This window comes from Tetrao urogallus (assembly GCF_951394365.1).
Source record: "Tetrao urogallus genome assembly, chromosome: 2".
Taxonomy (NCBI): Eukaryota; Metazoa; Chordata; class Aves; order Galliformes; family Phasianidae; genus Tetrao; species Tetrao urogallus.
The window spans coordinates 49,334,948-49,479,126 of NC_136814.1; the positions used below are offsets into that span (position 1 = coordinate 49,334,948).

Genomic DNA, 144,179 nt, shown 5'->3' on the forward strand with positions numbered 1-144,179 from the left:
AGTTGCTGACCCATTCTTCAGGTGCCCCTTTAGCCTCGCTCTCCCAGGTGTCCTCCAGGGAAGAACCCTGCACTCAGAGGTGCTGAGGGCGCAGGGCAGCCCAAGCCCAGACATGCTGAAGAAAGCCCTTGGGACAAAAGGAAGGATGGGCATGAAGCACAACCGGTTCTTTGTTTCTGGGTCACCTACAAGGTGTGTCCCAGGAAACAGCATCCAAATAGGGATGGGGCTGACAGCAAGGTCTGCAGAGGAGCACATGCTTCTAACAGTTTTGCACCAACTATTTTTATTTCCCATTTTTCCTTTTTGAGGTACTGACAAATCAAAATGAACAGCCCTACCAAAAAAATATGGGGCAGGTGTTTCAGTAAGTTACATGTTAATTTGTCCTAGGAGACAAAGAAAATAATCAGGACATGTAGTTTTGGGTACTTTTCTGGCCTATGCATTCAGTAGTATCAGTCATGCATTTTTGACTTACAGAACAAATCAACAGTTAACAGTAGCATAAAAACCTAAATTTTAATTTTGCTCTTTACACCATTCTTTACCTATTTCACCTATTGAATTAGTCTAGAATAGACTGAATGTGCACTGTTAAATCTTCTTCAAAGTGACAAACATTGTTAGAAATAAGGTAGATTGTCTCATGCTTTGAAGTGAACTTTCCTTTCTACTCTGAAATATTACAGACATGTTTCTTCAAAGCAGCACAGAGTTGTGCTGTCTAGGGATGCACAGGATTTCCTCAGATCTCTCTACTGTGGCACGCAAATTCCAGAGTCCACAGGGAGATATAGGAACCACCCAGAGGTCTGACTGCTTTACTATTCAACACGATGAAATTATAGTGCCACCTGTAGGACACCCCGAAGAAATTTAATTTAAGCCTTGCTAATGCCACAAATGACAGTTGTCATAATTATAAGGCTTTCTATTAGTCTTGGCAGAAGCATAAATACATAGAAAACAAGTGAGTCACATCAGTCTATAGGGAGTAACTGGAACACCTGGTTCACACCGAGTAACACGCACTGTTTTCTGTATATCAGAAATATCACCCAGACAAAGATATTTTGCCACTGAGATGAATTTTTTGTTGGATGAGAATATACTAGAGCAATGAGTTCATTAGCTATACACCTGGTACTTCTATAGCCAGGAGGGAATTGCCACATTTTCAATAGCACCCAGCCAATGAACCAATCACCCTCAAACACAGAAATCTGAGGAGTGCTTCCACCAAGGCTGCAAGCATTCTGTCTCTTCTTTTAATCCCCTTTACAAAGCACAAGTAAACAATTTTTCTTTAAATCTACTTTTTAGCTGTCAACCACATAACCGTATGCGTTATACCTTTGTTACTGGTATTTGTGTTTCATGCATATGGTATTTTGCATCAACTTTGGGAAGAGCTAGTTATTCCTTCAGAATACAATAATACACTTATATTTTCGTCTCTCTTTTTTTCCTGTTTACTACTCATTTTTCCACCTTCTCTAACACAAAAGATGTTGCCTGTAAAAACTTCTCTCCAATGTATCATCTGAAGATGAGCAGTAAGACAAAGTTAAATGTATGAATTTTTGTTGTTAAATTTCCATAAATAACATTTGAAGTGGAAAATACTCAACTGATTAACTTAATGGCTCTGTTGCTGAAAACATCAACTCAGAAGGAGTAGAACACATACAAAGACAGCTTCTTCTTAAGGTGCAGCTGTAGTCAAAAAACAGAACAAAATATTCAGATAAATAGGGCAGGGAATAGTGAATAATATAATAGGTGTAGGAATGCTTTTGTGTGAATCAGTGACACAGCCCTGTGTAAAAGACAGCGTAAAATAATCATCACAATATCTAACGGAAAGAATATTGTGAGACTAAATATCAGTGAGGAGAATGATCAAGAATTGACAGAAAAAAGGTCTCGAATCAAAATGAACTTAAATATAAGCAGCTTTGTAATAAATAACTGATAAGAGATTTAACATAAATATTTCAAAACTATTATTTAGACTGGGAAATGCATCTCTTTCCTAGTCATAAAGAACTAAAAGCAAGGGAGGCAGGGGAAGCAAACAGTTAAAGGTGACAAAAAAGACAGACTGAAGGAAGGGGATTTTTGGCACATTTGGAAGTCACCACTCCAGTAAATTGAGTGTGAAAGTCTGTGCAAAGTTAAAATTATTACTCTGTGAAACAGAGCAAATAGTGAACAACTGTGTACAGAGTGAAGCAAATAAAGTTATTTCCAGGAACATTAGGTTGACATATACATAGCAGAGGATAATTTTATTGTTATTATTAGTTTTCTCTAAAACACAGTAGAGGTGAAGAGTAAGACACTGTCACTAACTTCTGAGTGATGATGCACATCACAGGAAGAAAAAGTTCAATAGGGTGAGTGATGCAAGGAGTTAAAAAGTGATGCTGAAAATTGTGCATAAGTATGTTGAAGAAATCACTAGGCTCCTGTCTGAGGGAGCGAGTGGGGGAGACTGAGGCAGAAGGGAGATTTCTGGAATCCTGGGGATCCACAGGGAATCTCATGCTAACATGACTACAAGAACACACAAAAACTTGAAAAGGGCATTGTGTAGGAATTCCCAATTCTCACTAGTCTGACAAGCTCATGCAAAGAAACAAACGATTGAAGAAGCAGAATAACCAGAGCTGTATGTGCCAGGAACATGAGGGCAGCTCACAGATTAATCTACTTCTCTATCATGTTCCTACAGCAGATTTCATATTTGTTTCATAAGGATACTGCATAGGGGAAACGTCTGTAGGTTGAGAATTCGAGACGCGGTACTTTTATTTTCTCTTTGGGAGGAGAAGCACAGGAATCAGAAAAGAAAAAAAAAAGTGCTCCAAGTCACAGATTTGCAATAGCATCTCATTATATATCGTGCCTTTTTAATTAAAATTACTGTTAATCTCTGTTTCCTAGCAGATGGGAAAATAAGGTATCATTTTAGCCTTCCTTTGCCTATTCAGCTAAGTAAGTATCCGATGAAGGTACGAAAAAGTACTGGAAAGTCACAGAAAGCAGATTATATATCACTTATTAAAACGTGTATGTACATATTGGTTGTGTGATTTCTGTCTCAGGCTTGAGACCACAAGTGGGAAGAGTTACATCTCTGTCAAGGAGTATGATTCATACTTGCCATACCCAACTGTTACCTGCAAACCAGTTGTTGCTGGCACTTAACATCTATGATAGAAAGCTACCAACTCCCACAACCAAAATGCTTTTCTCTTAAGCAGTAAACTTCTGTGAAGGTATTTTTCTGTTTTAACAAGTTTTATAACTAGGTGAATTTGAAGCTGAGAGAACTATGAAGACCTTGAGCGCTCTGGTGTTGAGAGAATAGTGAGATGTCATATGCATATCACTCCAGCTTTGTATTCCTCTCTCCCCAGGACCACATCAACCTTGTGGGAGGTATGATGTTGCAGAATTACAGGGAAATCAGCTGTGTATTTACCTCTAACCTTGAGAATAAAATGCTGATGGACTGGCTGCCTCTGGGTGGGGGGAGAGGGGGAGAAAAAGCACTAAGAGGCTCCCACCCAGCTCTGACACTGACTCACCTCTTGATTGGAACTGACACATCCACAGCTCTACCTCCACACTTTTAAAGGAGGCATACAGTAATCACCTATGTTAGAGGGATGCGAAGAAAATTCACTGATATCTCTATTTTGGAGTTCTCCAAAACAAACATTTCACAGGAGGGCAGTATATTAGCTGTCTTTTCAATGATGCTGTTATTGGAAAAGAGAAACTAAACAGTTTCCAGAAAAGTGACCAGAGAATTGCTTAAAGTGACTTGAAAACAGATGATTACCAAAGTTAAACATTATACAATGGTTTTATTGCAGCACTATACTAACCAAGGAGTTTAGCATATGTACAGAATTCTAAATCCTACTATTTACTTAAAGTCATTTCCTGCACAACTTTATGCCACCACTTTCCCTTCATCTTTGATAAAATCCTTCTGCAGTTCCAGTTGTAATAATATTGCTGCTGCACAGAAAGAAAAAGGAACAAGGATCTTTATACAAATTTTCATACAAAAAATCTCTGGGATAAGATGGGATTTGTTGAATGTAATCCCTTTCTTGAGAGGGAAAAATTAACCAGTAGAATACACTCTATAAAGTTGTACTCCAAAATTCCTAAGGCTAGCACACCTATATACTTGTAAAGAACACAAAGTAAGTATGTTTCATCCCAAGTGTAAGATCAGCAAGTAGATAAATAGCCAGTGCAATTATCTATCATCACATTTAACAGTTTGCCAAAAAATTATCAATAAGTAATAAGCAACTTGGAGGTAACTCACCCAAAATGCACTGAATTTCGTCATCCACTGGGATCTGCTGCATTTAAAAGTAAAATACTGTCCTTAAACAGTCATATGAAACATAGAATGTATTAATTGCCTTCAAGATTTTAACTTGAAAAAAGTCCTTTTATGAAATAGCAGCAAGAAGAGGCTGACCTATTGCCGTATTTTTGCTTGCACACTTATTTTCCAAGCAACGGCGTTTAGAAATGGTACTGTCCCTAGGTGTAAACACACCATCTCTACCATTTAGATCAACTAAATTAAATTCCTTCCCAACGCTCTTTTTATGTGAGTTGTTATGAGGAGAGCAGCCAGCTGCTGAGCCCCCAGGCCCTCAGGCAAAGTGTGTCATGCGGCAATGCCAACATGTTTACCAGGAAGTGCTCCGACCTCAGTTTCGTGCTTGCTTCTCACCAGCATTTTGTGCTGAGGTTGCAGAGCAGTTGCATTTTCTACTTCCTCTTTCTCTTTTTTACGCCACAGCAGTCGACCCATCTATCAGCATGAGAAGGGTGAATGTTGCTCCCTACCCATTCTTTCTATCCAGCTACAACTTTTAACATTCCTCCACTCTCTCACCCTATCTAAGCTTTTCATCATCAGCAGCCAGTCATACTAAGGTGAGATAAGAGAATTAAAGCTTTTTGTGATACATCATCATAAATGTTTGAGTCACTGTGGTCTAGTGATTAAAGTCTCCCTCTCTATTTTACATAGGCTTCTTATACTAGTATTTAAGCACTAAGATTCAAGAAATCTTGGTAAAAAAAACATACTTTTTTTTCCAAGTAATTTTTTCCTATTTTAACATGCACCTCAATATGGCACTTCACTGTGGTACTACATCTTCAAATCCCCAAACAACTTGAGGAACGTAGTTCAGTGTTGAGCCAATTCTATGAAGGAAAGTGAAAAGTTAGGAAAAGATTCTACCTTGGTGGTTAAACTGAACAAGTAAGGAAAAAAACCAAGAACTTGTGTTACAACTCTACCAGCACTTCCACACTGCTAAATATAGCAAGTCTGTGCAAAAGCGCAGAAAGTTTCCCGTTCAGACACACTGAGGATATCTCACTGGTTTTTGCACAGTGACTGGAGAGTAGCTGCTTAGCTGAGTCTCAAAAAAGTCCTCCAAATCTTCCTTGATTAAGGAGACAGTGTTTTCTACACTATTGTCAAGTCGCTAATTTTCAAGTTCATCACCACCAGCAGAAATTTATTTTCCTTTTATACCAGAATGGACAATTCATTTGGCAAGCTCATCTGAAAGCAGATTAGAAGACAAAGAGCCTATCCACTGCTGTCCACCCGCGCAGCCATCATGACTCATTGCTGTTCCTACGCACTGTCCCCGACATTTCAAGCAGGGCTCAAAGCTCCTCCATCCCACCATCACTCCTACAGAGCTGTTCTGCCACTAGAAACAACTGCTCAGACCCAAACACCTCATGACACAAGGCTTTGGGCATAACAGCACTTAGGCAAACACTTCCAGATCATCTCACGCATTTCAGTTTTGGTAGTTCCTGTTAAGCTTTTTGTCTGATCAGAAAAGAGACAACAGGAACAAAAGAGACAGCATGAGTGATGCGCATGGTGCAGCCGGATGCTACAGCAAGGCTCTGCAAGGGAGATTACAGCAGAATAGGAAGGCAGAGGCCCTTCTGAAAGTCTTTACAGCATCAGAAACAGCTCCAAAATTAAAACAAATTTTCTTGAACACTAAAAGCCCGTGTCAGTCTATGCTGACTGAGAAGAAGATAGATGTACAGATTTCGTTCCCAGCACTTTCTTTTACAGAAGCTTGGTTGCTGTGTAAAAAGAAGTATGGATAATCTGAATGTCCCAAAGGGATGAAGGAGGTGAAGTATCTGTATCTTTGACAATGAAGAAAATAGATCTTATGGGTTTGAGTTTTTACAGCTGTTTTGGTTTTGAATTTTTTTTCCTTCCTTCCTAAATAACTTATATGCGAGGTTTGAAAAGGAAATAAAAACAGATTTTTAGTCTAATCTCTGAATTGGATGAGAGTCAAAGTAATTCCAAACCTGCTCTTTGACAGTGGCCAAGAGCAGGAGCCAAAGTAGAGAGCAAAGGAACAAAGAAAAACATGAAGTGAGGACCTGCATGAGCACATTTGGCCTTCCATAGTTTTGGGACATCCTGAAGAAAATTTAGCACAGCTTTGTCTGGTGCAACAACTCTTCACTTCCACTCTTTCCATTTAATTATGCTACTTGCTTTTTAGAAAGATTTTTACTTTCAGCAAAAGAAAACCCATACCAAGTCCACATATATAATTTTGTGGTATGTGAAAAAGTATTTACATTTTATTTAAACATGGTGGTTTTGTTGTTGTTTTGTTTGGTTGGTTGTTATTATTTTTTTTTTTTTAATTAGGTGGCACATTTTAATTTTTGTATGAGGAAAAGTGAGCATTCATAGCCAGGTGACCATCTCTGTGCCCCCTGATCATCTTTGTGGCTCTCCACTGGACCCTCTCCAACAGCTTTACATCTTTCCTGTATTGGGAGCCCCAGATCTGGATGCGGTACTCCCAGTGGAGCCTCATGAAGGCAGAGTAGAGAGAGAAAATCACTTCCCTATCTCTGCTGGCCACCCCTCTTCTGATGGAACCCAGGATACCACCAGCTTTCTGAACTGCAAGAGCATGCTGCTGCTCATGTTTGGTTTTTCATCCATGAGGACTCCCATATCCTTCTCCACATGGCTTCTCTTGAGGAGTTCTTCTCCCAGTCTGTATATACATCTGGGATTACTCTGACCTAAGTGTAATACCTTGCACCTATGTTGAATCTCACTAGTTTCACACGAGCCCACCTTTTGAGTTTCTCCAGGTTCTTCTGGATGACATCCCTTCCTTCTAATGTGCCTACTCAGCTTCGCATCATTGGCAAACTTGCTGAGAATGCACTTGAGCCCATCACTGGATGAAGATGCTGAAGAGCACTGGTCCCAGGTCAGACCCTGGGGGACATTACTCATCACCAGTTTCCACCTGAACATAGCACCATTCATTATGTATATTCACTACCATAATAGTACTAATAATATTCACTATTCACATTTTTGATCTGATATAGCACACCTACAGCACCATATACTCCTTTACTGGATGCACCTCCCCTTTAGGTTTGTTCACAAATCCAAGGAATTCTGGGTTTGTGAAAAATGTCTTCTTCATCCCAGAAAAACAAAGGTAGGATTCCCTTCCTGTGATGAGTGTGAATACATGAATATAGCTGGTTATTAATTTGCCACTACCTATTCTCTTGGTGTAACTTAAATATATAATTAATAACCTTGTAACTAATTCAATAAATAGATTACATACTACGGTACGTAACTCAGCATTTCTTTTTCTTACTTGCTTTTGGACCTCAAATGAATGCTGCCAAAATCTTTCTGCCCCTTCCCTTAGGCTGTCTGCCAGAAATACACAGTTGCAGCAGTTCAAGATTTCCCTCTAGTCTAAGCCCACATTAAAATTTGAACCAGCATATGACCTGGTCTCCTCCAACTATACGGCTTTTAACTACTATCTCCTCTCTGCATTATGGAAGATATACACTGATGGCACACATCCCGTTCCAGCCACTGTGTCATGGCTGGATTAAGTGCCATTTTAAAAAAGTCACTCTCAGGACATGACAGCTGGCAGAGTGACCTCCTAGAGAGGACAAAAAGGGACAACAGGGAAATATGCTTGTGTGCAGCGCTCACACTGTGGAGAGCTCAGGTTTCAGTGAGAGGTTCCCTTGAACCTTTGATACTCTGGACATAGATAAGGACAGTAAGGCTCTAATGAGACATCTAGCTTCTGTGCACACATCCATAAACTCCATGCAATCAAAGGAAAGTAGAAGATAGTCAGGCTGGAACATCATTCAGTTGTGTAAAATGCTCCATTAACAGTAGTCAGCCTAGTTATTTAGATGTCCTTTAACAATCTTGACTTAGTACATACATGGAAAAACAAAAGCAATATACAACAAAGCATCTTTTCAGAAATAAGTAGAAAGATTTTTTGAAAGAAGTGCCACAAACAAGTCAAAGACCATACCAAAATCTGTAGAAGAGGACAGGCTTGTCTCAGCATTAAAATCCAGCAGAGCCTCCACCTCCTGCAGCAGTCTGCTCAGCCTTCTACAGCATCAGAAGACAACTGTAAATTTACCTTTCCTTCAGAGAGACTACATGCAATGGAGGAAGGCAGGGAAAACATTGTGAACAACTAATCTTGCACCTCTTTTTACACAACTTATCTGTACCACAGATTAAACCATTTACTTCCTCTTCTTCAGTAAGGCATTATAATCCAAGAACTAAACAGAAATAAGATGATCTTGACTGTTTCTTTTACTGTAAGAAGAAAATTAAATCACTCTAACAGATCAAAGTGGTGACTAAAAACCTTGAAAGAAATTTGGAAGACATTTTGGACAGAGAAATATCCAACCAGATGTTTTTCTCAGTAATAACAGCAGACTTATGTTTTTAGTATTCTTCATTAAATACAATTTTGATGAATTTTCTGCAGACATAATAACCGAAGCAAACAAAGGTAACTTCATTGATCAAATAACTGATAGATGTCTCACCATGTACAACTGAATAAAAATCAGTCACTGAACAGTTCAGAGATTGTCAGCGGAGAAGATAGACCATAGGGAGGTGAGCATTTTTTACAGTTCAGGAGCTTCCATTCCTGAACTTGCTTTGCAATTCTGAGCACACTCAGCTGACCTCCATTTCAGTTCCCTTTATCACCCAGTGAAAGTAACAGAGGTTCCCTCCCACATAGGGAAACACTGTGAAGAACAAACGTAAATCCACTAAACAATATGAGGAACTTGGGCTTCCCAGCTGTTGTGACTACAGTCTCCAGGCACCACGAAAAGCAAGTAGACCCCAATAGAGGTCAATCCACCTCAGTATCAGCAGTTAACCTTTCGACTGGATACACTACAAAGATGCAAAAACTAGAAATTGCTGACCAAAGTCTCATGATTTTAAGTTAGTAAAGATCACAGTGTCACAGTTGCAATTACACAAAATTCAGCTCTCAGTGCGAGACCAGAAGGCACCTTCTCGAAGAAGTCCTATTGGTCCGGGTGGCACTGTGCTTTAGTTGCCAGGAGCTGCTACATAACAGTGTTAATGCAAACATATTCTTGTCAGCAATTTTCCTTAGGGGTTTATGCAGTGTCCACTTACAACCCCTAACAGCAGAGCCCAAGGACAGATGTAAACTTCCCAAATGTACTGATTTATCTTATTTAACAAAACAGTTTCCCACACCGTCTACAGCTTCTAAGCCTTTACAGAATGAACTTATATTCCCTTTCCAGAGAAGTTGGCATAGCACAATCCACATGTTCAAATTCTACTTTCACTACACATTGTCTCAAGAAAATATTTGCATTTCTCCCCCTCCACAACCACCCATTTAGTAATTTCAGACACTGTTAGATAATAAGGGAGTTTCCCCAGCTCACCTACTGCTTTCCTTTCTCTTCTTCCCTTACATCCTCCAAACCGATGAAGCAGGGAATGTGGATGAAGCCCCAGGAAGCCTATGTGAGGAAGAGCAGCAGTCCTTGCTCTGCATTTGCCAGCAGTGATGCAGAGCTCCCAGCCTCAGCAGAGAGATGAGGCAAGAGCCAGTCTGCCTCTACTGCCTGGGGATGCTCCACACCACAGGCAATTATACTTCTGCTTGGCTATTCTCTTCAGAGAGACAAGGAAAAGGCAACTCCAGACAGACACAGATGATGCTGTGTTTTCTCTCCTCAGACCTAGTGGCATTCCCTTTCAAACTCCTCAGAGTAAAAGATCGTGTTTTATTTGCTGTCCTTCTTCCAGAGTCCCAAAATCCTTGATCTTAGAACCTCTTCCAAGCACAGAGCAGCTCAGTCCATGTTGCAAGTGTGTCAGATAAGCAGGGAGCTTGCACAAGGAGTTTGCTCTGTTGTAGGCCAAGAGTGGGAGGACTGGAAGAGAACTGGCATACCAATGACTGTATAAGATCTAGTGACAAGTGGCAAATGTCTGGGTGGCTTTATAAGTATCAGTTTATTTGCTCTAGCTCAAGCGTTGCAGAGTGCATTACAAATTTCCTATGGCTGCTTCCCAATTCAGCATTCATCAAACAGCCAGCACCCTCAGCCAGGATTAAGGCCTCATCCTGATAGGTACAAAAAGTGACATCATCCCATCCCAAAGCCCTGGCAAAGATAAAGAGGGAGTTAGATGATAGCGTTGTTCCTGGAAGGGGAATAAACAAATCCAACCATGCCCCCTCTTGGCCTCTATCAAAATAATGATTATGTGAAAGGGAATGCTTAAAGCCTTGACTGTGTGCAACATGTAAATAAAAATCAAGACTCAGATCAGGAAGATGTTTAGCTAAGTCTAAGCTCCTGCATGTAATAATTTTCTTGCCTTCTGATTAGAGCCAAGAAAATGGCTTAGCATTTTTCTTCTTCTCTAATCTAATAGCCTTTTTAAATGTTTTTCCTTCCTCCTATCTTTCCATTTGGCTTTATTTACGTAGACACACCAGTGTGGTAAATTTCAGATCTGTAATACGTGGCTTTCTGACTTGGGGATTATTCTGAAGGAGTTCTCATGTGGCTGTTACTCCAGCTAGATATTTACACACGTACCCTGTGAATAGCTTTTACTTATGTGCATGGGCAAGAGCTCTGCATAGTTCACATAATTTTTCAGAGTCAACATGTGTTTCCGATCATTACAGCACATTGAAAATATGTGCCTACCAAACACATTTTAAATGTATTTATACAAAACAGTATGTGGTTACCCTTGAGGTGCTTTCTATATATAGAAAAGCTGAAGCTTAAACTTCCTGTTCCCATTTTCTCCCTTTGGAATCTCCTCTCATTATTCATTGTATCCAGGTTTCCATTACGATTCAGATGTACATTATTTTTCACTGGCATTGAATCAACTCAGATGTGAATTCTGATAATACGCTTATGTATGATAAAACAAAAGACTATCCCCTAAAGAGACATCTGGACTCTCATTTTTTAGTTGGTTCAACAGCATTGGTTGTGCAGGAGTGAGCATCATTCTTCTGCTCAGTGTCTTACTGAGAGATCACAGCTGAAAGTTGTTCAGTGTATCAAAAAAGTGTAACTATACATGACTATGAAAGTTTGTTACTTTCATATTTTTTATGATAAATATTTTCAAATATTTATCATAAATTTATTTAAAAAAATTTTCCTCAAAAAAACAAAACAAAACAAAAAAAATTCAATCTTGCCCACCAAAGTGTTTTTAAATTTTTACTACCAAGTCCTTCTTATAATTTTGTTTTATCTTGTGGATGAGGCCAAAAAGTCTTTCTAAAAGTTCTTCCTGATGGGAAACTCAAAGCTATTTCTTTATAACAAGTTTCACATCCTAACTGTGCAATGAGCTACAAGCACTCTGTCAGTCAAACTACTAAACCATGAAGGTGAAAAGTCATGGCAATTCTTGATTACTCCACAGCATTGAAGTTGCTATTCTTGTAAGTCAGTATAAGAGTTAACAAGATCTTGCTTTTCTTAGTGCTGGGATACCTGATGGCACAGGCAGGTGGCAGCAGCCCTAGGTCCTGGGCTCAGAGCTCATAAATTCCCAGTTAACAGCTCTGGGATATCCTTCCTCTTCCTAGGAAACACAAAACATGTATGAGCGCAGCCTGAGGATACAAATACATTAAAAATAGATGACTTTGGACTAATCTAATGAACTCTAGCTGTCCTCTAGAAGTCAATAATGCTACATAAATGGATTTCCACACTTACAAAAGCTTGCAGGACCAAGTCCTCAATTAAGTAGATGCCACAAGTCTTGCTATTATTGAGATTTACAGAAGATGATCTATTCAACTTCACATGGTAACGTTCTTTCTCATCGTTACTATCAAGTGGATTTTTACTGACATCCTTTGTATGAATACCGGCATTCATCCACAGGAGAAATCAATCATCTTTATACCACTGTTGAGGTCTGTCAAAGAGCAGAGAGAGACCCACATATCTTAGCTAGCCAATCAAACTCCAAGAAAAATAAATAAAAAGCAATGGAACTAGACGTTTCTGAAGGACTTGTAAATCAGACTTGTAGACAAGATAATTCAAGATTCAGAAATCTATTTGAGATAAAATACAAGAGAGGGTGGAGCAGGCCAGCAAATCCAAGCTGCTAGTGACCACTTACACTTCCTCAAAAACTGAGTTAACTCAGTACTGTGTTCTCCTACAGCAGTCCATGAAAAACTAACCACCAAAACAGTCAAATGGCAAACATAATCTGCTCACACGGTGATATTTCATAAAATGCTAAATAATACAGCAACAAAACATTGTCAGAAATTCCCAGTGAGAGAAGAGGATGCATAGATCCATCTGAAATAAACTTATAGGAATTAGAGCATGCTGTATGAGCAATCCACATTTGTGTTGACACTGACCTCGTGCTCTCATTAAAACTCCCATCTTGGTCAAAACCACCAGGAGTTCATGTAGGGTTACTGGCCAGGGTTACAAACAGGAGATCCTGCAGTTTACAGAAAGGCACCAGATCTCTTCAACTGGGCCACCAGTGTCTTCATACAGTCTCTTACGGGGGTCACATAAAGGATGCAAGCATTTAGGGAAAAAAAAAAAAAAAGTATTGCACCTAACAGAAAGATTTTCCCCTCCTCCAACCTGCTGAATCTTCAGGCTAACATTATAGGCACAGTGCCTGAGGGCACCACTGCTGAAAATATCAATCAGTGTCGATTTCAGAAGTGAGGAGGCCTGAGTTTCAGCCTCTGTGCTGGCTTCCCATGCATTAATAAGATGTTGTGTGGATTAACCTTGCACACATCAAACATGTTTCAATGTGGGGAGTCGTCTTTGCTCTAATTTACAGAACTCATAAAGGATCTTCAGCAATAAACGCTCCAGCTCCTCCAGTCACAGACCATTCCCTGTCATAGCTTAAAGGAGGTACTACAAAGAGCAAGGCCACCTAGATAATGCAGGGAAAAGAGCAGCTCAATGAGAAAAGACTGAAAGAGCTGGGCCTTTTTAGCCTAAAGAGGAGGTTTAGGAGATTCTTATGTACGTATGCAGATACCTGAAGGGAAGGTGAAATGAGAGCCAGGCTCATTTCAGTGGTTCCCAGTGCTAGGACAAAAGCACTAGGCTTAGTGAGCACAAAGTGGAACACAGGAGGTTCTCTCTGAGAAACAGGAAACGCTTCTGTATTATGTGGGTGATAGAGCAACGGCAAAGGTTTATCAGAGAGACTGCAGAGTGTCCTCCTCGGAGATCTTCTTAAGCCACAGGGGGGGCTGGACCATATAGACCCAGTAGCTCCTTCCAACCTCAACCAGTCTGTGACAATGCTTGCTCTACCTCCAGCTATGCAAACAGGGCCCGTCAGCTGCTGCAGCCAATGCCTGAAAAGAGAAGAGCCCAGCAAAGGTCTGTGGACACTGGGAGGACAACAAACCAACTCAGAAGTTCTCCTGTAGCCAAACTCTAGAATATCACAGAATCGTAGGGGTTGGAAGGGACCTCCAGAGACCATCGAGTCCAACCCCCCTGCCAAAGCAGGAATAGACCCTCTCTCACTCATTGACTCTCACCACAGACTCAAACAAGGGGCTGTCTGCAGTGAGGGTTTTATTATCTTATATACTTACCATGTTTGACACTTACTTTAAGTTTAAACTGAAAAAATCATAACATTTATGTGAATTTTTATCCAAATCTGTAAATTAATTGGAAAAATATGCAGGAATTTGAAGTCAAATTCACAGCTAACAAAATTGAACTTGACTGTGTCTAGTTTAACCCATTCTTGGAAGCCCATAATTTGCTTGCTGCCTGGTGTTACAATTTTAATCCATAATAATCATTTTTTTCCTATTCATTCTGATTAGGATTTCTTGAGAATATGAATGCATTGTTAAGACGGAATTGAAATGAAAGATTTTTTTTTAAAAGGGTTAAATGGCGCCAGATAGTCTGCAATCTGTCAAGGTAGGCAAACAAGGGGGAAAATAAAAAGAAACTCCACCTTGTAAATAAGGCAATTGCAAATCCAGTTTCTACAATCTGGAACAGAGCCAGCACCTAAGAGAGAAGGATTGAGAGGAAAATAAGTTGTAAATTCCTCCAAGGTAAAGTTCCTGCTTAAAATGCAAAGACAACCAGTTTTAGGAAGGTCATGAAGTCACAACAGGTTTTCTTTGAAGTTCAACTTTAAATGTCAATTTGACCCCTTTTTAAAAGGGGAGACAGACACAGCTGCACTCCAAGTGCAAGAAAAAGAATAACAATGATTAACATTATGCTCTGCACTGAAAGTTGGTAGACAGCCAATGGGGCAGGGGAGAGAACCACAGAAAAAAAACTTTCAGGACTTTTTACTGGCATAGTAATCTCAAAGATTGAAAAATTATTGTATGTTCTCAGTTAAAGGAAAGGGGCAAAAAAAGCAAGAGAAATGTACCTCTTATACAGGTGTAAAGTTGCCTTTCGTGTAACTTGCGTCAAGAATTTGACTTGAGCCAGATTTTTTTCCTTTCCGTGTTAATTGGACTTGCTGTGCTGTCAGGGAAACATGGCAACTGGCAGATCTATGCCTTGACTTTTCAACTATATGCTCTTCTGAAGAGGCGTAGCAAGAGCTAACAAGTCCTGCAATTTCACCTCTGAGAACTCTTACTGAAGAGTAGTTTAAATTTGAGCAGAATTAGAAATGAATGTGTATACAAACATATACCCACAAATGTACACATGTAAATGCACTCAGCACATTGCTCAGCAAGTTCCACTAAAACTAGGAAGATAGACTAGAAGATTCACTTGATTCTTCACATTTTATTGATAAATTAAGTAGAGTATGGGTATTCTGACCAGCAGGTGGGGAACTGAGGCACAACATGGTGTCAATAAAACAAGAAGCAAACTGTTCCTTCTCATAATTTTTAATTGAAGGTTAGTTGAACTCTGGCACACTCCACTTTCAACAACTACTGGCACCAGAAACAAAAAGACAAGGCATAATTTCATTAATACATTACTGTAGTCCATCAAATAATCATCACTTGCATTGCCCAGATATATTGCCAGAGGTAATGAACACACATGTATCAATAATAATATACTAATGCTCCACTTCATTGCCCAGAAGAGGTGTCTGATCCTGCTCTCCAAGGGAAGTGGAATATATATATATATATATATATACACCATATATATATGCCATCATATTCAAATACATTAAAGATCTGGCTCTAACTCTACAAAGCTCTCTCTTTGCAGCAGAACAAAGTCTTGGTCCTAGCACTTTATTTCTTCTCACTTTTCACATAACTGTATACAGGTGTATATATATATATATATATATATATATATATATATGTAACAGTGACAGCTGAGTGTCATTTGCCAAGTGTAAAGCATTCCTATCACTTTGTGTTACTCACAGTCAGAAAGGTGGCAGATCACCCACATAAAGTCTTTTCAAGAAAGATCTTGGCAGAAAAAGTGATGGTAAATCCTAACACAAAACTACCATAGAACCATAGACCATGACTCAAACCAGCCAGCAAAGCTGCCATGTTTCAGGCAGTACATACCTGAGCATTCCCAAGATACTTTGAGTTGTAGTGTGGCTCAAGCAGGGATAAGAAGATACAAGTATCTTGTCCGTAGTTCTCAACATGTTTGAAAAACAGATTATTAATTATTAGTTTTTAGCTTAGATTATTATTTTCTTACATTGGTACTTTGCTGTGTATTAATACTCCCTAAAAAATTTTAAACTCAGCTCCCCTAATCAAAGGTTTTTCCCACTAATAAATTGCCTATTCCATATCTTCATACAGGTTATTTTCCACAATATGAGTCATATTGAAATTGCTCCAATTTAAATACTTACATTTATTTGCATGACTAATCATTGTTTATCAGTAACTTGACACTTCACATCTTCAAACATTTTAATTGCATATACATCAGCTGTCTGAAAACGTACCCAGGAACTAATCTTGGAATCATATGCACACACTCATCTATTGCTTCCTGAAATAACTGATGCTTTCCCATGTGCACTGAATCACAGTCAAGGTAACAGTCATAGGCCTGAAGAAGCATGTATTACAGAAAAAATGTATGTTTCAGAGAGAAGATAAAGATGGCCAACTAGACTGATTTGCACAAACTTCCTGTGCTTCAATTTGTGACCATTTTCCCTTGTCCTGTTGTCATAGAAAAAGAGTCTGGCGTCATCCTTTTGCCTCCTGAACCCTAGATGTTTATAGACATTGATCAAATCCCCTCTGAGTCTTCTTTTCTCAAGGCTGGACAGACCCAGGTTGCTCAGCCTTTCCTCATAAGAGAGGTACTCCAGGTCAGTCCTTTATCATCTTCATGGACATCTGCTGGACCCTTTCCAGGAGATCCAGGAGTCTTTTTTATACCAGAGAGCCCCAAAATGGATGCAATACTCCAAGTGACGCCATTCCAGAGCAGAGGGCGAGGATCGCTTCCCTTGACTCCAGGATGCAATTGGCCTTCTCAGCCACCAGGGCACATTTTTGGCTCTCAGCCAACCTGTATAAAGCCACCAAGATGGAGGCTTTCATCCAACGGCTTTATGTGCAAATCTGGAAAGAGACTTTGAGGGATCATTAAGTCTGTCTCTCCCATCAGGTCAATTACATTTGGACTATTCCTGACAGAGGGCCATCTAATCTGTTTTTTAATGGCAGCAAGTAACAGAGGAATCACAGCTTCCTTCAGATCTCTAATTCAGTGCTTAATTCTCCTATTAAATAGATTTTTCTACTAACTTTCAGCTCCATGCTCCATTTAAGCCTATTGCCTCTTGTCCTATAAAAATCTGCCCTGTAATTTTTATTTATTTACAGAAATCTTCATCATGTTTGTTCTTATGATGACAAATCAGTCACTTAAGACTATTCAACACCAATTTATTCAATATTTTCTGAGAGGCCAACACTCCCTTAGCAAAGAGCCTTTAAAATGCCATTGCCCCTCCTTGTAAAAAATATCTGCTGTGGCAAGTACTTCGTCTTCAGCGATGGGCACTGCCAGCTCTAAAATGATGGTAACCAAAAGGAACAGAAATTCTCCGCTAGTTAGGTAAATAAGAAACATTCTGGAAGAACTTGCTGAAAACAAGAGCCCCAAATCTTTTCACTGTTTTCTGCTTAGAAGTATGTGTGTTTCTATGCCAAACACAGACACTTAACTTCTGCCACTTAGACTTTCTGAATAATTTTTTTTTTTTTTTTTTTTTTATTTATTACGAACTTGCCTAGAAGCTAATTAAATCATGGATCCAGAGTGCCATGGACATTTATAGATGTATGATTCTGATTGTTACAAAATGTGCATGATCTAAATAAGTAAGAGAGTGTAAGAAAGGGACAGAACATAAAAAAAAATCATAGCAAGTTTGCTTGCCAGTATCAACAAAATATCCCAGAGAAAACTAAATGCATCCTGTTATCTGGAAAACTGAAGCTGTCTGATGCATAGGAGAGTATCTGCAAAACTACTGTCTCCCCTAACCCCTACTACCTCCAAAAAAAAAAAAAAAAAAAAGAAAAAGAAAACTAATAAACCACTCACACAATTATCTCTCTGTTTGTCTCATTATTAATTCTCTCTCATTAGCTCTTCCTGTATTAAACAACCCTTCTCTCCTATCAAGATTAGGTTGTTGAATACATACAATTAAGGCTGCATAAGACAGAGGCTGAGTTTCCATTTCCCAGCCAGTGCTAAATCTCCTGACTTTGGGATGGGAGCAGCAGACCATATCATCTGAGGGATCTCCTGCCTTTGCACAACTCCCACATCCTCCAGAGTGAAACATAACTTACACTACACAGATCACGTCTAAAAAATGTATAAAACATTATTACTTTAAAACAAAATAACTTGCATAACTTGGTTGTAATGTACATTGTTTCTTCAATCCTCTGAATACAGTTTTAACTTACCACAAGTCTAGAGATCACTCATAAAGTTTGCATATGTGAACCAAAAGGGCTGCCCAGGCACCTGAGACTTCTTTCCCTCTTCCTTTTCTTCCCACCCCCTCAAAACTGCCCCATGAATACAGGAAGAGAGATCACCAGCTGCCTGCTGAAGGAAGAAAACAGCCCCTGAATAGTATGCATCATTCAGATGATTTGGATGATTCAGTGTTTCCACATGAACTTTGCTGAAGATGCACACAAATGGTGCTTTGTGCATTTCTGAATCGAAAGCATAATTAATAGTCCAAGTACATATCAAAACAACTTCTATTTGAAGAATAACTTTCCATCTAAAATGCAGCACTGTATCTGTTACCTTACAATGGAGTTCCAGTTCTCAAACCTATTAACAGCTAGGTTCACTTGTTTACATACTCCAGCATCTCCACCCTTTATATACCTACATAAAAATTGTTCTCAAAAGTTACAGTGAACAGGGCAATGACAAGAGGATCTAGAGGCAAGCTCATCATTTTGAAAGCCACCTGATGTGATGTGCATTGGTTTTAGACTGAGGGCTGGGAAGGAACAGAAAAGCCAGATGTTGCTTTCTCAGATACCGCAACACAATAAGCAGCTGCTTGTTCCTAAGTATTTCACAGAGTTAACTGCAGCTACATTTTGAAAGTTTAAGATGCTCTCACTGTCTAGTAACTTGTAGAATGTCATTACAAATTTCCAGATACAGGCTGAGAACAAATGAACACACAAAAGCAAAATTAATACTTTTACTTAGTGTATTGGTCAAAGATGAATAAATAGTTCCTGTTTTTACTAATATTCCTTTGTCATTTGTTCAGAAGTTCACTTGATCACTCCTCATCAACAAAATCTTATTTCTATTTCATATGGCCATTTCCCTGTAGCCATAAATCAAGAATGGCTCTATTAAACCAAACAGATCAGATTAGATACAATAATAATAATGATAATTAAAAAAAAAAAAAAAAAAAAAAAAAAAAGAATCAGACCTTGTGCTGACTGGGAAAGAAGCTCTTATCAGATCTGCACTGTTAACTTTGCAGGATAAATGCTTGTTTGTCCCAGAGAACAAAAGCAGCATGAGCACGCAGAACACAGTACTGCCTTCCAAAATATAGAAGCGGCCCAAGGCACCCTCCAGGGGACATACAGTTAGTTGTTGCCTGAGTGCACATGCAGCATCCATGCCACAACAGGCCCCTGTGCTTCAGCAAAGGCGGCAAGGGATTGAAGGTTGCAGTGTAGGTAATAATAACAGAATGCTACCAGAGAACCATGCATATCTTTTTCCACCAATGGTTTGTGACCCATAATTTTGTTTTTTATTGCCCTCATAACTGATTTTTGCTTCATCTTAGGATGCAGACATTATACATATGCAACCTGAACAGTTTATGTCAAACTCGTTAGTCTGGTGCAACTCCCATCTTGCAGCTCCTGCACTGAACCAAGATCGTCAGACAGATCCATCCTTGCCAAAACATCTCCCCCCTCACCCAGCTACCCAAGCAGCAAGCTGTGCGAGACCAGAGTGTCCCAAAATCTTCTGAAATTTGAAAATGTGCCAAATATTTCCCTAGCAACAGTGAAATTCATGTTCGCAGGAGTGAACTCAGGGTAGATTTCACACATCACTTAGAAGAGCTAGTTCAGGATTTCTGAAATTCTGGTGGTTGTTTTTTTGTTCCCTGCCATTTCTTGAAGTATTTTTCATGGCAGCTTCCCACCATACTCCCTCCTTTGGTCAACCACTGGGGAAATGAATCATGATACTGACATTTGAGACTTCCATATCCTGCTAGAGGATTCCCCCATACACAGACCATGTTCATTGTGAGCACAATGGCAAACTTTAATCAGAAGCAACTCAAGCACTTAACCTGTGGCCAGGTTCACTCACATAAGTACCCTCTGGTGTTTGTGCCTCGCCTTGCAACATCTTGCAGCTCATCCAACCCTAGATTCCTTGTCTTTTTTCCTTCGACAAAGGCCTTTCTGCTTAATATTAGTTGAATTAAGCACCCTTTATACTAAGAGCCAAACTCATAGGTTGCCAAATCTATCTTTTTTAAAACAGCATTTACAAAGGCAATGTGAGGGAGATACTGTAGTATAGAATATCTTCCAAACTGCTTTCAACTCTTCCACATTTCACTTCTCTTTACCATGTTAGCACCACTGAGATCACCACTGCTTCTTTAAGGGTTAATGCCCAGCCATGTTTTGGCAGCATCCCAAGCAAGCACTCCCCACTGGGAAATAATTAGATGGGCTTGAACCTAGATATTTGTATCTCCTGTTTCTTCCGCTACCAAAAACTTTCTAGACCTCTGTTTGGGGAGCTGAGCCAAGTCCATTCTCAGCTCCTGAGAGGGAGGAGAAGAGTCTGCTGCTGCAGTTGGTAAGTTCCTGCTTGCCACTTCTTCTCTCCATGCTGTGAAGGAAGTCAATAGGCAGCAGGAAAGGAATAGGCTGGAAAATGGAGGGGGCCTGTGCAGCAGGTCCCCACCCATCTTTCCAACACAACTTACAAAACTCAAGAGCTAGGAAAAAAAGCAGACCTTATTTGCTCTCCAGTGATAAAAGGCCAGTTTGTTTATAGTTTGAGGGCCAGCTACTGCTAGGGGTGGTGTATGCAGCTTCAAAGCAGTCTAAGCTGGCAGCTGAGTAAGCAGAGAGGAATTCTTAGATGAACCAAGAGCTTGGAAATATTGCCTTGCAGGCAGCGCTATTTTTACCAGAGTTCAGACAATTAAACAAACTAGATCATGTTATAAATATTAAAAGTTTTATAGCTGTTTGTGTGATAAATTCCTGTAAAGTCCCTTGGCCTTAATTTAAGGAAGAGAAGGGTAGACAGGCAAATGGAAGGGAAATAATAAATTTTGGATATCAGTTATTTTTCCTACATATTCAGTTATACCAACTCCCATAAAACAAACAAACAAAAAAACTGAGACACACACAAAATATTTTTAAATTTCCACATCTTCAATGGGTCATTCAGCCAGTTTGGGGCAGACCGTCTGAGCAACCACCTTATGTGTAAGTCCTTGTTCATGTTTTGTAGAGAGACATTCAAGACACCCCCCCCCAGTTGCTCTATGAGAACCTATAACACATTTGAACAACTGATCTGCAACAGAACAACCACTGAAGACGCAGGTGCTAAAGTTTGGTTGATCATTTCAGAGGGGTGAAAATTCTTAGTTCCATTACTATTCAGTATTCTTCATAAGGTTATTATCCATAACACAGAAGAAGGGGTTTCTTAAAGTTGCTGTTCTTACCCATCTACAGACAAAGCCTTGTGGATTGTTTGTGACCACATACTTTTATTAACTTTCACTGAAAACAAGTGAAGACTGCTTTAGAAATATTTGCACTGGAAGTAGCTAGTGGAAGAAGGAAGAGGAAAATAAGTAGCACTAAGAAGCATGTAGCCACTTGGAAAAGCCATTAAACATACATATCACTTAAAGCCATGGTATTTTCTATGGCTTTTAGTCAATATTTTCCAAACCAAAAAAACCTCTAAGCAAATATAGCAAGGCTCTGCCAGAGTAGCTTCAAATACTTGGGGATGAGTTGCAAACACAGCCCACTGCTTCTTTGTGACAATCTCTGTGGGTTGGATCCAGGAGCTCCCACACTGACCCATTCATCTTGAGAGACAGTCCACTTGCTGCAAGAAAAATAATAAGGAACTAAGTCATCTTGCTTACAGTGGACCTGTACAATGGAGATGGTTACCTTTGATTCTTTGGCTGTGACCTAGCTGCCAAACTGCCACATTGCCTGGGGAGCTTCCATCCTCACCAGAGGCCAAGGAACAAGCAGGAACTGCAGTCACAAATCAAACTAGGGATTTTCCCTGAAAATCAGCTCTGTACCTCACCTGTTCTGTGGTTAATTCTTCCATCTCCATACCCAGTTTAACAAAACATCTAAGCACTAAAAGATACCTTTGCCCTCTCCCAAAAACGTGCAAAAGATTAACTCCACTTCAGGGGCAAAGCCAGTGGTTTACATTATCCTAAGTAACAACTAAGTTACAACCTAAGTAACAACTGAGGTGGCCTCACAAGTAGGCTTAAAATTAAATGTTTACATCCATTCCATGTCTTGCTAAATCAAACACATCTCTCCTACCAGCAGGAACTGGAGGACACCCAAGGGTCTGGATTTTCCCCCTCACAGAGTACTTAATTCTCATTTTTCTTCCTATTGTCAAAATACATGCAACAGCCAACCTTTGCTTGTTTCATATTTCACACATATAATGAAAAAAAAAAAATCACAACTTCTTAAAAATTACACTGACCCAACAACATGATTTTCAAATCTGACCAACTACTTCTGGACCAGGTCCAGCGAAATCCAATCTAGCTAATCTTTTGGGCCACTGTGTGAGGCCCAGCAGGAGTTGATACAATGCTGCTAGCAGTTACCAGCTACCGCAAAAGGCAACAAAACCGCTGGCTACACACACAAGAGACCGGGGTTCATATTGTGCAGGTATAGGATGGACAAGGCTCACTATTTTAAACTAATGCTGCAGCAACATGGGCAGTGGAATTTGGGAAACTATGTAGACAGCAGCTTGACTGCTTACATCATGCATCTAACAGCTCAAGTGCCACATGTGGAGATATATATATATAGATAGATAGATAGATATGTATATATATCTACACTGAGTAACTGCCCTTGTCTCATACTCCAGCACCACACATGTAGCAGTAGAAACAAGCGGGCATAGAAGAAACTTGTGTGGGCTGTCTTCTCCATAGAGCTGCTGCTATGCTGCTGACAGGGTGTTTGACAAGGACACCCATCCACATTCAATTTAGCCCTGCTCCTCTCTCTTCCTTCTCTGAACTGAGCCTTTTTTGGACTGCTCTTTCTGCATTTTAGTTTAAGGCTTTAAGAGCTCCTTTAAGAGCACTTTATGGCTTGCAATACAACAAAAGCATCAGTATGCGATGGCCCAAATCTTAAAAGCACGTGCAAAGAAAATTTGAACTAAAGAGAAGAAGCCACATCACCTTCTCAGTTTTACAGACCAACAAAATCAGTTTACTTCAAAGGATCCATAAGGAATAAGCCTTTCTAATTCATGCTACAAGATGCAGCATCAAGATCCTAGTTACAGCCTGATGAAAAGGTTTAAGTTGGCCTATTTAGGATGTGGCTACATGCACAGACCAGTTTGTGACGATCACCTGTGATAAAACAGGAAATAAGATTTGTACACAAGTAGTTTTCATACAGAGAAAATTCTTTACCCTCTCCAACTCTGAAGGAAGTCAACTTCACCATCTGCTTCCTGGCTTGGAAAAGTTCAGATTTTTTTCTTCTTTCAGCTCAATGAACGCTCAGCTTGTATGGATTGTTTTTAAAACCACCTGCTTATGAGAAGGAACACAGAATCTATTCACCAATTAATATAAACTCAATACTCTTTTCAACTCTACTGGTCATCCAGAATCCATACACAGGTTAATTTCACTATCCATAGCTGCAGAGGAAACATGTGGCTTTAAGAATTGCCCTAAACTCTCTCCACAAGCCATTGGAATTAGTTTTTATATCTTATTTCCTCTTGCACATTACTATCTACAGTAATATTTTCTCATAATGTTTATATATGGGAACACCCAGGATATTGCCTTGCAAATACTCTGCAGGCTAAAAATGAAGCCTGCTCAATATTTTTGAAGCGTACATTCCTGAAACAGTGTATCACTATACACATAACAGAAGTATCAAATATTTTCATTTCTGTGGTGTTTACATATATATACATATATATGGTGTTTACATATATATATATATGTATATAATATATATATATTTATATAAATAAAATAATATATATGTGTGTGTATTTTTTTCCCCCCAATGAATCATGTCATTCTGCCACTGTACCAGAGCACTCAGAGCAGAATACTGTGTGTGTGGTACTGTACTAAATACGCATCTGGCTACACATGTTACACTCATTAGGAAAGTGAATCTAGGCATAGCTTTTATTATCACACATACACATACTTATCTTAATTACCAAGAGATGAGCCAAGTTTCTGCATAACAACAGTTTTTAACTTGTTACATACCTTTTTTCTGAGATTAAGCCAGCAATGACTCCTAGCTGCATCTTTTTTCCTTCTCCAGAACTACAGAGCACCCTCCATATTCACCGCACAGAGTACAGACTTAAGTGATCACAAACTTACAAGTTTAATTTCTTTTGCCAAGAGTCTTTTGGAGTTAATACTTCCCAGATGTTTCACCTCACTTTTTAATTAATATGCTTCAAAGCAGTGACTAGGAAAAATTACTACAGAAGTACAGAATAGATTTCACCATTCCTAGATGAGATTAAAATGCGGAAGGAATTATCTGAAAAAGTTGAGTTATTAACATTTCTCCATATACCAAATCTTCTAACAGGAGTCATTACTGCAAAGAAAAACAATCCCATTCAGGCATATTACAACATTCATTGCTACAAGTCTTGACTGCATTTTAAACCATCCTCCCAAACAAACAACAGCGTTTCTCCAAAATGATAATGATAGTACTAAACGATCTGTGCCATGTTGCTATTTGCTAAACATCAGTTTCTTAATATTTCGCATTATGCACAAAGATAAAGAAGATCAGGTGTTTTAATCTTTATTCTTTACTACGGAAAACAGGTCACATAGGAAAACAAACCATTTTAAGTATAGTACTTATCATAGAAAAGTAAAGCTTGCTCTTAAACGCGTTTTCTATTGTTCCCTGCTTTTCATGTTGGCCTTCCTACACTGATACTCATCTTTTCCCTTGTAGATGCTAGTAAGAATAGAATCTGCTCCCATAAGTCTTTCAGCTGCACTTATGCCTCCCCCCCACCCAACCTCATGCTTTCAAACCCAGGGAAACAGCCACATTTTAAGTCACTCTGTTGGACTGTCTCTTCACATAAATGAAGTAGTTGTATTAAAACATTACAAGAGATGGATGAAGGAGAGAGTCAGGAGGTATGAAGGGCATACACACATCCAATATCTACTATTCATATCTTAAGTCAAAATAGCTTATTATTACTGAGAATATATATTTGAGCTTTTACATTGGGCTATCCAAGAGGAAAAATACCTCTCTTCCAAAGCCAAAAAAATGCCATCTTCCCAGAGAAAGACTCCTACATATCATACACTACATAAAAGGGTTTGAGGCATACAGTGAACTCTAAGCAATACTTGCATACAAAAATATCAAGATGACATGGTAATTTCGTAGAGCACAGAGTAAATTCACAGTAGCAAGGATGTAGCTTTTGCAATAAAAGCTGATTTATGGGGTTCTGCTACATTTATTTTGTGTACATACACTCCAATAGCCAAAGGCCCATCAACAGTGATGCATAAAACTCAAGAGGGGAAAAAAATCAAACATACAAAAAAGCCCGCCAACATTATTTACTTTTTTAATTGGAAAACATACATGACTTAAGTGAAAACCACTTCACGGTTCTCAGTGATCTTAGCTAACTTGCAGTGGAAACAATAATAGAACTTCTTGTAATTTCCAGAAAAGCATCCATTTCCCATATTCACAAGAGCCAGACAACTTTTGCTGTTCGCAGTCAGCTGACTGACAGCCCTTGATGACTGACAAAAGGTAACATTCAGTACTTCAAGTCAGCATGATCAGAACACTGGAGCATGAAGAACAGAATATATAGTTAAGTTTTTCTTTTTTTGTTTGTTGACATTTTTAAAGCTTGTACTTAGGCAACAAAATATTTTGAAAAGTGTCACTGCCTAAAAGCTTATGAATTCCTCCATTTCTCATAGATGAACTGATTTAAAGCTATTTGGTAGATTACACCAAACTGCAAGATAACCTAACCGAATGAAGGAATCAAACTTGAGTTTTTCAGTGTTTTGAAAATACTGAGGAGGATCCTAAGATACCAAGTACTTCTATGGTTTCTCCCACATCAGCATGCGTGAACGTATACACCAAGTTGCATCCTTCCCCAGTCAGGCATGTTAATTTAAACTGGATTAGTATTGCTTATTCCAAACAGTTCAATCAATTTGGGGCTGGACAACATAGTGCCTAAAACATGTTTGAAAAAAAAAAAGTTTCAAAGTTTGAGCCCTCTTCTCAAAGGCAAGACTAAAACTGGTCTAGGTTTCAACTGCACTGCAACTGTGTTTGCCTGTGCCCCTTCTACAAACATCATGCCAGAGGTGGAGAAGAGTTACACTAGACTACCATACTACCATCTTCTAGGATCAAAGAAGTCCATCCAAACCAGCCCTCACTTAAATCACCGGTGAGAAACAACCAAATGTAATTAATTCAGAACTGAATTTAACACCATGTCTCTGCAGGGTTGTAGCACAATTTCAAGGACATGTTGCAGGAGAAAGGTTACATCTTCATGACCAGAATTGTGGTATCTTTTTAATACTCATGTTATCAAGTACAATTCCTGCCCCAGTCCAAAGTGCAAACTAGTGTTTAAGATCCCTCTTTCCCCACTAATTATTAATTACAAATTTGACTTCTTTTCTTTAGTAAAACCAAAGAAGGAAAAGCTGTTGGCAATATAACATCTATGAAAATAGTCTTAAAATTAGTGGAGAATACTGAAGACTTTCCTTTTTCTTTCGTTTGACTAATTCATGCACAGTACCGCAGACAGGAAGGTACAAACTCTGTTTGAGTAAAAAAAATATACAACTATATTTAACATTTAAATTAAACACAACTGTTTGCATACGAACAATCTTATGTACATTCAATTTTAAACAATACCTCTTTAATATCCTCGTCTTCTGTTAAACAAGTTTTATTTCTCCCCAAATACCCAAGGCTACTTTAAAATTCTGGAGAGGATAAAATTGAGCTATAATTAAAATAGCAAGATATCTTACAATTGTAATGTATCATAGCACATACCTTTCATAAAAACCTCACACATCTTTCAAAAACTGATCCATTGTAAAATTCTCCTGAGTCCAACAGGACTGTCTTTAAAAGATTACTTTGGTTAACAGCAAATCATTCTTAAACAATTAAGGAAAAAATATATATTCTTTTACCACCTCTACAGATGCATCTCCATGGCATATTGTAACAATCCATACATCTTTATGGATGAACACTTCAGCTGTTCTGTGCACTTTATTTGTTCTGTGTTTTCAATAACAAAGACGATAAATCAGGTTGGACATATTTACAATTAAACTATTCCAACTTGCAAACACCTCTAGATAAGAGACCCCTCTTCCTAAGACTTTGCTCAGATCTTGGGTATCAGAGAAAGAATTGCAATGCTACTTCTTCATCCTCACAGGCTTGATCTCATGCAACAAGATCTTGCAACATATTGCTAAGTGGTACCAAACTTCTTCCTTGCTTATTCTGATCAGGAAAGTAACACAACTTTCACCGAGCCCTACATATTAAGATGTCCAGCCAGTCACATCAGCCTCTGAGCATTCAGACAAATGAAGTGCCACTGGAATTCACCGTAATACAAAGGTTTCCTCTGAATAGTAATAACAGCAATGCAGATTTCAGGTCATGTGGTCTCTATATCACCAAAATTTTACTCATTTCCCAGGGAACAAACTCCCAACTTTAGGCCATTAACAAGAACTTTATCTTTCTTTCCTCCTTGCACTGCACAACCCTCTGATGCATCAAAAATTACAAACAAAAAGGCAAGAATATAGGATTCTCCAGGAAAAGAACACTGCATTAGTCGCTATGCGTCAGTTAAGCTGAAAAGCAGAGAAGTCTGACTGATGAACCAAGGCACTTGGGTAACCATCCTGTGATCAACAGTCAATGAGTCAACAATTTAAGCCTTGTTATCCAACTGACCAGTAGTGAGGGCTCTGCAGAGGAAGATTTTGTGGATGGTGCAGAGGACTTTTTAGCACCTTCCTCTTGAAAAGGAATTGTTGCACTGTTGTGGAGGTCTGTATTCATAAAACACCTGCTGCCTCGAATGTAATCCATTCCCCTCACTAACTGCTTCTCGGACATGGGCCGTGAAAAGGGGTGTTGTGTGGAGGGACTTTCTTCAATGATTGGGGGTATCCTTTCATTACTGAAGTACCTGCAGAGGACATCTTCACCTGTGGGAACAGAAGGAATAAAAGCAATTATTGCTGGTTTCAAAACAACTATTATTCCATTCATATTTTTCATTTTTAAAAAGATCCTTAGAGACACCAACAGCACTTCCCAGATTCTGGTTACCTTTCATAACACAGCTGGACACAAACAGCTGTCAATAAATGACACTTAATGCCTTTTTTTTTTTTTTTTTTTTTAAAAAGCAGTTAGCACACTGACTACATTGACTAACATTGTTAAATCCCAGATTCTCTCATTCACACACCGTAAGAGCCAATATAGACTGCCTTCATGCGAACCATAAGCCAGACCTAGAAAATCTCTTCGTGATATTTCATTCAAGGTGTTGTAGGCCAGGCATGCATCCATATGCATGCAACTATCTTAAAAGCTACAAACATTACTTTAAACAACAGAAATTAATCTTGCAGATAGGAGTGTAAGCACCTCCTTGGTTTTGATTACTGATTTGCGATGCTTGCTTGTTTTTGTTTGGTTTTTTTTTTTGGCTTGTTTGTTTTTTTAAACTCTTCCCTAGATTGCTGAACATCACTGCTGCTAGAGACTGCTGCTAGGTTCATTCTGTGTGTTAACAAGAAGCAAGTTAAAAAAAAAAAAAAAAAAGGTTAAAAAAAAAACCCTGGGATGTGGTGATCATCCTGAGAGGCTAGCTACTTAGTGTGTTTCTAATATCCTTCCATGTTCTTGCTTCTTGTTATCAGCTTCTACTTTTGTAAAAATAGAATTTCCCATCTATTTTTCCTGGAATTACACATTCGCTTTCATAATTGATTTCAAGAACAAACTGAAGTCATCTTACTTATTTGCCACTATAACAGAATTTGTAGTATTTTAGATATAAGGGAGTGAGTAGGAGGGAAGACAAGGGCATTGCAGGAAAGAAAAAAGCCATCTAATCTGACATCAGCTTGTGTCTTATCCCTTCTGTGGAATCTTCAGAACGTTGCTTTTTAACCAGCAGCAAAAATTAGCTCCTAAAAGGTACTACACTCTACTTCTGAGGAAAAAAAAAAAAAAAAAACTGCTTCTACAACAGCTTCCTCAGTAAGCTAACCAAAGACTGACCAAAAAAGCAGCTTTTTAGTAAATCAATCAGATCCTCCCTTGCAAAAGAAAGGAAAAGTAAGTAAAAGAAAAGATAGTAAACCTGTAACGTAAGGAGACAAGTATATATCTGCAGCAGTGATTCTCAGACTATTTTTCACATTCACATAAATTTTTAGATGAAAAAACAAAGTTTGAGCCTCAGCACTGAACAAGCTCACAAATTTCACAACTACCATCTGGCATTCCTGTTTAAAACAGTCATCTTGGATCGGTTCAACAGTGTACAAATGCTAATCCTTCAGTCCTAATTTAGGCAGTTCATCCAAACAAGATCCCAGAGAGGGATCTATTAAGAGGATGACACCTAAAATCTTGCCTTTTCTTCCTGGTGCCCGTGGCCTTGAGAAGGGTTCCGCAGCTCCTATCCAACTGCCATCAGCAGGCATTGATAAGGGACGAGGTTTTCCTGAAGGCAAGAGTGAAGGTTATGAGCAATTACATTAAGTTTGGAGAACCCATGTTTAAATTTATGCTTTTCACAGTTAAGCAAAGGGAGCAAGATACAGCAGAAATAAATATTTCAAGATACTTCAACCAATAGAATACAAGAAAGCATTCTGCTGAGATCAAAACAGCTAGCTATACCCTTGTTCATTTACAGTGGCAACGGACATAATGACCACAAGTTATAACCACTATACATGCGGAAACAGACAGGAAGGGCATCAGTGCCCAGTTGAATGACATTCATTGAAGAAACAACATTTAAGTGAAATTATTCTAGCTGTAGAATTGAAGCGTTTATCAGAATATCAATAGTGATAGAGTCATGAACTTACCATATGACTGTGTTTTTTCTCTCATCTTGGCTGGCAATATATTTGCTTCCATATGATATCCAGGCAACTGATCAGAATCAGCAATAGTAAACCTTCTCCTTCGACTTTCCTGATCCAGAAAAGAATTGGGAGACTCGGCACCCTTGGATCCAAATAATGGATGACTGGGTTTGCTGCTTCCTCCATACAGAAAACTCCCCTTTTCATCTCTGAAAGGACAGTTTGCTTCAATTAGCAGCTTAAAAGGAATTTTACTCTGCAAGCATGAGTAGGTTTGAAAGATATTTTCTAGCCCACAGTCATGCCCCTGATAATGGGCCTTATGCTGCACACATGCTGAAGAAAAAAAATAGGTCAAGTGATGAAAGGCTTCATTAAACATATTCACCAAGAAGAAGAGAAAGTTATCCTCTTCATGGTAGTTCACCTTTAACAAGCCAGTAATTTAACAGAAAGGTTTAGCGGTTTCTTTAAGTACTAGCCCTAGAAAGACCTATGAGAATAAGACCTTTAGGCCCTAAGGGTATCAAAACTCCCAGTTTACTGCCTGGTCAGTAAACAGCTCTGGCAGAGGAATGCATCCACAGGTTTATCCTCGTGGTAGTGACAAGATGCATTGTCTCCTTTGGAGGGACTATGCTTTCCTATAATGTTAAGAGGCTGATAACTGACGCTGGACATTCACCTAGTTCTCCATACAGAAGTGGGACCCCCTTGAGAATTTCAGTAGTAAATTCATAGCATACATAAATGATTTTGAGCAATTTCTGCAGGACTTCCCTTCCTAGATCCAGATCCCCTTCCACAGATCTTTCATTAGAAGCACCCATTTTCAGAACCAGTCCCAGTTAAAATTTTTTAGAAGAAAAGGCACCCCTCCAACTTAGGATTTTCCTTTTTTTTTTTTTTTTTGATCCCCTTTCCTACATACAGTATGGTCGTGCTTGAAGCAACTACCCAAGACAGGCAAAAAATATTCATCTTTAAGTATGTACACAGCCCAGTATTGACATTTTTTCCAATGCTCGATCTCAGTGAATAGGAAGAAACTACTTATGGAGATTTGCAGACCAGAAATTACACGTAAGCGCTATACCAGCACCATGTGTAAGCAGACAGCTCTCCTACAACACCACCATGTGGAGAATGCAACCTGGGGAAGACGGTTACTGCTCTCTTCTCAGTGCCAGCAGTAAGTACTGGACCAGAAAAGGTCCACATGGGGAAAGGAGAAGAGGATGATGGGGGCACAGGAAGTGACCACACAAATGTCTTGCAATTTTAAAAGAGCAGCAAAACAGGTAGAGGTGCAGTTACACAAACACAGTGAGAGAACTGTCCTTTTTCCTCTTCCTGACTGCCACACTTTACTTAAAGGTTGAAGTCAAGTAGTAGTCCCCATGAGCCACTACCTTTTCCTGCATCACCTAGGAAAATTTTCCCAGCTCATACTGCTACACCCTTTCCTGCCAACAGGATTCAGATCCAAAGGTGTTTGTAGCTACATGTACTTATGTGATTCCTCAAGAAAAATGTAAGTAAACAAACCAACCACATGCACCTAATTCACCAATACATTTAAAACGTAATGATGCAATGCTTTGATTCTGTGATTAAAGAGGCCAAATCAATCTAAATTGAGTTAAATCTTTACACTTGTTTCTCCACTAAGAGACTTTTTTTTTTTTTTTTTTTAAATTAAGAATTGATCATGCATAAACATGAAAAACAGGGAAAAAGCAAGTCAAGGTCAGTCCAACTTCAGACCCTTAGTTTGCAGGCAACCTTCCCCTGCCCTGTACTGCCCTGAAGACTATAGTAGTACAAACTCTGTCTCCAGTTCAGGCCTTACATGACAGGAGACAAGCACTCCTCCCATACAAGTCCTGTAGCAAAAGGTCAGCCAAGTTTCTGTGCAGAATCTACATGTATACAGAGTGTCAGGCCAGGTCAGGAAGCATTCCCCGCCTGGAAATCCTTTTCTGCACTGCTTTCTCAGGTCAGATGGAAGGGTTCTGGCATTAGTCAATGAGAACTTAAGAGCAAACAACAGTTAGCCATACCATAACCTTCCCCCTTTGTACACATAGATCTCCATTTTTATAGTTTACACCATAGGGGAAAAAATGAGGTGGAGTGAACTGACTCTCCCTTCCCTTCAGTGGGAACATTCCTGTGTTATATAATTTGCAAGTTTAACAGTTTAGAACAAGTTCTTTTCAATCCTAAGTATCTTAATAGTTACTAAACTTGCTAAACACAGCAGTGGAAAAAATGACAGAAAAATGACTTCCTGGTATGCACAGTCACATTTAAACAAAAGTAAAAACATAGGTCCACAACAAAACAAGGGACAATATCCATTTATGTTCTGGGAATAACTGATCTACAGAAGACAAAACAGTCTTCTAACAATAAAAAAACTACTATTTTGATCTGGTAGTTTATGCATTTAAGCATAAGCTTAAGTAATCTTAGGTATTCAAGCAACTAAATGAAAGTATGCAATCTGCATTTTCAAACTAATCTTTACAGAGCTCTAACTGCAAACTAGTCCATCCCAGGCTGGATGTGGCTTTGGGCAGCCTGGTCTAGAGGCTGGTGACCCTGCCCAGGGCAGGGAGGTTGAAACTAGATCACTGTGGTCCTTTTCAATCCAGCCTATTCTATGATACGATTTGGTGAAACCAACTCAGAAACAAATATAATAAAGGAGGTTTTGTTCAGTACGTTCAATGCATGTTTATTTACATACCGAGGAGAATATGGAACAGCTGGTGGAGGTGGTATGTACAGATCTAAAATGGCTGGCTTCTCCTTTTTCACTGAGGTGTCCATGGTACTTTCTGGAGACTGGGTTGAAGTTGGTGGAGGACTGGTCTGAAACGTTAGATAGCTATCAGACATCTGTGCATTTATCATCCACTAAATATATAATTATACAATCAATGGTACCATTTCATACTTGTATAATTAATATGTTGTGTGTTTTGCTTTGCTTTTTTACCCTTTTTTTTTTTTTGCTCCTCATTTTGGTTTGTACTGCAGTCCTTCTACATAAATCCTACCACAAGTAGAATGCATTTCTTACAGAGTATTTTACTCCCTTCAGTTCTATTTCTCATGTGAACTCCATAGACAGGAAATGCAACAGACAAAACCTACTTTTTTATTTTTGGATCCATTAAAATAATGTAATTTATTAAGTATACGCATAGTCTGTAGAACTTAAGTCAGTACATACTACATTTATTCCATACAATCCAAAATCTGCTTCACGAACACTAGCAGGAATACAGTAAAGTTTACCAACAATTTCATCAGGTGATAAAGGGAAGCAAAGGAAAAATACATTTGTTACTGCTCATCTAAGCAAGTTTAGCATTGGATCTTTGTAACTCGCTGCAATCTCCCCAGAGTCACGTCAGGATCTTGTCTACCTTTAGGAAAGCAAAGGTGCACTCTTTCCCATTCCTACACCTTTTTTTTTCCCCTCTTCCCCCCCCCCCCCCCCCCCAACTCTGATTATATGACAGACATCATGCCACAAAAACAAAATACATACATTAGAGAAAAGAAAGTGGAGGGGACTGGGAGAAGAGTCAAGTATACATTCTGCACCCATCCTGAAAGAATCTGCATGCACTGAGACTTAAGATATCCACTGATGTAACACAGGTTGGTAAGTTATCCTTACAGCTGTGGGAAGACATGTCAGAACAGAAGTAGGAATGGGAATTCTCTCTGGTTTTCTTTATTGCAGGTGATCAGTTTAGATTCAATTAGGATATTTTCTTCCAAAAGCATTAAGTCCTAAGCTTTCTTAACCATTCTGGGGAATAGTTAGGTTAAGAAATGGTTATTAAAGAGTTACGAACACCAGTTCTGCTGTCTATTACTGAACAAGCAAATTATCCAACAACTAAATGATATTTAAGAAAGTAGTTTAAACAACTTCTTAAAAGAAAAACTTCAGTCATTCCCCACTCTTCACCAGGCTAAGAGGATAAGTATACTGGATAGTCAAAGTTATTTCAACAACAAAAAACTACTATGCTACATAGAAGAAGCCTTTAATATTCTTTACTGATGAATTCCATACATATCAGAAGTTTCACATCAAGTAAGTACTTCCAATGGCATGCTGATTAAAAAGGTCAACACACCTAGTTCCCTTTGGGTATCAAGAAGGGCATTAACTGGCTAATAACATTTTCCCTTTTATCTAGGAATCAGAAGATGACAACCATTTCCCATAAACCACCTTAACCTACACTCAAACACGAGCAACTGGGAACATTTCCAGTATTTCTCTCTTTCAAATTAAAAAAATATATAAAAAGATAAAAATAAAAAAATAAATCCACAGCCAGATATCACAAGTCTGTCAAAAGCCCATTACCTGCACCAAGGGTGGCTTCCAGCGCAGGTTCTTCAGTGGAGCAGGGGTGAAGTGGAAAGAGCCGGTTGGACGTTTCTTGAGAAGCAGCCTAACTCCAGCAGGATTTTCTCGCAACTTTGCCACCAGATTTTTTAGTTGCCACCCAACCTTTTAAAGAATAAATGACATCTTTAACTTGATATTGCTTTTCAAAAAGTGAATAAACAAACAATCCCCCCTGGTAAGTCAAACTCTGATTTTCAGTGAACCTAAAAAAAGATATGAAAAAGCCAGAATGAAAAAAAAAATTACAAACCACTTTTTTATAGGACAGCTTTAGGAGAACAAGTATAAGAAAAAGTGTGCAAGGGCTTTCTGTTACTTACCACAGTTTGTTGGTTAACCTGGATCACCTCATCACCAGCATGAATCTTCTGAGATCTATCAGCAGGGGACTACAAAGAAGAAAACAGGATTACGTGCTTCAGCAGGCTCTCTTGTCCCTCATAACAATTCCCACAAGACTAAGTTAAAGGTTGTATATGTGATGCACAACATCACTGAAAATTTCCACAAATCACATTACATGCATTGATGACTTAAGAATTCTAAATTAATTCATCTTGGGATTTTTTTATTTTTGTTTTTTTAATACTAAGGGTACTTAGAGGGTAAGGGAGAAAGCAAAGACTATGTGCCACTCTAACTGCACTTCATTGCTAGAACTGTCTTCACTGTTCTTTTTGTCTCCAGTTTGTACTGCAGTTCCAGACAGCATTATCTGAGCTGCAGGAGACAGTCAAAAGACTGTGTACTATCAGAGTGGCGGAAATGGAGATAGACAGCTGGAGTAAACATGCAACTTATACTGAATCCACAGCCCAGGGCCAAAAGCCCTCAATTCCCACCATCAGCACAGTTAGAAAGCAAGCCAACAGTGATGAGAAAGGGCTAATTGCCACAAGAAAGAGTAGCAGGAGAAAAAAGCCTGCCTCAAAGTCTGAATCACAAAGCAGTTCTGCAGACTGAGGAGAAAAACGAACCTGTAACAGGTAAGGTCTGAGGAAGGTAGCCAGATGAGCTTTCCAATGCATAACAACCACTGCAACTAAGGAAATGCAATAAGTGATAGTGGTGGGTGATTCTTTCCTTGGGGGCACGGAGACACCCATTTGTGGTCCTGATCCACTATCTAGAGGGGTCTGCTGCTTGCCAAGGGCCCACATCAAGGATGTGACAGAGGTTGCTAGACCCTGTATGTCCCACTTACTACTACCCACTGCTGCTGTTTCACATAAGCACCAGTGACACAGCTGAGAATATGAAGAGGGACTACAAGGAGCTTGCAGAAGCTGTGAAGAACTTGGGAACAGAAGTAGCTTTCTCACCAATCCTCATAGTTAAAGAGATGGAGAGGGAAAGGACTGATAGAATTAAGAAAATAAGTGCTTCAGGGAGCGGTGCCATGAACAGGGCTTCGGCTTCTTATGTCTTGGAACTGGCTTTGACAAATCTGGTAAACCTCATCCAACCGGATGAGGTTTATCTTTCAGAGAAGGGGAGGAGCATCTTTGGAAACAAGCTCCCCAATTTAGTCAGGAGGGCTTTTAACTAGAGTTGCTGGGGAGGCTGGGGTGAGAAGATCCTCATTCCATCCCCCTTCAAGGCTGATGACACTAATGGATGCTCTGAGCCTAGAGTTTGATCACAGGTCAGGAAAACAGCATCTGCAGAATAAGGGAATAATTGGTTAATCAACCTCCCAAACCTTGAGTTTGGGAGCCAAACTCAAACACCTGTGCACTAACACATGGAGAACAAGAAGGAAGATTTACAGACATGGATGTACCTACAGGGCTTTGATGTCACTGACATCACTTAGACACATGGGATGGCTCCCATGAATGGAAAGTAGCAATAGACAGGTATAAATTCCCTAAGAAAGATAAGCAAGGGAGAAGGAGGAGGAGTGTTCTGGTCTACGTCAATGACCAGTTGAAGCATATGGAGCTCCACCTGGGGATGGATGAGGACCTGACAGAGAGCATACGGATTAGGGCTAAAGGGAAGGCATAGGGAGGAGCCATCATAGGGGAGCCTGCTACAGACCACCCGGCCAGAAAGGTCAAGTGGATGAGGCAGAAAGGAGCAGCTTCACGGTCACAAAATATGGTCCTTATGAGGGACTTCAAACACTCCGATATCTGTTAGAAGGACAACACAGCAGGGCATCAGCAATCAAAGAGGTTCCCCAAATACTTTGATGATGGGCTTTGAGAAACCTGGTCTAGTGGAAGAAATCTCAGTTTATAGCAGGGGGACTGGATCTAAATGATCTTAAAGGTCCCTTTCAACTCAAACCATTCTATGACTGTGAGAGAATTACAAGAGATTACTTCTGTTCTAACATAGGATTAATCTTAAATGCAGTTTTCAAATTTATATTATTTCAAAACATAACAATACATTAATATTTTGAATATACAAGCCAGAGGACTAGGAACTCTCCAATCCACAAAAGACGATTGTTCCACTTCTCTTTGCTTTTCCCTAATTTAAGAGCTATCAACTTCAATGTTAAATTATCTGCCTGTATCATTAAGACCGACAGATAAAATATATGCCTATATACATCCAAGTGTGTTTAAACAGATATTTGAAAAACACCTTAAAATATCTTTTTCTTGGAACAAAAAGCAAGTCCTGGATACTGATTAGCAAGGAACAGATGAATGTGTCAATATTTACTCAGATTTATCTAGGGCTGGTGCCATGCACCACCTATTGCTGCAGTTACTAAAACCAATCTGTTTCCATTACACAGCAATTATGAATTGCCTTGGCAACACTCAAGAGCACAGGTATGCCAGCCTGGCACCCTGCAGTGCTTCTGCAGCCGATTCCCATTTCCCCTACTCAAGGCATAACAAGCTGGTGGCACGCCAGCTCTCCCTCATGATGCAAGAGTGAAGCAGCTGGGTAAAGGACTCTCTCCTTGTTACAACTTCAGAGCTGAAGTGATTTATTTTTTTTTTTTTCATTAAAAGGAACTGTAGCAATAAACTATGTAATGGGAGAAGATGACATGATGGAATTTACAGGAACCTACAGTTATCAAGAGTAACACTATTTTTTTCATTGTCTTCTTGCTTCCTCTGAAAGGAAATGCCTCTGTGGAAGGCCACATATACGATGATTCAACCAAGACCATGAAAAATTCTGATCAACTGTTGAGTTGTGGAAAACAAAACTCATATCAAGCTGTCCTTTGGACGACTGACACCCTAGCTGTGGGAGAGCAGGATACTCAGACAAACACTAGACAGCAGTCAGTACCAGCATCACACTGTGAGACTGGAGGACAAAATAAAGAGTTTAGAACTAGGCCAACATGAGGCAAGAAGTCACAAGTAGGGTGCCATGACTCAGGTATCATCTTGGCTTACTTGTAGCAAATGCATGGACTTTCCCAGTTGTTTTAACGTACAGTACTGTCATTTTGGCCATGCAATGTCACAGCATTCCAATCAGTAAGTTTTGGGGATAGCTGCTAAAATATCATCCTGAACCTAACAAGAAAATTTAGCTAAGACCCAGCCTTACCTAAATGATACCATGCCACCAGAAAGGCACCAGTTGGGTGCAGTTCTCTCAATTGCTTCTTAAGTTTTTTGTAACAAAGGAAAGAGCTTCCCCAAAGGAAGAATAACTGTTCATAAAGCAAAAGTTTAGATCAACACTCCAAGCTATAGAAACAGCTACAGAAATAATACAGCTTCAGTCACAGCCTCTAGAAAATTATCTATGCATGCATAAGGAGCCCAACATCAATCATCACATTCTTTCACACTTATTAAATGTTAAAATTGCTGTCAAAGTAGACTTCGTATTCAGAGTATTCAAAGTATTTCAGATCCTTTACACAGTTAGGCCAGGCCAATAGTATTACAAGCTGGCATCTATAAAAGCTTTCAGTTTTCACTCTGAACAGTAAGCACATATTTCCACCCGCTCCTCCCAGCCTCCTGGACTTGGCAAGGTACAGCTGGAACAACTGGTTCTTTCCTTTTTGGAAAAAAAAAAAAAAAAAAAAAAAAAGCCAAGCTTCTCAACTTTCCAGCTTTCCTTCAGTATCTGCTCTTCAGAGAAGCAGCAATGAGAACACTGCAGCATCAGTGCAAGTTGCAGATGCTCATGAAAGGTTCACTGCAATGACTTCCTAAAAACTACAGTTTCAGCTACAGAGAGCACAGTGCGAGAATAAAACCAGCAGCCACCTGCAGCAAAAATAACCACTGTTGTCTATCATGCTTGATCATTTCCTTCCAGCAGATCGCTCTTAAATATTACATTTCTTATTCTGCACAGTAATTTAGACATTGGACCTTTCACTAATTTCATTATTCATTACTGAATTTAAGGCAGAATCACCTAAGTGTTCTCACTAAGACAGATTTCTTTCGCCAGCGGAGAACAAATACATACCTCCATATTTTTGTTAGGAGACCAAAAGCTCTCAGAATAGTAGCTTATTTAAGTAACTGTACTGATGCCAACCGTTTGAAGTACCTCACTTACTTGCAGGAACTGGTTTAATTAGGCTAACAGTGAAACACACAGATAAAAATACTTACAAGTTCTTGATAAATAAATGATGCACCACACTGCATATAAAGTAGTAATATCATGAAAGTTACAGGAAAAGCAGGAAAAAGCAGTGGAAAAAAAATAAAAATCAAAGTTACATTCCGATAGCCTGATCTACATTAATCTACATTTACTTCACTTACATTTTCTGTAGTGCCAGTAATTACATGTAATCCATCGTAAGTTGATTTGATGTACATACCCTAAATGAAAACAGAAAATGAAAAACAAATTTAAAGACTAAAAAAACCTTGTGTAACATATCTCATTTAATAACTGTTGGCAGCAACAGACTCAAATTCACACATTATCCCATGAAAACTGTGCAATCCGGTATCGCTAATATCACATCATTCTCAATTTTGTCACAGGTCACTTCTGCTGTAATTAATTGCAATATTGGTATTTACTTAGAAAAACTAACATAAGGAGATGCAATTTACAAATAGCGCTTGGTTGGTAACACCAAACTCTACCAGTTTTGCTGTATTTTCAGTCTTCAGTCTTGAACTAAATTGCTTCCTTACTGTCCTGTCTGCATTAGAGAATTGCAAGTTCTACCAAATGGCCACTAGTTCTCCTTACAGTTCTCTCCCACATTTACGCTACAAATATTATATGTGCTCTTCTACAACTTCTCTCAGCAAGTGAAAACACAAGCTGTCTTGTAACCACAATGCTGATAAAATAAAAGCAATAAAAACCCTGGTACTAGTATTTGTCATTATTTTTGTTTAAGTGTAAAGGCAAGAATAAACACAGATGAAATTGGTGTTGACCATATGAAATAGAAGTCATCAACAAGCTATTAACTAATAGCTACACAGATTTCCCCACAGGAACTGATCGCTACATTGATTTTACCACTTACGAACAAAACTACATCACTTCAATAATTCCTACGAGTGGCTGCTGCTCGAAGTACTCACATTTAGCTACATAACTGCAGTTCAGGAGTCATGTGCAGCTTTTCTGCCTGAAGTTACTACACTTGTTTAGAAGTGTAAGAAAACACACTAGGTTCTTTTTTTTTTTTCCCATCCCCTCTAGTTGATTCCCTTTTCTGTTTACCTGTTGGCAGCCAGTTCTGTGCACCCACCTCCTCCTTTCTTGCTTAGTTTAAGCTTCATTGTAGCTTATGCAATAAAAAACAGCTCCACAAAGTTTCACAAATTCATGACTGATTCAGCCAAAGCCAGTGGTCTACATTAAACTATGTATCATCATTAGAGTGTAAGGCTTCCTTTAACAGTGCTCATCTCTTCTGTCTTCTCAAGGAGGAGCATGAGAACACAGATGCATTTAGGCATTTAAATTTCCTCCAAAACATTCTAATCCAAGTATTTCCCAGTCAGAAAATCCAATAAAATTTCAAATGCAGTTTCTCATAATTGGCACTTAGCTAAGTGGAATTCACTGAATGAACTACAGTCAATAATGTCACACGGTCACTGAACTGTTAAAAGGATTTCCCTTATTCTTCTTAACAGCAAATCTCAGAAATTCTCATATTTTTTAGCAAGACTAAAGAATACACATAAAATATGTATTTCAGAAACACAAACACCATTTTTCATCACCTTCACCCTACCTAAACCCTTCTCATCCCCCTTTTGCCTCCATCTGCCAATGAACAAAACATCTGGTTAATATGATTTCCAGAAGTAAAATGATCAATTTCCTGAGCATCTGTAAATTACCCAAAATTCTCATTGAGACATTAATGCAGCACTTTACCATCCAAAATTTGGAAACTATTAACTTGTATATATATCTCCATTCACCACTCTAACACACAGCTTGACAATCTCCAAAGTTCCTGCTCCTGCCTCTTTCTGTTTTCTGTAGGAAACTAGCAGTTTTGAAGTAAATTACTCTACATGGGTATATGATGCCTCACAAGAGTAACTATGAAACATTAAGGATGTAAAGGTTGGTTCTTACCAGGCCTTCCCCAGGTCTAATGTTGGTTAAGTGAACCTCCTCCAGACACGCACACTGGCTCATCAATGGATCTGTAGTTGATCGGATGGCTTTATCACAAATTCCATTTAAAGTCTTGGACTGTAATGAGAACATGCAACAAGCAGTTATTACAATTCTTTCCTGCCTGCTGCTTCTTTCAGTTTTCAAAACAGAAAGTAAATTAGTTCTAAACGTTGGTCCAATAACAAAGCATACTCAAGAATCACTGAAACAAAAGACTCATTTGTACATATGTAATCTGCAGCATGTTTATCTCCCTATGGTAACCTAGTATAGATGATTTTCTTTCATTAGTGTCATCTCATCACAACTAACAGATGCCAGTACACCGTCTGTATAAAAAGAAAATAAACAAACATATAAAACACAGCAATAAAAAAATTTGATACTCATTTTTATCAAAGAGTAGTCCATTAAAATAATGAAACATCTCGAAACATTATTTCTGTGGAAACAACTGGCTATTTTTGATATCATACTTTATTTCTTTTACGAGATTAAATTCATCAATGCATCATTAATTTTTTTTTTTTTTTTTTTTTAAATGAGAAGCTGGCCACTAACTTATCTACGGAAAGGTTTAGAGTACAAGGTAGGACATCCAGCATTCCAGTGTTTCAGCATTACTTTTCTCCACTGTGCCTCTGAGCTGACCTCTTCTGGAATGCTTATGCAGACAAGGCTCATATTTCCTTTTGACCAAAACACAACTGTTCCAAAGACAACTTATAACTAAAGGCATATTCTGACCTTCTGCCTGTGTCAGTAAAGTCAAAGGTATAAAAGACAAAGCTGTTCTAACTGTTAAGTAACAGAATGGCTAATTAATCATGAGAGCTATCATAGAAAATCTGAACACTCCCTACACCAGCAAATTTCCCTAATGCCCCACAGTATGTTTTAGGTCTTGATGTTAGCTAAAGCAATGCTGCAACTCAAAATATGCTACAAGAGCGTAACATAGAAGGAAGATTTAGGACACAGCATGGTACTTATTTATACACCATTCGGGAACACCAATAAAGTGAACCACCTCACACAAAGTTTTGAATTTTTCAGTCAAAGCAGACATAAGTAATTAAGGGAGAAGGAGGCAGTCCTGCACATCTTTTGAATTACAATAGTCCCTAAAAACAATAGCTCCAATGTTTCTTCTTTTGTTTTACAACAGATTTATAGAGCAGCAATAAAATAAATCAAAACAATGCTTAAGTGTGAATACGAGGAACTGCTAGAACAAGGGAATTTCAAGCAACAATACCCACTCCATGATGGGCGTGCATAAACGGAAAAAGAGAGAAGCAAAAAACTCCCTTTTACGTGGTCTCATTATTTACAGAAAAAATTATTTTTAGTTATTTTGCTACTAAATTCCTAAGCATGTATGAACTAGCGGAAGGCCTTATCAAAGTGAACAGCCTGGTTCATGTCAAAAGCAGGAAGCGATGATTAACCGTTACAAAATATAAAAAGCATTCCATTGCACTCCTCATTTGGTCATAAGGCTGCTTCAATTCATTCTGAAAACTGATCTTTCAAGCTCAAATACAGCTAGACACAAAAACTCAGATGTGTGTCAGGGCAGGTTTTTTTTTTTTTTTTTTTTTTTTTATAACATGGAGAAGCTTAATAAGGCATAGCATCTAGTTATTAAGGCATAAAATATCTCATGATGCCTATTACAGGCGTAATTAGTTTATTTAGCCTATAATGATTCTACAGTATTACCGCTTCCTTTAAAATATGAGGCCTAAATTCTCATGAAGAATGTTTGTGCAATGAACTTCCAGGAAGACTTGACTTTGCACCATTACACACGCTATCAGTCTAGTCAAAAATCTCATTGATTTTCTCTACAGTAAAGAGCATTACTAAAACGGCCGATAACATTTTACTTGCATGATGTGCTGGGATTGGAAGGCTGTTGTCAGTACAATTGGAGTAGAAGCCACCGAAATAAACGTGAAAGTAAGTAGCTGAGTTTTCAGTAGAAATTGGTACTTACTACAGTCTGAACTTTATCTTCCATGTCAGCCACAGTGCAGTCCTAAAAAGAAAACAAGAACAATACTCTATGTTAACCAATAAGTGCATGAATACATCATCTCTAAAGATTTTGCAAAACTGACACCTTAACCTTGAATTGAAGTAAAGTCATTCATGCTGCAGGGATTAATCCAATTAGTTTCACCCAGTAGGGCTCAAATGTAGTGTTAAACAACTATTTTCTGGCCCTGGTATAAAGCAATAATAAACCCTTAAAACCAAGAACACAGGATTCAATTACAGCAACAGAAATTCAACAGAAAACAGAACTCTGCACAATAAAACTGGACTTCCAGAAGACACACAAACTTGCACTGCACTGCTGAATGCTGATTCAGCCATTTACCCGTTCTGGATAACAAACGGTTATAAAGTAGATTGTTAAAAAAGGCAAGAAAAACTGTTTTCAAAAATATGCTACTGATAACATTCATCAGGACTACACATAAAGCATTATTTACAAAGCCTAGGGACAAAAGACTTTGAACTGAAACTGCTGCATGTAAAAGACTACATAAGTCTTCCTTGTTTTCATAGAAGGGAATCATAGAACAGCCTGGATTGAAAAGGACCACAATAATCATCTAGTTTCAACCCCCTGCTATGTGCAGGGTCACCAAGCACCAGACCAGGCTGCCCAGAGCCACATCTGGCCTGGCCCTGAATGCCTGCAGGGATGGGGCATCCACAATCTCTTTGGACAAAAGGTTTTCTGCAAGAATGGCTGAACTAGAGAACAGTATTACATTCTCAGATTAAAGACTTAAGAGAACAAGTAAATAATGAAACAAGATTTAAAACTTAAATTTCAAGATATTTGCCATTGACATCTCAATCTGCATAACTATCACACAACACCCAAAAGATGCACTGAGGAGCTGTGACCTGAAGCTACTCCTTACTTCTGATCATTTTCAACCCTCCTGTTTCGTCCATGTTCTGTTTTGAGCTTTTTAAGACAGAAGTTCAAAAAAAAAAAGCATATAAGCCTCCAGATATGGACACAATAGAGATATATAAAATAGTTCAGTTCTCTTTTGTTTTCAAAGCAATTCTTAACACTGTTCTGATGATCATTGCGGACATATTCTTCATACATTTAAAAATGTACATCAAGTTGTTTGAGCGTTTTTTTTTTGTTTTGTTTTTTTAATCTCATTCTCTTTCCTCCACATGCCGGTGAGTTCATTCAGGTCATACTAATACATTTGCAATATTCCAATACAAAGTAAGATTTCTTCTTTCTCCATTTGTGTTGTTTTTTTTCCCCTCATACACAGCACTTCCAGTCTTTATTACAGCTCCTGCTAAACTGGCAGAGAAGTGCTCTACTTATTAAAGGGTAGAGTTGTATTTGCCAACTTCCATTTCACTGCCATCAAAGGCTGATTTAATTGACAGATTAGATACCATTTTTAACAGTCTTATTAATACAGTCCAGCAATCTCATATCTCAGTTCCTATAGCACTCTTGGGTGAACACCATCTGCTGCTAGAAGTGCTTACTATTCTACTACACAATCTGCAAATCTGTATCTGTAAATCACCAACTTGCTGCAACTGCATGCACAGTGCCCAATCAAGAAGGGCGTTCAGCAGTAGGTGAGCCTGGTGTGCCTTTGAAGTTACTATGCTGAGATAATATTCTTTTACAACTAACCAGCTGATAGAAATGGGTGTCATCATCGCCTGATATCTCACAAGACCTTTCTTTACTTTGGCATCAGTACTTAAAAGCAGCTCATAATCAGAAGTGGGACTGACTTTTCAGATTGCCTAATAGCAGTAAGAGCAGAAAGAATGGTTTTAAACTAAAAGATCGAAGATTTATATTAGATGCTAGGGGAAAATTTTTCACTCAAGAGGGTGGTGAGGTGCTGGCACAGGCTGCCCATAGAAATCGTGTGTGCTCCATCCCTGGAGGCATTTTAGACCGGGTTGGATGGAGCCCTAGGCAGCCTGATCTAGTGTATGGCAATGCGCATGGTAGGGGGCTGGAACTGAACGGGCTTTGATGACATTTCCAATCCAAGACATTTCATGATTCTATGATCATCTCCTCAGAAACAGAGGGAATCACCTGTTTCACAGGACATGACTCTACAGAGTACATACAATATACAGTAATGGACTAAACAGCTATGAGCAAATTCTACAGGAGCTGAAGAGTGCATGTAGCGTTCAACTTCTAGAGTTCAACTCTGCTGACAGTATGCCACTGCTTCAGAAGACAGGCAATATTATTCAGAAAACAAAATGATGCAATTTGCCAAGACTCCCACAGTTTCTAAGTGTCCTTTTAGCTATTACCAATATAAGTGCTCATGACACTGATAACTAGAAAGTTTTGAAACAAAACACTATAATCTCCCACTACTGTCACAGAAGTCCTGACTAGTGGAATTTTTATCATAAAGGTGGCAACTCCTTCTGTTATATGTAGCATTTCCCATCTGACAGGAATAGGTTGAAATACTACATATGGGAAAAAACCTAAGAAGTCTGCATATGTAGGCATAACAATCAATGAAGTAATTGATGTATGACGTATGAAGTATTCACTGTATGTATTACAATGAAGTAATACATACTTTATTATGTATTTTAGTGTATATACACACAAACACCATGTATTTTCGATATATTATTTGGAACTTGATAATCTTCAGATGCAGACCAACTATTTTAAAATCTAACACTCTTCCCACTGAAGCCGAAGAAAATATGTGTAGTCTTTAAATGACAGTCATTTACAACACAGCCAGCAATTCCAAAATTGGAAATTAAATGAACAAAAACAAACCATCTCAGAAAAACGGACAACTGAAACTGGCCTTCAAGGAATTGTTCAAGCTTTAAAGTAAACTCGCATCTGCATTCCAATTAGCAGTCAGTATACAGCACACATTACTTCCCCAAACACCCACCTCCCCTTTTGGAAAGCAGGGAGGAAAAGAAATCAGCTGACCTTCTGAACAGTAGTAGTAAGATCCAAGCAGAGCTGAATGATTCTGTTTTTCATTGATGAAAAGTCAGCAATACCTGTAAATGGGGCCCTGTAACAAGAGAAAATTCCTCTTAGATTGCAGAGACCAGACTTCTCCTATTCTACCACAGCATGAGCTACACAAGTGTAAGGGCAGTTTCACAACATAACTATTCTTGACTCTACTTTCATTTCATCCCTGCACCAAAATTGGGGTATGGCTAGCACAGTGGTGAGCAATTTCAGACAGCAAAATTCAGTCCACTTTCCAAACACCAGTTTGAAAATACCAACTCAAGTTAAATCATACTAACACTGCTGTTAAACACAAAAAACACACACACACACACACAAAAAACACACACACACACACACACAAAAAACACACACACACACACACACACAAAAAACACACACACACACAAAAAACACACACACACACAAAAAACACACACACACAAAAAACACACACACACACACAAAAAACACACACACACACACACAAAAAACACAAAAAAAACACAGCCTTTGGTTTGGTCAGGGAGTAGTCTTCTACCTTCCAGTCTTTGATTACTGAATTCAGACAGAAGAAAAAATTAAAATTAAAAAAAGAGTGGAGAGAAAGTTCTATGAAATGTATTATTTTCATTCAATGAAAAATAATATGCAAAGTTTATCTTGTGTAATGACTTTAAGAGAAAAGAAAAATGGCTTTCATACAGACAAGTTCAGTAAGGCTGAACTTCATGAAAGACTTATATGGAGGCACTCACCTCAGACCCTCCAGAGAATTTAAAGGACTCGGGAGTAATCCCAACTGTTTTGAAAATGGATATGCCAATCACTTGCTGATAGAGAGTTGTAGAAGAAATTTAGGACACGATTCAAGCAACATGGTGAAATGGGAAGATTAGGCGAGAGGCACAACCTGTTAACATGACTGCAGAAATATTCAAGGATAAAAGCTCTCCTTGCTGACAGTACTCATGAAGCTCTCCTCCTAACCTTCCTTCTCAAGAAAGATGGTAAGGTGATTAAGAATTCACATCTCCACATCTTGCTCAGCACTACAGTTAGTATGCTATCAGCTCTGTTGCCTGTTTGCTTCTGATGCAGCTGTCACAAAACAACTCTGGCTCTTGCCAGAAAAAAAGAAATAGAGGGAAAGTCTCCCCTGCTGTTCGCTTTTTCAGATCTCAGAGCTAAGGTCACAATTTCAGCAGATTCTCTCTTTTCTGTTCTTCTTAGGGACTTGCCAATGACAGCTGATGTATAAGGTGGGAAGACAAAACGAGGAGGTCATACATATGAGAAACTAGTCCTTCTGAAAATAGGTTGTTTCTCCTCAATAAGACGACTCTCACTTTTCTAACTACCAGGTTAGAAGCAATATTACCAGTTTGTTGGTTTTGACAAAAATGGAAGCACAAGAAAGATGTCTCAGGTGATTAAATTCATTCAGAAGCCTTTCGACAAAGCAAAAAAGAATGGTAAGATCAAGAACATCTTTAGACCTAGTAGAACTTCCACTGCAAGGAGAAAGAAGTTACAACAGTAAATGAAAATACAAGGATTTTATTCTTTTTTATTCTTACCTGTCCAACCACGCAAGCAGAGCCTTAGCAGCACCAATAAGCTCTACCACAGAAGTAAGGAATTCATTGGGGGGCTTGCGTGAAGTATTCCCATCATAATTTGAGCTTTTTCTACGGGTACAGATGTAATTTTGTAGATTGTTGGATGATGCACGCAGCTTGAGAACCAAGTTCTTCATGTTGTCTGTTTCAAGGCCATAGTTCTGGAAGAAATATTATGAAGTTTGATGAATTTCCCTATTTCTTATTCCACGCGTGCAAACTCGTCTGGATTCAAAGGTCAAAGGATATGCCTTTTTATTTCGAAGTGGAAGAGACAAAAATGCAGGTTAAATGAAATGTATAAGAATGTTCTCATCAACTCAGTTTGCTGAAGCAAAGCAGTCTTCAAATGAAGAAACCACATCTATCAAGATCTGATAGGACAAGGGGGAATGGTTTTAAACTAACACAGGGTAGATTTAGGTTAGGTATTAGGAGAAAGTTTTTCACTCAGAGGATGCAGTGGAACAGGCTACCCAAGGAGGCTGTGGATGCCCCATCCCTGCAGGCATTCAAGGCCAGGCTGGATGTGGCTCTGGGCAGCCTGGTCTAGTGGCTGGCAACCCTGCACATAGCAGGGGGGTTGAAACTGGATGATTATTGTGGTCCTTTTCAACCCAGGCCATTCTATGATTCTGTAATGATACATCCCTAACATCTAAGTTGTTTTTATGCATTTTTAAACCATATGAATTTCAGTTAACCCTCGGCATACCTTGCCACATGGTGGCAAGCTGACATTCTTTCAGAATGTATGGCATTTCCAGGAATTTTCTTGTATGGAATTTCCAGCGAGTTTCTCTGGATCTGAGAAAGATGAGGTAACCCTAAAGTTATCTTCATTTGGTGCAACCCAACGCTTTGTAGATCACCACTGTCTTTCTTATATTGACAAATCTTAAATACTTGATCATTTTCTAAGATTCATTCTGCATTACAGGCACTAAAGGCTTTTGTGGGAGCCAGACCTCCTCAATTTTATTGAAATTAATGAGATAGAGGACATTATTCCACCAGAATGAAGCCACAAAGTCAGATGAGTCAGATATCATTTACTCCCCAAATGTAGTTTGAGTAACATAATTGCTCTGGTTTTCTTTTTGTTAAAGGAAAATAAATACTGTTTTCTCTTAAAATGTTTTTATACTGTGATATATAAATAGTGAAGCACATTTCATTCACAACTAAAGACAGTTTAAATTGGCAAAAGATAAAAAAAAAAAACATCTACTGGAAGTAAATGCAATTTCACAGTCAAAAGCTGGAATAAATATTTGAGCTTTCAGTAGCCATGTTCCATGATTACAGCGTGCAGTTGTTTGCAGGTTTGAGGACTGTATTAACACTAAGTAATTAAATCCATTTTTACATGTTATATTTTCACTCAACAGCATCTTTATAAAAGCTTTTAAACCAAACAGGTGTGCAAGTTCCAGTGGTAACTCCAACTTTAAAAAAATCCATATGCAACCATATCACACTTCTTAAGATTGAAACAATTGTTTTAAGCAACACGTTGATTGTATCATTCCAAAGGTGTCAGAAATGCTACATTATAGCTGCTCTGACGGCAACTCACTCTGTTTTATAACAAAGATTTTCTTCATGCTGTCACTGCACAGGTAATGACCATTGAATAGCAATATGCTACTGACTACCTTCTTGTTTTCTACTTATCCTACCTTGTGGTAGGCAATACTTAGTTCTTTTAGACTGCAGACTCATACCCCTCTTAAAAAAAAAAAAAAAAAAAAAAGAACCAGCATGCCTGCTTTTCTCTATTCTGCTAACACAGATTCTTGTTACCAACCTCCATGTTCCACAATGTAGTCAGCTGTATCATTTTTTATCCCTTCCTCCTCAAACAACTAAGCCAGCTACAGCCAACATTAATTTCATTCAACTCCAAGTTCCAAGGAATTCCCAACTCCATTTCAGACCACAACATCGCCTAGGCTAGCACAGAGCTCTGGAAGTCTCATTCCAACCTCCTGACCACAACAGCCTCACCTGTGAGCTCATCCCAGGTTGTTATGAGTTTCACCCAATCAAGTCTTTAAAATCTCAAAGATCTAAGCTTTCTGGACAAATTGATCCACTGCCTGATTGCCCTGACCAATCTGGTTGCCCTCCACTGACCTGCTTTAGTATTGTCAGTATCTTCCCCATTCTTGGAGGTATAGGAGGAATATAATACTAATATAATACTAACGAGTGACAAGTAATGGGTGATCGCTCCTCTCCAAATCCTACCCGTGCTCTCAGGATGCTGCTGACCTTCTTGTTGCTAGGACACACTGCTGGCTTATGGCCCCATTCTTACCACAAAGAAAGGCCCATAATACAAGCAGGAGTGCTTTAGAAAGTTAAGTGATTAAACAAAATCTTTGCTCAAAAATAAGTCTGTGCAAGGAGAGGTTTGAACTAAATTACCTTTAAAATACTTATACCTTGTACATAACTTGAACTCATTGGGATGTCATCCATATACCCTCCTCCCTTCCCTCAGGGCCCTTGGCAAGGAAGTACTCCCGCACAGGAGCAGGGGTCAAGAGGATATATCCAATAAAACAAACAAAACCAAAACACTGTTACAACAGCAGAGGATATCCTTAAATTTTTCAGGATCACAGACTGGGAAAGATACAGATTAATAAACAATGTTCAAATACTTGCTTACTACCATATGTAAACTTACCACCTTTTAATTTTAACAAAAGACACAAGAATATCATTCAGATTCACTTCTTACAGTCTTTTTTTTTTTTTTTCCCCCTCCTCTGTTACAGGACATTGCAAATTACTTTATTTTTGGAGGAATACTTTCTCACCAAAAAGTTTAGCCATACATTCTTTTGGCCACACAAATTTGAAAGTAGCTATGTGCCAAAATTTTCCCCCTTGAACAGAGGGATTAAAGGATGCTGGCCTCCCTCCTTCCACAAGTAGACAGAAAATACAACTTCTCTTTTTTTTTTTTTTTCTCCCCTGTAGAGTAGTAAAACAACCTAATCAGACAACTTAACTCTGAGAGAGTCTCTGTACATTTAAGTATCTCCAAAATTCTTTCAGTCACTCAGGTGAAGAAGTTGTGCTGTTTTGTAAATGTACGTGATTAGAGATGGCCCCAGCACTTAACAGTATACTTGATGGTATATCCGATCCGATTTCATCTTTGTTCTAAAATATTTATGCTCTCCTTATCATACCTGTTTCATCTTATTTACACAGTGGGTCAGCCCAGCATGACTTTTCCAGTCCAGTTAGTTTTTACAGAACTCCATCAAATAGATCTCAATTTCGAGGTGGACTTCAGAAACACAGGCTTTGTATCTGGAGATACAGAGCCTCCACCTTATGACTGCAGCTGGTCTGCTCAGCAGTCTCAGGAGTACACCATGGCCAAACTGTTCAGTTGCTGCACTCAGCCTTTCTACAGCTTCTTCCAGAGATACTACAGAGGGCAACTGAGATATCTATGACACCAGTTCATGCTTTAGGAAATGTCCTGGCTAAGAACTACGTCTACTCAGCACAACAGTGAGCATTATAGCTCATCAATACAGGATATCAAATTCTTCAATTTCAGATTTGCCCTGAGGAATGAACATTTCAAGAACAAAGGGGTCATCACAACTCAAACCATCTCTATTCCACAGGCATCCTGACCTGTTTTCTCTAACACACAGAAAACATTATGCTCCTTCACCAGATACAGATTTGCCATTGTGCACATTTTTCTTTCACTGATAAAGTGAGAAAACAACCAGTGATTAAAAAAAATGTATGTGCTCTGGCTGTGATGCTGTCCGAGCTGACACTATCTTGACCAATCCACAAATAACCAGCTATTTCTTCTTCATCTGCAGTGTCACTCTTGCATGTCGAGTCTGTCAAAGTGTTGCTTTGCAGCAAACCACTTGGAAAAAAAAAAAACATGGCCTCCTTTATTGTATTGTGTTCTGAGATGGTTTAGCTCTCTGAAGTGCCTCACCTCATCATCAGTTGACTGCAAGCAGAAAGGATACTAATCAAAGAAAGGAAAAGGGGGGGGGAGGGGAGGTGAGGTGGCAGCTGACTTAAACTAATTTTTATTGTCATGGACCTGAAGCCTTAATTCAGGACAGATAGGAATGCTGATATTATGGCAGTACACCAACAGCCTACAAGCCTTCACAGCAACACACAACTGACACGTAAAACTCACGCTTTTCTGAAGCATTCTACATTAACAGGTTATAATATTTAAAATATTATTATTTAAGTAATCAAAAGGTTTCAGATGTTGTTCATGAGCCACAGAAGGTTATATTTTAAATCGAGAGTGGCAGGAAAATATCAAATTTACTCTCATCAAAACAGGAGCTGAAGCCAGCGGTCAAGAGCACCTTATGTCAAACATTCCCAGCCTGTTACTCATTAACCTGGGCAGCCACACATGGGGCTATGGCAAGAGAGAGCATGCACAGGTGCACAAGAGAGCTTGCGGACAAGAGCGTGCTCTTTCCAAACCCCATTATATTTAATGAGAAATAGTACACTGACCAAACAGTTGCTCAAGGTTGAAGCACTAGAATAAAAGAAAAAATAAAGTGTGGTTAACCAAAGTCAAAATAGCACTGCAGTCATGTCCCAGCTGACCTGGGCTGATACAGAGCCCTGCTGTTGCCAAGGGACACCTTCCCTTTCACAGCCATCTTCAAACGCTACAGTGCAAAGAGCTAGATTTTCTGTCTGATCCAGCTAAAAACTAGCTCAAGAAAAAGTGGATAAAAATAGGCTGAACGCCTGTCCAATAGTTTATACAATGGGCTGTATGCATACATAAACACTGGATGTAACACAAGGTACTGTCACTGTCCTTTATTTCTACTCTCCCTTTTAATAAAAACATTTCCTAAAGAATCCTCTGGAGTTTGAAACTTCCTCATAAAAATTTGAGACCTCTAGAAAATTGAAATCTTATGAAATGATGCATAGGCGTGGTACTTTTGATAAGGAACAGCCACAAAAGTCTAAGACATCAGGTATGTAAGCTATCAAGCTTGGGATTTAAAAGTCATTTTAGCAAACGACCTTTTACAGAGATAACAACAGTACAAATAAAATGCAAGAGTTACTTGGTAGGATAACCTCGTGGTATGAGGTTATATGTTGCTGCATTGCTAATGTGCTGGCATTATTACTAGTGGTATTATTAAAAGGTATAAACCTAAGGAAAAAAAAAAAAAGTATGTTCTGGTATGCTTTTGGTAGTTATATTTTTATGTTCTGTTTTTTAATTAATTAAAATCAATATCTTCATTCAATCTTCATTCTAATCTCAAGAAAAAAAAAGTTTGGAAGCGAAAAAATTAGCTCCTATAATACAATGTAGTTAAGGATCCAGAAATCTAATCCAAAAAGCATGACATTAAAAGTCATTCTATTTGCATATAATTTCCTGTTAATGTTTGCATTATTTTATGTTTATTAAGCCCAAACAGGCAAGGCAACTCATCAGGGAACAGTGAGTAAACATTCAGTTTCATCAACATTCCTTTTTGTCCCATTTATTTAAATGGACTGAGAAAGATTATTTTCCAGGATTCTTATCCCTCCTTTTGTGGTTTTGCACGAGTTTAAAAAAGCATATTTATGTATATTTGTTCCTTTTCCACCAAACAGTTCAATCAACAAAAATATCTTCCACCCATCCCTTTCCTCACTCAAGCAAATACCATCACCACAAAAAGATGGAGGCATTCATGCTGATGCGGTTTGGTTTCCCCCTCTGGAAAGTTCAATTCTTTTTATATGTTCTCTAAATTCCTTACATGAATCTTTAAATAGGTCTTCAACATCTGTTCAGAAAAATCTTACTGCACCAACTCAAGTGCAACAGAAATGCATGCTCACAAGAAACCTTCACTTCTTATCCCTGACCACACTCTTTCCTGCTGCCTCTTCAGTATCAGCTCTGTGGCATATGTTGCTGCTAAGGAAAGATTAGGAAACGTTGTCTAAAAACTGAAGTAGTTGAGAAAGATTTGTTGGGTTCTTTTTGTTTTCTCTTTTTTTTGTTGTTGTTTTTGTTTAGTTTTTGGTTTTGGTTTGGTTTTTTTTGCTATGTTGCAGCAGTAAACATCATAACTTGCAGACATCTACAGCTTGGCAGGGTAGAACTCACACATGGGGCTTTATCCCTATAAAATCTAAGTGTATTGGTATACTTCCTCAAGTGACCCACTATCTTTTTTACTATTTTTTTCCCCCATCAACCTAACGAGTTTTGAAAAAGGTGAATGCTTGAGAAGGATTACCATAGGAAAAAGATGTTCCAAAGACACCTACTTCACTGCCTCTGGAGTCTCAAGTGCTATTGCAATGTAAGGAAACCAAACCTCCAATCTGCAAAAGTGGCTGGGAACTAGACAAAAAAGATATTGCCATTCAGAGGGATCTCAACAGACTCAAAAGGTGGGCCTGGGTGAACCTAATGAGGTTCAACACAGCAGTGCAAGGTTTTGCATTTGGGCTGGAGGAATCCCACGCATATATATGGACTGGAAGGAGCAGTCCTTGAGAGCAGCCCTGTGGAGAAGGACGTGGGGGGGTGCTGATGGATGAAAATCTGAACATGAGCCAGCAGTGTGCTCTTGCAGCTTGGAAAGCAAATGGTATCCTGTGCTCCATCAGAAGAGGGGGCCAGCAGGGACAGGTAGGTGGTTGTCCCCCTCTACTCTGCTCTTGTGAGGACCCATCTGCAGTACTGTGTCCAGGTCTGAAGCCCTCAGTACAAGAAGGATGGGGAGCTGTTGGAGAGGGTCCAGAGGAGAGCCACAAAGATGATCAGGGGACTAGAGCACCTCCTTTACAAAGACAGGCTGAGGGAGCTGGGCTTGTTCAGCCTGAAGAAAAGAAGGCTGTGGGGTGACCTCATTGCAGCCTTTCAGTATCTAAAGGGAGCCTACAAACAGGAGGGGAGTCAAGTCTTTGAAAGGGTTGATAGCTGCAGGACAAGGGGAAATGGTTTTAAGTTGAGGGAGGGGAGATTTAGGTTGGATGTCAGGGGGAAATTCTTTACAGAGAGAGTGATGAGGTGCTGGAACAGGCTGCCCAGAGAGGCTGTGGATGCCCTGTCCTTGGAGGTGTTCAAGGCCCAGATTGGATGGGCCCTGGGCAGCCTGGTCTAGTATTAAATGGGGAGGTTGGTGGCCCTGCATGTGGTGGGTGGGTTGGAGATTCATGATCCTTGAGGTCCCTTCCAACCTGGGCCACTCTTTGATTCTGTGAAGGTAAATTTTTCTTGAGAAGAGCAGAACTGAGGAATATCCAAAACACCCACAAGGCTTCTACCTATCACCAGAACTGACAACATCTGAAGTCCTACCTCAGGCTGGCCCAGTCAATGCTACGTATCCACAGAATAAGCCAAAAGCATGGCGAAAAGAAGAAAAGCTAAGCTCCTGAGTGCCTTTGGCTCTAATGAAAGTTCACAAAAACTGGGGAAATGTCACCATACACACACACACACACACACACACACACACACACACACACACACACACACACACACACACACACACAAATTTAAAGTCATATTTATATCCCCAACCTACTTTCAAACTAATTACTTTCCACTAATACTAGTGGAATAGAGAAATCTCTGTTCTCTCAAACAGAAAGAAAAGAGACAGCAACAGTAAAAAAAAAAAATTGCGCTTCTAGAATTAAAAAAAAGTTGCCTGTCTCTAGAATTCAAGACACATCATCTCTTGGGAACAAAGATCAACACTGATTTTCTACCATTATCCCAAAAACTGAAGGGAAAGGATATGTAGAAAGTGACAAAGGGCATAGCTTAAATACAGAAATTCTTCCTCCTCTTCTTAAAAAGGAAACAAGGATATTTCAGCTACAATATGTAAACTCTGTCTAATGCATTAACTTGAACTGCATTTCACAAAGGATTTCCAGAAATGAGACCAAGGTCAAAACTTTTGTCTACTAAGGAAATTAGAAGGAAATTGTAGGAGATAAAACACAGCTTTAGGTTCTGGCAGTTATCCAGCTTTGTTCATTTTATTCTAATATTTTAAGAAGAAAGAAGAAAAAAAAAAAATGCCTTTGAGGGCTGCCACATCCATTATATCAGTCAGGACTGTACATAGTACGCTTAGTAATTCACCAGACTCCTTCACTTGCCTGACAGATTATCCCTTGACACATGAATCACATGCATGCTAACTCAGTACCACTATTACAGCTTTCTTTTAAACGTTAAAAAAAAATAAACAAGAAACAAACAAACAAAACAAACAAACAAACCCTGCTTATCAAATATTGAAAAGAAAATAAAAGTTTCCAGTAAACGTAAGAACAACTCTTCAGGAATTGTTTCAGTCCGTGCACAGTCGTTTTATTAAACTTCCTTCAATATATACTATGTAATGTCTTTGTGGTTATGAATAGAAACGACACCCATAGCACCTTCCTGCTGCACATAAAGCACGTGTCACTCAGGCAATAAAGACTCTCCATTTTTAGAAGAACATGCTCTTTGCTGCAAGATGTGCCTGACAAACAGAGGGCAGGCCAGTACTGGCCAAGGAATCACAGGGCAGCCTCTGCCACCCCTCCAGCTGATGTCATTGTATATAATATCTCTGGCGCTCAAGCACTGCACTACATCAAATACATCTTCAAGACTATGTCCAAACTACAGCTTTTAAATAATTCCTGCAGCAGTGACATGGCATAGCAAAACAATCTGAAATATATTTCTTCATTTCAGAGTATGTTTGTTTTAAAAGCATCCGCACAGTAATATATGAGGGGTAATACGAAGGAACAGCTTATGTTCCAAATCCAGTAAGTTGAACTCACACAGTTACTTAGTAATCAAAACATCCCTTACTTCAAGAGCACTTATTTCACTTTGTATGTGGACTACAAGATCTTGTCCTATTCTCATTGCAGCTGATGTGAGAAATCACTAATCGCTGTCATTTCAACAGCATGTGTTCTGTCTGCTAAAACAAATTCACCCTACTCAACAGTAATTTTAATCACAGTTCACTACCAGAAGCCACAAGATCTCACAATGCTACTCAGCCAACACTTCTCTTCAGAAATGCAACTAAATCAGCATTTCCACTTATCAGAGAAAAGTCAGAACTATAACACAAAGCCTGCAAGAACTAAACTTACTGCTTTCTTTTGCCATAATGTCTAACAGTGTGAAAGGCATTATGATTTCATTAGGCTTGCTTTACATATTCAACAAGAAAAGCATTTAAAGAAATTATTTGTCTGTTCACCACTTCACTAACCAGTGCACACAGGAGATCCACAGCTTCTAAAACCAGTTCCTGGTGTCCAATCCGTGTGATACCCATATCTTCAAGATCCTGGTGAGAAATCTGTAACAACTGTTCACCATTTATCTTCTCCCGTTCAAATTTGTGGACGTACTGCTGCAGGCAATCATCCAGGCCTAACAAAGCACAACAGAAAGAGAGAAGGGGACATAATTACAATTTCTGTGTTTTGCTTCCCGTCCCCACATCATTAAAAAAAAAAAAAAAGACAAATGGAATAGCAGACAATATATAGTGTCAAATTATCAAAGAAACTTGCACTGAAATCAAGGATTGAAAGTTGCTCCAAAAGGGTACAGAGATGGAGAATGCAGATTTTAAGGACCTTGGGGTCACCTGAGTCAATACATAACCTGTTTACTCTTCATGGATCAAGGTAACAAGGTAAGGATGTCTCGCTGGTGCCAGCACAAGCAAAGCTACCAAGAGACATGTGCAGATTCAGCCTTAACGTAATCCTAACCATGAAGAAAAGCACTGATAAAAAAAATAGTCAACCAAAAAAAGATAAATACAAGGCAAGAAAGAAAACCAAGAACTTGCCCAATGCCAGCTAAACAAACAAACAGAACAAAAATCCACAGTCCCTCATCCACTTCTAAATAAAACAGCTGAATGATGAGAGGGAAATGGAACACAAAAAAGGCAAAGCAACCAACCTGACGTTAGCCTCAAGTCTCACTACTTGCTTGATTCATGAGCCCCTACAGTTTCCTGAATCAATCACTCTTTCCTCCCCCTTGTAAGTTAACAGCACACATCAATAAGAAATTTAATTTTATTTTTGTAGCTACAAAGTATTTTTAAAACAGTTAAGAGCATTTTATCTGTCACAACAATATCCTCGCTTTAAATTATGATTGTATGATCCCGTTTTCTCTACAGTACCTCCACAGTACCTCTTTCCCTCTTCTGTTGGTTAAACTGATTAGAGAAAGGATTTGTCTTCCATTTAACTCAATTGTATATGTTAAATCTGTTTTCTCATATACAGTGCTTGTTTTGACTGTTCTTAAAGATTTTGTGTACAGCAGTCTAGGGAAAAACATTTGGGTGGCTGTGTTATTTTAAAGACAAAGTACTACTCTGATCCAACATATTAACAAGAGCCAAAGGAATAGATTCAATGTTTGTTTGGTAGAAATGTATCATGCTGACAATAGTTGACACAAACAAGATTCAGATTACACACTTGACATCTATTTTGTAGCATCTACAATAACTACGTAGGTTCACCAATCTGTTTTTAAAAACTGAACTTTTAACTGTAAAAAAGATGTTTATCCACTGAGTTGGATGAAGAGGAAGACATGGAGAGGGACTGCTGAAGATGAGAAACACTGATAGTGCTCTAAACTGCAAAGAAACAAGACAGGAGACAAGAACTCAGTTCAACCCATCAGGGTGCAGTAGCAGCCTGGAAAGCAAGCACCCCAGTGCATGCCAAGAAAGCAGCCAAGACAAATCACACAGGGGCCCAAGGGCCTACATCTAACAAGTTTGCTTCCTAAGGGCAGGACAAGCCATTACTACCCTATACTCTCTGCTCACAGAAGATCAGAACTTTCATTGGCGCCCACTTCAGCACACATCACTTGCCTTTATAACACTCACCAAGAAATTAATAAGGACCGACAGCCTGGCATTTAACAGTAACCCCTTTATATGTCTCATGCAAGCTTAATTATTGCAACACATCAAAATCTGGCTGGATAGGCTTGACTCCTCCACGTGCAGAGCTACTAGTGGCTACAGCTTGAATTTTAAGCATAATTATGAATGTGAGATCCTGCATGCAAGATGAGTGCAGTCTCCCAGAGCTACAGTTGTGCAGGGCGCACTCTCTCTTTCCATCTGTCTTGGCAAGGCTTCATAAATCCTGAAAATTGAGCCCAGTGTTCCGTTTCCCACAGGCACCAATTTCTCCCTTAGGCTACACAAACTCTTTTCCCAGGAAAAATAATAAAACGATCTAGCCTTCATTGTTTAACAATTTATTTTTTTAAAGCAAATTCTCAACCAAGGCTGACACACAGAGCACATGTTTGGCATTCCCAATTTTTAATGCTGTCTTGCAGACCACTGTTTCCCATCATTTGCCACTGAAAGCCAATAGTTCCCATTACATATTGCACAAACACCTAGAATAAAATGCTAGTTAGCATGCAATGAAATTTTTACTTTTCAAGTTTCTTGGACACGCTGTTGCTTTTGCTTCTAGCCTTTGTGTGTGTCGACTCAATGTGCTGTGCTAAAACATGAGACTTAAAAATAAATAAATAAATAAATGTACATAACCCCCAAGGAATATAGCTATGTCTTTCAGCTTATCTCTGGGGCTTTTTTTTTTTTTTTTTTTTTTTTTTTTTTTTTAATTCATACTTGTCTGTTCTTGAAGGTCTATTACAACTTAGATATACTTAAGCACAATACTTTTGTGATCACACAACATAATTATTTTGTAAAGTAAAATATTTTTTTAAAATCATTATAATGTTAATTCAAAGCATTCAATACAGGGGCCCAGCTGCCCAGACAAATGCATTTAGATGAACTGATCAAAACTATAAAAAACAGGAAGTGAAGACAAACCCACACACTTATGGCAGGCATTCACTAATGGTTTAAGATGAGCTTTCTAATATAAGCCTTATTACTTTTTCCAAGAAGCACATGGAAAAGTCTTTAACAATTTAATTGGGATTGCAACCACATTTATGGCATATTGTTTAATTCTCCATCATATCAATGAAATATTTAAATATGCAAACAACAACAATAAAAAAAAAAAAACCTTATTCTCCTAAGAAAGAAAGGAAAATAGAGGAAAAACATCTCAAATCCATTCAACAAAATTAACTAAATAATAATACTTAAGTTTAAAAGTCAGCATTGAAATGCAAACCTAAACACACTTCTTATTTTTCCCTTCTTCCAAACATCTTAGTTCTTTCCTTGTATTTTCTTTGTTTTTCAGCACCTAACGTAGATTGAATACGGCCTGCTAACAAAGTCTAGATATCTTCAAGAAACTTAAATTAATTAAAAGCTCTAGAAGAAGCCTACATCACTCAGAATGATGCATTTTCAATAGGTAGCTCGTTAAAGCGACATCCAAGTTGCACAGGATGTTTCTACCTTCTTAAATGCACAGAATATAGTGTCTGGTTACAGGTTATACAGACAAGACAAACAAAACATGCTCTAAGTCAAGCTGCTTTGCGTCTGTTACAATTTACAACAGAGTAACAGTGAGACTTCTTTTCTCAATTATTCTGTTCTCAATAAGTTGCTGAGAAGTAAATTTAGCAATAAATTTTTCACTGATTTAAATTCAAACATATCACAATAAATCATGGCAACATCAGCAGGCTCAGGCAAGAAAATAGCTTCTAGTATTTATTTCTTTAAAAATGCAATTAAGATTCTATCCTTGGAAAAGACATCTATGTTTATCTTCTTTACCCACTCAAGAGCCTTTCTGAAGTCTCCAACTATTCATTTGATGCTCTGCGTGTGTTTTAAAAGCACATCTCAACTGCACGTTGAAGAGAAATCTTTGTACTGTTTCACATGCATAAATGAAAACCATGCATGAATGATCATTTCCATTTACATAACTACTACAGAATGAGGGAAAACAGAAATTGAAGTACCAATTGCAATGGTACCCAAGTTTTATCACATTACTAACTATGACTTTGATTAAAAAAAAAAAAAAAACACAATAAAATATTATTTGTATTATAAAAAGACTTTGTGGAGCAGTAATATAATTTGCACAAAACTCCCTCCCAAGTTTTGGCAGGTGTAGAGATGTGCAATAGATCTTAAGAACTGTCTAGACTTTTCTGTCTAAAATAACCTTCCACAACTGTGCAGATCATCCTGAAAGATATTCGATACCTTGCATTCAAGCAAAAACACTAGAATGAATCTCACATTTACAGACTTGCACTGATAGCAATCTCACACTGTTTCCAAGATTAGATAAAGTTATTTTGAATAAGAATTGAGAGTAAAAAATAACTTTGAGAGGGGTAAAAACAGGAGTTTGGATCCAAGCCATAACTATCAGCTTACTATGTGGAGAGAATTAACATTTCTATTGGTGATAGAAATCAACTGTTCAGCAGTAATACATCTGACTACCAAAATACTAGAGATTCTACCAGCACAGTCATCGAGTAATTTAATTTCATGTTTTTCACTCACCTGCTGTGCTGGACATTGGCAACTAATTTACCTACAACAAATGAATAAAATCAGTTAACTAACATATTACAGCCACAGGTTCAAGACCAGCTGACCACCTCCCTCCATCCCATTTTCCCATACTTTCTTCTCTTGTGAGGCCAGAGAGTCTATAGACTTAAACATGACTGTGGTGAAAACAGGTGCAGACAGACCAGGAAAAGGAGTGAGAAAAAAATGGATCATGACTTTGATCATTGCTTTAGAACATATTTTAAGGATAATTCAAAATGTCCAAATTGACAAAAGGAAGCAGGCAGAACACAAGTCATTTGAACAGAGAAAGGGCAAAACCTTCCCCTCCTCATAACACCATCATGGAAATTAACCACTCATCACCTCAGGGAAATAGAGCTTTATTAACATGTACCCAACCTCTTCTTCGCTGAGTAACTTTTTACTAAACTCACAGAAGCTGGTGTCTCATGGTAGCTACAGGGTTTAGCTGTGCCTCTCAGCCCATCAAGGGGCTCCTGAGGACCTTAAAATGCAGACAAGGAGGGACTGCCAAAGTCATTTTGCCTCATTTCCTCAAAAACACACACATTTTAGAGTCATAAGAGTTTGACCATACCCACTTAAAAAGTCACTCTAGTTCATTCTAGTTCTCCTTCCAAGGTCTTCTCAGTTGCACATTTTAATCTCAAAAGAATCCTTGCACACATGCACACACACACACACACAAATCCATTCCCTCCAGTTTTGAAAGACCATCAATTATGTAAGAGTCTTTGACATACACCATTATATCATCATTTATATGCCATATCCCTTCATAACTCATTGCAATAGCTTCCTCTCTTTGTTTCCTTTAACTATTTCCAGGATTCAAATTTATTAAAGGAAAAGGAGGATGGAATCAAGGCAGGTAATGAACATTTAAATAAGGAATGTGTTAGTTCAGCATAAGTAGGGGAACCATCACCTGAGAAAGCGGATGAAATTAAAGAAAAATTCTGCAAGACAGCTGAGAAAAGCTAGAGCTCAGAAGAACAGGTAAGAGTGAAGAACAAATTTAAAAGAAAGTTTCAGGAGAAGGAAAATAGACTTAACACATCATTTTCTAGAATTTGGGAACACTGTCCCACTCTATCATGGATGCCATTCTCTTCCTACAGTATGATGGACTAACAGACCAGTGATCACAGAATCACCAACGTTGGAAAAGACCTACAAGATCACCCAGTCCAACCATCCACCTATCACCAATAGTTGAAGGGCATGGTTTAGTGAGAACACAACATCCAACCGTTACTTGAACACCTCCAGGGTCAGTGACTCCACCACCTCCATGGGCAGCCCATTCCAGTGCCTGAATACTGTTCCAGAGAAGTAATATTTCCTAGCGTCCAGCCTGAATCTCCCCTGGTGCAGCTTGAAGCCATTCCCTCTAGTCCTATCACTGTTACACGAGAGGAGGCCGACCACCAGCTCACTACAACCTCCCTTCAGGTAGTTATGGAGAGCAATGAGGTCTCCCCTGAGCCTCCTCTTCTCCAGACTGAACATTCCCAGCTCCTTCAGCCGCTCCTCATAAGCCCTGTGCTCCAGACCCCTCACCAGCTTTGTTGCCCTTCTTTGAACCCACTCCAGGGCCTCAATGTCTTTCTTGCAGTGAGGGGCAAGAAAGTGATGACTTCAACAAGGAATTCAAGGTCCAATAATACAATAAAAGACAACTCGAAAGCAGTCAATAGAAACCTAGCTTGGTAATAAATTGAGCTCTAAGAAAGAACCGATTTCTAGCACTTATATCCCTGAATGTTTCTCTGCTATGACTTAAAGCATTTATTTTTCTCTAAGTTTTCAAAACAAAAGTCTAGTTATCATTTTGTGTGAGCCACTTACAGGGGACAGAGCCCAAAGACCTCATATTGTCAAGAATAAAAAACTTGAATTACTGTCTAGCGTACAAAAATAAAACCTTATCTTCTTTCAATTTTTAATCTAAGGAGTTCCACAATCACTCACAGCACCATCACCATCTAATGCATCAATGGCTTGGAAGTGTGCGGGGGAACCACAACTGAATAACAACAGGTTCTCATCATCAGCATCACTTATCCAGCACAAAACAACTCATTTATAAAGTAAGTTCTCCTCACATAGTCAATTGAAAGTATTCCTTCCACCTTTCTGTTATCACCTGCATCTTAACTAAGCAGGCATGCCTGTTGCCTCACCAGGAGTTAGGTCTAGCTTTGCTGAACACAGACATCACCTGGAACTGCAGCAATAGCTTCAAAGCTTCCTGCCTTCCTCACTCTGTTGAACAGGGATGGAACCAGTTGAATTGCCAGCCTCTCCCCACCAGCAGGGATGCAAAGGGCAACTCCCTCACAAAGGTGACACCAGGACAGAGAGAAGGAAGGGCAACATCTCCAGCTTTGATAATGAATGCTCTACTGTCCCTTCTGTAATCCATGACTGACAGTCGCACAAAAACACTTCTGCAGCATGTTCTTTTTTTTCAGCATTTCTGGCTAATGCATTTTCTCTGCAAAAATAGACTACTTAGACGTGTTCAAAATACCTTAAAATAAATTATTTCATTCAATTCAAATCCATCCATAAACCCCTTCACATCTCTCAAATTCAAACCTGAAAGCTTTGCCATTTAATAGGAGAACCAGGGAAAAAAAATCGAGTTGTAAACCATCCTTACTTGGAAGGGCTACAGAGACCACTTTTAAGCCTTAGTCATTCCAATGCAGGCAATCTTGGAAAACACAGTAGGAGGCCTATCAACACTATATGCAGTCCTCTCTACAAAATCAATGACTGAAACCATTCCAATGGGCACTGTTATCATGCTCCAGACTGGACATGGAAGGGTAACTACAACTTCAACACTTCACAGGATAAATCACAATAGGAAACACTAAGGAAGAGTGAAAAGTCTTTGTCCACACACTTGCTTAACTAGCAAGTTTACAAAGCAAGACATCTCTTAAAAAAAACAAAAAGCCAGTGCTACCTTCTTAAGATTTCCCTCACAAAGTATTTTCAGGAAACTAAGCAAATGTGAGTAAGACCAGAGTCTTTAAAAAAAGGACAGACACAAGACCTATAAAACTACAAGCGACAGAAAAACAGATAGAGACCCAACTTTCAATGCAGGAATTAGGGAGAGCAAATGAAGCTAATATATAACAGGTCCAAACAAGCAATGAACAGCGACTCCTCACACAACACTATGCAGTGAATGATCAAAATCCATTGGAGTTCAGGGGAAGGTGAGCAGGCTTGTTAAAGAAAATGTCACAGAAGTCTCATCTGACTCCAAAGGACAAAATGAAATGGCTGAAGACCATAGGGAACCTACTGAAAGGAACACACAATATTGTCTTTTGTGCAATCCTCCAAAACAAATTCCTTCCTGGCAAAGGCACAGAATGGAGCATTCAGATAGATAGCACATGATACAGCACTTCTGTAACTGCACTACACACAGCACCAAAAGTAAATAGCAGCTTCCTTTTAATTACTTCCACCCAAAGACTTAACAGAACTGTTACCTCTTCTCTCTTCAAAGCTAGTATTCATGTTAGTATAATAGCAGCACAAAATTTCTCAAAGTCAAACACCTTTATTTTTATTTTTTAAGTCTTAAGTGATATTAGGACATATGCCACATCAAATCGCACAGCTGTTCTCATAGGATGTAGTTCAACTGGAGACACGAACAGCAAGCAGGAAATTGCAAGAGTGAATTAATTCAGAAATCTTATCTTGAGTTGAAAATGAGTGAACTCATACCAAGAATGCAAAAATTTGACACAAGTAGGTGGTAGCATACAAGAAACTAAGGTGAAGGCAATTCTGCAGTAGTTAAGAACTCCAAAAGTGTAGAACTTGCAGAACTAGCAGAGCTTGCTATCTTTTTCATAACTCTCCTTAAAAAGAAAAGTCTTGAAAAAACAGAGTTAGAGGAGAGGAAAAAAAAATAAATAAATAGTGTTATTTCTCCTATTTTCTATTGAGATTTTCTTATTACAACACAGCTTTAAGGTTATAAATTAAAGACAATTAAAATATAATGCTATAGAAATTGAACAGTGAATTGTGCTGGCATGTCAGATTTCTTAAAAAAAAAAAAAAAAAAAAAAAAAAAAAAAAATCAGATAAATACAGGTTTAACCAGAAAAATCTCTCTGTACAAGAGATAAAAGCAACATAAGCCAATCATGTCACACTTCAACATACTTAAAAAAAAAAACAATCACAATGCCTCAGAGTGAGAAAACACAGGCCTTTTCCGTTCAGCAAGCTATTCCCTCTAGACATGAATTAGACAATACCAAGAAAAAAAAAAATCTGAAGTCTACTGCATTTTACCCCCAACAATTTGAAGGCGGATGGGGTCAGAATACACATACAGTTAAGTTTTTCAGCAGCAAAGCTGGACTGAAGACATGTATGTATGCAGCTGTTGGTCCCTATTGCATACACTAGGCCACAGCCTCATCATGTTTTACTGGCATCACACTAGCTCATCTGAGTGACCTTCCTGAGGTTATGCAACTAGATTCACCTCTCAATATTAGGCCATTAAGTACTGTTGGGCCTCTAAGGTTGAAACTTTGGCTCAACTAAGAAGAAAAAGGAAGGGATCAGAGACACTCTTGTCAAGGATTTACCATTTGGCCCCAGGCAGCCAGGCTCTACAGCAATGTAACAGCAAATGCTCATCTTGAAGAACCAGTTTCCAGGAAGGAAGAATGGGAACAACAATTAGGGCTCACATTCAGACCTCAAACAGCTGGCAGCATCTCAGCTCTAACTCTTCATTAATCCCAGCCACCACCAGAAGAGGACTGTTGACCAGAGAAAGTTGGAAGACAGATGAACAAAAAAAGAAGAAAAGCATGATGAACATCATATTTTCCTGCTCATTTTGGTGTATGTTCTCTGCCTACACCGCGGTTTTGTGTCTGCAAAATTACTTGCGATGCAGTAGCTTCATACAATATATCTCACGTCTTGGTCTTCCTTTTTAAGGATGAACTACATCACTTACTGACCAGCTACATTTGGCAAAAGCATTCTTTCTATGCTGTAACAGATTTTGTTTGGCAAACTACTTAAGTGAGATGAAAGCAGAGCTTACCCATATGTTCTCTGCAGATAGCCCTGGCACTCTATGTTTCAACAAAATATGCTATGAAAGTCAACATTCAGCAGTTGCATGGAAAACATATTAAAACGGAGAACACACGTGCCCTTGATAGACAAACCCAAATAGTTTCTGAGCCAATACCTCAAGTTGTCTTTAGGGACATTGCTGACAACATCCTCCCTGACTTCATAGTAAAAGCAGTATCCTACCTGTGGCAAGACACAACTTGCATTCATTCCCCCTGTATACACACACACACACACACACACACCATGAGCAAGGCAAAAAACAAAACCCAAACAAAATGGCAGTATTCTGTAGCTGTAACCAGACACTTCTAGAGCTTTATTAAATAAGCATGTATTGCTCACATAGCACCTAGACTACATACTGCTTTATAGTACTGTACATTTCAGACAGAAACAAGAAAACATTTCTCTGCCCACTATACCAATGAATGCAAATGCATGTCTATTTGTCTGTTGGTTACGTTTAAAATAGCTGTAATTAAGTTAGGTTTAGAATAGCTCTCAATTGTTACGGAAGCACTTCCACAAGTATCACCCATATTTTGTTACTTTTTCCAAGTTTTCAGGATTATATCTGCCTGCCAACTTACCCATCCCCTTCTCAAAAGGGGTTTTAAGTCCACAAAGCTTAAATACAATGGCTCTGCATACTGTAGAAGATTACTGTGCTAGCTAAAAATTCACACAATTGTTAGTAAAGAATATTTTTCCACCATTTCAAAGTCTCAACGGCAATCACATCCAGTGAACGTACCTTAGTGTTTGTTACAATCCCAATAAAACTATTCTCCTTATACAGACATAATTGACAGTGCCAGCAAATATGGAGCCTTCAGTATGGTAAAAGAATAGTCACTCAACGTGGCCTTGAAATCACATGCACACATTAGCAGAACAAAGAAAGATGACCCTCTGAGTGTCTGTACCAAGGGATACAGGGAGGGTTTTTTTTTTTTTAAATCTAAAAATACTGTCAGATTCATCCTACACTCTGGAAAATTCTTTCTATCCTATTTCGTTGCTTGCAACTGATGTCCATGACTAAACCAATGGGAATTACTTAACATGCATCAGCTGCTTCATTAATTCCACTCAAGCAAAAATTCCAAGTACATCAAAATAAATGAAACCATCTTAGAAGCTGTTGGTGACATAAAGCATTGTCCTTAAATACTGCATCAGAGATTTGGCAATGAAACATTTACAGAAGTTTAAACATGGAGACTCCGTTCCACCTAGGGTTTGAAAAACTCATTTTGGATAGTCAGAACTTGCTTTCCAATACATAGAGGCTCAAAGAACAACCGAGTCTTCCTCTACCAGGAAATAAAAGCAAGCAGTAGCATCAAAAGCAAGAAATGGAGGAAAGTTGATGATTTTTCGACTCACATTTTTCTTCATATTAAGTACATATCAAAACATGCCAACCAACATATTTTAAAGTTACATTCAGACATGAATTTGCAGCTTCTTGCAAGATTTGGTCCATTGCGCTCTTTCACTGACCTCTGCACACTCCTCCACACAGCACCAGGCTTTGTAGGTACCTATCCACTTCACCTCATGCTCTCACCTGTACAGAATATTCAGAATGAGTACCTCAGAAATGAATCACCCCGTGAGCATTCCATAGCATTTGTCTCTTCTGCAACTAGGTGGCAACGTGAACTGAGGCAAGACACCAGTCACCACTCCAGCTTCAAGGTAGTCCAGCACCCTGACTCTCAGACACGAAGAAGACACTCTCACCACAGAAACTCATTTCATTATTCAAAAGTTGTTTTTCACTAAATCAGTGCAATCACAACAAAATATTTCCTAAAACTTTCCAATGCTTCCAACCATGCCAAATTTGTTTTCTCATTTTATTTTTATACCATTATTCTAACACACTTCATACAGGAGAACTTTTATCCAAAACAAGCCTTGAGTACTTTACCATCTCACTTACGGAAGTATAATTGCATTAAACTTAAAACACAGTCCCAGTGCTAGCAATAAAGTCACCCACATGATTACAAGAACCAGACTTTTTAAAATGGAAATAACTTACTTTCATTTTATTATTTCAATGAAATTTATATTGTAGCTTCACCCACTGCAGGATATGGAATCATTTAAGCCCTCAGAGGCAGAAGCTCAGGAAGCTGAGGAAATTATGGAATTAGGACAGCCATTCCATATGGCTGAAGATTGATTCTTCAATCCCAGTCTTCCCATCACCCATCCCACCCCTCTCCCCAGTGTCACAGAACCATACAACGAGCTGGGTTGAAAAGGATCTCAAAGATCATCCAGTTTCAACCCCTTTGCTGTAGGCATGGTTGCCAGCCACTAGACCAGGCTGTCCAAAGCCAAATCCAGCTTGGCCCTGAATGCCTCCAGGGACGGGGCATCCACAACCTCCTTGGGCAGCCTGTTCCAGTACGTCACCACCCTCATTCCCTTGTTTTGCATGTGCACAATGCCACCACACAGCTACCAAAAAAACCTTCAAAGTGACAAGGAACCAAAATAGAGGCGATGAGCAGTCTCATCAGGTGATCAGGCAGTGCTTGAGCATCTTCAGGGAGGTACACCAGAGCACCCGAGAGATGCTGCAAACAGCAGCTCTGTATTGTGGAACAACACACACCACCATAAGACAAGTACACAGCGTGGCAGTGAATTATTAAAGAGCAAGGCAAAGATTTTAGGAAATATATAGGTGCCACTTGGAAGGAACCTGAGAGAGATGACACAGGACTGCATTTAGCACTATGGAATTCAATAAAAGGCGGCACTTTAATGACTGGTGTGATGTCAGACAAAAGGTAGTGCATTCCACAATATATCAGAGACCGTGAAGAGTACAGCATGGTGTGGGTCAGAAGGTAGCAGCACAGTAACACTCTAACGCATGGCCCTGAAAGGTACAGCTGGTGATCCTATTTGCGCTTCCTTATGTGCTGTGGCTGGGGGAAGGGAAGAAGACAGAGCAGATGGAGCAAGTTCAGAAGAAAGCTACAAAGAAGCCTGGAGCACCTCCCCTACAAAGGACTGAGAGAGCTTGGACTTTTAAGACTGGAGAAGAGAAGGTTCCAAGGAGATCTTACAGTAGCCTTCCAAGTACCTAAAGAGGGTCTTCTGGAAAGCTGAGGAGGGTAGGTAGTTACAGGACAAGGCGAAACGACTTTAAACTGGAAGAGAGTAGATTTAGACTAGATGTTAGGAAGAAATTCTTTACTGTGAGGGTGGTGAGACACTGGACCAGGTTGTCCTGCGAGATGCGAATTCCCCCTCCCTGGAAGCATTCAAAGCCAGGCTGGATGGGGCTTTGAGCAACCTGGTCTACTGGGAGGTGTCCCTGCCTATAGCAGGGGGTCTGGATCTAGACCATCTTAAAGGTCCCTTCCAACCCAAACAATTCTATGATTCTATGACACAAGATTTCTGCATTGCTGGTGCCGGACAGAACAAAAATGAAGCCCCTGCCAAATATCATCACTCACCATAGTGTGCCTTCAATATTTTATATCTGGGGATAAGTACACATGCTGCCTAAGCAGATCAAAGCCAGCTACACGTGCTCACATCAGTATCTCAGGTTGCTGGCTATACTGGTCTATACATCAGCTATACTGATGTTACTTTCTGCCATACTGTGAAATATAACTTGAAGTAAAACAATATTTTACTCCCTATCAAAGGGTATGTCCTTCAGCAGATTGCTTCCCCTTTCAAAACATCTTGTTTCTGTTTACCAAGAAGCAGGTATATGAATTCAAACATTCCAAGAGGTAGTTGCCCTGGACTCCACTTTTCTGTCTCACCTTAATTTGCTATTATTATGCTTGAATGTAATTCACAACCAAATTTCAGAATAATCTTCACAACATCTCCAGACATCAAAGTGCTCCCATACAATTTAGAGAGCCAGTCCCTTTATAAATTCCTATAATCTCAGTTGTAAATTGTATGCTGCTACTCTTAATGGGCTACCATAACATCAGCACCATCCCAACATGAGACTTCTCAAAATGTCAAAAATTCAAAGCTGTCTGAAAGAGGAAATGTTTCCTCTTCACAGAGAAAAAAAGTTAAATTAATAAAATAGAGCCACCTGTATTCCAACCTGTACCCCTTTTTGCCTAGTAGCACTACAAAGCAATGCTTCCTCAGCTCATTACTGCCATGCAGTAATGATGGTATTGCTAATTTCACATGTACAGTAAATATTTTCCTCATACAGAGTTTTTTCTATGCCACTATCCCTTCCCTTAAAAGAAAATAATAATGTTAGTTTTGAAGTTACTAAAATGTTGGGGTTTTGGTTTTTTTTTTTTTTTTTTTTTTAAATGTTAAATTTTCCAAACTGAGCTTGGTTTTCACGTAAAACAAGTTTATCAATAATCAATTTTTACCCCAAAGTCTCAAACACAAATCCAAAAACTGGGTGAACAGAAACTGTTACAGACAGGCAGCACTTAAGGAAGGCAAGAACAGGCAGATACTTCCTAACAGCTGACAAGTTTCCCACAGAGAAATTGTCCATTAACCCAGTGGGCTGATGCACCTTTAAGGGCCACCTGTCTCCCTCACCCCAAATACAACTGCTTTCAGCACCAGTCACAGCAAACTTCAGATCAGCCATATGGACAGATATACATCAACCCAGGGGAGGGAGTTTAAAGTATGATAAAAAGTTAACATTTCTGAAAGTGATGATCAAACTAGCCATTTACCAGCCTCGCTAATAACAGAGTGAGTGGCATACAAACTCCAGGCTTTGAGTTCCGTGCTTGCAAGAGAGACACACTAATCCCACAGATTGTTTGCATTCTTTAAGTCTGACACAATTTAGACCTTTGAGAGCAGTGTGTGTGTAATCTTTAACACACAGGCCCTGATTTTGAACCTCAAACATCACATTGAGTGCTAAAAATAACTCATCATTCTACTGTTCTATTAGCAGCAGCGATCAGAAGGTCGCCTATTAACTTCCGCATCACAGTGACAGGTTTGTGTTCCTGCTTCACATCAAATCCAGTTGCTCATCCTCATTCCTCGTGGTTGCACTGAAAAGTCCAGAGACTATGTATGCTTATGTAGATGAATCAGAACACACTCCAGTTTCCAGAACACAGACGCTGCTCTTGCTTCTCCAGGCACATAATCACAATGGTATGGCTGGGCACTAATGTCAGATATCCATTAACAATCCTCAGAAACCTTATGTTTCCCACTGCCACCTATTACAGAACTTTGGTGTTGTTTCCAAATAGGTACAGACAGTGCAAATAATCAGTAGAAGTACGTGCAAGATTTTATGTGAAACTGAGTAACTTTTTAGGTCTGTGACCAATATCACACTAGATGAGAAGAATGAGTAGAAAGAAAAAAAAACTGTATTTCATAAGGATTGTAAAATACTCAAGGTTTTGATGATCCTGAAACATTAGACCGAGAAGCCTAGTCACTTTATTCTAACAAAAAAATGCTTTGTCTTCAAAATAACTTTCCAGATTAAAATGAAAATACAATACATTCTATTCTTTTCCTGTTCTTTCACAGGAGGCCTAATCACCTTAATCACAGAATGGACTTACTAGACCTAGTAATTCAAAATACACAATGAATTACAAAAAAAAAAAAAAAAAAAAAAAAAAAAAAAGTATTTTTTGGTCTCATTCCCCATCTTTAATAAGTTGCATTCTTTTTGTAAAAATGACCTGTGACAGTTATGAATAATGACTGTGTAAAACTGAAAGGCAAGGAAACTTAGAATCACAGAATAACCCAGGTTGGAAGGGACATGCTTAAAAGTGATTTGCCTACAAAAAAAAAAAAAAAAAAAAGATAATCAATCCAGAAATATCACAAACTTCACTGAAAGACAGCAGTTTGTTTGTTTTAACCAACTTAAAGCTGCCTGAGAAACTTCTGTCTTGAATGCATGCTTTATCTCAAGTATTACAGAGCCTTATATTCAAGCAACTTAATCAGATCAAACACCTTCCTCAAGCTAGAATATATTTTTGCATAGAATAAGTTGGTTTGTCACAAGCTTAGTACTGTGACCCAACCTCCAACTAGAGATCAAATGCTCAAACTTCCAGACCATGAGAAATTGCTCGCTATACCCAACAATGTATTCTGTACTCAGGAGCAATACTACTGAATGCTATTTTATAAGGGAAAAATGAGCAACCAGGTGGATTGGTTTTAACTTGGGAGAGTACTCCTGTTTGTTAACTATGCAGTAATGGATTTTCATTTAAAACAAATTTATTTGATTACTGTTCATCTTTGTTCTTCCCTTACAGGTACTGTAGTGACCTTATTTACATTCAAGTTAATCATTACATCTCACAGAGAGTGGAGAACAGCAGGGGGAGGTGAGGAGAGAGGAGGGAGAGGGAAAGGACAGTTTTTTTCCCCAGAATGAAGACATGAACAACTTTAAGAAATTGAGGGAAAAGCAACAACAACAAAAAGCAGCCACAGTCTTCATAACCCCAAGTTACTCTCTTGAGAAATCCCACCCAGCTTATACGTTTTAACTCCGATGTTTTTTACTCTAATAAATGTAAAACTGTCATTGACATCTTTGTCTGCTGACACTATTCTTCACCTACTGTTTCTCCTCTCACATGTATACATACTAGCCATGGTGAAAGATGCTGGAATGAAAGCCAGAGACAACAAAAACACTCACTTGCCCAAAAGAGCGAAGAGCAGCAGTGCACATCCCCCTCCCAAAGCAAGAATCAGCTGGGCCCAACAAGCTTAGGGACTAAGAGCAGACCCTCAATACATCACATTCCTCAACTCTCAGTCAAAACCACCAGGCATGGAAACCTTTGGAGACTACTATATAACATAACTCCCTAGCAAAGCAACAGCACAACTTAAAAAAAAAAAAAAAAAAAAAAAAAAAAAAAAAAAAAATTCACAGACAAAAATAATGACTTCTGTCTACTTTATCTTGACCTAGACTTCCATGAGACTACGTATCCCACCAGCAAGCTTCTGCATATCTTGCTTGCCATTGCAAACAACTGTCATAACAATACGCTTTAGATAAATACGCTTTAGAAGAAATAAAATGGAAAAAGAAGGATGAGCACAGTATTCAATCACATGCAATATTAAGCGGAGTAATTACACACTCACTGCAGGCAACACAAAAATACTGTCCCCTTGGAAGCTCTGTAAAGTAACTGCCTCCATGGCTTGCCCCTCCCAGGGAAACTAGGTCAACACCTTTTTGGTAGGAGTAATTTCTGTACCTCCCTAGCAAGTACAAAAAAAGGCCTCTGTTGACCCTAAAAATAAATACCGTACTTGAACAAGTCAAGCCCAAACCCAATTTATTTTCTTAAAGTAGTAACAGTACACTCTATACTATTTGTTTGTATCTCCAGCACATGAAACCTACACGTCTGATAATTTTATGTGGTTAATACATAAACAACGTGCAACAACCCCCTGCCCTAAGGCCTTCATCTACAGAATGCAATTAAGAGCTTACTGTTTTAATGTTTCAGGGTTTTTTGTGGTTGAAGGAGTAGTTCATTAGTCACAAGAGCTCCTTTTCTTGAACTCTGTTAATTAACACTCTGCTGTCTGTTCCCACAGTGGAAACAAGAACCAGCATTGCAAAACTGACTGCCTCTTGGCTGCCAAGAAGAAACAGGGTGATCCCTTTAATTTAATTTGGCTGCCTTCTCACACCACCATGTGGAACTGCTTTGGCTGATTGCAACAAACTCCATTACTCACCTTCATCTCTCCTGTGTGCGTGCACCCTGGCAAATGCTGTGATTACTGCTACACCCATGGGAGTTAGTCAAGGAGCAGCTTGTAAGGCAGCAGCTGATACAGCTGCCAAATGGACATGACCATCTCCTACACAGTTATGAAACCCTGATGACTAGTATCTTACACTCTCACAGTCACCAAGAAGGCAGAAGTACAGGCACCTGAGAATCACCAGCCATCAGCACTAGCAAATCACATCAATATGTCACAGCAAACTGAACGACATTATCAAAAATGCTAACAGTGCATATACCTCTTCATTATGGACAAGTCCTCAGGAATCATTGCTGGGTTGTCCTAGGATACACTGCCCTCGCTTGCATGCCTACATTACTCCCCACATCATTTACATCAATAATTCTCTTTAGAAGTTATTGTTTGCATGAGCCAGGACACAAAGAGCCTCAAGATTAAAGAGCAAAAATCCCAATCCTTATCCAAAGTAATCTTGAAACGCACCAAATAACACCAGAACAAGAAAGAACACCACAGCCTGCTGACAGCAGTCATTTCACTGTGCCATCACACTGTGCCTGCAAAGATTGATGCCATCACAGATGAGGACTTTGAGGAGAGCTTCGTAGGAATGAAAAAGGAACAGAGAAGCCTTAAAGATCTTACTTAAAGGAGCAACTAGCTTCTAAGAAATGCACGAGGAAAGATATGCCAAGTAAGGCTAGGCAAAGACTTGACCATGAAGAGCTGCAAGAGTGAAAGCTGCTAGTAGTGTACATTCAGAGTAATAGTGAAGGAAGCAGAAAGGGGGGAATGAGAAGGCAGACACAAAAAAGACTTTGAAGTAGCACACTGATAACACTGTTCCAGTGACAGGAGAGACCAGCCTTGAGGCACCTAATACAATAGGCACTTTAAAGCACATCGCTAAAGCATCTCAACTTCTTTTTAAGAGATTGTGTCAAAAAGCAAGATTCATCAATTAAGCAGTCAATCACAAAACCTCTCTACTTCCCCGTATTTTTTAACATTGATTTAAACATTTAAAGTAATTGCTTCAAACAATTAGCTGCTTGACACATTTGCACTATTCCACGCTGTCTTGCAGCCCTAGTTATGCATGCTGTAATGATGCTGGTTCCCAAAATAGCAGAGACCTCATTGAAGTTCAAGTGCAACACCCTAAATGTAAAAAACCCAATTGTAAAACGTAATTGTAAGTAAGCCAAAGATATCCAAGATAAAGAACAGCAAAGCTGACCAAGGGCTTTGAACCACAAGGCCAAAATACTTCCAACCTGACCAGAAGCCTCACTCTCTGAAGTAAAGTAGAGTGGAGGAGGGCAGAAGAGAGCCCTGCATCTGTGTAAGCCACTGCATCTGGAATTTTCACGCAGCAGCTTTTGATTATGAGGCAAGAGTGTGAGCAGACACAACACTCTCTTAGTAGGGTAGTAACAAGACATTGCTTCTTTCAGCACTTTAGATAAACTGGATGTTGTTTCTTATGTTGTTGTTTGCTGTTTTGTCGGGCTTCTCCTGTTTGTTTTCTAAGATCTCTTCCAGAATACAACCTCATCGGTGCTGCCTTCAAGGGAGCGCGTGATTTCTAGGTGCTGGAAGCAGCTCCAGGAAGGGACTTCGTGGGCACAGCTGACAAAGATACTTGGGCAAGTGCTGTAAGCAGATTGCAAAACAGATAAGTAATTTTCAGAAGTTATCAGATTTTACAGAATTCCCAGTGACAATTAAGAATGTTGAATGGCAAAAATATATTTCAGTAAAGCCAAAAGTAAACAATCGTTGAGTTTCTAGCTATGATTTCAACCCATGCTTAATCTCTTGAAGACTGAGAATGAGAATATTGGCCTATAGATTTACATACATTATGCTCAATTACACATTGGTTAGAACCCACACCGTTCATTCGTTATTTTGCAGCAACTAAGTTCATATAAATTTAAGTGAAACCTGTACAGATACATACAAGCTCACAATTTGGGAAATTAGTACTTCTGCAAATGACAGCTGAACAAGAGTCTCTAGACATGTCTGGCATGCGACTCCTCTGCTGGGAGCTGAATCCTCTTCAATTACTCTTCCTTGAGATGCTGGGATAAATCTTACAATGCTAAAAGCACACATACAGCATTGCTAGTGGTCCTACAACTACATCACAGCATCCAGTTTTCAATTACTTTCTTGAAGAGACAATTTTATACATCCAAGATTCTCACTAGCTTGGTATCTACACCCTATCACGTGGTCTAAGAAGCTTCCCAAAACCCTCAAGTCAAGCTACTTCACCAAATACTGGCTTCCACTAGCATCAATGGGAACCATCACTTTGCAGTTGGCTTCACTGCTAGCAGCACAAAAATTGTGTTTTTCTTCTGTAAAAAGAATCCAAACTACTTCCAGAAGTCTGTTCCAAGTGTTTCTAATTATACCACAAAGATCTAAAAAGTATCAGCTACACATGACTCAATTACAACCATTAAAAGCTGCTCCTGCACGCAGCAACATGAGCTGCTACTCTTCTTTTTACATAGCTGTACAAGGTAGTCCACCCAGCAAAGACAATGGGCCGAAGGGTGCTAAGTGAAGCGGGAAGGACAAACCAGGCCAATGATTACCACATGCAGTGACTATGAAGAAGTGCATCTCTTACTACTGTCTCATGCAATATTTTAAGAATTCAGTGTTACAAGTAACAATTTTTTTCAGCAGACAACGAATAGCACACAATATAATTACAGCTCTGCCATAAACAGATCACATTAGACAATCAAAAACTTTTCCAGACATCAGATGCTGTCCTGGTTTTGGCTGGGACAGAGATGATTTTTCCTTCATAGTATCTGATATGATGCTGTTTTTCTCCTAAAGCCAAAACAATGTTGGTAACACACCAATGTTTTAGTTGTTGCTAAGCAGTGCTGTATGGCGCCAAGGACATATCAGTTTCTCACACTGTGCTCATGAGGGGGCTAAGGAGACACAAGAAGTTGGGAGGGTACAGAACCAGGACAGCTGGTCTAAACTGGCCAAAGGAATATTCCACACCATATGTCATCATGCAAAACAACAAAACTTCTAAAAGCAGTGGGGAATTGGCCAGGCAAGCAGCCAGTGCTTAGTGATTGGCTGAGCATTGAGCATTGGCTGGTGGGTGTTAAGCAACTGTTTCTGCATCACCTGTTTTGTGCATATCCATATAAACACATCCAGACGCACATAATATCATTACCACCCTTTTTTCTTCATTTTCTATCTCAGTAAATAGACTTTATCTCAACCCACGAGTTCTAATTTCTGGGTTTTTTTTCCCCTCCAGTTCTCTCTGCATTGCACTGGGAGGAGGTGGGTGAGCAAACGATGTGTGGTGTTCAGCTACCTGCCAGGTTAAACCACAACAGATGCCTACTGATTACGAGTATTTCAACAACTCTAAATGAAGCTGTGCTCTCTTTTCTTACGCACACAACTTTTCTAAACGACCATGCCTCCACCTGTTCTGTTGTCACTTTATGCACAATAGCAGCTCGAGTGACTATGCAGAAAGGAGAATCTAGGGTTGAACCAGGGCCCGCAACTTTCGCTGCTCTACAGCAGACACTGTGGGATGGACCCAGATGGGGGATCAACTCAGTACGGACCTCCGCAGTACTCAACGTACTAGAGTACATTGCCTAGAGCATCCTTCAACTCTCCGTGAAGCAGACAAGATTTGCTGAACCATTCTCTAGGCTCCAGTGACTAGAACAAGAGCATAGATGTAAATTAATCATGTCTTAACCCTGATTTGAGTGCCTCCCACAGTAGGACCAGAGGAAAATCACTTTCTTTCATCACCTGCATCACAAACACTGCCATATGTGGACACCTGAAATTGCCCAAACAGTTCAGGAGGTAATGAGCAACACAGAATAACAGAATTACTGATGTCGGAAAAGACCACCAAAATCATCCAGTCTAACTGTCTACCTACCACCAATATTCTCCCACAAAATCATGTCCCTCAGTACAACATATATATGTTTCTTGAACACCTTCAGTTACAGTGAGCCCAGAACCTCCCTGGGCAGCCTGTTCGATTGCCTGATCACTCTTTCAGAGCAAAAAAAAATTTCTGAACATCCAACCTGAACCTCCCTTGGTGCAACTCAAGGCCATTCCATCTAGCTCTATCATTAGTAACAGAAGAGAAGAGGCTGACCCCCACTTCACACAACCTCCTTTCTGGTAGCTGTAGAGAGCAGTAAGGTCTCCTCTGAGCCTCCTCCATGAGAAACAATACCAGTTCCCTCACTTGCTCCCCATAAGACTTGCGCTCCAGACCCCTCACAGCTTCATTGCCTTTTTCTGGACATGCTCCAGCACGTCAGTGTCTTTCTTGTAGTGAGGGAGTACTGAACACAGTACTCACGGTGCAGTCCCACCAGTGCTGAGTACAGAGGGACAGTCACTTCCTTGCTCCTGCTGGCAACACTATTTCTGATACAAGCTAGGATGCCATCAGCCTTCTTGGCCACCTGGGCACACTGCTGGCTCACGTTCAGCCAAGCATCAACCAACATCCCCCCAAGATGGTTTCTTCCCCAAATCTCCCAGACAGTCCGCCCAAAGCCTGTAGTCTTGCCTGGTGTTCTTAAAGCCAAAGTGCAGGACCTGGCACTTGGTCTGTATTCACAGACAAAAACAGCTAAGACAACAATGCTAACACTGTTTCTTGTACATAGATAACCTACATTATGTTAGTTAAAACTGCACCATGGCACAGATGTACTTGAACTCCTCACAGTTTTAACTCCTTATCTTTAAAAAGAGAGTAACACAGCAGCTCCCAATTGAGAGGTGTACAGGAAGAATAAAATAAAGACTGAAGCACCAGAGGTACTGCCATAATGATACGTGACAGTTAAATCAAGAAGGCATAGAGCGCACTTATCACACATAGATACTTCATTTCTCAAGCTCTGTTCTAGTTATCTTAATATTTTTTAAGCCTTTTTAAAAGTACTGTAGTTAACTAGGAACATCCTGGTGCACAGACCTAATAAAGCAGTAAGCAGCAAAACATGGAAGCATAAAACTGTAGTAACTGCAACCATCAGAACAGATTCCCCACTCCAAAGAACCCTCACTGCCAGCAAGTACCCAGTGCGGAAGCACTGCACTCAGATCAGCCCATTTTAGTGTTCCAGCTTTGGCACCGTTGCATCAAACCCCCATCTACCCTCCTGAATAAAGAGCAAATAGGTCAAATGCCAGTATTAAATGATCCTCTGGTATTAGCAGTAAGTCTCAAATATAAGTGAAGGCAAACCATGCTCTTTACTCTTTTTATTTATCAGTTCAATCTGTATAACAATCACATGCTACTGTGAGATACAACTAAAATCAGTAAGAAATAAAAAAGGTTATTGATAGGTTTGCTTCCCTCGCATATGGATTTATGTATAAATAGAAACATATATAGCTAGAGGACAGATGAAGGATTGTTTCAAAACACAACTAAATAACTATGACACTTCTATGTTTTTGCAGGTACAGCATAAGAAGTACAAAGCTGCATTCTCTGGTGAGTACAGATGAAATCCAGGTGCCACATAGAGAACTGCACAACTAAAAGGGAAAAAAAGAGTACAAGATCACAGAATGCATAAAACGTCTATCTTTTGATTCCTCTTTTAACAACAGTTTCCATTATAGCTTGCATTAGGAATGCCAACAATTACTAAGTTATCTTCTGTCATAATCCTTTGGGAACCTTGCTTGTGGAGCCAGCAACAATCCTCCACCATGTAGAGGACAGCTAACCAAGCACTGACCAGAAATCCCTGCAACAAGTGCTGAGGGAGCAAGGGAGATGAGAAAACACCCCTCTTGTTAGGCCCTGCCCTACTCCTATGGGCACAGCTGCATCCTGGACCTTCACGTGCTTTTCGGTCCACATTCCTCAGGCATGTCTGAACTTGCTCTCACAGCCCTCCTTCCTGGGGAGCCTCCTGCACAAAAGCAGGCCTTCAGCTTCTATTGTTCTCCTCTCCCTCCCACCCTCATCCAAAGCACAGGCTTCCTCAGCAGCACAACGCTGATACCAGCTCAGTACAGCGTTCTGCTTCCTCAATGCTCAAGCCATGATACTGCTATCCCAGCGATTAGGCCAGCAGGGCCTTACCCTACTTGCACATCTAGCCATCACTAAAGGGCTGTCTTTTGGCTGTGAGGACACAGCCCTCTCACCATACTTAGATCATGGAGGAGGAAGCACGCTGCCAAGGTCTTCAGCTGGGCAAGAAGCCCAACAGCACCTCTAAATTGGCCTGTCTCATCGGCCACTAAATTCAAAACACAAAAGAAGCAACACCTTGAGACCTGCTCTTCTGTTTGGGCTGGGAAAACATCTGTATCAGAAAAGTTATCTTTTATTTAATGACAAAATAGACGTATTACTGAGCTGTTCATAAAGCATTCACCCAGCAAACTTCATTCCAGTCATACAAGACTCAGTGAGATAAGAAAATATATTATTAACATTAAAGATAAAAGCATGACAAGCTAAGCAACCTTCATTTTGCATACACAAGACAGACATCAGGATCATATTAGACTAGAAGCGTGTAACAACATTCCTTCAGCAAAAGCCTTAGCCCTTGATGAGCACCAATTAAGTACTAATGGAGATCTCTCCTTTGATCAAAAAGAAAGATAAGATCATATATGCACCACAAAGCTTTGGTTGTAACACCACAGCAGATGCTTAGCTTCCCTACACCTAACTACTAATACAAGAAAGAGTCCAAAAACTGAAGAGATTTTGGTACTACAGTGACCAAAGTGTAAAAGGCTATGAGAAAGAAGTAAGAGAAACTACTCAAGCTCAACACGAATGCATTATTACAGTATAAGTCAGTCAGATACTGAATGAATGTCTGTAGGCCAAAGTTACAAAGGTCGGTGATTTGGTCTCACCAAATCAAAACACAAATGCTTGATTTTATCCAGCGTTTGTAATATTTGATGAAAAACAGCTGTGTTTCATAGTATCATAAAAATCTATTTTAATAGGCAATGATTGTTTAAAGCTATTAAAAGAAAGAACAGGCAGATTCCATGCACACATCCTTCTGGCAAATCCTCCAAGCTGTGAAATGTTACTGTACACACTCTGAAAAGATGGAGGCAGGCATATGGAAATCCACAGACAATCTACTTACGCAAAGCAAGCAAGCATGGCCCAGGGATATGAATGATACCTTATACTCAGAAGTCATCTCACTGAAAGGAATATGTACCCTAACATCAGACAGAGATACAGAGTCAAACAGCATTTTTCTTCATATTTCCTAACTCTTATTGCAAGCTTGTGAAGAAACATTAAGATCTGAGACCAATTCTGTGACTGAAAAAAAGTCCTGAAGATCTACTGCAAATATGTAGGAGTCTGCTAGAGCGGCCCCAGTTCTGTTAGCTTTTATCCATCCTCTCCTTCCCTTCTCTAGGTTAGCCTTGAAAACATCAGAATCTCACTACCTCCTCTTTCTGACAGGACTTACATATTTGGGGTATCTGGAGGAAAGAGCCAAGAAACGTTGCCAAGATAACAAACCTCCAGGGAAGTGAAACCCAAGTACGTGATGTTGACAGGAAAATGCAAGATTCAAATTAAGACTAATAACATCCCAAGTATGGAAAAAATGCAACAGTAATCAATTTTTTTCCATTTATTCACAGAGACACTGTTAGGACATAAGCATTAATCTATTCTCACTGTGAAGCTTCCCTGCAAAGGAAGATCTCATTCTAAGATGCCTGGAAGGAGCTTATCTGTTAGAACATGACTTAAATCAGGCAATCTATAAGTTTAGATTCAAGAAATCAAATGAAAGAACAAATAACACCCCTCCCCTCTCAAAAAAAAAAAAAAAAAAAAAAAAAAAAAACACCAAAAAAACCCAAAAACTATGCTTCTTACACTTGTTGACAGGCTGTATGCCACATCACTCATAACTGCAATTCATCTAGTTGCATCTGTTGGGTAACAGCCTTTTGTCAGGTTCTTTTACTTAAGAAAATAAAACACCATCACAAATTTCAACAAGAATTTTATCTAGTGCTCTGTATTTTGTCTTCCACTAGCTTTCCACTAGCTCTTGTGGTGTGCTAGACAGTGTACAAACAGAAAGAGGCACGATCCTTAGCCAAGAGGCTTTATATGCTGAAAACAAGAGTCCCAGGCAGAAACATGAGGAACAAACTCATAGCAACTAGAATTATGAACATCAGACACATTTCATAAAAAAATGAGACTGGCTACAGAAGGCTCAAACAATGGAAGAAAAAAGCTTTTGACCACTGTAGAAAAAACATGCAAGAAAGAGGAAAAAAATACTACAGAAGCAACAGCTAATTGCTACTACTGAGCAATTATAATTGACAGAAATTTCTTCTGCTATCACTATATCTCTCTGGTGGACTAATACAGAACATCTTGGCTTTTAACAGTTCTGTGTCTAGGTACTACCTAAAGATATATGCTTTGTACCCACTACCTGCTTGCATCCTAAAATCCTTTGTCACAGCTGCATTATATTACTAAATGTTACAATCAACTTTCCAGTAATGCTCACTGAGATTTTAGCATTTAAAAGGTTTCTTTTCAATACATTATGGTGATAGCCCTCTGCTTTTAGACTTCTGATGTTTGGTTAAAATAGTTTGAAAAGCACCTTAATGGCAAAGCAAACAGAGCAGATTGTGAGGGGAAAGAAGAAAAAATAAAATAAAATCACAGAACCCATAAGCAACAACAACAAAAAGAAAACTGTTACAGAAAAAAGACCACGAACATGTGAACACAGAGGCCAACTGATTCTACTTTTTTCATACACATTCACTTAGCAGCAACGAATGAATAATTTTAAGCTAGCACTAGAACAAACTGGTTGTACAGCTTTTTACTTTAAGTTATAACCAACAGACAAATGCTAAATATATTTATTATTTTCACCTTCTGCTAATGAAACATTATAGGCCAGCTACATTCAGAATTTCAGCTGAAATACCTGAGAAGAGGGTGTACATTCAACCTCATCTGCATAATAAAAAAACTCTTTACAAATATTTTTGAGTAAACAAGCAAACGGAGAAATTAAGGCTTATTAGTGTTAGATTTTTTCAAAATACTTTCAACACAATAGTATCCAATTCAGAATACTTAAAAAGGCTTAAAAAAAAAAAAAAACAACCACACAACTTCAGTGTTATGTGCTACTTAGAACTGTTTCTGAAAGCCAGCTATGGTTTGGGGCACCCAGCACACAGATAACACAGCTGACCTTGTTGAAATCAGCACGATAACTCTAAATAAAAGAACACGAGGCCTTCTTGATTAAATGCTAACTGCTAATACATTAACATATTTCCCCTCCTTCTTCCAGAATACCTATAAATAAAAATAGTTGCCCTCAAGTTTTATTGGCAATGCAAATCAAGAATATTTTGTGACATAACAGCCACAAGAATAAATGACATCCATGAACTATTTTGGTAATGGAATAAGTGAATCCGGGGTGCGATAAAAGGACCAAAGCTCCAGCCTGATCCAGAGCTAGCTGAGCACACAGCTACAGCAACATAGGCCAGACTGTAATGGAGACTCACAACAAGAAGGCATCTAACCACAAGCGTGTCAAACTGTCTTTACCGTGTAAAATTTGGCTTGAAGTCACAAGTCACGTAAGTATGCCAGGCCTCGGGGCAAGGGGAAAGAGGAGGAAAACAAAGAGATGATACAACTGTGTTGTCTAGTAGGATACTGACATTTTTCACATGGGAGAATCTTCCCCTTCTGCAGCTTCTCTTCCTCTCCCATATCCCAGCTGCAAGGTTTTAAGTAGTCAGGGGCTACTGAGACTACAGAACATGCCTCCACATGATCACATTACAATGTTTTCTTCAAATTGTTCTCTTCCAGAAAAGTTATGCCACTTCTGTACTGGACACTTCTCCACATGCGTGTCTGTATGTAATAAAGTGAGTTCTTGCCAGTTTCTACATCCAGGATAGCCAAAACACAGAAAACTACAAAAGCATCATCAAACTGCATCAGCTGCAGTCCTCAAGATGTGCTGCAACTTGCGCGGCTGTCAGCCCACCCCATCATAACCCAAATGACTTGAGAAGATGTGGATGCCCCATCCCTGGAGGTGTTCAGGGCCAGACTGAGCAAGGCCCTGGGCAACCTGGTCCTAGTGCATGATATAGCGGTTGACAACCTTGCCTGTGGCGCAGGGGATAGAACTGGATGATCTCAGAGATCCCTTCCAACCCAAGCCATTCTAAGACTCCTTCATGAGTTCTAGCAGACAATTCAGTCTTGAGGGAACGCACAAGAAGGTAGTGAGAAAGAAATGAAGTCTGTGAGCCTGTAAGCATCTTAGCTCACCCAGGAACAAGGCTGCAAGTCAAATGCTACCAGAGTTAGTTTCTCTTCCAGCAAGGATTAACTGAAAAAAGAGAATCTATTATCCCTGTTCAGTCAGTTTCAAGACCGATGCATGCCACCAACTCCACAAACACCCTGCAAGGAAGTCAATTCAACATAGTGACCTGATCAAAAAGCACGTTCTCACAGCTTAAGACAACTCCCAAAAACTGCTAGAATCTGCATCACACAGTTAAAAAAAAAAAAAAAAATCATGTTGTTACATCATCACTTCAATGCCTTTATGAATACCAGATAGTTTCCTAAAACCAATGCTATAGCTAAAGATCTACCATATCCTTGGTCAGAGCTTGAGAAATGTTTTGTCTACAGAACTGCTAGTGAGTAAATGCACAACTCTTCAGCAACAACCTTGATTTTACCCTTAGCTACATTATCTGCTACTGTCACTACAGTATGCTTTGCCAGAAAAAACACCCTTGCTTTAAAAAAAAAAAAAAAAAAGCATTCTAGAGTGAATTAACAAGAGCAGGCAAGCAACTGCTTTTTCTATCAGCTATTGTTGACAACAATAAACAAAGCACTTTTTATTTAAAACCTGGTTACAAAAACCTAGAAATATTCACATTTACAAAATTAATTCTACATATGCTCTATTCCAAATTACAGATAAAGGTTCTTTACAGGGTCTGCAAGGAAGCAAACAGCACAAAAATCACAATGTGACTCTTCAAGGTAAGTGTTGCTCTGTTTAAAAAAAAGTGCAAGTTTTGTCTGCTTGTTTTAGACAGGAAGCCAAGTTCACCAAAAGTCAATTAGCTAACTGTCCTGGAGAGGATGCACAGCTTACTTTTGGAATTTGCTTCATCAGAAGCGGGAAAGTTTCTATGCGCCTTCTGGTTGGGAAAAATGTTGTTGTTTTTTTTAAATGTGAAAATAAATTTTAATATAACATATGTTAATAAATATGCATAATTATATATCAATTGATAAATGTTTGATTGTAAATGTATTTGAAATAGAAAAATAATGGAGAAAAAGTCTTAGTTTTATATTGAACATTAAAATGGCCCAAATGAGACTTCTTATTTCTGCTTCTCCCTATTTTTCCAAAGTCTTTACCATTTTATAACATGCATGCATCACTATCTGCAAAACCTGTCTCCCACCACCGTTATTCGTGTCATTCTCCTATAATACATCTCCATGGCACCACTATAGGCAACGAATATCACCAGTCAAACACCTTCCCCACAGCTTGACCAGTTCAGCAGAGATTGTGGTTTTACCCTTCTGTACAGACAGCAAGAGTCAAATAACTGGCATCAGCTCCCTTCCAAGCATCTAGTATTTATAAAACCAACCTTCAGAATTAACGATAATGCTCGTAAGGCAGAATATAGACTACTGGTATCTGCTGAAGATGCAGTGGTTGTGGGCTACATAGTAGAAAAGCATTTTGGGTTAAAAATAAACCAAGAAACAGTGATCAGAAGGCTATTAGCTACCCATTAAAGTGTTAATTTTCATATGCAGAGATGAAAACACAACCATAAAGTTTTCCACATCTCGTGTCTTTATGACAATGTCGTTAGGCAGGGAGTGACGTAAAATGACGCCGGGCACTGAGAGGTCAAATACTTACCTGGAAACCGAAAAACAACAGCAGAAACAAAAGTCACTGTCAGTCTTTAATTTATTCTTTTGAATTTCAAAGGACACGTGTTAGCATTAGTCAGAAGATACACCTTCCTACTACAACCAGGCCTCAAATTATTCTGTATAACACTAATTGAGGGTCCAGCTAAAGAGTTACCTGTTCAAGGAACCTGCAAGTAGAATACATTATGCAAGAAAGCAAGCCAAGCGTGCTTAAAAGTAATAAGGCCTTTTAAAATGATTAGCAGGTTTACTCTTTAATCTGGCAAGTTAACAAACTTTCAGTGCCCAAGAGAAAAAACATAATCAGGGAACAGCATTGTATAAATATTCCACATGCCAAAGCAAAAGGCTTATTTCAGTGTAACAATGCGCTCCTGTTTCAACCAATACCAACAGAAGAAAAAATCTTCCCATAGAAGTTAGCCGTGTGTTAACGCATAACTTCACAGCACGTTTGCATGGAACCCTCTGGGAGCTCCTGAGGCAGTCTGTCACCGCACGGTGACACTCAGGAGGGCTGGGAGGACCCATCCCGCAATGCACACAACGTGAGCCTGACTTCCCAATTTGACTCAGTCCTGAGTCCGACTCCTGCCAAGCGCTGACCGCAGGCATGTAGTCTAATCAGCGTTATGGTCCTGAGACGTTGAAGTAATGGCTGCTACAAACGAGTGCCGCTCCTCATCCAGGGAATATATAACTTCACATCAAATTCAAACCAAGAGAAGCCTGCAAAAACACTTCACGTAACAAAAGACGACCGCACTAAAACACGGTCCTACAAGAGAACAGCAGTCTAGTTTGTAAGTCACAAGTCCCTCACCTAATTCACTGCTACATTCCCTGCGATTTATAGACCGTAGAGCAGGAACTGCGAGTGCAAACCTCCGACTGCTACTCAGAAAGCACTCGCAGAGTCCAACCAGACTTGACAAAACGAGTGTCAGAACTGCCCTCACAAAAACACTACAGCGATTCCCCCAGGGGAGCCCGGAGATGGCAGCAGCAGCACCCCGCGGGCACGGCTGCGACAACCAACTTCTTTCTTTCTCTGCCTCCCGCAGCACAATTTGGCAAACTTGGCCAATCGGTCATGCAGGGGGAACGTCAGGGAAAGATCTCAGAACTGAGCAGTAAGCGCAGATACGAAGGAGAAAATAAAAGCACAGGCGCGAAGAGTGGGAGAGCTGCAGGGGCCGGAATTCAACTTCCCGTGCAGCAGCACCCAATGTTAATCCCGCCGCCGTTCAACGAGATTAATGGCTCTTGCCTACTTGAATCAGTTTATAAAGTTTTTGCTTAACGTACGAAATCGAAATGTTTCCGACTAGCGGCTGGCTGCTGCCTGGAAAGCCCGGAGTCAGCGCGCAGGGACTCACTCAACTCCCCGCCCGAAGGAGAGGAGCTGGCACTGCCCTGTGAACCGACCAGCTGCGCGGCCACAGCAGGAGCCGCAGCAGGGAAGGCTCCGCTCAAACACCCGTACGGCGAGCAGCCCGCCCGCCTGCTCCCTCCCCGCGCCTAGCCCGGAGAGAAACGCCCACAGCGCTCCGGCCGAGGCGCGCAGCAGAGCTCTCGGAGCCGCGGGACAGCGGCTGCCACCGCCGCGGCGCCCGCCCCGCTGCCACGAGGCCGCCCGGCTGCCGGCAGGGCGAGAGCAGCTGCGGCTCCCACACGGACAGGCGGCGCTGCCCCGCCGGCCCCCGAACCTGGTACCAGAAAATCCCCGCGGCGCGGTGCCCGTACTTACCTTTGGTCCAGTCTACCACTTGCTTCGGACTCCACTTGGTCACCGGCTCCATGGCGGGCTCAGCCCCGCCGGGACTGCCGCCCGCCGCGCTCTCGGACGCGGACTCGCCCCTTCTCAAGCTCCCATCCCCGCTGCCCCGCTCCGCGCCCGCCCCGCGCCAGCCGGGCCGTCCCCTCGAGCCGGCTCCTCCCGGAGCCCGCCCCGCAGCCGCCCCGCCCCCACGTGCTGTCGGCCGGCTCCCTTCGGCGGCGGGCCGGGCCGGTTGCCTGCTTCCGCCCCCAGCGGAACTCCGCGGGTGGCGGCCGGTGGGCTGGGGGGGAGTGATGGGGCGATGGCACCGGTCCGGCCTATGGGAAGCAACGGCCGCGGTGGGGCAAGGAGCAGAGTGAAGCTGCCCGGGGAGAAGGAAGAGGAGAGATGGGCGTCTCGGGGAGAAATTGGGAGTCTGAGTGAAATAAACTCCATGAAAGGAAAATAGAGCGATTTTCTGCGCCGGTATTAAATAGCCTGTGGTCGAACATACTCAAAGTGTGTGTTCACTGGGATGGGAGTCTGTAGCTCTATGTGTCTGTGTTCTGTGCTTTCCTGCCCCACAGGAGTGTGCCTGCTGCACAGCCTGGACACTGAGTCAAGACATGGCGCATCACTGATTGGATGCGGTGCTCAGGGACATGATTTAGCAGAGGGTTGTTAGTTAGGTTGTATGGTTAGTCGTGGTTGGACTCAGTGACCTTTAAGGTCTTTTCCAACCTGAATGATTCTACGATTCTATCAACAGCTTTAGGTTGGAGAAATAGTGGTGAAAAACAAAAGGGTTTTTTTTGCCCGTATACCTAAACAACAGTAGTTCACTCACCCTGTTTGTCACATGGTGGCTGAAGGTATATTTCTAGTTCTTGATTCTAAGATCAATTGATTGGAGCTCAGTTGCTGATTTGCTTTCTGCTGTGTGAAATACTATGCCTATCACTTCACCTCACTGCATATTTGAAAGATTAAAATGAGATTCACCACAGTATCAATGGAGCAGCCCAAAATTTCTGGATTCCCTATGGAAACGTGCGTCATTCACACTCCAAAAACAACAAAGCAGACGCTCTCAGTCCCTGCAAAGCCTAGGGTGAACAGATGGGCCCTGCAATGAGCCCTGTTAATGGTTTCACAACCCTTAGTGTCACAGAGCTTTGGTCTTAACTACACAGATGCTTCCCAAGGTTGCAGGAAGGAAAGCAAATGTCTCGCTGTTGGTGTTTGGAGTGTTCATCTGCTGCCATCCTTCTCTGTCACGCATCTCAAGCCAGGCCCTATGTCTTATTTGGACAGGATGAGCACCAGATTTTGTGAGTCAGAACTGCAAGTCCAGTCACTTGCTAGCAGATCTGAAAATTTGATAAATCTATTATTCGTTGTTAGAATTTTTATAATTTTCAAGATTACAAATTACTTTTTTGTTGTTTGTTTTTGTAAGCAGGACAACGTTGTAATGACCCTGTGTTCTTTTATTGTGTTATGTCCCTCAAAACCATCTGCTGTACAGCCTGCTGTGGACAAATGAGGTGGGAATGACAGGGGAAGGAAGCATGTCTCTAGCTTTTCAGTGAGAAAGGTCACTGAGTATTTAAGTTCATTTGGAAGCTGCAACATACAAATTAAGTGACTAGAAATGAGTCAGGTACAGAACTGGATTTGGTTCTGTTAGCATGTAATTAAAATATTCACACTGATGGGGCAACTGTTGTTGCACAAGAATCTTGCTTCTCACCTTGATAATAGAACTGTCAGTGATGGATCTCCTTTCTATACATGATCGCGTGGGAGATTTTGGTGTACACTACTGAGAGAAATAGGTCTGCCTAGTCCCTTCTTGAACAATGGGTATACAAAGAAAGTCTCTTTTGTCTGGATGAAGTAAGGACAGCCTGAGGAACTTCCAGGCTTTATCACTTTTGGAAAACTGTGTACTGGCTATGCCTCCCCAGAGACTTAGAAAGAATCTAGTAACCAAGCAGTACTGTCATTTATGTAATACTTTCATGAATTCAGGTTGATTTTTGTAGAATCATAGAATGGCTTATGTTAAGGTTCAAGCACCTTAAGGCCCACCCAGTTTCAACCCCCTGCCATTGGCAGAGCTGCTGCTCTCCTGAACAGGATGCCCAGGGCCCCATTCAACCTGGCCTTGAATGCTTCCAAGAATGGGGCACCCCTGGGGATCACAAGACTATTTTGTACAATATACATTTATTATAAATATATTTTAAAATTAATAGAAATTGGATTATACCTTTGTTTTGGGCTCTCTTTACCTGGCTATGAAGCTCCCTCACTCTCAAGTAAATTGAGCACAGAACTCACCGGTATCAATGCTTAAGCAGAAACCTGACAATGGCAACCTTTTTGTACACACCTAGCTCTCACTTCCCTGTCCAAATGATACACAAGCAGAAAGATTTGTCTGGAATACACCCCAACAGTCAGTGTTATCAGATACAGAATAATTACATCCCCAAATGGAAAGCAACTGCTGGGAGTTTAATGCAAGTAAAAGAAAAGGTAAAACAGGGAAAGCAGTTTAAAGATTTAGCAGGAGCAGTGCCTGCTCCATCTTTTACAGCTGTTTGCCCAGTCATCAAGTGTCAAAAGCACACAGATGTGGACTCATACTCACACCCAGATTCAAGAAGCCCACATTTAACCTAAATCAATCTAACTCCTTCTCACTTACTGATTAAGGCCCCCATGTAGAAGGAAACACCACATGGGTTTGAAGCCAGCCTGAAGCTGGGTCCCTGTGCCTATGCAGAACTTTCTGAAGAGTACTTCACAAGGAGACAGGATGCATTGCTCTCTTTCTCTTTTACAGTCTACCTCTTGCTGCTTCTTTTTAAAGAATGTTAGATACACGTGTTTTAATTTAGCCATTTTTCTTTATAGCCTAAATTTATCTCAGATTCAGAAATACAAGAAAGGTGTATTGACACTTTCCTCTATATCTTTCCTTGCAGATAGAGGTATATGTAGAAGGGGAAAAAAGTAACAGGAAATAAATACATTATTTAAATATTTGATCAGCTCTAAAAATAATAAGTGAAGCAAACTTTCTTTTGTTTGTTTGGGGTTTTTTTTTCCATTAATTTTTATGTATTTAAATGTTTCGAATTGGATCAGTAGCAGCATCACAACTGCTTAATGAAGCTGAGAAAAATCCACCTGATCAGGAATTGAAGACCCTATTAACTTCAGAAAGTTACTCTGGAAAGAAAACAAGCTACTATTATAGTTTCTTCTATAGCATTTGCAAATAATCAGATTTTAAAATATATTTCAAACATTAATGAGCAGACTCACAAAATACCTGTGGTCTTGTGGTTAAGACAGCCTAGCTCAATTTCAAAAGAAAGAGGTTCAAAGCCTTGCCCTGTCACAGGCAGCTCATGCAGCACTTGGAAAACTACTAAGAGTCATCCTGAAGTGCTTTAAATTTAGACATGGGAGTAATTCTGTTAAATTCAGTGGGAGGAACATGCTTAAATGTTTTCATATTAGGGGATATAAGAGTATCTGTATGTTAACTGTCCAAACAAACCTCCATGGTTGGAGCAGCTGGGGAGCTTGTGCAACTCCACGTGTTTCCCAGCTGGGGCAGTCATCAGTGGCAGAGGGTCCACTGGAATGAGCAGATAGGAGGGAAAACAATAATGTGGTTAACTACAGCTGGTTTGCTATGACCACAGCTGCCTCAGAATATGTGCCCAAGGCCTCAGACCGGTCTTGATCAAGCTCTGCAGAGCAGTGACTGTCTCCTGGGTGAGGCGTTTTCTGGGTTCACATGCTGGCTTTGTTCTCTTCCCTGTGGCATGTGGGGATGCTGATTTAGTGAGTATGTTGAGGATAGGTCTGCTGAAACCACTTGGGTGGAAAGGCCAGAATTTGCATCCACCAGCTGGTTGATCTGCAGCCTCTCCCCATCTGTGAGGTATCTGAGTTTAGCCCACCCCTCTGCCACTTAGCTTCCTTCTAGCTGTAGATTTCATCTCCTCAGTGTAGAGGTCACAAACAAATGTTGGTACCACAATTATTAGAAGAGCTTATATATCATATAAGAAAGCGTAAAGCAATTACCTGAAGTATAACAGCCCTTCTTAAAACCTACTGATCTTCAAAAATAGGTTTACAGCTTCCCTTCAGGACAACAATTTTCATAGCAGAAATCTAGCAAAAGAACTTTAGAAACTGTAATCAATACATATTCTCTCTCTCCACTGTCAGTATAATTATATCTCCTTTCCCCTGCTTTCAGGACCAAACATTTGCTAATGTAATTAAAAAGTGTAGCAATAGCCATGTTCACTAGGTTGAAAGTGCAGAATTCTGCAAAAGCCATTTCTACAATGATCTGGTCTTTTAGTGTAAAAGTGGATTTTGGTTATCTGTTCCTCAAAATATCATCCTAAATATGAAATTGTAAGACTTGAGAAACGTGCAAAGATCGCAGGGCATACAAAGACCTTGCATGTAAAAAATAAATTAAAAAAGCGTGCAAACAGATTTAAAATGGCAGGTTCAATGGACAGAAATTAGGCCAACACATCAAATATACATTGTTTATTGTTGATGCCCGAGGCCACAAAATTATTTGGAGTCTTTGGCTTTCTCCATGTACAAGATGACGGCAGAAGCCAGACAATGGATTGATGCTTGTTCTTTGAAATACGGCCGCCAGATGAAGGGTGTTGTTGTTTTTAAATATTTAGTGTTTTATTGGAAGGCTGGCACCTCTCACATACTCTTTGAAAGAGAAAATGTACCACAAGTATCCAGCATGAGTTCAAAATCATTACACAGCCCTTAATTATCTATCCCTCCCACACATACAGAGAACTGTATTTGCAACTTATTCGTTTTGGGGCCTACTTTTTTATTGTGGTTTAGGTTTAGTTTATAACTTTATATGTTTTTGGCATTTCTTCTTAAGTTTTAAAGTGGATTTTCATGATCATAGGAGGACTTAGAGACCAGAAACTCCAACATAGGAAGGCACAAAAGGTACAATATGCTGAGCTCAGCAGCAATGGCCCTTGGATTAGGGTTAACCATAGAAAAGCTCTTATGCTTTTCTATACACAGCAAATTAACTTGTGTTTTCTCAAAACACAGAGAACCCTGGCCAGGCCACTGGAAGATGCTTGTTTTTATATCAAGTCCTTCCTAGGCATCTGAGCATCAGTATTTAAAATGTGCCCAAGAGAAGGATTGATTGTCCCCTTGAGTCAGCCTAGTGTCAGCCTAGCCTCCCACTCAGTAGTCATAGGGACAGATCATCAGAGGGCAAATGCATGCAGTTTGGAAGTGGATGAGATGAGTTGCTCATCCACTGATTTACATGCAAAGTTCTTTGCAAACACTGTCAAAATTAGAACACTTAAGCCCTTCTAGTGATCGTGAAGTACATCTCTTTTGTTTGCAGCTCGATTTGGAAACTTTCTGTCTGTTTCAAGGAAGACCTAAAAAAGTTTTACTGACATTGGGAAGGAAGGAAGGGAGGAAGGAAAGAAAGGAAGGCATGAAGGGAGGAAGAAACTGGGCTTCCTCTAAGATCTTGTGTAGCTGCACATGGGAGGAGCAGACAATTTTCAAAGCTGAGCACCTGCAGGTCCAAAACCACATCAAAGGTAATTTTAGCCATGATTGAAAATGATGCCACAGTATTTTAATATCAGGAATGGAAAGGGTGTACCCCCACACAGGCATCCTGGACAATTTCCAAGGTGTATTGTGGCAACTTTTCCATCCACTGACCATCAGCATGGTCAGAATTTGGCCTAGAACAGTCAAGTCAACACTAAAGTGAATGAAATGCTTCATATCCTGCCTACAGTAGTATGAAGCCTCCCTCCTTTTGATCCCTTGCAGATTCCTCTGCAGTGTTTGTGTCAAAACACAAACCTCTTCTTAATGAAAACAATGAATACATATACGTCACGTTAAAGCAAACAGAAATCTTTTTGCCTGAAGAAGCAGAAGACAGGCTAACAGCACTGTGAACCCTTTGTTTATGTTCTGAAAGGACCCAAATGCAATGGAAAAATAAAATATATATCCCAAAGGCTTCATGACTCTTTTCATTCAGTGTTACTGTATTGGAAAATTCTTTCATGTAGCTGTACCTTACTATTTTTCAATAAAGCTCTAGCTTTATTGCGATCAGTGCTGGGTGGCTGGGTATTTACTGCACTCGTGTATGCTTGGTAATGCAGTCTGAGGTAAGGCTGAATGTATGTTTGAAAAAAATATGTTTAAAAATGGATGACGTGACATTGGTGAGGCGCAAATATTCTTCTGACTTTGGGAATAATTACCTACTAACAGGCATGGTTTCACAGGACTCTATATTTGGCTATAATCACTATGTCCTTTTTTAAATACCAGTTGAATCATGGATTTTTCCCACTGGTTTTCCTGTTTTTAAGACCTATGGTCTAAGAAAAAAAATTAAAAACAACTAAATGTGATCCAAAGAAATGTAGCTTTGCCAATTTTGCTGAAGCTGCTGATTCAACAAGGTCTTTCAACATTTATAAATGTAGGAGCACAGGCCATCCTCTGAAACTGTACCACTAGTCATATGTTTAAATTTACACTTGTGTTTAAGTACTTTGTGGAAGAAAACCTTAATGTTGTGGGCTAAGCTGAGATGACTCATTTAAGGGAAAAAATCATATACATGAAAAAATATTTCCATTTCCTGATAAGCAATTGAGTAGCTACTTGTATTAAAAATCTGAAGATGAGCTTCTCTTAGTTGAAAATACTACTGTAACAACACTATAAATCTCAACAATATAATTAACATACGATTGAAGAAAATTCGCCTCCATAAAAAGCAATAAGAATAGTCAATATAAGTAAGAAATACTTAATTGGCTAATCTGGATAATTTATTGCAAAATATAGCTGGTCAGTACACTTAGCCTACTTCAGGTAAAGAACAAATTCTGAAAACATAGGTTCATGTGCTTAAGCAGTGGGGAAGGCCAAGCTGGTGCCAGATAGTTTTCCCCTAAGTCTGTCAATTGTGTGAGCACAGTGTTGGATGTTAAGTGTTAAACACACTTCACCAGCAGTTTGTCCATCAGCAGGCAGATTTTCCAGATGGTCTTCGGATGATCAATTAGGTTGCTCATAATTGCATGTTCCTCCCCTACATGCCACCTTCCCTGCTGCTTCAGTGTGAAGAAAGGTAAAGTATTTAACCATTAAGCAGCTGGCACAGCTTGTGTAAACAATCCTTAGCACTTCATTTAGGAAAGCTTACAAAAGTGGTAAGGCTCAAGTGGGCGTTTTACTTTTAGTATTTATTTCATTTCAAAAGGAAACATCCCAGAAATAAAACACAGGTAGTGCATTCTCAGCTCTCTCTGATGTTTTTCTCATGGATGCCATTTACAATATCTAGCTCCAATAGTGCAAGAGAATTGAACTAGGCCATAAAAAGAAAACATAAATGCCTTCATAGAACTACCGGGATTTTGCATTTCATTTACATATTTATCTGTTTGGGCTTTTTTTTATGGCAGGAGAATTATGAGATTTTATTCCTTTTTTGTCATCCTGAGAATAATTTTTTTTAAACCTTTTAAAATGTTTCAGAAGTTTTACCAATAAGAAAACGAGTGAGGTCTTTGGGATACTGGAACCTTTGAATGACCTCTTTTTGAAATATTTAACTGTTCAATGCAAGAGAAATAAAATGAGGCCTCAAATGATTCTTCTACTACACAGAAAAAGCATTTGCTGCCTCACTACATTCATTTTTCCATCTCTTCTAAAACATAAGTGGTTTTTTTGCTTATACAGATAATTTTGAGATGTCATATGTTCACTTTATGGCTACTTCTCTGGCTTCTGGTAACATGGAGCCTTGTCAAAACATTAAGCAACTACTGTTTCAAAAGACCAATGATCGTTATTGGGTCTTGTTAAAAAAAGTAATCCACGTTTGTTGGTAACCTCAGATCCTATGTGTTGGTTTTCCTTCTTGTCAAAATCTGTCACAATTCAGTCACGGTTCTGAGTGTTGACTGACATTTTCTGTGTACGTCGCTTTTACAAATGTCACAGTCAGGCATAGTATTGGTGCACAAAAGTTTTTGTAAAGAAAATTAGTGAATGATCTCTCACTGATTTCGATACAAATAGCATTAGATAAAACATTCTGCACTTCAAAAGATAGCTGTAGATAAATAGCCAAGTTATTAAGAGGTATCATCCGAACTAAAAGAACCCTCTGAACCTTTTGGGAAACATCCATCTTTAGCTATTCTTGGTTAATATCTTTATGGAATTCACATTTATTTATTCTCTCTTTTTAACTCTTTAATTTTCTGATACCTGGGAAAGAGCTGTTATTAAGAGCTCCCAAATCTGTTGAGGTTTTTTTTTTTTTATGTTGCTGCTTCATTCTGAAAGTGATGTATTGCTTTTGCAGCTTTAACTGTGCTACAGAGTTTGCATGAAACAGGAGATAGCAATAATCACCCCAGTCTTCTTTATGGCCTCTGCGGTGACTTGGCAGACCTTTTTAAGGAGGTTTATACAAGAGACAGCATTTCTAACCAGCCAGTTCTTGTGCAGACTGGATGCAGTAAGCATATCCAGAAGTCTCCAAAAAGGATTCATCTTTTTCAATTGTTCAGATAACTGGTTATTTACACACTTGTAAGAAAGAAAAAGAAAGAACGTGATCCAGCCAAAATGTTCCAGTGAAGCTGCTGAGACAATATATATTTTGTCTATACCCAACTTTGAGGACCTGGGGAAAGTTATTTTAATTTTAAAATAATTTTCTCTATATGCATTAATAACTCTTTAACATGACTTATTCCTCTTCCTTCAATACGACACAGAATTCCATACACACTTTACTATTGAAACCTGCACCTTGGAAAAAGTTTAACAACATAGCAGTTCTTATTTTCTGTGGGTTATGACTGCTGCTATGAGCTTTGTGCTGACGGCACATTCAGGCTAATATAAATGATAGCCTAGTGTCAGGCTGCACCTCAAGGAGTTTGTCTTCTAACCGTATTTAGATAACTACCAAACTTCAGGCACCTGATCAGCCTTGTGACATAGGAATCATGTTTTCCTGCAGGCAGAGACGTCCAAAGAAGGCGGCAGGATTGTTTTATTTTCGTTAACAATACACTGGAGATGATAATGGCCTTCCAGCATTCACTTGTTTCAGGAGAGAAGTGGAAGGTTTGGGTGGCCAAAGCTGGTCTGACTATCAGGAAGAGAGATTGGGACGGAGGAACTCAAGGTACAAAGAGGCTGATAGGCACATGTTGAAGAGGAGAAAGGCTAAGGGGGTAAACAAAAACATGTACACTGCAGAGGCAAGTTATAATACATGGTAATACACAGTATGATGCTGAGGCTGTTGGCATGCAATGCTCACTCCTTGGCATCTGACACTTCTGTGTCTCCCAGTAGCCACTCTTGTTCAGGAATGTGATAATGCCAAAGTTATTCCCCAGGTAGACCCCACTCATATCTGTAAGACACATGTATAGATAGCGAACAAGATGGCCATTTTGATTACATTCCACATTTCTGGAAATGTGTGAAAAATATTATTCCACAGAAGAAGAAAAGAGAAAAATCAAAAGAAGTTGCTCTTTCATAAAACAGACAATACAAATGAGATACTTCTCATGATTTTATCTGTATTCAGTTTTATCTCAAATGTCATTTTGCCATACTGAGCTCAGTAACCCTATGAAGTTTAACCCTGTCATTTGATGTAAAATAGAATGTGATCTAAGTTCAAGTGAAAAGTTAACATTTTCACTCAATGTTTTTGTCTCAAAATGTTTTGGCAGTACAAGCAGAGTTCAAAATCAATGCTGCCAATAAATGCATGGAAACAGGTTCAAAAGTGTCATGCAAGAAATTGAGATGAACCTCTTTTTCACACAATGTCATGTGTTTTAGATCAAGAGAAAGAAGACTTTTTCATCCCTTGTATCATGGTGTTACAATCATGAGCACCAGTGTGGTTATACAGCATGTTCAGTGATGAAAAACAGCCATCACCTGACTGTCTGACATGGTACATCACAGAATTCACTTAAACAGGGTTTGAAACCAATCCTTTTATATCAGAAGTGGAATGTTATTTCTGTTACTAAAAGATATTTCAAAGACAATTGCAAAAGGTACTTTGAGATCTCACTGACTTTAATAAAATTCAAATTTCAAAAAGATGTAATATTGAGCATATCACAAAAAGTTAGGCAGAAGAAATATTTTCCTCTCACTGAATTATGTCACAATACAGTATTTCATTTCGTTCTTACATAGACTTTCATCCAAGGAGTTCAAGGAATTCACAGTTGACTAAAAGAATCTCAGAGAGTAAAGAAAGTCATAAACACTGTCTGATTTGCCCAAAGACATTCACAAATCAATAGCAGTAATGAGCCAGTGTTCACATCATCTGGTCTCTTGAGAAGAAGAATGTTTACTCCTAGTAGCTGAGATTCTGCTCTGTACAGATGGGAGAAAAGGCATTCTTTCTGTTTGAGTTACTGAAACAGTTTCTCAGCAGTTGAGATGCAAGCCCATAAGGAGGAAGAGAGACTTCCTTCATACTGATGGAGTTGGCTAGAAAATTCATGTACTGTTAGTTCCTCTCTCTTTTTCAAGGTCATTAAAGACACTGTGATGGCATAGGACTACACTGTCCTGTATGCAAATTTATTCCACATGCATCAAATGCTCCTGACACTATCTGGATCGTGTGATAAATGCTCACTGCCCAGGTCATCATACATCACCTTCAGAGTGGCTGATTCCCTCAGGTACTGGATATCTTTCTCCACGGTCATCTGGTTGACATAGAATATCTTCCTTGTAGGGATAACTTTTTTTATGGATAACAAGAGTTGCCTCAAGAGTCTGAGGGGTTGTCCCTGTTTTTCTAATTGTTTTGTCAATGCTAATTTCCTTAGAGAGGGATTCCAGATCTCTCACTTCCATGCCCTCTAATTCCAGGCTATTAGCCCCATTATCCAAGCATCAGAGCAGCCAGGTGACAATGTGCTCACCTGGATGACTGCTGAAACATATGCAAAGCTCACACAGAGATAGGGATATACTACCACATTTACTACCACACTTACTGCTTCTTCCTCCCATTGGAGGAATGGCCTTTCTTCAGCACAGCCTGCATGTCCACTTTTCTTCCTTCCCCTTCTAAGTAGAAGTTCCTAGTCTTCCTAAACAAATTGTCTTCTAGTTCCCTTGTTTCTTCTTGAATATAGAAGAAATGTCTGATGTCAACATGAGCTGGTTCAGCAGCAGGACCTGTTGCAGAGGTTGGGTCAGATCCACGAGTGTTTTCTTCCTTTTGGAGGTGCTGAATATTGTTAAATAATGTTTGATAGGTACAGGCCAGACTCCAGCACAGTGCACATTGACACTGCCAGAATCAGGGCATACCTTTTTTAAATAATCTATTCTTTTTCTTTTTTTTTAGAATTCTCTACTTGTTGAGAGTTGAATCCCAAAACCCCAAACAACTCTGATAAACACCAGCCTATATTCTCCTACACACCTTGCCACTTATGACCCATCCTGCTTCAGTGAAGATCTTTGGGTTGCATTCTTATATAGTTGTTTAGCAATAGATAAAAATTGAAGTACATGGCAGGAGATATAACAACAGGGCTGCACTAGTTTGAATATCCTAAGAGTATTCAAAAGTTTTGAAAACTATTTTAACCTGCCTGGAGTAAACACTGTACTTTTTAATAATTTGCACTGTAAGGCTCCTGAAACATGAGAATGTTGGCCTTAGTGAGTGAAAATAACAGATTAAGTTCTTGGTCAGTCTAATGTGAACACACGTTACAAACAAATTGGCAGAACCATAAACAAGCTTAGACCAGTCCCTAGAAATGATGAACGACAAGGAAAGGCTTAAGAAAATCAGTTAAGTGTTAGGAGCAAACACATCAATACTGTGAAAAAAATAAATCAACAATGTGACCAGCAAATATTAAACTAATATAATTCTTACAACAAATTTGTTTTAACATACCCTGGTCAGATCTGCTGTTATCTCAATCTTTCATGCCTCACACTCCATGCAAAAAGGGCTGCTGTGGTTTAACCCAGCATGCAGCTCAGAACCACATAAATTTTTGCTCTCTTCTCCCTTCTAGTAGGATGGGGGGAGAGTATCAGAAAGATAAAAGTGTAAGAACTTGTGGGTTGAGATAAGGACAGTTTAATAAGAAAAAATAGGGAAGAAAAAGACAAGAAGAGTATACAAAACAAATGATGCACAGTGCAATTGCTTACCTGCTCACTGCCAACTGATGCCCAGTCAGTCCCCAGTCAGCGGCAACCTCATGGCCAACTACCCCTGTTTTACTGTTCAATGACATTATAAGGTATGGGATCTCCCTTTGCTCAGTTTGGGTCAGCTGTCCTGGCTCTCTTCCTCTCAGCTTCTTGTGCACTCCCAGCTCCTCTCTTGGCAGGGCAGCAAGAGAAACTGAAACATTCTTGGATCTGTGCAGCACTGTTCTGTAACAGTGAAAACATCGGTGTGATATCAACATTATTCTCATCCTAAAAACAAAATGCAGCACCATACCAACCTCAAGGAAGAAAATTAACTCTCCCACCTGAAACCAAAACAAACAGCCATGCCCCTGATTCAGTCACGCAAGATTACGCCTGGTTTTTTTTTTTTTTTTTTTTTTTTTTGTTTGTGAGGGACCTTGCTGAAATTCACATTGCATCTGACTTCTTACCCATTCCGTCAGCAGACAGAAAGCTCCAGCTTGCCTCACCCTTCCTTTCTACAGGAAACTGAGGAAGAGAAATTGTCAGAAGAGTGGCCACCTCCTCTGACAAACATAGTGAGGATGGTTTAAATTAGGACACTGAAATGCCTCTCTGCTGTAACTGAAGCCATCTTTATTTTGTGTGCAGGAATAACCCAGGCATAAACACTTGGGCTATGTGGCAACTGGGAAGCAGAGAAAATATCTCCAGGAGAAGGGTGCAGGACATCTGGTGAGGAGGAAAGAGGCTGATTCAGCACAAGGTATACATTAGACTTGTACAGCCGGTAGTTGAATATAAACTCAAACACACATTTAGATATAAGGGCACATTCACCTAGAACATGTCTTTCAGCTCCATTGACCACACAGTAAGAAGAGTCTGAAAATGCAAAACATGAGAATGAGATTTGTGGGGAAGGTCATCACCGTGCAGAACTTAACCTTGAACTTCTCAAGCAGCAAAATTTGCCTTGCTGTTGTGCACTTGAGACTTTGTCTCCTGCCAACAGCTCCATAAACGAGAATTTTAAAGTAATAATTGAGAAAGAAAACTAAAATGCGATTTGCGAATGGTTTTCCTCGCTACAGAGAAAATCCTATTTTAAATTCAGTTGTTGTAAATCTTAATAGGGACTAACAGGTACTGCATGAATAGCAGTTTTTTGTCAGAACCACAAGCGAAGATTTTAAACTTGGAATATGATGATAATAGTGTTAACACCAGGAGGGCCAGGTGCAAGGTGCTCTACAGGTTTCATGCAATTAAAAAAAAAAAAAAAGAGCAAAAGGAATAAAAAAAGAGTTCTGGATTTCTAGAAAACTATGTATCTCTCCTGTTTCAAACTTAAATCTAAACCATCTTCTTTTGCTCTGTTTTTATCAAAATAGTATTTCAACAGTGACATGTGCAGCACAGTTCATTTAAATTAGAGATCAGTTGGTAGTGAAGGTCACGAAAGTCAGTTACTTACAGCCTTGTATACAATGCAATTTATTTCCTTCTTGAAGTACAGTGTTTGATCAGAATGATTTCCCAGATTGCTGTAGTCTCTCTCCCATGTGGCATTTTCTGGCAGCTGGTATTACAGATGAGCTCTCTTCCCTTAGTAAGGGCACAAACTCTCCTCTATTGCACCAAATAACTTCAATGAGCCTTAGTACCTTGATAAAAAGTTTGTAACATAGAGTTACATTTACAAAAGTCCTTTGTCGTCATGCTCTATATTTTATTTTCAAACATCTGTCAAAAATCAGGGCTTTTTGAGCAACATCTGGAGTAAATTCAAGCAATTCTCAGCTGCTATGGCCTTACATTACTACACTATGATATTAATAAAACACACATTTTTTAACATTTCTCTGTATTGTTAAGTCTTTATGAGAACAATCTAATTCTGTGAAGACAAAGCATGGCTTTGTATGTCATAGGAGAGATATTTTGAAACTTTTCCAGTTACATGGATCAGTTTACACCCTTTTCCATAACAAACAATTGAAAAATATCATCAGCCAATTTGTCCCAGATTTGTGGGCCCTGGGGAACTAGTTTTCACGGGAAAAGAGAGAAAACGGAAGGAAGTAATATTACAGATTACACTGAACCAGGTCTGTTTCTACTCTGCCTCCAGATCTGCACGTTGAGGAGAAAGTAAACAGTTAGCTAAATCCTAATTGGTTCAGAAGTTTAGGAAAGAGAATTAACATAAATCCTAACCATGAATGAATTTATGTCAGTATTTTCCCTAAGTTTACTAACAAAGAGAAGTTGCAGGAAATGGTTCATTTGTGTGATGTAGGTAGAAGACACAGAAAAGTAAAAGTGCGTACCCTTATTTGTCAACCATCACTCACAGCAGTGGGAACACTACAGCTACTCCCCCTATACTGACAGTGCTGGCAGGACACTGTATTATGCCTTGAGAAGGCAGTTATTATGCTTACTTGGAAAATGCCTCTCTACACTCCATAGCAAGGACGTAAGAGCATACTCCAACATTCTCTATAAAGCATTGAGATAGAAATAGAAGACAAGGTAAATGCATCTACATATGAAGGAAGATGAAGACAGTGATGGAAATATATGCGCTGCTCTGCCTTGTGATCTGGGGAATTAAAGCTTTAGTCCATCAGGCCCTGACGGCGATGTCAGGTCAGCACTATCTTACTGTCAAGCCAGATCATGTATACGCAACTTCTGTTCCTCGGAAATAGATTTTTCTTTCATTTATTTATCTTTGCTCTAAAAGGCAGAAACCCCAATGAAGGCTGCAAATGTTTTGCTGATTAAACCAACAATCTCTAACCATGAAGGCAACATGGTTACACAAATACTCTTGTATTTGCGCAACATGTTGCACAAATACTCTTCCACAATCATCCTGAATCTATTTTGCATTATTCCCTGAGGTGGACAAAACCCTTTAGCTTGGAAGTAAAATCAGGGTCAGAGTAGCACAAAATCATTTTCATCTGAATCCAAGTTTCACAGTATGGAAATCTCAGCTGGTTTGAAAGTAGGCTGGAAGTATGATGAGAAGAGATTCTTTTCTAGCTTCTGGGCATGTTTTTTTCATCTCCCCAGGGAGAATGCGTGTTCCCTAACCCACATTCTGCATTTAGGCTCTCTGTTGGGAAATTAAAGAGGAAATTCTAAATCATAGATTTCTACACACACTATTTGACAGCTGAGTCCTGGAAACTTACAGCATCTGTGCTGTTTTTCTGTCTGAAACCAACAGAATATCTGTGAAGGATTTAATGGATTTCTCTCTGGTGACTGATAAAAGTGTTACTAATACCAGTTATGATAGGGAATTCTCCGAAGACAATATACCTTAAGAAACAATTAAAACCAGTCAATTTAGAAGTGGTCTAACATGTCACCTTAGTTTTCAGTATGTAAGGAGAGAAGAGTTCACTGGTAACCACAACACACTACTGCACTGTACTGTTATGTGCTGTGATGTTTTAGTCATTTTTAGACAGCATATTTGCTTACTCTTCTTCATAAGATGTATACACCAAGAGGCCCTGCCTCTCCTCTAGGATTTTGGAAGTCTTTCAACTACTTACAAAAAAATCAGGATCATGACCAACTGCATCTGCTGGAGAATATTGAAGAATGTTTATATGCATAGATACCATAAACAAATACTATTTCAAAGTTGAGCCAAGATTAGCCACAGCTGGAAATGAAAAGTTGGAAAGGTAAAAGTTGGAGGTAAGAGTAAGAATGAAAATTTCAGGGCATACGTTTTGCTTCACTTTTTTTTTGCTTTGCTTCATTCTGCTTTGTGGCAGAAATGTCATTTATTTGAGCACAGATGAAAAACTGAATGAACTTAAGCTGCGTTTACAGACATTATAACATGAAAATCAATCAATGAAAACATACAGGAGTCAAACTTTTGCTTAGAAAGGCCAGTTTGAAGTTAGTGAGTAGATCAAAGCAGTTAAAACAAAAATAATGGCTTACAAAGACTAATGACAGAGAATAGAATCTTTGCAAAAACAAAGAAAACACCTGTCTGAACTTGAGAGTGGCAAGGGAATTATCCGCAATGAAACATATTTCCTGAAACATGTTTACATGAAAATTGCTTGGGGGTTGGGACCACACAAGGCAATTAGCTGAAAAATGGCTGGCTGGGTGAGGTTAGATAATCTGTTTGTCTAGTCAACATTTTAGGGCCAGTGCAAACTAATGGACGTATAGAAAGGGAAAGGAGAACAGCACAGGAAAAAGGAGAGTAAAGGACACAGCACTGTATTGTTTATATGTCAGAGTAAATAATAATACCACACTTAGCAACAAGGTTTAAATGATTAGGAGTGATCAAGGATAACTCACTACAGTGACTTTCCAAAAGTAAATGCAGTTCCCATAAAGCTGTGGTTTTCCACAGGAAAATTATATATAAGAATCTTTTTCTGGAATAAAGAGTATTTTCAGTTGTTGAATTGACTCAAGATGTTTGGTTTTAAGTAATCTAACTAAGTTGTTTGTCTTTCCAATGGCCAATTGCCTCTTTAGAGCTCTAGAACAAGTACCCTGCTCTCTTAGAGCTGGACTGGGTGCTGTGGTTGTATAACATCTCCAGTGATGCAAAACAGCCATCACCTGACTGTATGATGGAGCATCATATGATTAACTTGAGCAGAATTTGTAACAACAGGTGTAATCTAACCAGAATACTTGACTCTTAAATCTAGAATACTGACCACCACAAAGGGAACACAAAGTTTAGCTGCACAAGACACTGCTAGCTTCATACAGTACTATACGGGTCGGCTAGATTATTATGGGAATTATGATCTGAGTACGTGCTCAAAAGAAACACATCTAAAGCTCCTGAGATTGAAGCACTGGCTGTCACATACAAAAGAAAAACAAAAGAGTTTCTGCACATTCAGAGCTAGAGTGAAGCTTATCCTCAGCAAATTTTTCTAATAATCAACTTTACACAAGAAAGCATCCTGGGAAAAGTACATACAAATGGCAAACTTATGGACCTGTATTTCTGATGAAAGCATTGATGACATTTTAATGAACACTAATAGCAACCTTTGTTTTGTTTTGTTTTGTTTTCCCCAGGAAACTGCTGCACCATGTAAGAATCATAGAACAACTTAGATTGGAAAAGACCTTTAAGAACATCAAGTCATACCATCATCTAATACTAACAAGTCTACCACTAAACCATGTCTCTTAGTGCCCTATCCACACATTTCTTTAAATATAACCACTCCCTCAGGCAGCTCATTCCAATGCTTGACCACTCTCTATGTGAATGATTTCTTACTGTCTGATCTACCCTTCCCCGGTTCAACTTGAAGCCGTTATCTCATTTCCTATCACTTGTCACCTAAAGAAAGAGACCACCTTGCTGCAACTTCCTTTCAAGTAGTTGTAGAGAATGTGTGGCCTCCCTTCAGCCTCCTCTTCTCCAGATTAAACAGTCCCAGCTCCATCAACCACTCCTCATAACTCTTGTTTACTAGTTCCTTTACCAGCTTCACTGCTTTTGTCTTAATGGATTCCAGCAACTCAATATCCTTCGTGACGGGCCCAAAACTGAACACAGTACTCTCAGTGCCGTCTTACCAGAGCCAAGTAGAGAGGAACGATCTCTTCCCTAGTCCTGCTGGTCACACTATTTCTGATATAAGCCAGGATGCTGTTGGCCTTCTTTCCCACCTGGGCACAGTGCTGGCTCATGTTCAGCTGGCTATTGGCCAGCAGCCCCAGGGCCTTTTCTGTCAGGCAAGTTTCCAGCAACCATTCCCCAAACCTATACCACTACATGAGGCTGTTTTGTCCCAAGTCCATATTCTGGGCAGTACTGAGCTGTGAAGTGCTGTTATATGTGTGCTGGTTTCCTGGAGTGTCATAAGCCTGCAAGCACTGGAACAATTTCAAACAGTGTCATAGAAGAAGAAATAACTGGTCTCTCTTTACTTAAAGTATATGATTTAGATGTCATGTCTAGTTGCTGATTTAAAAGCCCAACTGTGTGATCCTTACTCATACCACATGAGATTTTCCTTTGCATATTGTACCTTATATAACTAGTCTAGCTTTTATTAAATGAACGAGCTCTTTATTAAATTCTTTACTATACCTTTACTGTTAATTGAAGTACACGTTTGGCAAAACACAACTCGAATAACATCAAGTCTTTTTCATTCACTGGTGTCCATACTTACAATGTTTATTGCACCAAACATTCTGAAAATAGCAACCTTTCCCCTTATTTTTTGCCAATTCCAAATGCAATTGTAGCCTGCTTGGAAATCCAGTGACTGGATAAAGGAGATCATCTCAGTGGAAATCCTGACTTTCTGGCTGCATTTTCTCTCTGAAGAATAGATAGCAGTCCAGCGACTTAATTGAAAAGAATGAAACTTAGTAAAGTGCTACTTCAGAAAACAAGCACGTGCTTAAATCCCACTGATATAAACTTAAATACTTCATACTACCCTTGAAGGGAAACTCTTTCTGGACAGGAGTTTGATACTTTAAAAAAAAAAAACAGTGTGCATGGGGTTAATAATAGGCTGCATGGAGTCAAGGCAGATGACTGTAGGCTGTAAGTTTAACACCCATCTTAATAGGGATCTTAGAAGCTGATCTCCTTCATCACTATTCATGAGTATTTGCCCCCATTATCATAATCCCATGTGTAGGCAGAGTGCACAGTTAAAGAAAAATAAACAAATGATATTGTCAACCGTTGGCAAATGCCCAAAAGCGGTGCCACCATCTGCCAACCCCTCCCACTGATAAAACAAATTCTTTTCCTCCTGGCATTTTGCCCAGGCACAGGAATGTTAAATTAAATAAGTATTCCTGGCTATGCACACTGAAAGTCAGAAAATCTGGACCCTAATGGAAAAAAGAGGAAATGAGTCAACATCCCCAGGACTTTTCACTAAGAACCTTGTGTTACCGGCACCTAGAAATTCACACCTGGAGAGTTAACCTGTATGCATCCCAGGAAATTTTACTCATTACTGCAGCTCATGTGTGAAGAGGAATCCCAAAATTGACCCCCAGAAATCATTAATACATCTTTCTGGTGTTGCTAGAGGAAATCAATTAGACTTAGAGGCAGTTGGTAGTTCACATAAATTGAGACCTTGGGGATGAAGGCCCACCACAGCAGTTTGTGAAAGACAAGGGTCATCCAGATTTCCTCTCACCTTTGGGGTACATTCTGCCCATAGACAAAGCACAGAGACCAAGTCCATGTCAACCCGCAAGGACTACAGCCTTGTCAACACAAAAATAGGTCCTACAACTCCAACATGATGGTCCACACAGACAATGGCAGAAGACCTTGGCCAGTAGGTCTTACCTTCCCCACCTAGGTCAAGGCAAACCCCATTAATGCTCTCTGCTACAATTGTCATTGCAATGTGCTGCAGCATCAGCTCTCAGTCTTTTAGGAGAGGAAAGCTATGAACAGCTTTGTGTGATGCTTTATCCTAGAAGCAGATTTTACACAAAAAGGGACAGGGATGATTCTGAGCATCATACAAAGATATGAGCAGTCCCTGTTTCTCCGCCACATTCTTTTGATAGTCAAGCAGCAAATATAAATCAATCCACAGAATCATTTTGCTATGCAGAATCTTGCACCCCATCTCTAATGATTTACACCGCTGCAAGTAAAATGGGAATTAGACCTCACATTTCTACTCTACATAAAACAAACAGCATCCAAGCAGAAAACGTACTTGATAAAGCGCTCGGTTATCAGCATAGCATTAATTCTGTACTAAAAGAGCTGCTTTTAACTGTTACCAGGAATGTGTGTCAAAGGGAAAGGAACCAAAAATAGCTCTGGATGAAAAAAAAAAAAAAAAAAGCACAAAAAAAAAAAAAGCACTGTAGCTGCTATTCTAACTGCACGTGTATGTCTGTTAACTTTAAGGATTTGCCAATAGTTAGGGAACAGTACATGTTTTAACTTGCTATAAAATGAATGTGCCTATGGGCCAGATTCATATCTTGGTTATAACTATGTAAAGAAGAAACTTCTTTGAAGTTGTTAGACTTATTTTGGGATTTATAGTACTCTGAGATCAGAATCAGAACAGTATTTTAAATAGAGATGAGCAGAACAATGAGGGAAGCAAAAGATTCAGATGGCAGTGAATACAAGATCTCTAATACAAAGCTAAATTTTTCTATGCACAGTGTAATGAAGCAGGAAAACATTGCTGTCTAGATGTTTTCTATCACTGTGTAATGAAGTTAGGATTTAAATTACTGCATGCAAACACGCTCTCACGTGCTATTTCTCTGGCTTGTATTTTCATGAGTTTCTTTGCCTTCTTTGCACTAGAAAGCAAGCAATAAAATACAAAAGTGAATTATATTTATCTAAATACATACATATTTAATATGTTTGGAAGCATAATGATTGCTTTTCTAATGTTTTCCTTATTACATGCTGCCCAGAATAAGGAAGACAAAAAATAATTGCCTTTCACTTCTAAAGAGAAAAAAGAATCCAGAGCCTCTGTATTCTAGGAAGAACCCAAAGAAGTACATAATATCTGGTACACGTAAGGGAACGCCTTGAGACAGCATTTTGTAACTTTTTTGAACATCACAGTACCAACGCTGCATATGCTTTCTCCTTTTTCCTATAAGAAAAAGTAATCAGCGATTAACAGAAAAATGCTGATCATCAGCGAAGCATCCCCTGTATTATGCTGACGCTGTTATTCTGCTGTGATAAATACATAAGCTAAGGCAACCATAAAAACCAAAATCATAAATAATGATGGCCAAAATGGATTCTAAAGATCTTTTTCTTTCATAATAATATATTTATGCATACCTAAAAGCAAAAAAATGCAAACTGTTTAACCAAATGTATTTCTTAGATGGAAATTGCCACTCCTGGTTGTCTCGGTTTTTCTGAAGCAGACAGCTGAGATGATAAATAAAAATGTTTTTAATTAATCAAATGGTGCCTGAGTATATGCAGTCCCTCCAAAAATCAGTTTTACTCTGCCAAGAAAGCATAGACCTAGAAAAGTATCTTTCTGTCCTGATAAATATGCCTGACTAGTAGACAAGTGACTTCATTCAGTCCCAAACTTAAAACCTGGCATACAGAACTCAGGGCACCACAATTTCTATGATATCCCATACCTGGTGTATCCTTTTCTGCATGTTACTTTATGATTTCCCAGAGCAATTTTGGGTGGTGTTCAAAAACACGTATATAAAAAACACCCTAGAAAGAGGGCTGGGTTTTGTGCTCTAACAGCTGCTGTACCCTTATCTTCTGCCAGAAAACTGCTTTTGGTGGGGACAGTCACTGGTATGGAGCAACCCAAGCACAAAACATGTATTGTTTTCAAAATTCACATTTATGCTGTTCACATGTGACTGGCCATAGCACACGCTGTTCATTAGGAAACATCTGGCTACGAGTTTTTTACAGTTTCTAGCATTTCAAGGCATGATAATAGCTCTGAGAGAAGATAACTCTGAAATAGTCATATGCGGGCAGATTTTAATAATTAGATAAAGTCACATGGAAAATGCATGTCACTGATGAAATGTCAACATGCTGATGTACAGGAAGACAAAAAGGAATATCCACTCCTGTAATTGCAGCAGAGCACTCTTATGGGTTGGAAACCCAGAAAGGCATTCAAAAGTTTGTTCAGAGGACAGTTTCTGTCTCTATTTCACAAATTTAAAATAAATAATACATTATCAGAAAGATAAATTATTAGCAGGAAATAGCTTTTTTCCAAATATTGGCCTAAGCCGTTTTCGGTTCAGAAAGGTTATAGAAAGAATGGTAATTACTCAGTAAAATTGTTTGCATCAGAGCACTTATATGTTGTATATGAATATGAGTCCATGAAAGCTCACATTCAAGTAATGATTTGGTTGCATCACAGTGGCAAAACACCAGAGCCCTCAAAAAGAGAGTCCACTTATGCAAGATTCTGGCACAAACAAACTGGTTTTAGGGAGAAATACTTCTTTGGCTGTAGACATATGGATGCTAAACCAATAAAAGCAAATGGAAAAAGATGTTTTGTTTGTTTCAGTGTGAGACACATGGCGGAGCAAAGCTTCTGTCACGTTGAAATGGACTGTCTGTCAACACAGTCCCTGGATTCTAACCACACTCTATGTGTGAGACTTGCAGTGATATCACCTATCTCTAAGCCCATTACTCTATTAAGGGAAGCAGAGACCAGGTATAAAAACTACAAAGCATTATTTTAGGTACTTGTGTTGCCTCTGGAGTCCTTGGCAATCCAAGGTATACCACACTTCACAGGACCGAGCCTTCAACAAAAGCATCCACAGCCTGATTACTAAAACTTATTCATCTAGTAGTGCTGTCATTAATGATTCTCCCACCTGGAAGAAGTAATCATTGAAGGGATGTGCAATATTTAATTGGAATAATATCTGTATAATTAAAAAAATGCTTACGCACCAAGGAAGCCCAGCAAAAGCTACATGTGTCATGCTAAGTTGTTTATGGACATAAAAAAGGACCTACATGCTCATTAGAAGTAAAGAAAGAAAAGATTTAATTCTTCACCACCTAAGTTTATTTACCTATATTGTATCTCATATCACAGAATCAGACTGAGTTTCAGCAATTTACGACCTTCATTATGTCCTCACAGTTCTCGGAGATTTTCAATACTTTCCATAAGAAATGTTAATATGTAAACTGTTTCACAAAGAGATTTTGATGATACAGTGTTGTTTCCACAAGCAGGAATAACTAAGCTGCTTGAGAAGGAGAGTACAGCAGCACAGCACAGGCATAAATGGGACAGTAACCCTCTAAAACCATCTGGTACAGTGATGTCTGACCAAGTACAGTGAGAATATGTAATTTACTGTAATGACTTATTTCACCATACATTATAAACAAACCATGTCTGTAATAATAATCACTATGTTTTGAATGTCAAAACAGGGAGATGGACAATTGGGACAGTCAATAAAACAGGATGTTGATGTTCTGTGAATACACTTCTCTCACAGGCTAGATATAATCTCAATCATTTAGAAGTGCTTTGAATCTCAGAAATAGTCAAAGTGCAAGGATCTTGGTAAAGTACTTCAGTATTGATACTCAAAATGGAGAGAACAAGAATTCTTCAACACCCCAAACAGCCAAACCAGCAAATCAACCACCGCACCAAGGTTTTGCCTGAAATTGAACTCCCCAGAAGTTCAGCTTAAATTAAAAAAGAAATTACTATTCTTACAGTTGAAGAGTTTTATCCACGTACACCACTGATGAGAACATAGAGAAGTACATGTTGGCATCCACCCACTATGGTTCACTTCTTTACAAGACTCAGAAAACTTTGACACTTGTAAGTCAGCAGCTGAATTCAGTTTAACAGTTCCAATACAATATCCCACCCCTCTCAAATACCTGTATATTTCTTCTATGGTATGTTAATTGTTAAGAGTTCAAAATAAAATAATCTTTGGGGTATACAGCGAATTACATGAAGACAAGATCATAAAAGGAAATTTATGACAAGATTGTCTCAAAGCTAATGTGAACTCTGATTTCCATTTGCAGCACTGCAACTCAAGGGAAATGCTTTTTCATTATTTTTAAATGGAATAGCTTGAACAGGTAATCATCTAAAATTTAGCAGGAGCATAGCTGATGTTGGTACAATATGCTGCCATAACACAGTTCTCAAGCATTAACTCAGACAAGAACACAAACCATTTCTGAAATAAAAATCCAAGTATTTGCACTCTTTAGTATAAATATATAACAATACAATAGCCTGATTAACAAAAGAAGGTAAAAACAGTGAAATTTTATTCGTATATATTTTATTCTATTCATATATATTTTCCCAACTTTATTTAACGTACATATATTCCATGTCTCTACTATCTGCTGCGATAATGCTCCAAGACAAAAACAAGCTCCTCTTTTTCTTTTGCTATGATTTAATGCTTGAACATATGTGTTGTTAATCCTTAAGGATTTATAGAACAGGCTGTCATTTTAATCCCCTGAGATACAAGTTGCCTAGCATCTGCAGGAACTTCATCCACTTCCTTCTAGGTGAGAACAAGAAAATATGGTGGCTGTCACGTGGGACTGAAATCACTGCTTAATTCTGTTACAAAGAAGTTCAGGCATGGATGAACCAACCATCTTTTGCTATATTTTCGCCTAAATACCAACAAGGGTGGTGCCAGTCTCACTGAGTTTGTCAGTAGTCAAACCCTGAACACAAGCTTCTTTTTAAAGCTCTTTCAACAACAGTAGGGATCAAGCAGCATTCAGAGTTGTGCTCCCTTGCACTGAGCAGCACCAACTTTCACCAGAAGATAAACACAGGACGCAGAAACAGAAGCCCAGTGTCTCAGTGCCTCTGCTTAGACAAGGGCACACATCATCCATTGTATCTGTTGTGACTTCTCTGAAACATTCTCGCACAATTCCTACTAAAAAGCTACTAGTTCTCTGTGTCACCACTCAGATTACATTGCTTTTGATGTTTCTCATCTTTGCTCTAATCTTTTTTTGTTAGTAAAATTAGATGGATTGGGAATTTGCTACATTTTATCTGCTCATGGCACAGAGAGCTGGGTACTGTACTCAGCCCTGTCACTTCACTTTGAGCAACTCACATAATCTCTCTTCTGGTTCTTGCAGACATCAAATGATGACAGTAACATTTACCTGTCTGACAGAAGGTTGTGAAATTCTTTTCATTAATGTTTGTAAGAAGGCTTTAGAATTTCATGTGGAAGCTCTACAGACCAATTTTCCAGGTCAATATTATTACAGCATCAGAGTCATTCTCCTTTGCAGAACCTGTCTAATAAGTAGACAGGCAGAAAATGACATCCAGATTCTTACAATCACATTGGAGGAGTAAGAGAGTATTATAGAAACAGCACGATATTTATCCTTACCTTTTCAAATTATGATGCTACAACATAATTTCTCATCTCATTTACTGAAGGGAGTGGAAGGTCTACCCATAGAAGAAAATGAACTAGTAGGAAAACAGCAAATTCCTCCCTTGGCTCTGTATGTGAGAACGACCGAGTATCTTCACATTATACTGTGGTAAATGTTCACGCCAAGGACATGGGAATGGTCCTGGAAAACTTAGTTCAAAAAAGTAACAATTTTCTATCATATTCTTTTCCCACTTTCAAACTTTGTTCCATTACAGAATGAACAGTGAGGCTCTAATTATTCTCAGGACAACTTTCCAGTGTTGCTGAGTTCATTGTACAATAAACGTTCTCTGCTTTCAGAAGGTCATGTGTTCCTCATGTGCTTAACTCGTGGCCAAACCAAGTCTTCTAGAAGAGATGCCTCAAGAAAAGCAGAGCAGCTTAACCTAGAAGTGCTATGCATGAGTCCACAGTTCCCGCTCACCCTGTGTACTTTTGTGTCCCTGTTGCTGCAGGGAATGGGTGAGAGAAGAATGGCTCCATTCACAGCCCAGCATCCAGGTCTAGCTCCCCAGCTCTATTCAAAACCTGCAGCTGACTGTAAACACTAGGGTTTATCTCTTTCTACATTTACAGAAAGAGGGCCCCAGAGTCCTGAGGAATTCATATGATGTAGTCATCCAGCTACTCTCAACAACATTTGAAAAGTCACGACAGTCAGATGCAGTTCCCAGTGATTGACAAAAAGGCAACGTTACACCCATTTTTAAGAATAGAAAGGACAATCCAGGCAACTACTGACCTGACTTACCTCTGTGCTGGGGAAGATAATGGAACAGACCTTCCTGGAAGCTATGCTAGGTCAGATGGAAGAAAGGGAGGCGATGTGGGACAATCACCATTCTTCACCAAGGGCAAGTCCTGCCCGATCACCCTAGCTGCTTTCTGTGATAGAGTAACTGCATCAGTGGACAGGAGAAGAGCCACAGATGTCATCTTTCTGAACTTCGGTTAAACCTTTGACACGGTCTCTCACAACATCCTTCTCTCCAAATTGGAAATACATGAATTTGATGGGTGGACTGCTCCAGGATAAGGTACTAGTTTCAAGATCATGCCCAGGTAGTGGTGGTCAATGGCTCAATGTCCAGTAATGAGTGATGTCTCTCAGGAGTCAGTACTGGAACTAATGCTCTTTAATATCTTCATCAGTTAAATTGTCAGCGGGATCAAGCGTACCCTCAACGAGTTTGAAGGTGACAAGCTTCACAGTGCAGCTGATATGCGTGATGGGAGACACTGACTCCATGCCAGAGGGTTGAAACTAGATATCTTTTAGGCCTCTTCCATCACAAGCCATTCTATGATTCTATGATCCTATAAAAAATAAAGCAATGAACTGACAATTTCATTGTACCTGATTCTCATCTATGAGTGAAAGGATAGGATGCTAGTAGTACCTTTAACTAACATGACTACTCATGCAACGCCAGCCTTCATGGACTGTAAAAATGTATTTCTCATATAAAGACATAAAGAACATGCAACAATCAAGATAAAAACGAGTCACAGGATGATTCAAGTTTGTGTCTCTCAGAATGGATGTCAGGGCTATTACGAAGCTATGTGACCTGGCAAGAGCCCAGGTGGGATGAAAGAGGAAGGCAGATAAAGGAGATTTCATTGAGTAAGACACCAGTGATACACCTAACATTATATATGAAGTGGGAGAGGTTGGAAATAGGTTTTTAGAGACCTTGTCACAAAGGTGGCAGCTAAATCTATGGTAATAATCAGAGTAATCTCACATCCATCTAGCTACCCACACACATGCACATCCTTTCTGACTTCCTAATTGACACTGTGGCCAGGGAAGAAACACTGAATTCAGAGAGAGGCTATTTGTTTGGGTTATTTTTTTATTTATTTCTGGTCCAGCTGGACCCAAGCAGTGCCAGGAATCTTGTGAGAAAGGCTCATTTCAAAAAGAAATTGAGCTGTATTTCAGTCAGTGTGAATTATGGTTCCCTGAAACCACAAGTCTTTCAAAAAATACTTTTTAGCTTGCTAAGCCAGCACAGTAATTTAATATGATGACATAGCTACATTATCAGATAGAGAACTTTGTAACAATTTTTAATAATTTCTGAACTGTGACATTTTAAAATACAAAAAAAAAAAAAAGGCAAGTCATTCCATGAAGAAAAAAAACTGATGAATCATTTTTTTCCTTTTGAATTTTCCTAGCCATCTTTTCACAGCTTACCCTCCAACTCACGCTCTGCCTTGTACAGCAGTGTTTTCCTCAGCAGTGACGTCTCTCTGGATCTTATTCCACTATTCATGCACTGATTCTCCTGAAAGGAGCAGCAGCTTTATATCTCTGACTTTTTCACGCCCATTCATATAGTAGATGAAACGGTCCAAAAGTTTTACAAGGGCACAGACAAATAGAGCATAAAGGTGGTAGTTTCATTGAATTTGAAAGCCTCAAATCTCAACATCCAACTCAGTTCAAGTTCTTAACTATATAACATATATTAACTTGTTGAAGTTAAGAAAATTTGGATGCATCATATTTTTATGAAATGCAGGTCACACTCTTCGATTGTCCCAGGCAGCTTTACCGTAGCAAAGTAGCATAGCACTTGTGCCATGCCTTCAGTAGTGCTTAGGAGTAGTGCTGCGTGATTTCGGTGCTCATTTAATTGACGCAACCTATTTCCTGTAAGACAGGGATGCATATTAAATAAATAAATAATTAAATAGGATGTACTATGCTGAACTAAGCCTTCTTGCCTGGTCCTTCTTGCCTAATTATTTACCTTTCTCAGCCTCTAGTAGGAGCTGCTTTTAGGGGATGACAAGTCCCCTCCCAATTCCGAATAAATAGTAGATAGAGACACATAAAAATGTTTTTTTCTGCCTGCACATATTCATCACAAGTGACCATTTACAAATGCAATCTCCTTTAGTATTCACCTTGTAAAATCTGCAGCTTGCACTAGAGTCTGCTTTCCTGAAAGGTTTTGATACAAGAAGTTTTTCCGTACTTGATTAGCCAGGCTTCTTATCAAGCTTGTAACACCCAGCTTGTTACAATTAGTCTCTGAGGCTAATACCAAATATTCCTCCAGATCTGCTCGATTTGGAGGAATGTAGGACACAAGTCTTGCCAAATTATTTTGACATTTTGACTCTCAGTAGTTATTATGCATCTGCACCTATCTCAAACTACCAAAACACAGAGGGAATTAGACATGGACCAAACGTTCTAAGGCAGTTGTCTTGCTAATCTCTGCTACTGAGTATAGAACCAGAACATTTAAATTACTTCATTACTTCCTGACTTACAAGGTTAACAGAGCCTGTGTCAATATATTCAGATCTAAAGATAACCTCCTTGTTCTTAGATATCCTGCAGCTGCTTTCATTAAAAATCTCAATATTTGTGCTCTGGGAGGTGAAGTCTAGTCTTGCTTAACTGCAGCAATGCAAACAGTGCTATACCTTCCTTTGGCAAGAATTATCCACACACCTGTCTTTTTTGGAAGAGTTTCAGTTTGCTGTTTTTATTTCCTTGTGAACACAGTAGGCTAATTTTTTTTTTCTTCTTTTCTGTAGATGTGCCAGCTACACCTTTTCTCTAATCCTTACTTGATTCAACAGTGGGCATATCTAATCACAGGAGTGTCTGAGGACCTCAGGGAATAATGAATATCTTGCATGCTCAACCTACTTCCCCTGTGCTAGTTGCTGTTATCTGAGGCACAAGTATTACCTCAGATGTGCCAAGGTATGTGACATGACACATTTTCCCACAATGTCTTGCCCTTCTTCTCCACAGGACTTAATATCTCACTCCACCGTGGGAAATATTTATGTGGATATTGGTACATGAAGGACAGCAGTGAACATCAAAGTGGGCAGTTTCCACTGCCTGATGCCTCCGCATTTCACTACAGCACAGATGCGTCTGACTCACTGGGGTATGCAAGGTCCCAGAAGGATTCGCTATTGTCAGTATTTGCTTCCTAGTACGTCTCTGTAGCACAGCACAAGCTGTGGGGTGAGGCTGGTGGTCCATTCCATCACCCCTGAATCGGACTTGTTTTTATGGTAAGCCAAGAAGTCTCAAATTAAATTATATTCAAGAGTGCTTACAGCTGAATTTCTCTTGTTAATACAGTTAAGCGCTACCATAAGCACAAACCAGAGTCTCTCTATCTGGAATAAGAGCTGGAGCCACCAAATGGCCATGAGCACTTAAGTCTTCTCAGCATATGTTTTTTCCCCACCATCACTTCACCAACTGGTGCAGTTGAAATGCAGGGAGGGACGAGGGTGGTGTAACTGTAGAAATGACACATCTGAGTATTTCATGAAGTTGTAACACATCTTTGATAATATATTTTCAAGTTCATATAAAGACAGCAGGGCATAAACATGTTTTGCCATGAATGTTTAAGCCTAGAAACAAAATATTTGTAGAACCAATACTCCTGTGGCATGTGGCTAGATCCTACCCATGATAAGCCCACTGACAGAAAGAATTAGGTACGTCAGTAACAATTATAGTTTTATTGGAAATGGAAATGAAATACTACCTCTGTGATCTGATAGGCACCTGAAGATCAGAAGAGCCTCTGTACTGATCTGAGCTGTAGGAAGTCCACTTTATTCATATCTCACAGGGATAGCCTAACTGCTATCCCGGCCCTGCAGATGCTTCCCTAATCTACAGGGAAGATAATCTACAATAATCTCATTAATATAATTTTAAGAACACTGCACAATCATCAGTGGAGTTAGTATACTGCCGTGTTTCTTGCACCTCCTGAATTCCTCCCATACTCGTCAAAATCCATACATTGGCAAGTGACATAAGAGGGGCTTTGGAAATCATTCATATGACAGGCATGCAGGCCAGCACAAATAGAAGATGCAAAATCTCACTGCAGAGGAATCTTTTCTAACCATGTTAGATTAATATCTAAAACGCATCGAATTCCATCACCAAGAACGTCATAATGAAGCATAAGACTAAGATCATTACAACATAGATATACTTACAACATACAAATCTGTTACTTACCAGGCATGAAGAACAGTTTCCAAGATGTTATCTGCCTGCCCAGGCAATGTATCAGCAGTCTTTAAAGTCAAGTGCTGAAAAATAACTGAACTTAGTCTACGTTACGTTACTGCTTCCAGTACTACCAGCACCAAAATATTTACTGGTATTCTGGTGGGGAGCTTCTAAAAATAAATAAATGAGATAAATAAATAAAAGCTATTGTTAAATTGTTAGAAAAGTATTATTTCTTATAATAGTTGTGAAGCAATGAAGAACAGCTTTCACACGATGGTCTTGACGTGTCATCATTGAAAGACCATTAAACCTAACAAGTTTTTTGGGAACTTTGTCACACAGAATAAGTAATGTGTGGGGACATACTGGCTATTTACTAGTCTATCTTTATATATAACAATTAATTAAATTTGCTTACCTCTGTAGCAACAAAGAAAAAAAGCTATGTAACTATTTACATTATATTCCCCCATATAATTTCACTGTTCACAGTATTTTTTCCCGTACAAAGGGATTACAAAACAAACAAACAAACAAACAAACCCACAAACAAACATCCAACAAACCAAACTGGAATGTCTTTCAGTCTTTCTGTCTTTCTGCCTTTCAGTCTTTCTGGCAAACAGAAAACATTCATTCATAAGAGTGTGTTTCATCAGACACATCTGGTCTGATTAACTATTCAAGTCTATTATTACATAATGTTTTATTATTTTGTTTCTTTTTTTTTTTTTTTTGTTAATGATTGACAAATAAATTTCCTGACACAAGGAAGGAAATAAATCTTTTAAAATCTCTTAGTATTAATTTACAAGACAAACAGTAAGTGAGAAGTACATAGTTTAACTATGGGACCGTAGCCACAGCCATAACAACTTTAATACGCTGCAGACTATGAAGGAAATCTGTTTCTCCTACTATGAAAGGGTAGGAGAACAGCATCTTCCTACAATTTTTACTAGCAGTTTTGCAGTGGCAATAAATCCTGCAAAAATAGAAGCTGTACTGTTCTCATTTGGAGTTTCACACTGTAGCAAGACAAGAGTTAGCATGTAAATAATTTATAATGTGTAAATATATACAGACATATGAACATACATGCTCATTCTCACATATGTACACTGAGTATATCTCATTACTAGTAAAGAGGAAGAATATTTGCTAAAAGCTCCACTCACCACTGCATATCTCCATCGTATACCCTGAATTTCTCTTGCCTAAGCATGGGGCCCCTACATCTGAGTGGAATTGTGCAGAAGCAACTCAGTCCAAAGGGCTGAAATCAAAATATCTTTGCTGTACATCTACAGATAATGTTCGGGCAATGAATACTTGTGCAGCTGCTCAGAAACAGGGATGCAAAGATGTAGGTCACTTCATAAGGTATTTTCAATGACAAAAAAAGAAAAATCCTGAACTACAAAGTCAGCCAGCCAAAACAAACAAACAAACCCATAGCATAAGAAGATATTTCTTCAGAAGTAGAGAACTAAGAGCTAATGTTCAGGAGCACTACCTTGAGGTTTAAATTTTAGTGACAGTTGAATAAAGCAAACTGCAAAAAAATACATAAGCACATCTTATTCCAATACCTAAAAATCTCATTTCAAAGACATTAACACCTCTAAACCTTACTGCACAAACGGAGGCTGAAACAAGCCTATGGTCCTGCAACACCCTGCCTTTTCCTCAAGTCCAAAAGATCCTGAAAGGTTCCACTCAGACACTGTAACCCTAACACAGACTAGATGCTGTCTACAAATAAATGTATACAACCTCTTCTGTAGCAAAAAATCGTTATTCTTACATTTTTATTCCTCATTTTAAACTTCTCTGTTCTCAGTGTCACCATCTCCTCAAAGAGCCTTAGTTTCCAAAAGGGCTCAAGGAGATCCTGGACATTACCTAACAACTCAGCTATCCAATGAAAGCAAGAGAAAAAAATTACAATGCAAAGACTACCAGTGCTATAGCTTGAGGAGAGTGATGATTGTGAGTGACAAAAGGAATTTTAAGTTTTTTTAATAGCATGCATACAGAACTAACAGCTATATAATAAAGTACACAGAAATGTCTGCGATACTCAAATGAAAGCTGTTGTATACGCTGTGCCCAAAACTGAAGGCAATGAAATTAAAAACAGAAAGGAGGTAAAGGAACTGCATCTATTAGCTACTGGCATATAAAAAAACCTGTTTGTTTTTGAAACCTGCCATTAACAGTTAGAAAACTAGCAAACAAAAGCGTAAGTTATGAAAATATGCCGAAAGCACTACAAAAAAAAAAAAAAAAAAAAAAAGATTTGTAAAGGGAAATAATGAAAACTAACAAGTTTCAATAACTAAGGTAATATTTTTAATACAGGCAAAGCATTCCTTCCACACTCTTATGAGCCAACTACCTAAGGAATAAGTTTAGGAGGGTAAAGAAAACACCTGTAATAACTTACTATTACTTTAACATGAAGTAACATATACATAAAAGTAGCCTTGGGAATTCATAACGCAGCATCATCAGTGCCATGCTATTTGCCTGCAGTGTTCTCCACTGAACTGAATCTTGGCCTAGCTATTTATTCTGATCTTCTTCCTTCATGCATCACGTGCAGTCATCACACCAAATAAAAAGGGCAGAAAATGTAGACCTTTCTGCTTTCTTTAATAAATCCAGAAATATTTCTAAATTTTGGTTCTCCAGATTTCTGTCCCTATGCCTCACAGGATTACACAGGCATTGCAAGTGGAAGATAATTAGTCTTCCTTTTCTTCAGCTCAGGAATGTTTATTTTAAGTCACAGCCTCTGACCTGCTTGCTTCGCCATGGAAGGAAGTTCCAGTCATCAAAGCAGTTTCAGCAGTAACCGCATTAAATTTGTCCTAATTTCTTCACGTGGAGGAGAAATCATACAGGAAACTGTATGTTTTCTTTTGGACACTGCCTTTTGCATACTACAATTAGTTTTATTTGTGCAGCAATTAGGGATGGGACCCTACTTTCCTAATCAGGGAGTGGATGTTTCTTTTCAGTTCCTGTACTTACAAATGATGAGCAAAACTATGGCAGTCAAATATGCGTCACTAACATTAACGCCTTCTAGAGAAATCATAAATGCAGAAGGTTGATATTTATCTTACAAACAGCCCTGAGTACTTCCACACTCCTTGGTGGAATACTTCTGTAGTTCCATACCGCTCTTCCCATTGCAGTCTGTCTCTCTGGAACTGATGTTGTGTGAGTGGAAATGGCACTGGCTCACTGGAGTTCTGCCTTTGTAGCTGTGCTGACAGAGTCACACAGATCTTTTGCAGGTCTTTCTAAAGGATTGCACAGAGACAGAGCCCATTTGGCTCAATGGCATTTAAGTGAATATAAAGTGGAAAGATATCTCATTTCAGGAGTTTTTGTTGATTACATGGTCCTTTTTACTCTAGAATATTCTTTTCCACATCCTCTTAAGAAAAAGAAGCATCCACTTTTTCCTGCCATGTCTCAGTTATTTGAGAAAAACGTGGACTGTTGCACATATACCACATATATCACATTTTGTCCACCATGTCTTCTTTTTGAACATCAGAAGTGAAAATGCAATCAGACTTCCAGTAGGAAGTGATTAAGAAGGAAGCTACACGAGTGTCCCAGAAGAAAAGAGACCCACTCCTCTCAGGCAGTGTTTCTGCTTCTTAAGGTTAAGGAGGAATTTGGAGATAAAAGGTGTTGGCTTGGTAAGCACCAGCAGAGAAGAGAGGAGCTTTTGGCAGACAGGTAGCATAGCAGACAGCTTCCCTACTCAGCTAGGGCAGAGCCAGACCTACAAGCAGGTCAAGGGAAGCTACAAGACTCTTGGATACTCTGTGGATGCTCCTTTGACAAATAAATGAGACTACATTTTGGAGAAGCTGTTTTATGAGTCACTTCAATGAACTGCTGTCACAACAGAGATAAAGGGTGTGTATGTGCCAAATCCAGTCAGTCCTGTCAAGTTAACCTTGCCAGTAAACACTTCAGTCCAAGTCTTGAGATCTAATCTGAAAGTGCGAACATGCATGATTCCCTTGAGTGGGGCAAGGTAGTGAGATCACCAGTCTCCCCAGAGGGTGCATTAATGGGAGACAAAAATAGGTCATCCACCTCTTGGTATGACCACAACTGCACTAGGTAACATAAGGAGAAGCCTCTCACTGTGTCCTTTAGGTAGCAGAAGAAATAGATGTTTCCTCTTCCTAAAGGGTAGGAAGTGGAAGAGAAGGTTATGTCTTCTCCTACCAGCTGGAAAAGGAAAATATAAGGTGTTTCTATCCACCTGACACTCAGTTATTAAAATAGCAGTCTGTTATGAAATACTGTTCTAGAAAATAAGCTTCTGCATATATCATCAACACAGGGTACATGAAGAGGAGTCAGTATCCTGTGAGCCAATGCTCTGACTACCAGCAGAGTCAAGTAGCACAAGAGGAAGGCAAGCCCCTGACTGGCTCCATTGCTGCCACCTGTAATAATTTGTGGGTGTTGCCCCAGGAAAACAAACAAAGAAACAAAAAAATCTGTCTTCTTAAGATAAAGACAACAACTACTCTAGAGAGCTGACCATAGTTGTATGTATGGTCACTTCTTTCTCCCTCCCTCCCCCCTTCAATTTTGCCTTCATCTGTTCCACTACTGAGTGACACATGCTTGTGTTTTCTTAAGATCTGAGAACTGTCATTAATGATCTGCGCAGATTGGCGAGACCATCAGAGCCATCTGAATTACACGTATTCTTTCAAATCAGTACAAGATGGGCTAAGGCCTTTACCATCTCTGTAGAGATGAGTGACATGCATGAATACCTGACATCCCTCCCAAACAGGTTGATGGCCCTGCTACAATATTTTCACTGATCAAAATGAGGGTGGGGGTTCAGTCAGATCTGTGCCTCCTAGATTTTGTGAGGGCCCCACCACTCAGTCCCATTGAAAAGTTAGTCTAACTGGGACAGAAGCAGCACAATACTTTTGAGAAGCTTAGACAAAACTGAATTTTGCAACTCAAAGGCAGGAGGAGCCAAAGGTACTTCTAAAGGAACAGAAAAGGAATGGGGAAAGACACAGGAAACTAAAGAAAACTAGGAAAAAGAAAATAGGAGAATAGGAAAAAAAAAAAAAACCCTCAGAAAGCTTGGATTGCTATCCCCTCTGCCAGAGAAGATTTAGAGGGATATTCACCTTAATACTCAGCAGTGCCAGTCTGATTTTAGGACTCAACGCCAGGCACAGTTTCCCAGTAGGCAGCAAGTGTGACTGCCTCACCTGCTTGTGCCCATGCCCCAAAACCATCTCAATCCTCAATGTCTCTTAGAGAGCAGCTGAAGGCTGCTCCCACTTGCATGCACCTGGCTGCCCCTGCCCTCCTGGCACTGGGTGCAGGTAGTTCCCCCAGGGGAAATGGCAGAGCTACTACCCATTTTTGAGAAACCAGCTCTAATTCCAGAAGCTGAGGCTCCTGGAAGGAGCTGATACCACAGTTTATAAGAAAGTAATCAGATGGCAATTTCACTTATACCTTTGAACTTCATCCCATGCAGATATTTCCTATTGGGTGTAAGAATAGATTGTCTTAACTGGCTTTTGCAATGGGTTAGAACTCTTTGTTTACGAAACAACATCAAGTAGAAATGTTGATTAGTGCTGCTGATTGTCACCAAACTGCCACATGTAACAGTATCCAAACAGCAGTCTCTAATAGTCCAACCCCATGCTTCTGCAAATTTATGTTGTTTCACTAATTGAGCTTTGTCTTTATTTGGCTCAAATTTGTTGTGGCTGAAACTGTTACCCTCTACTGATTGTACAGAAGCCAGAAGTATGGAAACTTGATTCCAGCTGGAAACTATAATTGATACTATTATCTACAATGCAAATAATTATAACTCTGTGTACTTCCTCTTCAGTAGGTTTTTCTTGGCAGGACAATTCAACCCTTGTTGTTGTTGAATTATTCATTTTCTCTCGACTCAGAATACACAGCCTATTTCTTTATTCCAGAAACATGGCAGGCTATTCCATAGTTCAGCCAAATAAGGTCCAGAGTTATGTACATTTTGAACTTGGATAAAAGCTCCCCTCCTCATCATCAGGATCTACATAACACAAAAATATTCTTCTCTGTCAAATTTTGAAAGCAGGTAGCAAGGTAGGTGTTAACAAATCAGTTAATCATGTGAAGATTACTAATTGGCTATAATTTGCCAGCAAACCTGCTGTAACTTAAATGCAAACAAACTGTAAGCAAAGAACTAACAAGTAATAAACCTACTTGCTAGGAGTAAACAAACCTGAGGTGAAGAAACTACAAATTACAAAAAAAGAGAAGCCCACAATGGTTATAGGCTGAGTGAAAGCAGCGAGACAGTGTCCTTGCCTGCATGCTTACCAGAGTATTTACCTCAGCAGTTCTTTCCCAACAAGAGTTCAGAAACCGGGTTACAGGCTGCAGAGAGACAACACTAACTTTCACATGAAGACAGGCTTGCAGCCTTTGGAGAGGCAAATGACGATGGACATAACTGCAAATCATTCTTCTGTAAGCAACAGTGCTCTCCTAAAAAAACAGTGAAATTTGCTGCAAATTAGGCAGACTTTCTACTAACTGACAGTGTCTTCTTAGCTAATGACATTGGCTAGTGGCTGGCACCTCCACAGGAGACTAAATGATAACCGGGTCAGAGGACGAGGCAACTTCAATGCAGCACATCTGTAAAATGTACTTTTCCATTCCAAGGACTAAGTTTTTTTTGGTTTTTTTGTTTGTTTGTTTTTTGTTTTTTCTTTAAGGATTTATCTGAAAGCACTATTGGAACACATTTGCCTGAAACATTATCTCCAGTGAAACTGAGATGAACTTCTGTAATTTCCTTAGATTGTCTATGGATAAATCAGAGAAAGAGGATGATCTATCCAACTACATGAGGGATTTTTGCTAGCCTTTTTTATTTCAGCTGCTGAATATATACAATATAGATGTAGTTTAGCTAGTGTACTATACTATACATTACATTCATATGCTACCAGCTAAAGTATTCCAGAACCCAGTCCAACTTCTTTTGCCTGTCAAGCTCTGTTTCCATCTTTCTTGTGTCCTTGAGTGCCCAAGACATCAAATATCCCCACTGCTCCTTCTTTAGAACCTCCCAGCATTTCCCAGCCTGAATATCCAGCCTCAGCCACTTTTATATCTTTATGTTCCTCCCATAGGCAGCTCATCATCATTGAAACTTCATTTTCCAAACCACCCAAACCTAAGCTCATTACTGACCCCATACAACCTGTTTCACACTCCCAGTTCTCCTTACTGCTCTCGCTTTTCAGTTCCCCAGCTTCTTTAGTCCTGCTTTATTTCTGACCTGATGTCCTCAACTCTGCCTCAAAACGCCTTCTAAACTCAGCTCCTTGCCCATGCCCCAAAACTTGTAACATCCCTATTTCTTCAGTCCCTACATCCATCTGTTTTGTTCTAAAGTTCCCAGCTGAAGCATCTACACTCTTGCATGTTGCTGAGGTGTTAATCTTCAATCTGTTTTATCACCCCAGCCATCAGCACCTCTTATCTGATAACAGCTAGATACTCTAAAACCTGCTTCCCAGGATTCCTGCAAGAAAGAAACAAATAACAGGCAGATATTTATATTTATATGTATATGCTTCAGGGAAATAAAACATTTGAGGAAAATAGCTTCTGGTTATATATACTAGCTCGGCACTAGCTTCTAGCATGTTAAATAGTCAGAAACTGCATTCAGGTTTGTTGAGATGATACCAGCTCTGAAAGAAACACTATCCAGACAAGAGTTTGCTTATGCATTTCTCTCCTTGTTATGGTACAATATATCCCTGCTCTTGTTGATTTTCTCCAGTAATGGTCATCAGGAGATAAATGCAAGGCAGGAAAAGGAAGGATTCAGGATATTTCACCTTCTGGTATTCCAACCACTAGGACAGTACCCTCCTTGAACCCTTTTACTTTCACAGGAGAACCTAAAATAATGCTCAAATTACCATCTTGTGACAGTTTCTGGCTTACATTTGAGTTTCCTTATTCTCTTCTCCAGAAAGGTCTTTCTCAGTTTATTCTTCTCATGAATTGCCCTACCTGGTCCTGCACACTCAGAGTTTCTTCTTGAGAGCTTTATTAAGACAGATATATTGCAACCATTACTGAGGGGGTACTAAACATCAGCTATACATAATGCAAATTATTGTCGAGCTAGAGCTTTTACACTGACAACTACACAGAAAGGAACACTATTAGCTTTGTAGAATGCTTTTAATGCTAAGCCAAAAATATGCACACCCAGTTAGGTTTTGCATTTAATTGGATTATTAAACCCAGCTATTAGAGCATTTACTACCACTGATTATGCAACAGATAGGAATATATATTTATTGTTGTTAGAATCTCTCTCCAGCAAACACACTGGCTAGATTTCTTCCTCTACAGTAAGGTGAGTGCCAATCAGGCTGGCAGCAGTGGCAGAAACCATTTGGCAGTTCACATGCAAGACTGAGGTTCAGCAGCCCTTTGTGGGGCTCATCCCCCACACATCCTCAGTGTATTTGCCACATTAAATCCTGTAGTTGTCATATGGACCCACAGTCATTGAAATCAATCTTCCGAAATCTGAGAAATGCCAATGCATTGACAGGATGTTCTGAAGCAGATTTTTAAACCTTACTGGAGCCTGCTGGGCAGGAAGAAACTGTCCAGAGACAGCCAGGTAACAGAAACTTAATACATACAACCAATGGGAATATTATGCTCCACTTTAGTCTTATTTTATCTTTCTCCTGATTTAATGAATTGAGAACAGGGCGAAGGCATTAAAAGTTTGAGATACCACTACTTTAGCACTTGAATACAAGTGTCACATTTCCCTCCCAATAATCTCTCAATCCAGGCTTGAGAACCATTGAACTGTGAAGATTTCATACCCTTCATGCCCACAGGAATCTGCATTAACGACCTAAGAAAATATTTCATCCATTTATACACAGTCACTATGTAAAAATGCCCAAGGGAAGCACTTCAAGCAAATTGAAAAACTGTTTGGGGAAAGGACACCTTACCCACAAGAATGAGTGTCAAGAGCAAGAGGTACTTTCTCCTACAAAGGTTTTAGCTGGAAAGGCAGAAGCAGAGAGAGCATTCTTCCTCTAGTCATCATTTCATTTTAAGCCTCTCTACCTTGATTGTGGAAGAAAGTGCAGTGAGAGAAAAAAAATAAGGCAAACTTCCTCCACAGGTGATTTGCTTATTAATGTTATAGTAGAAATATCTGAGAGTGTTTATAGGCTCCAGCACCACACATTAGAATTATAAAAGAATAGGTTCCATTTTCTGAAACAAGTATGATTTCGTGACATTTGCTCTTAGGCTTAAAGAAAATGGACTTGCAGTTATGCAGTTAATGAAATGTAAAGAAGTTGCCACAAAGTTATTCAGGGCTCCAGCCATCTAAAAACATACCACATGACTGCTTAAGTATTCGAGAGCTGCCCTGCAAAAGCAAACAGTAATACAACGAAATTAGCAATGGAAAATACTAGCAGCTCTGCTCAGATTTGACAGTAGCTGACCCCTAGAGCTCCTGAAAACAGACCATTTAAATGAACAGAAGGATATGCTTCACAGCTACAGAGGTTCTCTTTCAATTTGTGTGTGCAATGACTGCTCTCCCATGTCCATGCCATCATCTCTACTGTAGACTGTTTATACAACTACACTTCATGTCTTCAAAGGCTTTCTTTATGAAGGAATCGGTTCTTCTTGAGTGTTTACTGTGCATATTTATGACAATACATTTTTATTTCTGCATTTTTCTTCAGCCCCTTGACCTACTGCATTTGGTTCACTGTAGTACCAATGACCAGCACAACTTCAAATTGTTTTCCTTCTCTCTTTCATCTGGTCTTCACACCAGAGTGGTTCAGCAGTCAGCCAGCTGTCTCCCAGGGAACACAACCAGGCCATGCAGACAAGTGAGTGCAGGGGAATTGCTCAGCATGAACTCTCAAATCAGCAACAGCCAATTGTTTCATACTGTAGTGATGATTAATACACATCTTTCAAAAAAGCAGCAGCAATGCCTGAAGACTGTACTATCTACTAGTACCTCCTCTCAGCTCTATTCTCATACAGGAAAGCCAGAAATCCTTTTGCAGAACACTCTTGACATTTTGTGCCATGGATGTCATTAAGTTGTTAACCAAAATGACAAAGACTTAAAAGACATACAGACAGTATATTTCTCAATCAAATATTTCCTTGACTGAGCAGTTTATAACTACAGTCATATGAAAGTCTTCATGGGATAACCATCCCTTCAGGACTTTTTCTTCCCTTGAGATTCCAGTCTTTCTCTAGGCTCAATACCCATGAGATAATATTAAGACTTTTGTAACTAGTAAGAACTTGTGTGAAACATTGTATCTTAGGTGTATACATACATACTTTTTTTTTTCTTCAAAAAAGCAAATCCAGTTGAGAAAACTTCAACACAGCTTCACTGGAGTAAGAGATTAGCTCAAAATTAATAAATGCTTTGAAAAGATAAAATGATGCAAGCACAAAGATTTTGTAAACATCTTCTAATCCTCTGATGTTCCTTCGCCAGTTTCCCCTCCCTGGTTTATAAACCAGGCTGTCCAAGGCCACACAACAAGTCAACAGCTGAGCCAAGATAGACTTGAATGCTTTAATTCCATTTCTCAAGCCTCAGTGTTTCTGTCCTTCCTTACACTTTGCCTCCTTTTTCAAGCAGTGAGTACTACTCAAATCTCTCTTCTTATTGAGAAATATGAAAGGTTATTTTGACCTCTGTGCTTTGTGACTCCAGCCCAGGATTGCAGAGCAGCTTTACAATTTTGTGATCTCTTTAGCTCAAGGTAACCTTGATCCCAACAGATGCTAGATGTTCGTTTCTACTGCTGTATCCTGTACTGGAATCTGAAGCCAAACAAACTCTAGCCATTAGCAATAACTTTCTTCTGCCTGTAGACTTCCTGGGAGACAAGCAAACATAGGAAGAATAGACTCCCAAGAACATTGGCAAGCAGAAAAACTAACAAAACTATCAGAGAGGTTGCAGAGATGCCTAGGTTTGCAGTTGTGCTGTTATCTTGAAAGATTAGTGACGTGATTGTATTCCTTCATCACAGCAACAGCTTCCTCTCCTCCTGGCTCAGCAATGACATCTTGTTTCCTCCCTGTCTGCAAAACATATCCCTGCCTCTAGCATTCTGTTGGTGAAGAATTCTGCTTTGATAATTTGTTGCCAGCCAAAACTGCTCAGAACACAAGCGAAGGGAATTCAAGCTTTTGGATAAACAATCTTAAGTTCCTGCATACCTGAATCTGTGCCAGATTCTCGCAGAAGCATTGTTCATTAGTGCTAGCCACTATCTCTAGAATTCAAACAGCATTTGAACTAAGCTCTCTTTAAAGAATGTTAGTGTTGAGATGCCCCATTAATCCACATAGAGGAGGACAGTCTCCAGCCTCAAGTCTTTGGTAACATAAAAAGGCTGCACACACTTACTGTCTATATTCGTAATTTAAAGTATTTTACCTTAACCACATATTAATGGTGCATATGTTGATAAATGAAGAGTATAAACATGCTGCCATTCAATGAAGTACCCATCTGTTTTACTAACCCATCTGTAAAGTTCCAGTTTAGCCTAAATATCAAAGACTAATTCCAATCATAGGGGAAAAAAAAGAAAAAAAAGAGGATTACTTTGTTACAACCAGAGCAGAGCACAAACTCTACTAGGTCCCTAGAATATTTTCTGCATTTTCTTCCTCTGTTACTCTTTACCTCTTTTTTCTTAAAGTTTCTACCTTCAGTGCACTTATTGCACATCTCAGACAGCCAGGAGGAAATCTATTTGCATTCATTCTATGGCCCCAAGCTAGAAGATTCTTGAACATGTTTCTATCCCACAGGCATCCGTAGGACTCCTCCCCAGAGGAAGCCTTCTTTTGGAGTGCAGAGAACTTTTGCATGCCCACTCTTGATACACTTGTTGTTTGTTTCATGAACCAACATAAGCACACCACACAGACTGTAGATGCATGGCAAACACAGGAGTCTGAAAGCAGGTGTTAAGGTAGAAGTGGGCTTGTCCAAAGTTTCCTGAAAGACTTACAAATGAGAAGTAATGAAAGCAAGGCCCGTGCACACTGATACAAACTTCTTAGAAGGATTTGCATTGAACAAGTAGAGATAGGGATTCAAGGTTATGTTCAAAACAGCCTCCTCAGAGCTGGGAGCTTCAAAGTTCATCAAGTCTAACCATCAAGTAAAATGAAGGCTTGGCACTATCAGAGGCTCAGGACATAAATACCACTCAGAAAAACATGAATGCTGACCTCATAAGAAAAAGCAGGGCATCTACATTAGTTTTTTTATCAGCTTTTGGAGCTTAATCAAAATTGACCTTTTAGGCAGCATGAATTTTTTTCTTTAAATGTGTATTTATTCTCAAGAAGCATCATTTGTAATGTTTAGGAGATAATCTAATTTCAAATGAAAAACTCTAAGAGAGGGCAGTCACTGCCACTGTTAATGCTGAAGGATACCTGGCAATCAGTTTGAGATATTTTCTCTTTTGCTGTTGAATGGCCTACACAAACAAGGGAAATGACTCACTAATTAAAAGTAGTTGTACATGGAGGGCTGGTATACACCAAACGTAAACTGAAGATTCATACACATTAATACCTTGGTCAGCTATGAGAAGTATTTAGATATGAATTTAGAAAATTTCAGTTTCCATTCACAGTGTCTTAACAGTCCTAACAGGTACCACCTGTGTTCAAAAGGAATTGGTCAACTGCTGAAAAATTTCATTTGTTGCCAAACTACTTTAAAATTCTCTTCAGAATTATAGTTCTGAAGGCGAAAGAAAATGCGTAAGATCTCAGCCCTGTCAGGGCTTCAAAGGAGTTCAGCAGATCATTACCATTCCTGGTAAAGAAGAAAAATCTCAAAGTGATCTTTAACCAAATTCTTCCTTCTGTCCTAAATCTCTGGCAACACTGGGAGAACAAGCAAAGAAGTGTTTTCACACCAGCTAACTCTCCTTGTCAGTTTTCTTCAGCAGCACTCCTGTAGATACCCACAATGCCACTTCCTCCAATTGCAGACAGTGATCCTAAATATTTCAGATAGTTACATGACACAAAACAAGACAACAAATTATTCTGACAAGTAAGCTACAAGTACTCCTACTCTTGTCTTCAAATGTTTCTCTGTCATTGTTCAAAATATATGTGGCTGAGCAGACCCCACATAGCGAGTTCCCTGAGGCAACATGAGGAGTTTGGTCTGGCCTCAAACAAGAGGGAGGATCTGTTTTAAACAGTACTTCTATGTTTTAACCATTCTCTGCAAGTTTGTTTGTTTTCTTTTATATCAAGCTACTTTCAAAAGTCTTCTTTTAGTGCCTGTAATAATTTTAAATAAAATCTTTCAGATAAGCAAGTTGTCTTATGCCTTACTGAAACAGTTGAGCAAACAACTTAAGCATTTAATTCATGGTTCCATATTGAAGCAAACAACTTTGTTTTCCAAAGAGATCATAGGAGCTTAACCTACATAGGACTAAAAAATACAAAGAATGCTGTACCATGTGTAAGTGCTCCATTTTAAGAATTGAGGCTTGTAAGTTTTGGCTCAGTTTGGTTCATTATTTTGTTTTTCCTTTTCCCTTAAATCAAAAGAAACCTGGAATTTTTGCCAAGAGATGCTGCACACTGGCCAATGGCAAGTAGCTCAGAATAATTTTTTTTTCTACTGTGCTATGACACATCTTAGTACCCTTGTGGATCTTTTCTCAGTTTACAGTAATCTATGATTAAATCTAAGACACTAACACTAACCCACAAGTCTCTGCATGTATTTAAGTATTCTTAAAGTATCTTAAAAGTAACAGCAGTGGATACTGATAGTGAATTTAGAACAGACCGGTGCACCGCTACTACACTGCCTCATACAGAGCCCTTTCCCTCCCTCTGACCTGAGCCAACAAGGGCAGCTGCTAATCCTTTCATTTTTAGCACAATGCAAACCTTTCTCTGTTCACTAATCCATCACCACATCAGCAGCATCAGCTGATGGGTGGCCCCTTTCTCCTGCAAATGCAAACCCCAGTAGCTCTGCCAGTTTGCCTGATCCTGTGTGCACCTCCCACCCAAAATCCACGGTGCAGTGAAAGGTGAACCAAATCCTGCCCCTAGAATGGTGCCTCATGTGAGCTCAGGCAGCATGAGTTTGAGTTTGTTTTCTCTAAAGGGCAGTTAAGTCTAATAGATGTCAGATTTACAGGACAACGGCAGAAAAAAAACACCCTACCGATACTGTCATTAATCTCACTGTAGTAGTGGAAAGAAAGGCCATTTTTGTTCCCAGGGAGGGTCTTTGCTTTATGATCCAGCGAAGGCTGGAAGCTTCCAGGCTGTCTGAACTTGTGCCAAATTCAATAGAGACCCACAGCAGTGGAAAGCAAAGTCATTTAATTCTTCAATTAACGAAACTTCTACAATAAAAAGAACATAGATATAGCTTAGATTAAGTCCACAGTTTTGGCACTTAACCTGAATATGTATTTGAGCCCAACTGAATTTGTTATAGTCAGTGGCAACACACAAGGTAGGAAAAACTTTATAGCCCAGCAAATAGCTTTTCCTTAGTCTTCATTCATCTTAAGGCTCTTGTTTATCACTTTGATGATATAAAGAATGCTAAATACTGAAATAAATTACACAAGGAAGGAGACAGTCAAACTGTAGAAGGTATACTTAGATGTAATAGAATAACATAAAAAGTACAGATCCTTGCACCTAGGGTAAGGAAATATATATTAAAGGCTTCATATCCATTTGTTCTCTCCTGAGAAGCTGTGGGACACATTGAATTAGCTGTTATATAGTCCACAGCATAAAGCACAGCATATAATTCATTCGTACTACAGTTTAAAAACTATTTGAGTCTTGAAATCCGGTGTTATCAACAATATGTAATTGGTATTTAACCTTTACAAAAAATGAAGTTTATGTTTAGAATTACATTTACTGTTGTTCAGAAATAATGGCCTGTCTCCCAGTTCCAGGATTGCTCCTACCTTATCTGCCACTGCTTCCGCTGAGGAGAAATGGAACAGCTCTCCAGACAACAAATATCTTCTCTTGCGCATCTAAAGAGCTTTTTAAAAAGCAGCAGGACTAATGTGCAAAAACACAGTTTGCAGGCACAGCCATGTACATATACAAGGTAGCACAAAGCAATTGAAAGCTGCTTCTGCATCAACTCTAGCCCCCAGAAGGGATGGTCCCAAAACTGGAACTTAGTCTTTGCCACTTGCTGATAGGCATGCACCAGCTGGAAACATTTGCTCAGCTTCAAGAACATTGCACTGCATGTTCCTGAAAACAGCCTTGCACCTTGCTGTATACCTGTGGAACTTTGATATTAAAAAAAATATACATAGAAGAAAGTATGTTAACATGCCTGAGACAATTTCTAGAGGAAAGTGAGTGATGGAATTGGTCCTGTAGCAGATAAGGCCTGCAACAAACCTCACTGATCTGTGAAGTAGTCACATTTGTTACTTAAATTCAGCTTTATCCGGTAAACAAAAGGAAAGAGGGGTACAGAATACGCAGCAAAAAATCCCAGCTCTTGCTTTGGAACAAACAGGAAACAAAGTTACATTATCTGAGGAACTTCCTATGTTATGATTTTTGCAAGGCAGTCGTATTCAACTGTCAGTAGCATAAGCACTACCATAGAGCAAAAATACTCTAATCACAACAATACCAAGCTGAATGCTTGCTCTGCCAGTGGCCAAACAACACAAAACAAATCATTGAGAAAGCTCTGCAGAAGGCCGTAATGATCTGGAGAGTGATATAGCACAGCAGGTGTTTGCATGTGTGGAGTTACAAGGTGTTTGCACAGCAGATCTTGCCCTGCTGTCCTCAGGCTGTATTTGCACTGTACACTGTGAAAACCTCCCCTCCCTTTACCCCTGGCCACACAAGAAAGTGCAGTACTGCCCACAACCTGCCCAGCAAGAAGGGAACACACTGCCAGGCCTGGCCCCAGCCTTGCTTGGAGATGTTCAGCACACAGGACACTGCAAGTCAAGCAGTTGAATAAAATGGGATTGTTTGCAACTAGCATCTTCAGGTGCCACCCCCACCCCTCCTCCCTCCACAGAACCTCTGAGCAGAAGGGAGGGAAATCTCCCTCTGGTGAATGCCCATCTGCATATTGGGAACTGGAGGAGTCATAGGGACTCCAGCACTATGCTTGCTGTGCAGGGAAAGTGAAGGCAGCCCTGTAAAGAAGCACACACTAAATACAAAAAGTCTTCCTACACTCTCCATTTAAAAAAAAAAAAAAAAAAAAAATTCATTGCTCTTAAGAGGAAGGAAAGCTAACAGATATGCATTGATTACAGGGCATATCCGCAAGGAACATCTGCCTGGGTGCACAAGAAACATAGCTACACCTCGGTGACCTCCCCACAGTTGGGAAACCCCCTGTGTTGCTAGGGGAGTGCAGCTATACAGGCATTTCCTCCAAAAACAAAGAGAAGGAAAGGCCACTGCTCCTCACCAATGAGATGAAATTCCCACTGACTTCTGACCTACAATTGGTCAGCATTTTTCAAAGCAAGCAGAAATATATAACATACGAGTTTCATTTAAGTAAGAAACAAAAGTGAGATTAAGGATGAAATTAAATACAGTGACACTGAAAGTACTGAGGTTGGGCTGTGATCCAAAATTATAAATAATAGGATTCCTAACAATACATTATTTCTTGTTTCCTTTCCGGAAATATCTTTACTTTCTTTTTTTAAAGTCAGTATGTGTAGGAACATATTGTCTCAGTAAAGTAACAGTTGTTACTTTCCTCTTCCCCCCACTCCCTTCCCACCCTGATATACACTCACAAACCAGAAGCTATTACAATAAATTCAGAGTCCAGACACTCGAGAAGACATTACAGTGAACATAGACCACCCACTGACTTCATCTGCTTTGCTTTTCTAATCCCAAATTCTAGCAGATTTTCCACTGCCCTTGTAATGAAGAACATAAGCTTTTTTTATTTTTTAAATACAGAAAGCAGCATGCAGGGGCAGGTCAAGGAGAATCTGTCAGATGCCAGAAAATTCAAGACAACCCATTACATGTATTTTGCCCTCAACTTGTGTGCCATTAGCCAGAGCACACACCCTCCTTTTCAGCTCACACTGTAGCTCAAAGATCCTAACTGGTTTATCTATGTTTACCCCAAAACCTGTGGGTCATCCTAGGCATAATGGAGGCTACCTACATTAAACATAAGCTAGAAGAGTAAAATAGAAGTGAAATAAAGCCTTGAAACACAAAAGTTTAATCGTGGTTCCACAAGTCAAAGGCCATGTAAAGCTCTTTCCCCATGGTCCATGAATTCCCTAAGATTTCCTGATTTGGAACAACAGCTTGCATAGCATACTTTGGCCTGGGTGCTATTACTCAGAGCTATGATCTCGGAAAGGCAGACTAGAGCATACTGGTGACAGGAACAACAAAAGAGATATGGTTTACACTACAAGTCACTGCTAAAAAAAAAAAAAACCAATAAGAAGTATAGCTTCCAAGTCTCTGAGAGCTAACACTTCCAAAGCTTGCCTCCTTCCCACTGAGTAGCCTTCTGCTGCATACATCCAGCCCAGCTACTTCTGCCAGATAGTGTTTGTTAATTATTAACCCAATTCACAGAAACACAAAACCCTTTTATTTTAATTGAAAACAGGGTATGTTGCTGACAAATGCTGAAGTTTAATTTGCCATAAACAGTGCAGTCTTGTGTTACACTTACATAGCTTTTGCCAGCAGTACCTCAGAAAAACAACATACCAATAGGATCACTTCATCCTTCGCTAAAATTAATTAATTTGAAATCATTAGGTGTTACACAGTAGTGGTCTATGAAGCAAAGTACAACTTTAATGAAGTACAGAAACATGAGGAAAAAATACTTGAAGAACATCAGTCATAAATACAAACTGAAATATTGCCATGACTACAGAATAGCTTCTGTCTGAAGAGGGCAATGCAAGTTTCAGTAATTGCAAACAATTGGAATTTTTTATTTTATACTTCAGGTACTCCATTAGCACACCTTACCTTACCAGCAGAGAAACTTCTACCTCAAAGTAAAGCCCAGCCCTATAGCTAAAACCAACAGCTTTATTGCTAGGAACCTAGCTTGTAAGTACTTTTTATTTTTTTTTTTTAGCCTTATTTGAACTATGAGGAGAATTTACAATGATAAGCCTGCCTATAAAAGACACAATGAATTCAAATTTTAAACCAGTTGCTTGATTTTCCTGACTTATTATTGTATTACTGTATAATCAATGGATATTAAGATGTTATAATCACAAAAGAACAACAGAGTCAAGCAAAGTAGACTAAGATAATAAGGAGAATAAATGGAAGGCTTACCCGTATCTAGGCTCACCTACAGAAAGCACCAGAAGAGGGGATCTCCAGACGAGACCCTTCCCTACTGGTAGCCAGCTCTTAAATAGGTCTAGGGGAGATGAAGCCTGGCTCCACCCCTTCCGGCAGCACAGGTGAATTGCCTTCAGCTGTGCTGCTCTGGCTGACTCATTGCTTGCCTCAGGTGATCAATCAGAGGTTCAGGCCGTGACTCAGCAGTTCCCATACAATTGCTTAACTCAATCCTGAAGCATCCATTGGAAAACAGTTGATTTTTCATGGTGAAACAAGCTAAACGTTGGAAAAGAAAAACACAGACACAAAATACATCCTCAGTACAAAATTTCAGAAGCTGATGTATCGGTGAGACCACTAGTTACTGTAATTTGGCATAAAAATCAGAATTGATTAGCAGTTCTCTCTTGTAATAACATGATTATTATTACAAAAACAGTTTCTTATGCTAACTGCAGCCAACTGCAGTGGATCGAGTTGAATGTGGTTAAAGATTTCAGTGAAAGACCAGCAGCCAAGACTTGCTCTCAGGATGCACATGCATGCGCTGAGATTCTTGCCAATCAAATGAGATGTGCTTTGAAGGAACTGTCTGAAGTATTTAGTACAGTAAGCATGAAGAAAATAGCTAAAAGTAAAAAACAAAGACATCAGCCCTTGAGGATAGACACCAAACTGTAGTTTAAGAACACCAGAGAAATGAGTATTCTGGACTTCAGGCAAGAAGATACTTTCTCATTGAATGTAATAACTCCCTTAACCCCACTGACCTCTGAAAACAGATTCACCTTCATTTTTTCTTTCCCTCTCATGTAATACACACTTCAACACAGGGTAGATGTCACCTGGCCCACTTCAGCAACCAGTGACTAGACTGCCATATTTAAGACTGAGATTTTCAACCCATGCACAGGAAAGGGAAACTTCTCGGGCTGAAGTGCCATCATCAGTACAAGACCTCACCTCTTGGGGCAACATGGGCAGGGATTCCAGAGCCCTGACCTGCTGCATAACCTAGTTAGACAGAAAGTTCACGCTGTCTTCCTTAAATATGCCTGCCAAAACACACTTCTCTACAACCTCAAATAATCCTTCACCCTTGGTATTTCCCCTGCAGTTCGCCATAGGCTATGCACATAGCTGAACTGCACAGCCATGCCAAATGGACCGAGGAAGAACTAAACATATTAAAATGTTAGCCTGTCTCGTGGAAATTTTGAGAGATGCTAGCCCTGCTTCACCGTTTTTTCTCCTCCTATTCTACCCCCTTATCTAAAAATTAAACCAAAAGGAAGAAACATTTCCAGGATCCAACATGAGTTTCTGCCACTTGGGCCTGACATCTTACCCTTCATCAGCACCTAATCATACTGATTATTCACATTCACATCAGGGACGGCCTGCAACACCTGGAACACTACTCTCTGGTGGATGCTGCAGACTGAAGTTGCTGAGGGAATTTAAGAGCTGTCCAAAGGACAGATGAAAACAGGATGTCATTTCTCCTCAGTGGCAAGGCTGGAGGTCTTGCCTAAGTAGTTAGAGGCCACAGTTAAGTTACCAGGTGATGGCTGTTCAGTGATTCATGTGACAGTAGCTGTGGTCTCAGCAGTTAATGGTGGAAGTGCTGCTCCAGCAATAAGGCATTAATTTGTACTGCCACTGGGTGGCTCCACGGAGGTCACAGCCAGGTGAAAAAAAAAAATCAAGTGTTTGTGTTCCAATAAAAACATCACATAGCATATTTTTTATTATATTTATAATATTATGCACACATAGATATAGGAAAAAAGCAGCACACCACTGCTTCCATCCTGCATTAAGCCTAATTTCAATCTCATCTATCATTATTCAAAAAAATTGGGACTTATTCAATTTCCAAAGAAACCAAGATTCCCCACTGTCCCTCAGACATTTCAAACCTTTAAAGCACACAAGTGCGTGCACAGCAGCAGTGCAGATGTTCTTGTTAAATGGCCTGACAAGAAGGTAGAAAAACTGTTCAGGAGTTCGTAGTGTTCAGGCAGAGTGTAAATCTGGAGAAACGACAGGTAACCAGAGCAGATGAAGATCAAATCTAGATTAGGCAGTGGAGAGTTGTAGCAATAAATAGGATGTGATTGCACCCTTGATGCTGAGCAGGCAGAATGCTAATGCTCCCAGCCATAGGTAGCAGCTGTACACTGTGCCCCCTGTTTTCACATCCACCTCAGTTCAGTACAAGTCCTGACTTTCTTTGGACTATATTATTATTATTTTGACGTTCTTAAGAGTTTAGTTGGCAGAGTGAAAAGGGTCTGCAACTGCTTCTCTGTGGGGTAACTTCAGGCCAGCTAGTGAAATCTGACATGCATTCCTAATCCCCAAAACTTCTGTTAAAGAAGGTGAATCAGGGCGAGCTGAAATTTGGCTTACATAAAGTATTTTTTTTCCTCCCTTCTTATATTTTAAAAGCTATTATTGCTTTTAATAAAAAAAAAAATCAGATTTTGAAGAGATGGAGAAATGAGTCTCTGATGTGTAATGGTCTGAATTTGAAGTCTGTCACAAAACAAAAATAGAATTAACAAGGAAGACAGAGGTTGTGAGATGGACCAAGACTTTTACTCAAGACTTGCGTAAAAGAAATTTGGGGGCCAAACAAAATGGATGTAATCTGGCAAGGGTGTATGGGGACTAATGAATCATGGCCTGAACCTCTGATTGATCACCTGAGGCGAGTAGCGAGTCAGCCACAGGAGCACAGGTGAAGGCAATTCACCTGTGCTGCTGGAAGGGGTAGAGCCTGGCTTCACCTCTCCTAGACCCATTTAAGAGCTGTCTGCCACTGGCCAAGGATCTCTTTTGGAGATCCACTCCACCAAAGTTTCCCTACGTAAGCCCAGGATAGGGCGAGTATCCTTCTTTTCTGCTCTAGTAGAATTACTACGTAAGCCAAGCTCTTGGATATACTATGTCATCTGTATATTCATTGATTGTACACAAGAGGTAAGAGTTAAACTAAGCCATTCCTTCTAAATTACTCTAGAGAAGCAGCAGAGAAACAAAAAATAGAGGAGAATGGCCTGGCTTGTTTGAAGCTCATACAGAAATGGCACTCGCCCATAAACCTACTCTTACTGACACCAACTGTGTACTCTACCATAGACTGCAGTGGCAGTAGGATACACAAAGGAAACAAGACAAGACAAACCTCACAACAATAAAATATCAGGTGGTGAAGACACTGAAATAAAGGGTTTGAAACATTAATTGCCAGCTTGGGGTATGGCTCTTTTTAACAGCCTGCTTTGACACTTCAATTTCCAGTGAGGTAATAGAAGGCTTTTAAATAGACTGTAGCAAGATGGTACTTTCACACTTAATCGTCTCAGAGGTCAGATAAGACAGTTGTCTTCAAACAGGATGGGGAGGAAGGTACAACTTAAACAGCAGCAACAGCTTCCTATGTTTTCACATTGTTGACACACAGAAGTTATGTTTCCCAGAAGCTCTAAGCAAAATCATGGTAACACAGGCAGAAATGCCTCCTGCACTCTGACCAAGCAGTCTGCTCCTTCACAGAAACAGATGTCCTCACTGCATGCCAGCCCTGAGGAAACTGAACACAGAGCCTGGAAGTCAGTGACTGCCATGGAAAACCAGAGCTCGGTTTTATATAGACCTGACTCCCATTTATTAATGTACTACTTAGAGGCTACTAAATCCCTTTCTAGGAAAAGCTCATCAAGTGTTCCAAAAAAAGTATGAATTACTTTCATTGCTTTTACAGAATAAAAGCAATTTACCCTACCAGTGTGAGACAAGGCAGGTCTGTGCCATTAAATGCTTAGATGTTGTTAGACATACCACTGCAGTCACATTTGTCACTTCTGCAGTCAAGTGAATCACTGCAGGAAGAGGCACTTCTCAGTCAGCACTGTGATGGAAACAATCAAATGTAAAGCAGTCATATCTAGTCACAGGCAGCTGAGGTTTTTTTTTTTTTGACCACTCAGGTAAGATTGTGAGCAGAAATTTATTATAGCTGTTTGCACTGCTGGAAAGGCAGAGAAATAAAAATAACTTCTTTAAGCCAGTAACACCTACCAAGAAGTTCCTCCTTATACAGATGTGACCGAACAGCATTTTCCTTGCTGTAACACAATCCTATGGAGTCAAATGGAGATAGAAGGGGCTCAAAAGCAGGAACTAATGGTAGTACTGTATATTTTTATGACTTCTGCTATGTTTACAGAAAACAGAAGCTATTCACTTCTTTCCACACCGAGGGGGAGGGAGCTGGGAAGAGGCTTGTGAACAGTGCTCTGCTGGTGCACAGAAACCAGAGCCAGCAACCCCACATTCATTGATCTCTAACCACACAACATTTTGCTCAAGCCAGTGTAAGAGCAGGCAAGAGCTGCCAAATATGCACTAGCATGTGACAGTGAACGAAAAGAAATTTTACTCTACTAAAAAGGCAAGAAAACATTTCTTAGCCTTCTGTTGAAGTTTTGTACATAGCTTTGGAGCCCACATAGTTCCATTGTTTCATATTTTAGACCACTCCTGGTAAATACAAGATGAAGCAAAATATACAGTGGTATTTCTGTTGCAGCAAACAGTGTTTGAACTTGCCCTTTCTTTCCTGTACAGCAAATATTCCCATAGAAGTCTTTCCATTTCCTTGACCATAGAGATTCCTCACCATTTAACTCGCTATCAGCCATATTTTGTACTAGATGATTGTTAGAAATGGTGCTCTTACAACCTTTTTGATCACTACTGCTGAAATTGGATCCTTGCTGTAGCATTTTGACGGGTATTCTACTGTCACAGAGAACCCCCATAAATAGGAAAGGGACAGAGCAATACTTAGATTTAAATATATATCATTCTGGCCAAGAGATGAGTATAAGCTTAAGCAAACTATCTTCACTTCCATACAATAATCTCAAGTCAATTCAGTGACTGCTTTCTTTCTGTCTTAACTACTTAGATCAGAAACTTCTGAACACAATTTATTTATTTTACTTTTAAGTTATTAGGGAGGGGGAAGTACTTGCACAAGAGATTTCCCAGCTGCACACCAATTGAATATGATATTTCCAGATAATCACTATGTTGTGATTGTTGTTAATGCTATTTAAAAAAAACCACACACTGCTAAAGTGTGGTCAAAAACATTAGATCATTTCAGAACCTGGAAAATTTCTGGGCCATCAACACAAAAACACCTTTCCACTGATTTGTTTTTTTCCTACTTCTACTGTGGACATCAAGCAAATAAAACTAGCTTAAAGATCTGAAAACAGGAATAAAGTAATGGAAAAGAGCAACATATTAGCCTTTATTCTATGAATTAGCATAGCGACAAAGCATCAAGAGAAAAATGACAAGGGTTCAATCCACTGCTGGTTAAATCCCACACCTGTCCTGACAGGTTGTTGACATTTTCCTGCATGTCCCTCTAACTTCAGCACAGCTCCTGCCTGCTGATGCCGCGCATCCACAGCCTCTGGAAACAGTAATGCCTGTATGTGGCCCCAGTGAAGGCACACCAGCAGCAGCCAGCAACGCCTGGGCTCCTGCAGAACAAGAGGAGCTCTGTTTGGATCTCTGGAAATTCCAGTTTTCAGTTTTCCAGGAAAATCAGGCAAAGACAAGACCTTTTCCACCCTCCGTTTCTCCTCACTTTCCAAGTCCTCCCCTAGTTCTAACAGCCATCATTCTATAGAAATTCTATATTTTCCAGGAAATCATATCCTCAGAATCTGCTTTATAGATACACCTGGGCTGGAATTCTCAGGACAAGGAACACCAGGCTGCTGAGAAAAGACCATGAATAATTCACACTGATAAAAGCTCTGTCAAAGAAACGTTACAGCCTTTGGCTCCTCTGGCAAGATGCCATTTCACACACTGACTAAAGAAGTCTCACCAACCCATGATGCTTTCCATCTGAATTTATCCTTTTTAATATACACTAGTAAGTATTCACTCTTGTATTAAAAAAAAAAAAAAAAAAAGTTTTTGCTTTCTTTAACAAGCCAATTTCCAGCAATTCCATACTTCTAATAGATGTTTCAGACACTGTAAAGGTCATAATTCACTCTTTATCAGAGTATCAGATTATCAGAGCACTCTTAAAATATGGATATTCAAATGAACAACTTCCCTTGGCATTGCTTCAGACTGTACCAGTACTGGAAAAAAGAACACTGGTGAAAAAAGAGAGGATATTAAGTTTGGAAAAGTCTAGTTCAAATAAAGGGAATTTTCAGATCTTTCCCCATGCCTGAATAACCTCAGGAGCCACCTTTGTAAAATGGTCTCTGCTCTGAACAGGTTATCCAGCTGGACAGAGATGAGGTGCAATGCTCAAACTCTTGTTAAGATGCTCGCAATTTGCTCAGAAAGTAATTGCCACCTCAGCCTACATAGGTTAATAATGTGAACATTTCCACATGTATTTCCTCCCAGCAATTGGTTGCCACCTTCACATCCCTTAATGGGCACACATCCCAGAAAAATCACTGCTTCATCTCATTGGCTGTGTGGGACAAGGTGACTCACCAAGGAAGAGCTCTTCAGAATCCCTCGAAAAATCATTCTGGAGGGTGTAAGCAGGCAGGAGGATCTGGAG

General features: G+C 39.4%; 1 protein-coding gene across 1 annotated transcript; it reads right to left on the bottom strand.

Annotated features, from left to right (window-relative positions):
• Positions 1-28,316: 28,316 nt before the first annotated feature.
• CNKSR3 (CNKSR family member 3) lies at positions 28,317-88,642 on the bottom strand (the record flags this gene model as incomplete). Its single annotated transcript, XM_079550012.1, has 13 exons — positions 28,317-28,612; positions 30,046-30,147; positions 30,521-30,729; positions 33,276-33,400; positions 34,923-35,069; positions 35,288-35,356; positions 39,692-39,751; positions 41,493-41,612; positions 43,540-43,581; positions 46,549-46,636; positions 48,162-48,364; positions 57,518-57,681; positions 88,591-88,642. 13 exons carry the CDS (start codon positions 88,640-88,642, stop codon positions 28,317-28,319), a joined length of 1,677 nt encoding a protein of 558 aa, XP_079406138.1.
• Between the last annotated feature and the right edge of the window lie 55,537 nt (positions 88,643-144,179).